At 44.6% G+C, this 116,903-nt stretch overlaps 2 protein-coding genes across 9 annotated transcripts in view; both read right to left on the bottom strand.

The window, feature by feature from the left end:
* Positions 1 to 11,468: 11,468 nt before the first annotated feature.
* On the bottom strand, positions 11,469 to 71,425 carry NELFCD (negative elongation factor complex member C/D). Of its 3 annotated transcripts, none has more exons than XM_068264508.1 (15): positions 71,330 to 71,425; positions 54,188 to 54,300; positions 47,292 to 47,401; positions 45,630 to 45,739; positions 39,933 to 40,040; positions 39,556 to 39,708; positions 38,338 to 38,468; positions 32,238 to 32,403; positions 29,711 to 29,845; positions 27,022 to 27,161; positions 24,047 to 24,161; positions 23,245 to 23,340; positions 18,188 to 18,328; positions 17,287 to 17,416; positions 11,469 to 11,658 (listed from the first exon to the last, which is right to left on the bottom strand). In XM_068264508.1, the coding sequence occupies exons 1-15, from the start codon at positions 71,411 to 71,413 to the stop codon at positions 11,624 to 11,626; spliced, it is 1,767 nt and encodes a 588-aa protein (XP_068120609.1). In that variant the 5' UTR covers positions 71,414 to 71,425; the 3' UTR covers positions 11,469 to 11,623. The 3 variants fall into 3 exon arrangements, with proteins under 3 accessions (XP_068120609.1, XP_068120610.1, XP_068120608.1); XM_068264509.1 differs by lacking the exon at positions 71,330 to 71,425 and adding an exon at positions 56,142 to 56,182; XM_068264507.1 differs by lacking the exon at positions 71,330 to 71,425 and adding an exon at positions 55,544 to 55,855.
* A 12,310-nt stretch (positions 71,426 to 83,735) lies between these two features.
* The window catches only part of GNAS (GNAS complex locus), a 387,899-nt gene continuing 354,731 nt past the window's right edge, over positions 83,736 to 116,903 (bottom strand). For all 6 annotated transcript variants that reach the window (XM_068263837.1, XM_068263836.1, XM_068263838.1 and 3 more), the window contains 7 exons: positions 93,099 to 93,153; positions 92,521 to 92,594; positions 91,560 to 91,618; positions 89,134 to 89,254; positions 87,791 to 87,921; positions 87,136 to 87,203; positions 83,736 to 85,402 (listed from right to left, as the gene is read on the bottom strand). In XM_068263837.1, coding sequence (XP_068119938.1) covers positions 85,256 to 85,402; positions 87,136 to 87,203; positions 87,791 to 87,921; positions 89,134 to 89,254; positions 91,560 to 91,618; positions 92,521 to 92,594; positions 93,099 to 93,153 — 655 coding nt within the window. In that variant the 3' untranslated portion in view covers positions 83,736 to 85,255. The remainder of the gene's footprint in view (positions 85,403 to 87,135; positions 87,204 to 87,790; positions 87,922 to 89,133; positions 89,255 to 91,559; positions 91,619 to 92,520; positions 92,595 to 93,098; positions 93,154 to 116,903) is intronic.

Here is a 116,903-nt window from a genome sequence, read left to right as displayed (position 1 = left end):
CTTTGACACCAAACACAAGGACAGCAGGCAGACTGCCTCAGACAGCAAGTGGGCAGCAGGCTAAAGTGAGAAAAAACCAACCACGATAAGGTATATGTTTGTCTTCCACGTATATGTGCAATAATAATGGTGTCATGTTGGTCAGTACACAGTGCATTATACCAGAATATGTTTCAAAAGAGAATGTTCTGGCATAATGCACCATTCCGTGTACTAACACATGAGTTCTGCACAGTGCTTATTTTTGGAAGAAGAATATATATAGCTGAGCGACACAACATATTAAAACACTTTTTTATTTATTTTTTCATAAAAATCCTGATTACCAAACGGTTGTGATGAAACGTCCTCTGCCACAAACTTTAGCAGCCAGACCTCTTTGGCACCAAACACAGGCCCAGCAGGCCCTCAGATAGCAAGACACATAATGCGGCAGACACATTGGCCCACATGCAATTCACTTTTTGTCCTGAGTTTTCTCCTAGGTGATATTTTCACAACTTGTTAATAAAATGCCTTTTAAAGAGAACCTGCGATGAATAATAAAAAAAACAATTCATACATACCTGGGGCTTCCTCCAGCCCCCTTCAGCCTGATTGCTTCCTCACCGTCCTCCTCCTCCATTATGGCTCCCAGTAACTTCGTGAGTCAGGGCTTACTGCGCCTGCTGTCCCCAACTAGCTGAAATTACCGGGAGCCATAATGGAGGATGCAGGAGGCGGAGGAGGACAGTGAGGCAGCGATCAGACCGAAGGGGGCTAGAGGAAGTCCCAGGTATGTATGATTTTTTTTTATTATTAATCTCCGGTACAGAGAGGCTCAAAAAATGAAAAAAAAAAAAGTAGGCTACCTGATCTGCGGGGCTGAGCGGATCAGGTAGCCACAAAAAACGCCATTCCCCACCGCTCGCGTGGGACGCAAAGGCCCACTTTCACTTTTGTGACCTCTGGGTCAGGACGCTGCACTGAGAGACTGTGTCTCTCATAGTGTGCGGGGGGGGGGGGGGGGGGGGGGAGTGGCAGGAGGCGCAGCCAGGGGGAGAGAGCTGCCCGATGGCAGCTCTGAAAACCCTGCAGGCACGCCCCTGGCAGGCGTTTTGAACAGGGAATTCCTCTCCCCTGTGTAATCCTCTGAGTTAGCGACAAATCTTGCCTCTAAACTCAAAGGGCTATAGCGCAGGGGGGTGGGGGGGGGGAAGTGTGGGGACACAGAGCCATGTCATTAGGCAGAGAACATGCCTCTGTTTCCTATCTGCCCCCCGAAGATCCACCTCAGGTTCTCTTTAAGCCACTAGCAAGCAAGAAAATTCTCAAAATAATTGTTATAGTACTTTTTCTTCAAGTTCTGGTACATTTTCAATTTCAAAGCGTTGAAAAAAATATTCTAAAGATGAAAAATCTCTTAGGAGGTAACTCAGGAGAAAATATATTAATTGCATATTGGTCATAATGCAGCAATGTTTCTCATAAAATAAACAATTTGCAGCGTTTCCCCACGAAATACACACAATGTGAAAGCAATTCTCTAAAATAAACTTAATTGGCAGCATTTTCCGAATGCAGGAGGTAGTGGTGCATCAAAAAATAGGTGCCGCTATTGTGCCGGGTGTATAAGGGTAATTTGAAGTCCCGGAGGGGGAATAGTATTTATCGCCACAGGGAATTTGAGAGGCAGCAGGGTGAGCTGTCATTCGGCTCATCCTGCGCCCAGCTCACAGCTGGCGTACTAATACGTACGCACATTTTCCCTCTTAAAAAAGCACATTAGGCAGTGTTTCCCCATAAAATAGAGTTCTCCTTTAATTTTCTCCACAAATAGTGGCCCCTAATAGCCCTGGTGTCCGTGGTGGTACCTGAAAAGAAAAAGATACTACTCATCTGCCAGGTGACTCCTCTCTGGCCCTCCAACGTCCCTCCCCCATCTTTAAATCTGTGCTGTCAAGGCAGAGCAGGGCTACAGAAAAATGGCAGCTGGAGTCGGCACAGGAGACAGTACTGGGCTCCAAATGCCATTTTCCTGTAGCCCTGGAATATAGACGCCCCAGTCTGGATCAGATTAGCTCCGGCTGGTGAACTGGTATGGTGTCAATTGGACACCCCAAGCCAGTTCACCTCCAGGGGATACACACATGAAATGGACAATCGGGTCGTAGTCTGCCCACCCCTGCTTTTAACCATATATGATCGTTTTCGTTTTTTTTTTATTCCATCTTCTTTCAATAAATCAGGTTTTCCTCAAAGATCAAACAAAAACTACATCATAGTGCAGACTGATGTGACAATGATGGAGGGGACCACTCCCCAGTGTAACCATCAGTGATTGTTATCGGTTCACCCGCCATCACCTCGTGCAAAGAGCCCAACACACTCCCCAAACATGGCTAGCACGCTCACCCTTTATAATAGTTGCCCGACTCACAGACAGCAACTGCGTATTATCACCACCTGGACTCTGCTCACGGTCACCTCCCACTCCGTCACAAAAAAGTATAGAAACAGAGGCGCCTTAATATACCACCCGAGGTCTTCACATATACCACAGTGTCGTCGCTGCCACAGCTAAATATGTCCTTATATTCCTGCAGTAATAAAATGATATAAAATATCACAGCGCCGATGATAAAATCCCAAAGGATAGTAGCGTGCACCTTCCGTCAAAAACTCGTGGTTTAATGGCAAAAACAGACAGTCTATATCGTAGTGCAAGCGATGACAGCAATTCATAAATTGGAAAGCATGAAGTAGCCAATGTTGCCAGGCAACCCTTACGTGACCGGCAGTGACCGGGTAGCTGGTGCTGGAGGTGGGTGTCCGGCTAAGAGTGGTGGAGCCCCATTAAACCACAAGTTTTTGACGGAAGGTGCACGCTATCTGCCTTTTCTTGTATACTGGACATTGTTACATATTTCTTCTGCCGCTCAGCAGTGCACACGCCAGGTTGGCAATTTGACGGCTGCAAGCCTTATTGTGCAAGGTGCTGGTGATTTGTTTTGTATTGCCAAGTGTCACTCTTTTGCCACTCAAGTCTGTTTTTTTTGATGGGTTGTGCCATACAATAATTAAAAACAATGGTGCATGAGCCAGCCTGGGGCCCCGGGAACTCTCACTGCCCGGGGCCCCAGAACCAGCATCTGGTTCTGGGGCCCCGGGCAGTGAGAGTTCCCGGGGCCCCAGGCTGGCTCATGCACCATTGTTTTTAATTATTGTAGTATCCCATGCAGTTTAGTTAGGAGGGGGGCAGATGAGAGGGAATATCCTGCACGCTGGTGCCCCCTGCTGGTCATATAGCCATTCTCTATATGCAACTGAAGCCCTCTCCTACTAATTGGCTGACTTGCTCAGCTTTTGCTTGATTATCACTGCAAGCTAGGTGTATTATGTGTGCATTTTTCATTGGCTTATAAGCAGCCTGCAGGCTTTATAAAGCAGCAGAGAACTGTTTGGGAGTGAGGTTCTCCAATTGTGTGTTTGGTGGGTTGTGCCATACACTCGCAATTTTCTTTCTCTTGTCTTGAGAAAATCCCAAAGGATGCAGCACATTGCATTCAAAGAGAGGCTCCCAATTCAGAAGATGACACTGTTGCAGTCTGTGAGTTGGGGCAGCGGTTATAAAGGGTGACCCCCTAATGATGGCGGAAGGCCAAAACTAGTTGGGAGGAGAGCAGGCAGCATCTACTGACAGGCCAGGCGTTAGTACCACATTGGTGGGAAGTTGGCTGTATTTTAACTTTTTAATAAAGTGGATCCTTGTGCTGATAGACATTGAGAGCATCTCTTTTCTATTTTTGCAGCGAGTGCATATGCAGGTTGGGATCTTCACTATCACACTGGTCATGTCCTGCCTAGGATCCACCCTCAGCACATCATACTCATCACGTCCCACCTAGGCTCCACCCTCAGCACATCATACTCATCACGTCCCACCTAGGCTCCAACCTCACCCAGCACAATAGAAAAAACAAATACAACCTGTGTAGGTGACAACAAGCTGTACATTAGGCCCGGCTCACACTGGCAATTAAGTGAAGATCCGAGATGTGCAGCACCTAAAACTACGGATACTGGAAGCCTGTGCTAGCATTTCTCCTGCTGTGTTGCTATCAGTGTGTGAAGAGTGGGAGAAGAGGGTTGCATTGACAGTCCAACACAATGGGCAGCACATTGAACACATTTTATAAGTGGTCAGAAACTTGTAAATGACTCATGAAAGAATAAAGTTACGTTAAAAACAAGCACACCATTGTTTTTCTTGTGAAATTCCCAACAAGTCTGATGTGTCACATGACCCTCTTCCTATTGAAAAAACAAAAGTTGGATTCAAAATGGCCGACTTCAAAATGGCTGCCACCACCCATCTTGAAAAGTTTCCCCCATCACATATAATAATGTGCCACAAACAGGAAGTTAATATCACCAACATTCCCAATTTATTAACCCTCCTGGCGGTTTATTAATTACCGCCAGGGGGCAGCACAGCCGTTTTTTTTTTTTTCATGTAGCGAGACAAGGTTTTGCTACATGATAGCCGCTGCTCAGCGGCATCCCCCCAGCCCCAAAGCCCCCTCAAAGAACAGAAAGCCTGGAGGGCGACGGAAGGGATGACGTCACTGACGTCCTCAACGTCGTGGCGTCAAAGGCAGCGCACGGGGTCTGGGGGGGGTCAGCTGCGGCGTGACGGATAGCGGCGGATCGGCAGCGATGCGATTGCACACGCAGCTAGCAAAGTGCTAGCTGCGTGTAGCAAAAAAAAAAAATAATTATGCAAATCGGCCCAGCGGGGCCTGAGCGGTGCCTTCTGGCGGCATAGCCTGAGCTCAGCTCGGGCTTACCGCCAGGAAGGTTAAGGTGTATCCATATAAATGGCCCACTCTGTAGATCAGGTGCTCTGACTGAAGTCAGACTGGATTAGCTGCAAGCTTGTTTCAGGGGTATGATTCAACCTCTACTACAGCTAAAGAGATCAGCCGGACTGCCAGGCAACTGGTATTGTTTAAAGGATACCCAAAGTGACATGTGACATGATGAGATAGACATGGGTATGTACAGTGCCTAGAACACAAATAACTATGCTGTGTTCCTTTTTTTTCTTTCTCTGCCTGAAAGAGTTAAATATTAGGTGTGTAAGTGGCTGACTCAGGAAGGACAGGAAGTGACTACAATGTGACCCTCACTGATAAGAAATTCCAACTATAAAACCCTTTCCTAGCAGAAAATGGCTCGAGAGCAAGAAAGAGATAAAAAGGAGAATTTCTTATCAGTGAGGGTCACATTGTAGTCACTTCCTTTCTGAGTCAGGACTGAGTCAGCCACTTACATACCTGATATTTAACTTTTTCAGGCAGAGAAAGAAAAAAAGGAACACAGCCTAGTTATTTGTGTGCTAGGCACTGTACATACCCATGTCTATCTCATCATGTCACGTCACTTCGGGTATCCTTTAAAAGGAAACATCCATACCCCTCTCAGTTAAAGTTTCCTTTAATAACGGCCATCCTGCCAAACCAAGAAAGACCTCCCAACCTGTTCCACTCCTCCAGCTCCTTTACAATACCTCAGCCAACAGCAGATAGTTCAGGGCAAACAACCTCTGAAGGAAGCTTTATGCCCAAATAGGTCATTGCAATTGGCTCCCATCTGAAGGGGAATTGTTCACTACACTGCGTGCCAACTGGTTAAGGTGACCCTTGATCTTCCTCAAACATTTAAGTGGCAGGGAAGCCTTCCCCGTAGACGTATCCAGCAAAGGATTTAGGGGAACATTGCTGTCTCCTTCCCTTTGAGTCCTATGGGAGAAAAGCGCTATAGAAATGTTATTGTATTGTATTGTATTATATGATCATCCCCTTAGCAAAGTCCAATACCTTGTTTACCATAGAAGCCACAAAATTGTTGTTTCTTTGGGGGTATACACTGCTACTACAGTTATGTCTCCATTTCCCATTTTCCCCAAAAGTAAAACCTATTGCCCCTCTGAATGCACCTGGAAGTCCGTAACGTGAAAATTGCAGGATTAGGTCCGTTCACATCTAAAACCGTTTTGCGGGAGTGATTTTTCCGCGATTAACTCAGAAAAATCACTGGACACTGCAGCGGTTTGGGAGCAATCATGATTAGCGGTGCTATGCATGCTAATCGCGCTCGCTAATCACAAATCGCAGGCAAACCGCTGCATGTAACATGTTTGCGGTTAACAATAACCGCAAACGCGGCAGTGAGAACACTGCCATAGGCCCAGTGAACACCAAAAACCTCTAGCAGATCCGCAAAACGCTAGAGGTTTTTGAAGCAGATTTCAGAGCGATTCTAGGCATGTTTAGAGACTTTTCTAAACATGCCTATCATTTTTGTGTAGCAGATTTCATATATTGTTACAGTAAAGCTGTTACTGAACAGCTTCTGTAACAAAACGCCTGGAAAACAGCTCTGATGTAGCGTTTTTCAGAGCGGTTTTCCACTTTCCTATACTTTAACATTGAGGCAGAAACGCCTCAGAAATCTAAAAAATGCTGCAGCCCCCGAGATTGCGTTTGTGGAAAAAACAAACCGCTCTGGTGTGCACCATCCCATTCACTTTCATTAGCCAAGCGGTTTTCCCCCTGCAAGCGTTTTAAAAAATGCTCCAGAACCGCTCTGGTGTGTACCAGCCCATAGTGTTACATGCTGTAGCGGTTTTAGCGGAGATGGAGAAATGAAAACCAGCCAAGGAGGGGTAGTATCTGTGGAATATGGCTCTAAACAGACTATTCTCCTCTGCTTCACCGGATACTTACATCTCTGCAGGCAGGTGGACATGCAGGACTAGCTTCAACACGGTCAGTCAGTGCCACTCCGGCAAACTGATCAGCAGGCAAGTCAAAGTTCTGGTCCCTACAGGTAGTACTGATTGGCCCATTGCTGTAGTCTATTTTATACAGGAGTTTGGTTTGTTTCCTGCTTAGAAGAGAAGGCTAGTCCCGAAGTGTACCTGTCCTGAAATGATATCTATTGCATCACCACCAGCTTTATACAGCACCTGACTGACTGAATAATGGGAACCTCTAGTGGGTACTGCGGCCCAATCCAACCCCCCCTCCCCCCAAGCTTCCCCTGCTCCCAGCACATGTGAATAGGTATGAAACTGTTCGGATCAAATAAAACACAGAGATTGGCCATTTTATTAAATAGGCTTATCATTAGATGTTCCATATAGACATTACATCTAATCAATCAAAATTACTTCCAGTCCACCCCCCCCCCCTCCCCTTCCCTATTGGACCGTGGGTGTGCCCCTCTGGTGGTGATTAAAAAAAAAAAAAAGATTGCCAGGGCCTTCTATGACAAGGACACGGTGCGGTCACCTGCCTGCATGGATGACATCAGGACAGGTGAGTATTTTGCCCCGCAAGCTCCATCATGCAGAGCGTGTTATTACAGGCTCTGGCTATTTTCACTTTAAGTACACTTTAAATGTCTTTCCCAAATCTATATGTACCAAAGTCCACATCAGTCAGCAGGATTGTTATTGAGGGGCAAATATACCGTATTTGAAATGATTAAGAATTATGCTAATTATTAGGATACAGAATTTATTATACTAAGTCTTATGAAAATCTGTTGTAAAATGGACTAATGACATCTTGCAGTGAAAGCATTTCACTGGTCCATATTCAAGCTGCATAGATGTGTAGTAACATTTGCATAGCTCTGCATTAACTTATTAGAATGACTTGCATATTTCAAGTAAAGAGGATGGTTTGCACTGAGCACTTTGTACTAAACACCTTTTAAACATCCGAGGCACAGGATGGAATACGGGGACACAAAAATACCCACAGACATCCGGTGCAGGCAGAAATAGTTTTGTATTAAAGTTTTAGATGGCTGTGGCATACGTATGCAAAATCACAGAAGACCTATAGATGTCAGCGGCAGTGTAAGGGTTAAGCCCCGCACACACACAGGCTCAGTGGCAACTTTTATTACCTGCATACATAATGTAGTATATACCATCGGGGAGCCCTGGAGAGAGGTAGGCAGAGAACATAACATTCGGCAATAATGATCCCCAGAAACGCCTCAACACAATGTACTTTGGTTGTTCCAAGTAGCAGAACAGCGTACGGAACCAGATCCCATTCTGACGTAGTGTCCATGCGCAGGGCTGCTTGTCACAGGAGGCATTCTGGGTAGGCGTTGTGGACTGTTATAGGAACCAAACGCTAATCCATCCAGCCTCGAGCTGCTGCAACTGTACATCTCCGGACACAGATTCTTGGCTCCTGTTTTATAAAAACAACTGCAAAGCAGGATCCTTATGATTTCATATGAGCTTGGGACCCACCACGGCACGTTTTCTCCTTCAGCCTGGTAGTTTTGCAGTGGGCTTCAGGTTGTTATGTTAGAAGGTCATGCTATCCATTTTAAGATTTTTGGCAAGGGCAGCAGCTTTTCCTCATGAACTTGATGGTATTTCACCCCATCCCAATTATACTTCTACCCTAACAAATGGCCCCAGTGATACACCCCCACAGTGGGATCCTACCACCACCATGCTTCACTGTAGGTATGAAGTTCTTGATGGTGGGCTTTACTGTGCTCCCAGGGATTATTTGTTGCATCCATCTGATTTTTGACTGTAAACAGTTTTATCCCCCAAGATCTTTTGACAACATTTTCCACCCATAGTCAATGGTTTGCTTTCATAAACTAAAGAAGAGCGCCGAGTTATTTAAGATCAGTAGTCTTTCATTCATATAAATGCTTAAAAATGATCCAGGTCAATAATCCAAATCAACAATCAAACATTTACGCTCTCACACATCCAGCTATGCATACAAGGAGCAACAAGTTTGACCTGCTTTTTTAAGCATTTATATGAATAAAAGACTACTGATCTGAAATAACTCAGTGCTCCTCTTTAGTTTATACAAATCCTTTTTTCTGAATGGGGAAAGGTATCCCCATTATTTAAGAGGTAGCAGTGGCAAAACATTGTATACAAGCAGGTATTGCACACTTGTTAAGATATACAATGGTTTGCAAAAGTATTTGTCCCCCTTGAAGTTTTCCACATTTTGTCATATTACTGCCACAAACATGAATCAATTTTATTGGAACTCCACGTGAAAAACCAATACAAAGTGGTGTACACGTGAGAAGTGGAATGAAAATCATACATGATTCCAAACATTTTTTTTTACAAAAAAAATAACTGCAAAGTGGGGTGTGTGTAATTATTCAGCCCCCTTTGGTCTGAGTGCAGTCAGTTGCCCATAGACATTGCCTGATGAGTACTAGTGACTAAATAGAGTGCACCTGTGTGTGTTATCTAATGTCAGTACAAATACAGCTGCTCTGCGACGACCTCAGAGGTTGTCTAAGAGAATATTGGGAGCAACAACACCATGAAGTCCTAAGAACACACCAGACAGGTCAGGGATAAAGTTTTTGAGAAATTTAAAGCAGGCTTAGGCTACAAAAAGATTTCCAAACTCTTGAACATCCCACAGAGCACTGTTCAAGCGATCATTCAGAAGTGGAAGTAGTATGGCACAACTGTACACCTACCAAGACAAGGCCGTCCACCTAAACTCACAGGCCGAACAAGGAGAGCTCTGATCATATAGAGAGGATATACAGTGTATGTCAATGGATTTACCTACTAATGATTATTAATTCTGTCCAGCCAGTCCTGTAGTTCAGATGGTCCAGTAGCACAGAACAGCCACCATATCCTGTACTGTGTCCTTCTCTTGTGCCTCCCTGTAGGAAAGAAACTGCCTGGGCATGGCCCCTCCCTATCAGGCTGGTTGGACAGTGCAGAATAGCAGGCAAGAGATCAGAAGGTTTTTCTGCTCTCTTCCTCCTCTAGTCAAGCACTGAATGTGGCGGGATTACATGAGCTGCAGTCGGGATACAGTCTGGCACTGTAACTGGCTGTATGTACAGTGATCACACCCAACAACAGAAAGTCAATACCCAATGACCTCATTATAATGGTACTGTTGGGAGTGGCATATACAGCACAGCAAGTGGTCACTCACTTCTCAAAGATGAGGTCTTGGAAGTCAGGAAAAGTCCAAAATGCTAAGTGCTGCGGGCTTACAGGGGTTAGTGACTGCCTAAAGTGATGGAGGCTCACAGATGTCTGCCGGTCCTCACAGAAGAACTACTGATCGCTGAAATGCTGCCATGAGAGACAGCAGTCAGAACACCCAGCCTATCACAGCTTGTTGTGTGGCTGTAGAGCAGTGAAAGTGCTCCTGTGAACCATGTCCAGTGCTGAAAGTGCCGACAGCAGTCAGGGAATGGTTGGAACTGGACCGTGGTGCAATGTAGATTGTCCCTATGACACATACAACATGTCTAATGCTAGGTACACACAATACAATCTTCTGATAGATTTGACTCGAATCGACTATTTCCAACATGTGTGATCTGATTTCAGATCGTTTATCTAATTTATTTTCCATAGAAGTGAACGGAAAACCGATCGGAAAACAGATCGGACCGGTTGGAAATAGTCGATGTGACCGTAAATCTGTCAGAAAATTGTATACCTAGCATTGAGATTACTGCAGACCACATGCCACCCTTCATGGCATTGTAATCCCTTATAGCTCCCAACTCTTTTGGAGGGACAGTCCCCTCCTTAGGACACCTGTCCCTACGTCCCACTTTCCTCCTCATTTGTCTCTCTTTCAGGACTGATGTACAGATCTATGTAAATATATGTATTTTTCTCCTGAAATGTGTTTAACTGACTCTAAAATGTATCCCCATCCTTTAAATTGATGTATTGCTTACTTTTAAATGAAGGAAAATAACCCAGGATAAAAATAACCTGTGCGGTTTGAATTATAAATCAACATATTTTTCTTATGTAATCTTTATGGTATGCGTGACTAGGGGTGTGTCGGGGCGGGATTATAGGTGTGGCAGAGGCGGGGCTGATGTGTCCCTTTTTCTTTTGTGAAAAAGTTGGTCTGTATGGTTTTCTCTGCTAAAAGAGGACTTCAAGCAGCAGGGACAGCCATACTATCCCAGAGAAATACTTGTTCTACTTACATAACATATGTATTGCACTGTCCACATTTTGACTTCAGTGAATTCTATATATTTACAATTTCCGCTGCACTCAGCCGTCACATTCCCAGATATCAAACAAGGCCAGGCTCCCCGCACAGCCATCATACTTCCTGTGATATCACATGTCTATACGCCACTTCCTGGGGCTGAATCTATACCACACAGGCCTATTTATATAGATCAATCTCCAATGAAAGGTGGAGATTTCTGCCTATGCCTATGTGTGTGCGCACTGCACACACTGCATACAAATCACACACACACACACACACACACACACACACACACACACACACACACACACACACACACACACACACACACACATCACACACACACATCACACACACATATCACACACACAGTGCGCTCTTTTCTTCTAGTTTCAAATTAACACAGACTTGACTTTAAAACAGTTGTATTTAACAAAACACAAAAAACTCATAAATATCAAAAAACTCAGTATATGCCTAGAAGTATTCTGTACAGTTTCTCATACGAGATAAGGAATGGCAGCTTTTCACTGGCGTCCGGCAGCAGATCCAAGAAGCACGTGTCAGTTTATCATGATGAATTTGGACTTGCAGTGAACTAAAATACAGAGAAATAAAGATTATTAGTATTGCAGATTAATGAAGATGTCTATAATGCAGTAATGACCAGCTCGCTGAAGGAAACCGGTTTGGAGTGAACATAAGGGGTGTGACTGCTACTGGTACACACAAAGCATTGTCCTTAAAGAGAACCTGTATCAAAAAAAAAAAGTTCCCCTGGGGGTACTCACCTTGAGAGGGGGAAGCCTCAGGGTCCCAATGAGGCTTCCCCCTCCCCTGTAGCTGCAGGCAATCCAGCGCTGGCTCCCCTGAAGTTTCCGGCAATCCTCCCTCGACAAGCGCTGATGAGGGCTGATTCATATACCTTTCCTGGCTCCAGCGGGGGCGCTGTTGCGGCTCTCCGCACGGAGATAGGCGAAAATAGCCGATCTCTGTCGGGTCCGCTCTACTGTGCAGGCGCAGGAGTCTATCTCCGAGCGGAGAGCCGATACTGCGCCTGCGCTGGGGCCGAGGAGGTAAATATTTACATCCCCGCTGTTCGGGAAGCTTTATCGCTGCCACCGTGACACTGAGGAGGATGGGGGAAGCCTCAATAGGATCCGGAGGCTTCCCCCACCCGAGGCGAGTACCCCCCAGGGGAGGTTTTTTCGTTACAGGTTTTCTTTAGGACAACTACCAATAACCAAGTGTTCTAAAACTACAACGTATAAACAATCTATTTAATAGCTGTGTGAGCATTTACCCACTTTTCAGGTTAAAAAAAAAAAAAATATAGTCAGAACAAAAAGCTCTACGTTAGTTTTAAGCGGTGCACACACACTGGAATTACAGCAACCGAGGTGGTCAATATGGGCTGCCACTGGTGTATAATGAGGCCATAGCTCATAAATGATTTAGTATTGCATTTTAATAGAGAGCTTTTTGGTCTCTTTAAGCGCTTTATGTTTTCCAGCTGGTTCTGGGCCACTACAATCTGTCTGGGTATTCTGTAGTACTTGTCCTAGCCATCTTTTTTTTCTGCATTGAAGCCATAATAAGCTAATTAAGCTTTCTTGACACCTGTAATGGCTGCCGCCTGTAGCGATAGGATGCGATTGCTAGGACAACAGTTCGGGGACCCAACACTGTATAGATGCATCGCTATGCTGTTGCCTAGCAATACATCTATAGTGCACTGGGGTCCCCAAGCTGTGCACCCTAACGATTGCATCCAATCACTACAGACGCATAGGCTGGAGATAATGGTCCGCAACATGCACAACAAATACCAAAATATGGCATGTGACATATACTTTTAAATCGGGACAAGAAAATATGTTTTGTTTTGTATAACTGGCACAAGTGTGAAAAATAGGGTGAAATATGAAAAAGAAACTTGTATTTTCTGCATATATGCTTTTTTATCCTGTATAATGACTATAATTTTGTTTTTCTTGGGGGGGGGGGGGGGGAATACTCCCCAAAGAGGGCCTATGTTATCCCCCTAAAAACAATATACAACATGCATATATACCAGGGGTCCTCAAACTTTTTCGGTCAAGGGTCGGGTAAACATTCTTAAGACTGCTGGGGGGCCGGAAAACACACATAAAGGGCCCTTTTCCACCTGCAGTCGCTAGCGTTCACGCTGAACGCTAGCGATTGCTGAATCGCAAAACCGGCGATTCCCCGACGTTTTGCGGCCGCGATTTTGCTATGCTATGCACTGCATAGCAAAATCGCGGCAAATATCGCTCCGCCGCGCGTTCGGGTAAAAAACGAATGTTAAAAAGCAAACCGTAGCGATTGTAAAATCGCTAGCGGTTTGCGACTTTGCGATTCAGCCAGCGCAAACGCACTGGTGGAAAAGGGCCATTGTAAAGTAAAAAGGATATTGAAAAACATTACATTGAATCTAAGTATAGATTCTCCCCAGTCATGCCTTAAGGAGAACTCCCAGCAGCAGTCATTCAGTCATGCGGCGCCCAAAGAACGTCTTTGTCTACCAGAGTACCAGACAGTGAAGCATACTGGGCCTGTTGTCCATTTGAACAGCAGTGTCACCTGATGCAGAACTGGACTGGAAGCCAGTGCATGACTGCTCGCTGGCTCCTACAGGATGTGGATGGGTGGAGCCAGCACTGCTATTCTATATGCGGGCAGATGATATTTAAAGGACCACTGTCGCAAAAATCGTAAAGTTAAAATGCATATAAACAGATAAGTAAGAAGTACATTTCTTCCAGAGTAAAATGAGCCTTAAATTACTTTTTTCCTATGTTGCTCTCACTAAGGGCTGGTGCACACCAAAACCCGCTAGCAGATCCGCAAAATGCTAGCAGATTTTTAAACGCTTTTTTTTATTTTTATGAGGCGTTTTGCTAGCGTTTTGCGGATTGCTGCTGCGGTTTTCAGTATAGTAGATTTCATATATTGTTACAGTAAAGCTGTTACTGAACAGCTTCTGTAACAAAAACGCCTGCAAATCCGCTCTGAACAGGCGTTTTTCAGAGCGGTTTGCGTTTTTCCTATACTTAACATTGAGGCAGAAACGCATCCGAAATCCAAAAAATGCCTCACCCAGGTATTTTTCGTTTCTGCAAAACGCCTGCCGCTCTGGTGTGCACCACCCCATTGAGATACATTGACCAAGCAGATCCGCAGCCGCAAGCGGATCTGAAAACGCCCAAAAAGCCGCTCGGTGTGCACCAGCCCTTACAGAAGGTAGTAGAAATCTGGCAGGAACGACAGGTTTTGGGGTAGCCCATCTCCTCATGGGGGATTCTCAGGGTTTTCTTTATTTTCAAAAGCACTTAGCGAATGGCAGTTGCTTCTTTCAACTGCCCAAAAAAAAAAAAAAAGTGTGCAGCGAGTACAGAGGCTGGCCAGCATAAATCCTTTTTAGGTTGTATCTTTATAAAGAATAAAGGGCATGCTGAGAATCCCTCATGAAGAGATGGATTGACCCAAAACCTGTCAGAACTCTACTACCTACTGTAAGTGCCTCAACATAGGAGAAAAGTAATTTATGGCTCATTTTACTCTGGAAGAAATTTACTTTTTAATTGTTTTTACATGTATTTTAAATTTTTCATTTTTTCGCAATAGTGGTTCTTTAAAAAAGGTACAGTGGGTTGCATCTATAAGTTATAGATTTAGTGTTTGGGGAGCCAGTGAAAAAGCCTCGGCAGGCCGCATTCGGCCCACGGGCCTTAGTTTGAGGACCACTGGTATGAACTCTCAGAAAAGGAAGTGTTAACCACTTAAGGACTGGCTGATTATTATGTGATCTGTGCTGCGTGGGCTCTTCAGCCCGCAGCACAGATCAGGTTTTAGGCAGGGCGATCAGACTTACCCCACCCCCCCTTTTTTCCCCACTAGGGGGATGTCCCGCTGGGGGGTCTGATCGCCGCAGCTGGCTACTGCCGAGCAGGGGGGGGCTGCTCAAAGCCCCCCTCCGCAGCGCTATTCCCCCCTCCCTCTCCTCCTTGCTAAGGGCGGCACAGGACGGTGATCCGTCCTGTACCGCCCCTGATAGGCTTCACCCTATCAGATGCTGGCGATCCCTGGTCAATCAGAGGCCAGTCTCCTTTACGGCACGGCTGCAACAGCGGCGCCGCACGACGCATACACCCTGGGGATTTCTTCCCTGCGTGTTTACATTTCGCCTGCGAGCCGTAATCGGAGGCTTGCAGGCTGTTCACGGAGACTCCCTCTGTGAACTGACATCGAACGGCGCTCCATGGAAATACCACTGCGACCAGCCGCCGCCTATCGGCGTTGGCTGGTCGTTAAGTGGTAAATCATTTATTTTTATCAACTAACAAAATGCAGTAACTGAACAAAAGAGAAATCTAAATCAAATCAATATTTGGTGTGGCCACCCTTTGCCCTCAAAGAAGCATCAGTTTTTCTAGCTACACTTGCGCACAGGAACTCGGCTGATAGGTTGTTTACAAACATCTTGGAGACTTAACCACAGATGTTCTGTGGACGTAGGCTTCCTCACATCCTTCTGTCTCTTCATGTAATCCCCGCACACTCGATGATGACATCAGTGCTCTGTGGGGGCCATACCACCACTTCCAGGATTTCTTCCTTTTCACGCTAAACATAGTTCTTCATCACTTTGGCTGTATGTTTGGGGTCGTTGTCCTGCTACAGAATACATTTGGGGCCAATCATACACCTCCCTCATGGTATTGCATGATGGATAACTATCTGCCTGTATTTCTCAGAATTGAGAACACCATTAATCCTGTCCAAATCTCCAACTCCATTTGCAGAAATGCAGCCCTAAACGTTCAGGAAACCTCCACCATGCTTCACTGTTGCTTGCAGACACTCACTATTGTACCGCTCTCCAGCCCTTCAAAGCACAAACTGCCTTCTGATATAGCCAAATATTTAACATTTTGACTCATCAGTGCAGAATACCAGCTGCCAATTTTCTGCACTCCAGTTCCGATGTTTTACTGCATACTTGTGTCGCTTGGCCATGTTTCCAGGTCGGCGGTATGGCTTTTTGGCTGCAACTCTTCCATGAAGACCACTTCTGGCCAGACTTCCCAGGACAGTAGATGGGTGTACCTGGGTCCCACTGGCTTCTGACATTTCGGAGCGGATGCCAGTACTGGACATGATTTGGAAGGGTAATAAGATTGGTGTCTTTCTTCTGCTGCACTAAGTTTCCTTGGCCGACACCTGCGTCTACGATCCTCGATGTTGCCAGTTTCTTTGCATTTCTTCAAAAGAGCTTGAACAGCATATCGATTCTTGAAACCACAGTCTGCTCTGAAATCTTTGCCTGGGAGAGACCTTCCTGATGCAGTATAACTGCTTTGTGTCTTGTTGCTGTGCTCAATCTTGTCATGACATGAAACAGTCTTCCACAACCTCACCTTGGTGGCAGAATTTGACTGATCCTCACCCAGCTTTAAGCCTCCTACACAGCTGTTTATGTTTCAGTTAATTACTGTGTTTCAACCTGTGTGACACTGATGCTTATTAGCACGTTTGGTATAATTGGTTTGTCATGCACCTCTCTATAATGCTACAACATTTCTGACTGTGCAAGTGTATATAGAGTGTATAAGAATTGGTGCTGGTATGAAGGCAAAAGGTAGTAACAGCAAGTATCGATTTGATTTAGATCTTACTTTTGTTTACTCACTTTGCATTTTGCAAATTGATAACGTGCGAGTGTGTGTGTGTGTGTGTGTGTGTGTGTGTGTGTGTGTGTGTGTCACACTTTGCATCAACAGCAACACAGCTGAAATTCCAAGACTGTCAAGAATCGCAAAGTGTACCAGAGATCACAGCTTATCTTGTATTTCTACTTACCTGGGGCTTCCTCCTGCCCCATGGAGTTCATCACTGTCGTCCTTGGCCCTTCGTTTTGCCACTATCTGGCCTACTGATTCGGCTGGCCAAGCTGTTCAGCGCAACGTGAGGCATGCATGTGCTGAAGAGCTTGGCCAGCCCAATCAGCAGGCCAGATAGCGGCAAAATGGAAGGGCCTAGGAGGACAGTGAGGTATTCCATGGGGGTGACCCCACTCAAGTATAAATATAGGATAATAGGATAATTTGTGATCTCTGGTACACTTAGGTAAAAACCCTGGAACCTGAAGAGGTTATAAGGATAGAATATTAGAAAACAAGACAAGGGCCCGACAGCTTCCTACCTATAAACTCTGTCACCGGGTCGTGTTCTCCTTCTGTCTTGATGGTTCCAGCAATGCTTTCATTCTCCAAGATCGGCAGGAAGAGCTGCACAAAGTCTGATGTATAAGGAGGTGTGATGACATCCAGGACCTGGAGGGGGAGCAGGGAGCAGAGAGAGGAATGTCTGTAAAACAGATTGTCTGCCGCGGCAACTCAGATTATCTGCTTCTCGCCGGCTGCCTGCTCATTCCTTCCCCATCTAGTCTGACACCTGTGATAGGGCATCAGAGAGCAGGAGGCAGGGCTTCAGCATGTACAGCAATCACTCCATCACTCCTTGGTCATGTGACTACATGGGGCAGCTCTGAGACTGACAGATTCGGCAGGATGATGTAGAATAGATCCTAGGTTCTCAACATGTGGTACGTGTACCCCAGGGAGTATTTCTGATGAGTCCAGGGGGTACTCGGGCTTGATATACTCGACCAAGAACAACAAATTTAGAGTTTTAGAAGATGATAAATCTTATTTAAACAACACAAAATTAGTATTTTAGCTAATTAAAAGCAAAAGTAAACGCTTGGAAATTGTTAGACCCAATTATCATGTATTACGATTAAATATATATTTTTCAAGGGGTACTTGTGATAATGTTTACTATGCTAGGGGGTACTTCGTGAGTACAGGGTTTTAAAAGGGGTACATACCAATAAAATGTTGAGAAACACTGATGTAGATCATTGAGGAGATGAAGATCTAGGCTATGGTGCAGCAGGTAGGTTCTATTTTTTATTTTAAACACAGCTTTTACAGCCTTTTGTTCTGCCCAGTTTTATTAATGTTCAGACAGCTGTATGGGCATTTAGCAATGTAGATGCACTCTGCTGTTACACATACAGGACGAGGAGTAGGAGGACCCACCTCTGTCACAAAGTAGCGTATGAGCGAGATGTCCGTGTCCATCTTCTCCAGACACCTGCGGATGTAAGTGACCACTGGCAGCACGTACCCTCGGCTCAGCAGGTGCACCATCCTGTCCAGCAGGGTCTTCTTCAGCTCCATCTGTGGGGGTAACCAGGGGAAGGAAATGTACATCATTGATCCCCTCTCCAATATCATCAACAACAGACCTCCCGCAACAAACCTCTAAAAACTAGCACCATAACATGTTAGCACCATAACTTTAACCCCTTCTGGACACACCCATTGAAATAGATAGTTTGGGACCTGTTATCCTTACCAGGGCGTAGACTTCAATTAGCCAGGTGCCGATCGTTCCGCTCTCCCACCACTGCAGCCCACTCGCCCTGCTGTCGGTATGACGGCAGAGCTCTGTGAGCCTGTCAGGAGCCACTTTCATGGGCTCCTGACCCTGTGATCACTGTCAGGCAATCTCATTGGCTCACATTGATCACCGGGTCAGGAGTCAATGAAATTGGCTCCCGACTGGCTCATAGAGCTTTGCTGTCATAGGGATGGCAGATGGAGTGGGCTGCAGTGTTGGGGGAGCCGAAATTCCAAGCGGTGAGAAGTCAGTAAGCGCAATTTTTGGTACCAGCGGTCTCTGGTTCTTGAAGAGCAATTGTCAGCCACAAAACCAAATTCCATTTACCCACTGCTCTGTGTTCATTATGCAGCCTGCAACATCACCCTGCAATCTAATCAGAAATGTTTCTGCTGTAATAAATCTTCTCCCGCATTCCTGTTCCTCACTGATTGGCTGAGGGCAGTTCAGTTTGAAGCTGCTGCAATCTGATCTTGCTGTGCGCATATGTTTACAAAGCAAGCTAGCTATGACAGTGCAGAGTCTAGGAGGAAAAAAATAAACTAAGGGAGGAAATGACACCCTGATTGGCTTCAGTCAGAAGGAATCAAGATGACACATGCCAGGAACAGAATTTACTATATAAAACTCACTCAAATCAAAATGTGGACAGTGCAATACATGTGTTATGCAAGTAGAACAAGTATTTATGTACTTATATATGTGCTTTTTTTGTCCAGGGATAGTATGGCTATCCCTGCTGCTTTAAAGAGGAACTTCAGCCTAAACAAACATACTGTCATTAAGTTACATTAGTTATGTTAACTAAAATAGATAGATAATATAATCTCTTACCCACCCGGTTTTAAAATGTTTGATTTCATGAGGGCAGCCATCTTTTTGGTTGAAAGGAGGTGACAGGGAGCATGAGACACAGTTACAACTGTCCTGAGTGCTGATCACCCCTCCCAGTTGCTAGGCAACGTGAATAATAACATAGGAAATACCACCATGCTTTGCACAGCATCAGGGAAAAAAGCCCGGGCAGTTTTCTTTGATGGGTGGAACTTAGCTAAAAATGCAGCTAAAAATGATGCTTTGGTAAGAAAAACAAAGTTCTGATGCTGTGAAACACCAAGCCTTTTCAGTTCTGCTGAGTAGATTTTTAGTCCGGAGGTTTACTTTAAGGTATCAGAGACCTCTGGTATGCAAGTGGGTTAAGTACCACCACTGTGAAAATTTTTGGGATAATGATGTGACAATATGTTTGCAGCAGGTATAAGAGGAAAGTCCGGAGAAGCAAAATCCTCCAAGGGACATGGAAGAAGGCACTGGGGAAGCTATCAGAGCTACGCGACGAGGGATCAGCACTCCAATGGTGAGTGTAAGACCCAGATGTATTAGCAAGATTTTGCCAGGTATATAGTTAGCCAGATGTTTGCTAGGTGTATAGTGAGCCAGATGTTTTGCTAGATATATATATATATATATATATATATATATATATATATATATATATATAGGTAGCCAGATGTTTTGCTAAATATATAGTTAGCCAGATGTTTGCTAGGTGTATAGTGAGCCAGGTGCATAGTGAGCCAGATGTATAGGTAGGCAGATGTATAGTGAGCCATATGTATAGGTAAGCAGATGTATAGGTAGGCAAATGTATAGTGAGCCAGGTTTGTGGGTGTGGGGATCCCCCTTCTATGTGTGCAGATGGCCTGGCCAGGTGGGAGCTCCTCCTTCTAAGCATGGGGGGGGGGGGAATACGCCTTCTATGTGTGCGGATGGCCGAGCGGGGGCTCCCCCTTCTAAGCAAGGGGGGGGATGCCCCTTCTATGCGGGCGGATGTCTGGGTGGTGGAACCCCCTACTATGCGGCGTGCTGTGGGTGTCCCCCTCCTCCCATATCCCTCACAATCTCCCACTCCCTGCCCCCTGATCTCCTAACCCCCCCCCCCCTTGTCTGAAGCACCTTGAGGTGGGATCTACTCACCCGAGGGCTCTCTCCTGCGGCGCCTGGCGCACTTCCTCCTTTATTGCCGAAGTCTCGTTCTCTGTATAGTTACAGCACAAGGCTTGGCGACGTCACCAAGCCTCGTACTGTAACTACACAGCCCGGAACTTCGGCGATGGAGGAGGAAGTGCGCCAGCCGCTGCAGGAGAGAGCCCTCGGGTGAGTAGATCCCACCTCAAGGTGCTTCAGACAAGGGTGGGGGAGTCAGGAGATCAGGGGGCAGGGAGGGGGAGATCGTGAGGAAGGAGATGGGAGGGGGACACCCACAGCACGCCGCATAGAGGGGAGATCCCCCCCAAAGTAGGGGGGTCCCCCACCCAGAAGATATCCGCCCACATAGAAGGGGTATTCCCCCCCCCCCCTTAGAAGGGGAGCCCCCACTCGGCCATCCGCACACATAGAAGGGGATTCCCCCCGCTTAGAAGGGGGAGCGCCCGCTTGGCCATCCGCACACATAGAAGGGGGATTCCCCCACCCGCGCGCATAGCCAGCACATACTCTGCCCCGCTGGCTGCACAGGGATTCCCCAGGGTGGCTGGATGCTAGTTCTGCACGCTGTGGGAAGCACAGATCGCTACCCACAGCGTGCAGACAGGCATTCAGCCATCCTGGGGAATCCCTCTGGTGAGGGAAAAGTGGAGCCGGTGGTGCAGAGAAACAGGAAATCTCCCTGGCAGTATTGACGAGCCTAGCTCGTCATTACCACTTTCAGCAGGTTTCTGCTGGATGAGCCAGGCTCGTCATTACCGCCAGGGTGGTTAAGACATATCTTTTTAACATTTACTTTGAAGTAGTAATAGTTGAATCTGCAGCTCCATGTCTAGATAAAATCCAACTTTATTGAGGCATCAGTGCTACTCTGATCTCCACAACTGCTCCAGCACTGCTGTCCAGCGGTGATAGGTGGAGCGCTGCATCCACTACTATTTTATGAGGATTTACTTAAAGTAAATCTGAAGCGAAAGACAACTTATGAAATAATGAATTGTATGTGTAGTAAGGATAATAAATAGAACATTAGTAGCAAAGAAAAGAGTCTCAAATTTGTATTTTAAGTTATATAGCTTTATTTAGGACTTTGCATCAGACTGTCACAGCTGTAATTTAGAATCCACATTCTGTCTTAAAGTGAACGGAGGAGAAAATAAACTGATAAGATAATTATATTTATCCTCCTACTCCTAAAAATGACTAGAAGTATCCCAGGGTTTTCTTTTATATTTAAACAACACAAAGTAGGTTGAATGTATTAATGTCTCTAATCAGTCACAGCCTATTAAGTGTCCCAGAGTTAGAAAAAGGTCAATAGTTCATGTATATTATCTTTCCTTGCCCTCAAAAGTTGTATTCTGCCAGGAATCAGTGATGTTTACTATGTTCCTAACAAGCTACCAACAAGACAGAAGCTGTCACTTCCATGCCTAGAAATTAACTCTTTCAGGCAGCAAAATAAATCAAGTAAAACAGCCTGGTTAGTAATATGTTTTGCACTGTACATACACATTTATCTCACGTCATGCTGCCTCAGGTACACTTTAACCTCCTTGCCGGTTTTCCCGACCTGAGCTCGGGGTAGAAAAAATAAGCTATTAGTGGCGATCCCGAGCTCAGGTCGGGGTAGGCATTGCAGAGCTTTACTTGTAGTTGTGGAGTCCAGCACGCGATCTCGCTGCGCAGCGGGACTCCAGCCTCACTCCCCGGCAGTGTGGGGTCTTTCCCTGGCCGCCAGGATCCCCCATGTCCCCGCTATTTTTCCGAGGACCCGGCAACCAGTTGGAGCAGCGGAGCCGTGGTGGTAGCGTGACGTCATCGGGGGCGGGGCTAATATTGAAAACGAACTTCTCTATATTAGAGAAATATAGAGAAGTTCGTTTATATGTATATTAGCGCCATCTTGTGGGCAAAGAGAAAACTGCAGCACAGGAGCCCAGGAAGATACATTTTTTTTTTAATTTTGCTGCAGATCTCCCTGCCAGAATGATTTTTTCAGGTTTTAGGGTCTGAAAGAGTGGAAAAAAATTGCACCGCTTTTAGACCCTAAAATCTGGAAAGAATCAGACCGCCAAGGAAGTTAAAGTGAACCTCCAGACTAAAAATCTACTCAGCAGAAGTGAAAAGGCTTGGTGTTTCTTTAACAGTTTCACAGCATCAGCACTTAGTTTTTCTTATAGAAGTCTCATTTTAGCTGCATTTTTCGCTAAGCTCCGCCCATCAAAGAAAACTGCCCGGGCTTTTTCCCCTGATGCTGTGCAAGGCACGATGGGATTTCCTATGTTGTTATTGGGAGGGGTGATCAGGACACAGGACAGATGGAACTGTGTCTCTTGCTCCCGGTCACCTTTTTTTCAACCAAAAAGATGGCTGCCCTTATGAAATCACAAACCTTTGCCTGTTCTTTTAAAACAGGGAGGGTAAGAGATTATATTACCTATCAATTTTAATTAACATAACTAATGTAACTTAATGACAGTATGTTTGTTTAGGCTGACGTTCCTCTTTAAGCTGTAAAACAAAAGCAGAGGTAATAGCCCTTTGAACTTTCCTGCAGTAAAACCTTATTTCAAGCTGTCTCTCACTGTTTCTTGGCTGTAAAGGATCTTCAGAAAACAGAACTGACTTCCCCCCCAGTACCCCAAACCACTTACCTGCTCCATGCCATCCAGCTGCAAGTGTTTCCCCTTCCCAAACCACCTACCTGCTCCATGACATCCAGCTGTGAGTGTTCTGTTTCAAAGAGCTTGATGAGCAGCTGCAGGACCTGGGGGTGTAACAGCTGGTGACACGTGCTGATCTGCAACCACAGGAAACACAAACCACTAATCAATACAGTCCAGTGACAGAAAATTTAGGGCTCAAACCCACTAGCAGCCTTTTTCAAACTCTAGTGATTTAATAAGCTCTTCCTAATGCAATGCTATGGGGGATTTTTATAAAATCACATCGCTCAAGTGAGATCACACCCATAGCATTACATTAGCAAGAGCTTTTCACATCACAAGCACTTACAAATGGATTAGTAATGTACTGCGAGTGGGTTCCAGGCCTTAATGTAAGACCAGGTGCTCTTGTCTGCTCCTCCCTCACAGGCCTCATCCTAGCATCATATTGAAAACTAGTGACTGACACACACACACACACACCTCTTCTGGCCCCGTCCTCCTCCGGCTCTCGGCAGTCTCTGCGTCTTGTCTCTGCACATGCGCAGTGCTAAAAAGCACCGACACGGACAAACGCAGGGACACTTGCCTATTATTAGGTAGGATGCCAAATGATATGCTAATAACTCTGACTTACATTCAAATTTAAGTCTCCTCTTAAAATCCCCAGCATAATAAGAGTCTGCCCTAAATGCCCAGACATAATACCATTTATGTGTACATATTTCTATACAGCTAATACCTTTGGAACCACATAGACCCTTCAGTGGTTTAAGCATAACCTTACATTCCATATATGTAATAAATAAGATGTATGAGACAGAGATGTCCGCAGCATACCTCATCCAGTAACGCCAGGTGCACCGGGGTGTGATCGGTCTGCAGCTGGAAGTACCGAGGCTCTGACACCGTCCAGTCCACCCACTTCAGCACGCCCATCGCCACAACTGGAAACCTACAGCAGGGAGACGGGCAAAAAACTGAGAAGAGCGGTCATGTATGTCCCTCAGCAATGATGTCACTTCCTGCAGCCCTAGAGCAGGGAGACAAGCAGACAACTGAGAAGAGAGAGGTCACGGGTGTCCACCTGTGTCCCTTAGGGGCTGTTTCCACTAGAGCCAATCTCAATGCGTTTTCTGCATGCAGATTCGCATAGCCAATAATAGTCAATGGACCTGTTTCCACTTGTTAGGAAATCTGTGCGGTGGACTGTGCAGAAAAAAAATAATTCGCGCACCGCTAGGCTGGTGTGCGATTTGCATGTAATGGATTTAATGGGAAATTCGCATGCGTTTTTGCTATGCGAATTTTCCATGTGAATTCGCGTACGCTTTCATGTAAAATCAATATAAAAGCAAACAGGCTCTGACATGGTTAAAATTGCATACTTACAAGCAGATGCGAGTTTTAACGCATTTTCGCGTTAAAATTTGCATACCAACGCGTACGAATTCCCATCCGCATGTGAATTCATTTAAGCGTTTTCCGCAAAGAAATCGTACTGCAATCATGTCACTTCCTGCAGCCCTAGAGCAGGGAGACAAGCAGACAACTGAGGAGAGAGGTCACCAGTCTTGTGTCCCTCAAAAATAATGTCACTTCCTGCAGCCCTAGTCCAAGGCATGATGTTCTATGACAATCTGGATGGCTGCCAAAAATTCCAATAATGTGCAGAGCAAGGACAGGGTGAATCCACATCCAGGTACCTGGTAGCCAGCAGTCTAACTTAAGGTGGCCACTAACGATGCAATTTCTAGCGAAAAATCATTTGAGCGATAAGATCATTCTTTGCTTCCTATCTATCACAACCAACAAGAAAATCCAAATTTTGGTATGACCATAGTCGGATGACTATTTTTTTTAATATACTATCTTTTTATGCGATTTTAAAGCAAATAAGATAATATACAAAACATATATAGTATAAATATCAGCCATAAACAAAATATAATACCAATATCTGGTTAAACATGAATATGCGAATAAATCTGTCACACAAAGAGACAAATAAGAACAGAAGAAAACAAAGTATACTTTCAACCTGTCGCAGCCTAGCCGTCACTCAAATGAAATGGGATTATTAATGTCAAATAGGAGAAGGAAGGGAAACATGAAAACCATTAGGCCTCTTTCCCAGTGGGACGTTGCGTTTGATGCGACGTTAAGGTCACGTAACGTGCCCCTAATGTAACGCATTGAAAGACTATAACTTGGACGTTTTAGTACATTCTTTAGCCCTGCGTTTGGTGCACCGTTTTCGTCGCACAGTGATGGAACAAAAACGGCGCATGCGTTACATATATATAAAAAAAAAAACATTACTGAGCATGTGCAACACACACAACGCAGCAGATTTATTGCTAAACGCACAGCATGCAGCACTTCCTAAATATTGCTACACGTTACACACAACGCAATGTGTGCACTGTGAATGTTGCACAGACTTAATATTGCTGTGCGTTAAGTCCACGTTAAAACATTGTGAAAGAGCCCTTAATATAGAATATCAGGATATCATCAAGCAACACCGGACGACTATTTTTATAATGGTTTGTAATAGATTGTGCCTATCAACAGGTATATTATTTACAACCAATCCGATCAGAATTTCTGATCGCTCAAACGATTTTTTGCTAGAAATTGGACAGTTAGTGGCCACATTAAAAGCGATGTAGAGATGACACCATTAGTGCCACGTCGTACCACGTACCCGATACACTGATAGAGCGGCTTGGCCACCAACTGCAGTTATTACATCATCAGTGCCTCGTTGAACCACGTACCTGATACACTGATAGAGCGTGCTGAGCTCAGCCACCAAGCTGCAGCCATTACATCATTAATGCCACGTCGCACCACGTACCTGATACACTGATAGAGCGTGCTGAGCTCAGCCACTAAGCAGTAGCAATGACATCATTAGTGCCACGTCGCACCATTTACCTGATACACTGATAGAGCATGCTGAGCTCAGCCACCAAGCGGCAGCGATTACATCATTAGTGCCACGCCGCGCCATGTACCTGATAGAGCGTGCTGAGCTCGGCCACCAAGCTGCAGCAATTACCTGATACACTGATAGAGCGTAGTGAGCTCAGCCACAAAGATGCAGCGATTACATCATTAGTGCCACGTCGTTCCATGTACCTGATACACTGATAGAGCGTGCTGAGCTCGGCCACCAAGCTGCAGCAATTACATCATTAGTGTCACGTCGCACCACGTACCTGATACACTGATAGAGCGTGCTAAACTCGGCCACCAGCTGCAGTGATGACATCAGTAGTGCCACGTACCTGATACACTGATAGAGCGGCTTGGCCCTGAGCTGTTGCAATGACATCATTAGTGCCACGTCGCACCACGTACTTGATACACTGATTGAGCATGCAGAGCTCGGCCACCAGCTGCTGCAATGACATCATTAGTGCCACGTCGCGGCACGTACCTGATACACGGATAGAGCGGCTTGGCCCCAAGCTGTAGCAATGACATCATTAGTGCCACGTCGCACCACGTACCTGATACACTGATAGAGCGTGATGAGCTTGGCCACCAGCTGCAGCAAGGACATCATTAGTGCCACGTCGCAGCACGTACCTGATACACTGATAGAGCGGCTTGGCCCTGAGCTGTTGCAATGACATCATTAGTGCCACGTCGCAGCACGTACCTGATACACTGGTAGAGCGTGATGAGCTTGGCCACCAGCTGCAGTGATGACATCAGTAGTGCCACATACCTGATACACTGATAAAGCGGCTTGGCCCCGAGCTGTTGCAATGACATCATTAGTGCCACGTTGCGCTACATACCTGATACACTGGTAGAGTGTGCTGAGCTCAGCCACCAGCTCCGAGGCACCCTTGTTCTCGTTGCAGCACAGATTGTGGACGGTCTCTATCGCTTTGGACGTGGACTTCAGCTCATCCTTGTTAATATTCACCCTTTTATTCTGCAGTGTAAGAGGAGAGGACAAGCAGGAGAGTTATCACAATATGGAAATACAGAATGCCCTGTGCAGTATTATGACGATCCTGTGTCCCCTCCTGTGCGAATATCCATCGTTTCCTGCCCACATAACAGATATGATGATTAGCGGTAGTAGTTTGCCGCAGCTTGAATGTCCATCTCATAATTCCCTGCATAACCTTTGACCTGAAGTCAGCTGACCAGAAGGAATGAAGTGGTGACAGCATTCTAGAACCTGCAGGAAAACCACTGGCCAGCTGATGTCAGGTCAAAGGTCAAGCTGGACATTATGGGATGGGCTGAGGTCAGCGGTCACAATGGGCATTATGGGATTGGTCGAGGTCATGCTGGGCATTATAGGATGGGCTGAGGTCAGAGGTCACACTGGGCATTATGGGAAGTGCCAGGGTGAATTCAATCCATAATAGCAACAAATATATATTGTATAGAGGGGACTAAAATTTACAACTAGTTTTATTGCGGGAACTTGTATTCTTTGCCTGGGACTGCCAGATTTCACACACAAAACTCAATGGAGGCTACAGACACAGATTTCTCCAATGCCACAGTATCCGAGGGCTGTTATATTTATTTCCTTTTAAACAATGCTGATCGCCTGGCTGCCCCTCTGATCCTCTGCCTCTAATACATTTAGCCGTAGACCACCGAACAAGCATGCAGATCAGGTGCTCTGACTGGATTAGCTGAATGCTTATTTCAAGTGTGTGATGCAGACAATACTGCAGCCAAATAGATCAGCAGGGCTACCAGGCAACTAGCATTGTTTAAAAGGAAATAAATATGGCAGCCTCCATACACCTAGCACTTCAGGTGTCGTTTAACCACTTTACACCTAGATCTTGTTTCCCCCTTATGGACTAGAGCAGTTTTGATGTTTTAGTTTTGTCCTTAGACAGCAATAACATTATTACTACTTATAAAACATCTAAAGAATATATGACTTTTGGGCAGTATTTTTTCAGACGCAACGACTCTGACACTTGCTCGTCTCATTAAATGCAGTTGCAGTATATGTACGTCCTGGAGCTCAGAGGCTCTAGAAATGACGTATACTTTTGCCAAGGCACTAGTGATTAAAGGAGACTGACAGTCATTGCATACAAAGTGCAGCGTACCAGAAATCCCAGGACATCGCGCTTTGAAACTAAAAACCTTACGGTGCTTTTCCCTGAGCTGCGATCACATGATTATGCCTAGAGGAAGTCCCAATCTCATCATCATAAGTTAATAGTGGATTTCTGTCCCAGCATGCATCTGAGTCAGCAGCTTCCTGTAGGCATAATCATGTGACTGCAGCTCAGGGAAAAATGAAAGGAAGGCTCTTTAGTTACAACACATAAATCACTTTTGTTATGGTTGTATATTTTATGGTGTAAGAATTGCTAGCATTCACCGTTTATATGAAGCGACTGTATCTGTGCTTAAAGTGTAACTGTCGGGCATAAAATAAAATAAAAATCTTTATTTTTATCTGGTAAATAAGTAATAAAGATGCTAACCAGGCAATCCAAAAGTAAAACAATCACTATTACTTTTCTTGCTGATAAAAGATCATTCCCAAGTTTACCTGACTTATTTGGTACACAAAAAAATTGGTACACAAAAGGAAGTTGCAGGGCATGCTGGGTTGTCCTTTTTTTTTGCTTTTCTACTTTCCCCTCAGACTTAACTAATGCAGCCTGATTGGCTGAAGCCTCTTTTACCCTCCCACACCTCTGTTCCTTCCTGCTGAGACAATACACTTTCTATAGTGAAGGGCAGGCAAACCAGGCAGAAGAGAGTAAGGGGGGACATTACATCAGGGTTGGCTTCAAAATAGCCACAGTTAAAATGGGAAATGCTAAAAAGGATTTTTCTTATTTTATTTACTGTAGAAAAATCACTAAAATTAAAATGTGGGAGAGAGAGGGAGGGGGAGAGAGAGAGAGAGAGAGAGAGAGAGAGAGAGTTTCCTGAGATAGTATTGCTGACAGCACCTCTTTAAAAGTGTACCAGAGCTGAATGAAGCAAAAAGTTTTATGCATACCTGGGGCTACCTCCAGCCCCCTCTGTTCAGATCGCTCCCATGCCGCTGCCCTCTGCTGCTAGCAGCTTTGGGAAACGGGTCCTGTCACTTACGTCAGCCGGAGCCAGTCTGTGCAGGAGAAGTGCGCACTTTATGTATCTCTCCAGCAGCTGCTGGATGGGGCTGGAGAAAGCCCCACGTATGTATAAAACGTTTTGATTCATTCAGCTACGATTCCCTTAAAGTGTTCCTTATCCACATACAACCACCATGGAGAGCTGAGTGTAATGCTCAGGCTCTGGTTGCTGTGGAGGTCTTGCGGTGCTGGGACGCTGGGTGCGATTCCCACTAGAGAATGCAATGAGTTTGCGGTGTCCCCCCAGGTTGGTGTGGTTAATGCATATAATGGCAGGGCATTGGGATGTGCACTGGCTGTACTGAAGCATGCCTGAGCGTTGGGCCTGTATCCTGTACTGATGCACAATTCCTGTCAGTGATGCACCCACCTTCTTCCAGGTCTCCACCACGCTGGCAGCATAGGCCAGGATGTGAATGTACTTGTGTTTGTGGTCCTGGTTTATCTTCGCACCTGGCTTGAAGAGCGATTGCATGAATAGGTCCAGGAAAGCGGGGACTCGGATCTGCAGAGAACACACAGTCAGACTCACCGCTGCACCATACATCATCTCTGTCCTATGTTATACACTGTATCCCCAACGCGGTAAAGATCAGCATCATTAGATCAAATCATGTAGTCATTAATAAATGCATCACACGCAGCACTCACTGATTTACACAACATCTTCAATATATGCCAACTACACAACTGTAACCCCTCCTCTGCAGTCTGCCAATGAATGGGTAACACTCTCATACACCCCAAACGCTGCTCCCTCACTCAGCCATCTCTTAACTCACTTCTCCGATCCCACCACTGGCTGCCAAAGGAGCAAGATATGAGGGAGGAGGGGCGCATAAGAGGTCGCCACTTCTGACAACACCCACTCTTCTATCACACAGCTACAGCTTCAACCTGACCAGCCGATACAACCATTCATGGAGGTTATTGCAATACTTGTTCTATCAGTCAGAAAGAAAAGCTTTAACCCAGGAGTGAACTTCATTCCAACCAGTAGCCCTTTCCCACCAGAAATATTTTCTCAAATACATTATTGGGGACATCTGTATGGCTGAAACCCCTTCCCCACAGTGTGATGTGAGAGCCATGTCAGTTTGCGGTCTGTGAACCTCATTGCATTAACGATATAATGGCTGTTACCAACTGCCAAGCAAGTAGCATCACCCTCTGTGGATATACCGGTATATAACCCTGACATAATAAAACTTCTGTTATAAACTTGTATTTTTGCCCCTGCGGTACTCTGTACCTGCCTATAGTGGAGAGTGGGTGGGGCATGCATCATATGTCAGTTGGAGACCCATGAGTCGCGGGTGGGCTGGCAGCCACTTGTAGCCTGCTCACTATGTGGAATACCTTAAAAGCACCTGTGCAAGCTGCAGCCTGATTACTGAGGGAATTGCATGGTGATGTCTGCCGGGTTCAGTAATGCAGCACTCATTACCCCGCTCTGTAAAGCAGACACCCTGCATCAGCCCCAGCACGTCTGCAGAATAACACTGCACAGACCACCCCGGTGTCTTCACCAGCTCCACCAGAGGGGCGTCCATGCTGGTGAACATCTTGTACTGCACGATGATGTCTGTTGGGTTCAGTAATGCAGCACTCATTACCCCACTCTGTACAGCAGACACACTGCATCAGCCCCAGCACGTCTGCAGAATAACACTGCACAGACCACCCCGGTGTCTTCACCAGCTCCACCAGAGGGGTGTCCATGCTGGTGAACATCTTGTACTGCACGATGATGTCTGTTGGGTTCAGTAATGCAGCACTCATTACCCCACTCTGTACAGCAGACACACTGCATCAGCCCCAGCACGTCTGCAGAATAACACTGCACAGGCCACCCCGGTGTCTTCACCAGCTCCACCAGAGGGGCGTCCATGCTGGTGAACATCTTGTACTGCACGATGATGTCTGTTGGGTTCAGTAATGCAGCACTCATTACCCCACTCTGTACAGCAGACACATTGCATCAGCCCCAGCACGTCTGCAGAATAACACTGCACAGACCACCCCGGTGTCTTCACCAGCTCCACCAGAGGGGTGTCCATGCTGGTGAACATCTTGTACTGCACGATGATGTCTGTTGGGTTCAGTAATGCAGCACTCATTACCCCACTCTGTACAGCAGACACACTGCATCAGCCCCAGCACGTCTGCAGAATAACACTGCACAGACCACCCCGGTGTCTTCACCAGCTCCACCAGAGGGGCGTCCATGCTGGTGAACATCTTGTACAGCACAATGATGTCTGTTGGGTTCAGTAATGCAGCACTCATTACCCCGTTCTGTACAGCAGGCACGCTGCATTAGCCCTAGCACATGTCTGCAGTATAACACTGCACAGACCCCCCCCCCCCCATCCATGGTATGGGCGTCTATGCTGGTGAACATCTTGTACAGCACGGAGATGTATGCCGGGTTCAGTAATGCAGCACATATTACCCCTCTCTGTCCAGCAGACACGCTGCATCAGCCCAAGCACATGCCTGCAGAATAAAACCACTGCACAGACCCAATCAGCGCCCCCCTGATGTCCTCACCAGCTCCACGGGAGGGGAGTCCATGCTGGTGAACATCTTGTACAGCACGTTGATGTCTGCTGGGTTCAGTAATGCAGCACATTATTAACCCTCTCTGTACACAGACATGCTGCCTCAGCCCCAGCAGATGTCTGCAGAATAACACTGCACAGACCACCCAAGCATCCTCACCAGCTCAACCGGAGGGGCGTCCATGGTGGTGAACATCTTGTACAGCATGGTGATATCTGCCGGGTTCAGTAAAGCAGCACTCATTACCCCGCTCTGTACAGCAGACACACTGCATCAGCCCCAGCACATGTCTGCGGAATATCAACACTGCACAGACCACCCGCTGTCCTCACCAGCTCCACGGGAGGGGCATCCATGCTGGTGAACATCTTGTACAGCACGGTGATGTCTGCCGGGTTCAGCGCTCCTTTGGATAACATGGCTCCCAGCGCTTGGCACGCTCGTGGATAGGAGGCAGCCGTTCCCAAGGCGAGGGTGATCTGGCTGGCATCGTGGCCCCTGACGGACAAAATATAGAAGACTATGTAAGCAGGAGAAGATTCATCATACAAAGGAACACAATTTAATGGCATCAAGTTAGTAAAAACTTCTGGGAGTGTCAGTAAGAGGACACAGCTGCACCAATGAGGGGCGACAAAGAGAGGGCAAGCTGCACCAATGAGGGGCGACAAAGAGAGGGCAAGCTGCACCAATGAGGGGGCGACAACGAGAGGGCACAGCTGCACCAATGAGGGGGGCGACAACGAGAGGGCACAGCTGCACCAATGAGGGGGGCGACAACGAGAGGGCACAGCTGCACCAATGAGGGGTGACAACGAGAGGGCACAGCTGCACCAATGAGGGGGCGACAAAGAGAGGGCACAGCTGCACCAGAGGAGCACCAATAAGGTGACCAACACAGAAACGGCTTAACAGGAGGAGGCTGCTGACATTTTTCTCAACTCATCTTTTCTCACTAGTTTTGCATTTGGCTTCCAAGCTGAAGGATCGGTTATGCAGAAGTCATTTTCAATGAAATAACAGAAGAAAACTAGTTGTTTGTGGTAGTTTCCCCAGAGCGAGTTGCAACATTTGTGAACTGATATACCAACCAAAAAAATTCTTAGTGAAAAGACGCACCGCATATTTAAATTGAAGGAATACATCAACTGCCAATCAGAAGGAGTGGTTTATCTTTTATGGTGTCCATGTAACAAGCGTTATGTAGGACAAACTATAAATATGCTTAAAAGCATAATTCAAAAACGTCTATCCACCATCCATCTGGCAGAACGTGATCACGCTGATGGTAAGCAATTAACTCCTGTGGTAGAACATGCTCTACATGCCCATGGGAGTAGCACCCGTGGCTGGAAGGTGTGTGGGTTGTCAAAAGTATGCCTCTCTTCCAGGGGCAGTGATGTAACACAGATGCTCTTAAGACAAGAAACTCGCTGGATCTTTGATCTGGGGTCTTTGGCACCTGTAGGTCTTAACGAGGAATTTTCATTTTTGGGTTTTTTACACTAATCTTTTCTAGCTTTTATTAGTGGTACTCTTTGGGGTTTGGCACTCAGTGAGTAGGTGCTCTTCCCCCTTCTTGTCTAGGCACCACCCAAGTGAGTAGGGTGTGGCCTTATTTCTTCTACACTTACCCTCATTTTTTCCCTGTGTGACTTTATACACCTCAGGTTTCTGTTGCACTATTTTCATTCACTCCACCATTTCTCTCGTCTATAGAGCCCTCATGGTCATTCGTGAGTATGACCTTTGTGGTTCTTCTGTGGTTCACATGAGTGACAGTTTGCATGAAGTACGTAGTGCACATCATTATATGATTTTTCGCTGTTTAATTCAATATGCCTGAATTTGTTTGGATTTGCTGCAGTCTTGGTGAGTTGGCCTCTGGATTACTGGTTATACATGTAACTGGCTCACCTGCATAGTGCCTTTAGTCTTTTGCATTAACTGATGCTGGTGTCTGTTCTAATCTTAGGATACCCAGATGACTGTCGAGTGCTTATTCCCTTCATGAAATTTATATTATCTATCTATCTATCTATCTATCTATCTATCTATCTATCTATCTATCTATCTATCTATCTATCTATCTATCTATCTATCTATCTATCTATCTATCTATCTATCTATCTATCTTGTATTGTGATCAATTCTGTGATTGTATTTGTAATTATATTAATTCATATCTTGTAAGTTGGGAGATTTGATTTTGTAACAATATGCACTTATGAATTGGTGCGGTTGTACCTTTGTCTGACCACTAGGTGTCATTGGCACTCCATTCACTCCTTTCATTATCCACAAATTTATTTATATGATGCATTGTTGATTTCTTTGATCATGTAGTCGCATTTTGTGCTATTATTATGTAAATTGTATTAGCAATTTTCCATATATGGTTTTTAACTTGCGCCTGTCTGTTCCCTGTGTCTATGGTTACGGTTGGTGGGGGCGTTTCTAGGGTTGGGGATGGCCGACCACGTCATTATGTATGTGGAGACCATTCCCCGTGCGTGGCCACGCACACTGATTAGCCCTGTTACTCCGCCCCCTTCCAGTTCGCATTGCGCACTAAAGCGGAATATAACCCTGCAGTTCAACTTTGCTCTAAAACATTATTTACAGCATATTATATGCAACCAGCATTTTTTTTTTTTTTTTTTACTAGACCAGCATTGGAAGGGTTACACACAGAGCTTTAAAAGTTTCGTGGATAGAAATGCAGAGGCATCTGAAGTTTAGATAGATACATTTCAGTAAACACAATGTAACAAGTGGTGAATGTTACACACTCTAGCTGTCCTCCAGCTCCTGCACAGTCAGAGAGTGTGTGTCACATTCCACACTTGTTACATTGTGTTTACTTAAATGTATCTATTTAAACTTCGGATGCGTCTGCATTTCTATCCACGGAACTTTAAAGCTCTGTGTGTAACCCTTCCAATGTTGGTCTAGTAAAAAAAAAAATGCTGGTTGCATATAATATGCTGTAAATAATGTTTTAGAGCAAAGTTGAAATGCAGGGTTATATTCCGCTTTAACCTCCCTGGCGTTCTATTAAGATCGCCAGGGCGGCTGCGGGAGGGTTTTTTTTTTAATTAAAAAAAAAAACTATTACATGCAGCCAACTTAAAGTTGGCTGCATGAAAGCCCACTAGAGGGCGCTCCTAGTGCGTACAACTGATCGCCTCCGGCGATCAGAAGTAACAAGGAAGGCCGCAATGAGCAGCCTTCCTTGTTTCCCCTTTCCTCGTCGCCATGGCGACGAGCGGAGTGACGACATGGACGTCAGCTGACCTCCTGACGTCTGCCGCCTCCGATCCAGGCCTTAGCGCTGGCCGGAACTGTTTGTTCCGGCTGTGCTGGGCTCAGGCGGCTGGGGGACCCTCTTTCGCCGCTGCACGTGGCGGATCGCCGCGCTGCGTCGGCGATCAGGTAGCAAACGCGGCTGGCAAAGTGCCGGCTGCGTGTGCTCCTTTTTATTTGAAACGAATCGGCCCAGCAGGGCCTGAGCGGCACCCTCCGGCGGTACTGGACGAGCTGAGCTCGTCCAGACCGCTAAGGAGGTTAAGGGCATTACAGACGGGTAGTCACATGCCCGGAAGAAGCCGCAGTTTGTGGCGAATCACGACGGCACTGCACGCCTGCGCCCTCTCGCTCTGTCCTCCCCTGGTAAGCTGACTCATCACCGGCGCTCCCGCTGCGGTGGTTTATCACTTGAGGTTTGTCTCTACACTTCTATACTGCCTATTGGTGCGGTCATTTGTACTCTGCCTCTATATACACTGTTGGGTCTTCTACTGGTGCGTAGCACCGGTTCCTCTTTACTTCAATCACTCTTGCACTTCAGCGTTCATTCACTTTTTCAACACCCGTGCATATATTATGCAGGGTGCATGTGCACATGCTTTATCTGCTCACTAGTGGCTTACACTTATCTTCCACATTCCTACACTTTCCAGCGTATGGAGGACTTTGCATTTTGATCATTGCTGATATTACGCCTCTTCCCCTATTTTTTATTCAAACATTGATTGATCATTTTGGCGCCTCTGTGTTTCTGATACAAGTATCAGTACTAGTGCACCATTGGTGGAGGGGTCTAGCTCTGTTCTACCTGCCTACAGAGGGCAACATCTTAATCTGCCCGAGGGGGCGGGTCAAGTTCCCCTGATGGCTTGAGAGTGGTTGCCTGTCAGCCACCTACCTTTGTGAGTACCTGTTGTATTGTTTTCTTTTTACCATATTAGACAAAAATACTACACTATAGTGAGCTCTCGATTGCTCTATTATTTTGGTAACTAAAGTGAGTTCACCCCTAAGTCAAGAATGTCAAAATATAAGAGGATTGCCAACACCCTGAAATGGAGCTGCAGCACAGTGGCCAAGACCAAACAATGGTATATCAGGATAGGTACCACTCAGAGCAGGCCTCACCACGGTCGGCCAAAGGGGTTGAGTACACGTGGGGGGTGGGGAGGTGAATGATCGCCTTAGGAAAACAAACAAACAAAAAAAAACCCACAGAGACAACAGGAGCCCAATAGCGCAGTATGTCACTATTTTCTGAAATTAAGGAGTCAACAACAGGAAATATACTCACAAAGGTAGGTTACAATAAGGGGCAACCAACCACTAGAGGCAGGTGGAGAGAATCAGCCCATCTCCACTCCAATCCAGTGTTGGCTGAATGGGAATTGGTCACACTCTTTAAAAACTGTACATTAGATATGCAGGAGGCTACGTCACTGCAGACTAAAGCATACAAACCACCCCCTCGAGACAACGAAGGGGGGGGGGGGGGGGTTGTCAGCAAGTCAGCGCTACTCTGGCTATACCCTGTACCTAATTAGTCTGCATGATTGTCATGCCAGAAGGAAGCCTCTTCTAAAGATGATGCACAAGAAAGCCTGGGAACTGTTTGCTGAAGACAAGCAGACTAATGCTGGATACACACGGTGCGTTCGTGCACTCGATTTTCCCGTCGATTCGTTTATTTCCAACATGTCCGATTTGGATTTCGATGGATCGTTAGGTCGATTCGGCATACTTTGCATGCGAATCGACCTAACGATCCATCGAAGTCCAAATCGGACATGTTGGAAATAAACGAATCGACGGGAATCGACGGGAAAATCGAGTGCACAAACGCACCGTGTGTATCCAGCATAAGGACCAGAATTACTGGAACCATGTCCTGTGGTCTGATGAGCCCAAGATAAACTTATATGGATCAGATGGTGTTGAGAGTGTGTGGAGGCAATCAGGTGAGGAGTACAAAGACAAGGTGACTAGAGTGAAGCCTGGTGGTGGGAGTGTCATGGTTTGGGGCTGCCGGCACTGAGGAGCTACAGTTTACTGAGGGAACCATGAATGCCAACATGTGCTGTAACATACAGAAGCAGAACATGATCCCCTCCCTTCAGAAACTGGGCCACAGGGAAGTATTCCTACAGTACATGATAACCGCCCCCAAAACACCTCCAAGACAACCACTGCCTTGCTAAAGATACTGAGGGTAAAGGTGCTAGACTGGCCAAGTATGTCTCCAGAAATAAACCCACATCTGTGGGGCCTCCTCATATGGAAAGTGGAGGAGCGCAAGTTCTCTAACATCCACCAGCTTCATCATGGAGGAGTGGAAGAGGATTCCAGTGGCTCCTGTGACTAGGGTTGCTGCGGTATGGTGGTATACCGCGGTTTTATTGTGCATGGTAATCATACCATGCCCCTGGGCGCTCTTACAAGGAGATGGAATGCAAGAACAGGAAGGAGGAAGTAGTAAGTGATACACGCACACTGGATTCCCGGCAAGAGAGTATCTGTTTACCCCGTGCCACTGTCCCCCTTCCCCCCACCTGGCTCTCTATACTTCCGGCAACGATGAGAAGCAGCACACCCAGTAGGTCGTCTTCTTCCTTAGTAGCATAAATCTGTGTCTGCAAAACTTATGTCAAGTGCCCTGGGTCTCATTACAGATGAAGGAGCAGCGCAGCTATGCACCCTCGTCTCATCTCTGTTAATGGCGTGGGCAGGAGACTCAATTCCACTGTGCTCTCTGCAGCCAAGTGCAGGGGACACCCTCACTAACTTGAGAAATGGAGCCTCGCCCTGACTCAAGACATGATGCAATGGAAAGCCAGGACTTTCAGCTCTCCAAAAATAGTTCTTGGTAGGGGTGCAAACAGAACTTTAACAAGAAGCTGCAGACGGGATAATACGCACCTATCAGTGTCATATATTCAGTGTTGTCCCATCAAAAAAATAAAATATTTATAAACATGTGAGGGGTGCACTGACTCTTCTGAGATATGGTATATTCATGATGGAAGCCATGTACATACATTACAGACCTGTCACCCGACACAATCATTAGTGGCACTTCGCTCTATGGGCTTAGAATGAGCAGTCTTTCCTGCTGCATATCCTTACTTCTCGTGGGCGAATTTCTGCACCTCCTGAGCGATCCTGCGCATGGCCGATCCACCCTGCTCCTCCTGGGCCAGTATGGACATGATGGCCTGGGCAAACAGATATGTGTGTTCCCCATGGCAGACCATTTTCTGCAGAAAGAGAGTGAGAGAATTTGGTGTAAACACAGAAACGTGGCATTGGATGTGGCCTGTATTCCACAACAGAGACATTACACGTGGTCTGTATTCCACAACAGAGGCATTACATGTGGTCTGTATTCCACAACAGAGACATTACATGTGGTCTGTATTCCACAACATAGGCATTACACGTGGTCTGTATTCCACAACAGAGGCATTACACGTGGTCTGTATTCCACAACAGAGGCATTACACGTGGTCTGTATTCCACAACAGAGACATTACATGTGGTCTGTATTCCACAACAGAGACATTACATGTGGTCTGTATTTCACAACAGAGACATTACATGTGGTCTGTATTCCACAACAGAGACATTACATGTGGTCTGTATTCCACAACAGAGACATTACATGTGGTCTGTATTCCACAACAGAGACATTACATGTGGTCTGTATTCCACAACAGAGACATTACATGTGGTCTGTATTCCACAACAGAGACATTACATGTGGTCTGTATTCCACAACAGAGACATTACATGTGGTCTGTATTCCACAACAGAGACATTACATGTGGTCTGTATTCCACAACAGAGACATTACATGTGGTCTGTATTCCACAACAGAGACATTACATGTGGTCTGTATTCCACAACAGAGACATTACACGTGGTCTGTATTCCACAACAGAGACATTACACGTGGCCTGTATTCCACAACAGAGACATTACACGTGGCCTGTATTCCACAACAGAGACATTACACGTGGCCTGTATTCCACAACAGAGACATTACACGTAGCCTGTATTCCACAACAGAGGCATTACACGTGGCCTGTATTCCACAACAAAGACATTACATGTGGTCTGTATTCCACAACAGAGACATTACACGTGGCCTGTATCACACAGTAGAGATGCTACCAGTTGCAGCATACATGCCAAAATAGTTGTATGCAATCTTAATCGTGAAAATCAAATGTGCTTCCTGCTGGCTGGACCTAGTAGTTCTTATGCATCTATTTTAGGAGCGTAAACACGTTTTATCTACACACACACAAACACACATACACACGCACGTGCGCTGGGACATACCGCAAACTCTGGCAAGTTCTTCTCCAGGTTCTCCTCCCCTCCGTCTAGGATGGTGGCCAGTGAGGTACGCAGCACCCTGGAGAAGACCTCCAGCTGCTGGCACGCCGTGGACACACTGGTGATTTCACCCTGATAGCCGGCATCTGAGATCAGCTGGAAAACACACAGTTCAGGGATATAGACGTGACACAGGCTACAGGGGAACTCTGCTGAGAGAGTCATTGGCCATCAACACAATATTCAGGGATATAGAGGTGACACTAGCTACAGGGGAACTCTGCTGAGAGATATTCACATGCTGGGGTTGATCATTTCAGCACTGTACTAATAACAGACAGGCAGGGAATGAATCCACTAGGAGGTGCAGGATCTCGTACCTTGACGGTGAAGTTAAGCATCAGGCAGTCTGGGTGAGCTTCGGCCAGTTTGTAGAAGAGATCTCTCCATGTTGTGTGCGCAATCATCTGCTCCAGCCAGGCCGGGGTCTGCAAACACCAAGACATGTCAATCTTACTGTCTACACACAGATCCATACATATGGAGAAGCACACACACGTCCTCAATTAGGAAGGCTGGATCAGAGTAAGGCCCGTGGAAAATGTGAAAAATATTTTATGTGACCCTAAAAACTGGAACCAAAGTTTATATACCTTTTACATAACATACATACAGTGCATCTGGAAACTATTCACAATGCATAACTTTTTTCCAAATTTTGTTATGTTACAGCCTTATTCCAAAATTGATTTGATTCATTTTTTTTACCCTCAAAATTCTACACACAACACCCCATAAGGATAACGTGAAAAAGTTTACCTGAAGCAAATTTCTAAAATATTGAACAAAATTAAGAAAGCACATGCACATAAGTATTCACAGCCTTTGCCATGAAGCTTAAAATTGAGCTCAAGAGCATCCTGTTTCCCCGATCATCCTTGAGATGTTTCTGCAGCTTAATTGGAGACCACTTGTGTAAATTCAGTTGAATTAGACATGATTTGGAAAGGCACACAACTGTCTATACAAGGTCCCACAGTTGATAGTTCATGTCAGAGCACAAACCAAGCGTGAAGTCAAAGGAATTGTCTGTAGACCTCCAAGACATGATCGTCTCAAAGCACAAATCTGGGGAAGATGACAGAAAAATTGCTGCTGCTTTGAAGGTGCCAATGAGCACAGTGGCCGCCATCAGCTTTAAGTGGAAAAAGTTCAAAACCACCTTCCTAGAGCTGGCCAGCCATCTAAACTGGGGAGAAGAGCCTTAGTCAGGGAGGTGAGCAAGAACCCAATGATCAGTCTGTCAGAGTTCCAGAGGTCCTCTGTGGAGAGAGGACAAACTTCTAGAAAGACAACCATCTCTGCAGCAATTGTGGAAAGAATTTATGAAGATTTATAATTAATCACATGTATAGCCTTTATATTCCCCACGTGGCTATAAGAACCACATTAATGTAATCAGACCAGTGTGCTAGAGTGACACTTTAAATAATATGATTATAAATATTATTTTAAGAGTTATCACAATATTACTGAATGAATATATGTTCTTGAGCTATTTACTGTGCACAGCTTATTATGCTTTTCCAGGGGAATTCCAGCTTTTCAGAGGACAAAAGAGCAATCTAAAAAGGCAGTTTGAACCAGATTCTGAGGGCGAGCATGTCTTTGAGATCAACTTGGAGAAACGAAACTCAAGTACTTCTGAGGTCATTCCAAAGAATAGCATGAAAGTGAAAGCTAAATTACAGGAAGTCTCTTGAAGGACACAGGACAAAAACCGCCCAAAGAAGAAGTCCAGTCTCCTTTGGACACTGCTCATTGGACTCATGGGATGACAGACTGCCTGGAGGGAGGAATATGTTAGCATATTAACTGGGGTATAAAGATCAGCAGAGGAAGGAAGCCTCCACCTTTTCTGACTAGCCAAGCTGCAGCTAGCTTGTGGTTCTTTTAAATGCTGGTACATGAAAAAGGTCCTCAGCTGAGTAAATAAAGATTTCATTTTAATTGGCACAAATTGGAGAAGTCTCATGTTGTAAGTTATTTCCTTTAACACAATCCACCAGTCAGGCCTGTATGGTAGAGTGGCCAGGTGGAAGCCACTACTTAGTAAAAGGCACATGGGAGCCCATATGGAGTTTGACAATAGCCACCTGAAGGACTTTCAGACACTTGGAAACAAAGTTCTCTGGTCTGATGAGACAAAGATTGAACTCCTTGATGTGAATGCCAGGCATCACCTTTGGAGGAAACCAGGCAACAGTCATCACCAGTTCAATACCATCCCTACAATGAAGCACGGTGGTGGCAGCATAAAGCTGTGGGGATGTTTTTCAGCAGCAGGAACTGGTAGACTAGTCAGGATAAAAGGGAAATATGACTGCAGCAATGTAGAGAGACATCCTGGATGGAAACCTGCTCCAGAGTGCTCTTGAATTCAGACTGAGCGACGGTTCATCTTTCAGCAGGACAACGACCCTAAGCACACAGCCAAGAGATCAAAGGAGTCGCTTCAGGACAACTCTGAATGTCCTTGAGTGGCCCAGCCAGAGCCCAGACTTGAATCCCATTGAACATCTCTGGAGAGGTCTTAAAATGGCTGTACACCAACGTTTCCCATCCAACCTGATGGAGCTTGAGAGGTGCTGCAAAGAAGAATGGGCGACACTGCCCAAGGATAGGTGTGCCAAGCTTGTGGCATCATATTCAAAAAGACTTGAGGATGTAATTGCTGCCAAAGGTGCAGCAACTAAAGTTTTGAGCAAAGGCTGTGAATACTTATGCACAGTACATGAGATTTCTCAGTTCTCTTATTTTTAATACATTTGGCAAAATCTCAAGTAAACTTTTTTTCATGTTGTCATTATGGGGTGTTGGGTGTAGAATTCTGAGGAAAAAAATGAGTTGAATCCATTTTGGAATAAGGCTGTAACACAACAAATGTGGAAAAAGTGATGGGCTGTGAATACTCTCCGGATGCACTGTATGTACCCATGGTCCAGTGTCCTTCCCCTAAACACACAAACGGATAGCTATACCTAGTGCATTGTGGTTAGAGTTACAATGTGACACATACGATGAAGCATACAGTACATTGAAAGTCTCCGTCGCTGCCACTGTAACCGCGCCCGGTACACCGCGCCCAATGTCCGGAATACACAAAGCATACTGCACATTATTCCAACAGGACCCGCTGCACAGAACCGCTGATGTGACACACCATAGAAATATTATTCATTGCGTTGCGATTATATTGTCCGATGTGATGGAATGCAATGGCTGCAGTATAAAAGTAGTACACACCTCACTCATATTTACCTTCCCATGTCAATAAGCATCATTCCTTTACATCACCACCACTTATCTAGTGCTACAGTAATGTTATATTCCCCACTTAACCCCACAGGCCATTTTCTTCTTAACAACAAAAGCCATTTTTACCTGTCAGTGCCCTCCCATTCATTTTGACATAACTTTACCACTGCTTATCCCACCTAAATGATCTATACCTTGTTTTATTCACCACAAATTAGGTTATTTGTCGGCGATACTTGTTTTCAATAATTACTATTTTCTATTCATTTATAGAAAAAAAGAAGAAAAAAAAAAGAAAAACAAACTATTTCTCCAAATCCATTCACTATACTTTTGCAATAAACAATGCTACTACAGATAAAACCCACACACATTATTTGCCTATTTGTCCCAGCTATCAAATCATTAAAAATATGTTCCTAGTACAATGCATGGGGGCAAGATGCTATTTGGAAATAATTGTGTATTTTTGTCTACCCCATCAATAATTACAAGCCCTTATTTGCTAAAATAACAGTAATATACCCCTCATGACAAATATTAAAAAAGCAAGTCCTTAAAGCGAAATATAACCCTGCATTTCAACTTTGCTCTAAAACATTATTTACAGTATATTATATGCAACCAGCCTTTTTTTTTTTTTTACTAGACCAGCATTGGAAGGGTTACACAGAGCTTTAAAATTCCTGGAGATTTCTGCAGACGCATCCGAAGCTGACATAGATACATTTTGTTTACATAAATGTATCTATGTGTTGAATGTGACTCACTCTCTCTCACTGAGAAGGAGCTGGAGGACAGCCAAAGAGTGTGTAACATTTCTCAATAGATACATTTGACTAAATAGAATGTAACAATCTGAACTTCTGCATATCTCTCCACGGAACTTTAAACCTCTGTGTTTAACCCTTCCAATGCTGGTCTAGTAAAAAAAAAAAATGCTTTTTGCATATAATATGCTGTAAATAATGTTTTAGAGCAAAGTTGAAATGCAGGGTTATAATCCGCTTTAAGACAACTATTTTTTTTTTTTTATTTCAAGTGTTTGTTTGGTAACTACAGGAGGGGGGAGGGGTTTATAACTGTAGTATTTTTTATGCATTTTAAATTGTAATTTAACTTTTTCACCAAAAGATGGCACTACAAACACTATCCTGGATTACCAGGAAGTGTTCTATCTTTTCTTTTACTTTCATTATAGTACTATGAATGAACAGGGCTCCTGACTGGAGTCATGTTAATTCATATGCAGGCAGTTTGATTGGCTCAGGGTTCCGCTGTGAACGAGTGGCGGGTGTACCCATAATATGCCGGTACATAGTTGTAGCATTAGCGGTGCTCAAACTGGATGTTTTAATGCGTCCAGTTCGAGATCACAGATTTATAATCGCTTTCCTATGAGCCTCATCACAGAGGGGGAGATTTATCAACGCATTACCGACAGTTTTTTCTTCTTAAACTGTTCTAACCAGCAGGGAGAACTGTTCTGCATGATAATAAAGAACCTTCTTAAATCGTAGGTGATAGTGGCAATTTAGCATGAATTTGTAGAGCTGCACTACAGTTAACCACTTCACCACTGAGGGGTCTTACCCCTTGAGCACCAGAGCAATTTTTACCTTTCAGCGCTCCTTCCATTCATTTGTCTATAACTTTATCATTACTTATCACAATGAAATGAACTATATCTTGTTTTTTTCGCCACCAATTAGGCTCTCTTTAAGTGGGACATTATGCTAAGAATTATTTTATTCTAAATGTGTTTTAATGGAAAAATAGGAAAAAATGTGGGACATTTTTTTATTATTTTTCAGTTTTCGGCCTTTATAGTTTTTAAATAATGCATGCTACTGTAATTAAAACCCATGAAATTTATTTGCCCATTTGTCCCGGTTATAAAACCGTTTAAATTATGTCCCTATCACAATGTTTGGCGCCAATATTTTATTTAGAAATAAAGGTGCATTTTTTTTAGTTTTGCGTCCATCCCTAATTACAAGCCCATAGTTTATAAAGTAACAGTGTTATACCCTCTTGACATAAATATTTAAAAAGTTCAGTCCCTAAGGTAACTATTTATGTATTTTTTTTATTGTATTTTATTTTTATTTTTTTTTAATTACAAAAAAAATATAATAATAATAATAATAATAATAATAGTGGAGTGTGGGAGGTAATGAGTTAATTTGTAATATATAACTAATGTATTTGTATATGAGAAATGCTTTAGGGTGTAGTTTTACTATTTGGCCACAAGATGGCCACAGTGAGTTTTTGATTATGGGACCTGCAAGCGGACAGCGGCGGGAGCGGCGTCAGGTACGGATTTCTCCGTCCCTTGGTGGTAACAGGGTGGAAAAAGGGACGGAGAAATCCTTACCGCTGGGGGTAAAGTGGTTAAGAAAAGTGCAAATCTATCCCTAAACTGGAGCAGATTAAGAAGTGCTTATTAGCAGTTCTACAGGTATATAACTGCAGGCTAGACAAGATTGCAGAGTGCAGGCTAGACATGATTTGTGAAGGGCTCCTCCCACCTGCTGAATTCCTCCTCAGAGTTTGCTGCTATCAATACAGCAGGTGTGCTGGTTAACTCAGCAACAGCAATTCCCCTCACACTCTGCACTGTCTGAGAGACGTTCCTAGCTCCTGAGACAGTTCTGCATGGATTTCTAAAAACCTACCAATATTTGGTCTCAGACACTCTTGATAAATCTGGCCCACAGTGCACTGACAGACAGCAGTGGCTACACGGCCCTCACCTCTCCTTCCTCTGTAAAGATGGAATCTGCTTTCCGGGGGTCGAAGTGTTTGATAAGAAGACTCTTCAGATGGTTCTCCACAGTCTCCTGTACCTGCACAGGTTCTACACCTGAATAACAACACAGCAGCCTGAGTACACAGAAATACTGCACACAGAAACCAAACTACCTCACAAGGCAGTTACCGAGACAGAGGACACTGCTAGATGACATGAGAGGGCAATACAGCACAGACACCACACTACCTCACAAGTCAGTTACCGGCACAGAGGACACTGCTAGAAGACACATTAGAGGGCAATGCTGCACACGAGGGGCTCAAATTAACAGTTGTGCTGCTCATAGCATTCTCCTTCTGTTCTATCATCTCAAATGGAAGGATGGCAGCTGGAATCTGACTGCTGTGAGTGATACAGACATACAGAGATTTCCCCCATTTTATAGTAAAGTGAGCGTCTGGGTGCTCCCAAATTAAACAAACGTATCAAACGGATCTTTTCCTAAGGGAAGTTAGTAAACGATGTGGGCTTTTATGGGGCAGTGAGCATTTTCTTACGTATTGGGGGGGGGGGCCTTTATGAGGGCCTACATCTTGTCTGTCCCTGTGTCACAGCTCTTGGCACAGTGCATGCTGGGAGGCTGTGAGAAGTAGTTCAGAAATGTGATTTCATCTCCCCCCTGCAGCTGTGTAACATTACCGCGGCACACACTATTTACCAACCTCCCTTGAGGGCCAGGTTTGTTTAATAGGTTTGTAACATTTGGTGCCAAGATCTCTTTAAGAGCTTATCCAAAGTGACTGCTCTGAGGAGAGTAAAAGCAGTAATCCCCACCTATATGCACTAGGGCGTGCACACATGCAGGAGGCTAAGCAGAGAGGCTGAAGTGTGTGGTTACCGTATATGATTGCTACCTGCATCAGCTGCCCTCAGCCACATAAATATTTACTGCTTGTGGTGCTATGTCCACAGGAAGTGAGATTCACAGCTTCCTGTCCCTGCCACAGGAAGGGAGATGTGCAGCTTCCTGTCACAGGAAGTGACATGTGCAGTTTCTTGTCCCTGCCACAGGAAGTGAGACGTGCAGCTTCCTGCCCCAGGAAGTGAGATGTGCAGCCTCCTGTTCCAGCCACGGAAAGTGAGATGCGCAGCCTCCTGTCCCAGCCAGGCAGCCGTCTGTGGAGCTGGGATGTAGCATCACTTTCCATTTCCAACTGCCAATAATTGACAGCAGGCAGCAGGAGTCCAGGTGGGTAAGGCTGGTTCACAGGGGCGGTAAACACATATTCTGCTAGTGATGTAAGCGTTGTTTGAAAGTGATCAACTGCTACTCCATTCAAACACATGAAAACATTTTCTAAATAACAGTTAGGGCTTTTGGCATTCAATGTGGAAACCAAGACAGCTGCATTCAGTTGGTTCTGCGTCTCCTCAAAACACAATGACAAATTGCCAGGAATCGATGCTGAACACATTTCTGTTCAGTAGCAGAAAAGCATTAGCTAAAGGAGCCGCCCTGCAGAAGCCTGCCTGATGCAGCCCTTTCTCTAGGACGGCTAGGACCAGCTGAACTAGGTAGGACTGCAGTAATTCTAGCTCAGAAGAGTCACAAACCTCACTACAGCAATATATACACTGTATGCTATAATCTTTTCTCACATACCTGACTGGATGAGCCATTCGGCCAATAAATTTACAGTCTGTGCCACGGCAGAGTAGTTCTCTGACAGAAGCTGGATAACGTTCTCCGGAGAGCCACCGGCCTGGAAATACCTGAAGCGAGAGAATAAAGCACACATGTATATTATAGTATATTCCAGAGCAAAGAGATAAAACACCAGAAAGCTAGGATGGGTGGAATGATTATGTATACAGCACGCCAACCGTTCCCCATCTTCCCAGCCCACTTCTGGAGTTTCTGAGAGGATCTTATTACAGGATGGCTAAATAAGTATAAACAACTTACTTTCACCTGCTGACCTAATTCTTTGTGTATGTAACTTGTATACAAAATTACATGATAATTCCAGCGGTGTCCAGCAAGGGGCGCCCCTGAGCAATAGGCAACCCCACACTGGCTCCATGTCTGTAGTATTTGTGATGAGGAATTAATGGAGAAATACACGGACGTCAATGCGGAAGACAGAACTCTACCATTCCAAATCCTGCCGCTCATCCATACTGGAGCCCCGCTATGCCTGCAGAGATCAGGGAGAGATCTGACTGATCCGGGGGAATTTCTGTAGAGGCTGTTCATTGGTGGGATCTACGACTATATATAGTGGGAACGCCCCAGGGTGTCTAGTATAGGAACTAGAATTGCAGCCTCTTCCCAAGCTCACTGCACAAAATGATCAAAAAGACATTAAAGGGGAACTTCAGCCTAAACAAACATACTGTTATTAAGTTACATTAGTTATGTTAATTAGAATAGATAGGTAATATAATCTTTTACCAACCCTGTTTTAAAAGAACAGGCAAATGTTTGTGATTCATGGGGGCAGCCATCTTTTTTGGTTGAAAGGGGGTGACAGGGAGCAGGAGACACAGTTCCAACTGTCCTGTGTCCTGATAACCCCTCCCAGCTGCACACGCTAGGCTTCAAATGTCAAATTCAAAATGTAAAAAAAAAATAAAAAAAAAATTGCACCAAAACAGCAGAACGAGAACAACAACATCAGAAATCCCATCATGCTTTGCACAGCATGAAGGGAAAACTGCCCGGGCAGTTTTCTTCTGTGCAGCTAAAAATGAGGCTTGTATAAGAGAAACAAAGTTCTGATGCCGTGAAACTGTTAAAGAAACACCAGGCCTTTTCAGTGCTGCTGAGTTGATTTTTAGTCTGGAGGTTCACTTTAAAAACTGTTCCTTTTAGGCATCAGGCCCCATGGCATGAAACATGCCCCCCATAACCTAGCCCAGCACATCCTTGCCTCGGCTAAGGTGCATATAGCGTCTAAGTGGAAGCGGACATCTTTAAAAGGGAACTCCAGTGAAAATAATGTAATAAAAAAAGTGCTTCATTTTTGCAATAATTATGTATAAATGATTTGCCCAGTATATGCCCATTGTAAAATCTTTCCTCTCACTGATTTACTCTGACATTTATTACATGGTGACATTTTTACTGCTGGCAGATGATGTCAGTGAAAGGAGATGCCGATTGCTTTTTTGGCAGTTGGAAACCGCTGTAAACAGTGATGTGAAAAACTATTTGCCCCCTACCTGATTTCTTATTCTTTTGCATGTTTGTCACACTTAAATGTTTCTGCTCATCAAAAACCATTAACTATTAGTCAAAGATAACATACCGGTAATTGAACACAAAATGCAGTACTATTATTACTTAGTAAGAAGAAAACCTCAAAACCTACATGGCCCTGTGTGAAAAAGAAATTGCCCCCTGACCTAATAACTGGTTGGGCCACCCTTAGCAGCAATAACTGCAATCAAGTGTTTGCGATAACAAGTCTTTTACGGCGCTCTGGAGGAATTTTGGCCCACTCATCTTTGCAGAATTGTTGTAATTCAGCTTTATTTGAGGGTTTTCTAGCATGCACCACCTTTTTAAGGTCATGCCACAACATCTCAATAGGATTTAGGTCAGGACTTTGACTAGGCCACTCCAAAGTCTTCATTTTGTTTTTCTTCAGCCATACAGAGGTGGATTTGCTGGTGTGTTTTGGGTCATTGTCCTGCTGCAGCACCCAAGATCGCTTCAGCTTGAGTTGACGAACAGATGGCCGGACATTCTCCTTCAGGATTTTTTGGTAGACAGTAGAATTCATGGTTCCATCTATCACAGCAAGCCTTCCAGGTCCTGAAGCAGAAAAACAACCCCAGACCATCACACTACCACCACCATATTTTACTGTTGGTGTGATGTTCTTTTGCTGAAATGCTGTGTTACTTCTACTCCAGATGTAACGGGACACGCACCTTCCAAAAAGTTCAACTTTTGTCTCGTCGGTCCACAAGGTATTTTCCCAAAAGTCTTGGCAATCATTGAGATGTTTTTAGCAAAATTGAAACGAGCCTCAATGTTCTTTTTGCTTAAAAGTGGTTTGCGCCTTGGATATCTGCCATAATGGCTCTCACTGTGGTTCGCTGGAGTCCCAAAGCTTTAGAAATAGCTTTATAACCTTTACCAGACTGATAGATCTCAATTACTTTTGTTCTCATTTGTTCCTGAATTTCTTTGGATCTTGGCATGATGTCTAGCTTTTGAGGTGCTTTTGGTCTACTTCTCTGTGTCAGATAGCTCCTATTTAAGTGCTTTCTTGATTGAAACAGGTGCGGCAGTAATCAGGCCTGGGGGTGACTACAGAAATTGAACTCAGGTGTGATAAACCACAGTTAAGTTATTTTTTAACAAGGGTGGCAATCACTTTTTCACACAGGGCCATGTAGATTTGGAGTTTTTTTTTCTCACTAAATAATAAAAACCATCATTTAAAACTGCATTTTGTGTTCAATTATGTTATCTTTGACTAATAGTTAACGGTTTTTGATGAGCAGAAACATTTAAGTGTGACAAACATGCAAAAGAATAAGAAATCAGGAAGGGGGCAAATAGTTTTTCACATCACTGTATTTACCACAATGCAACAAGGCTCCCACAGTGTGATGTCAGAACCTTGGTCCTGACATCACACTGTGGGAGGGGTTTCACTTCAATATCAGCCATACAGAGCCCCCTGATGATCCGTATGAGAAAAAAAAGATTTCTCGTGGAAAAGGGGGCATCAGCTACTGATTGGGATGAAGTTCAATTCTTAGTTACGGTTTCACTTTAAATCATGACGATATCCTCTCCTTTAATGATAAAAAATTTAATTTACAAATGCATTAATTCCAGAGTAACTGACACTTCACCCCTCTTCGAAAAAGTGTGGTAGTGCTGGCTGGACTTCAGGGGAGGCCTGCATATGTCAAACTTACTCAGTGATTATTTACATGAAATATAGCCCATGTACAGTGGGTTGCAATAGTATTCGGCCCCCTGGAAGTTTTCCACATTTTGTCATATTACTGCCACAAACGTGAATCAATTTTATTGGAATTTCACGTGAAAGACCAATACAAAGTGGTGTACATGTGAGAAGTGGAACGGGAAAAAACAAAAACAAAAAAACAAATAGGGTCAGCACCAAACACCACTTTGCGATTTATATAGAAAGCGTGCAGAACAGATCATGAACCGCATATATGAATAGACCAAGAAAAAGCAGATCTGATTACACCGCACCACTATAATCCATTAGAAAGTACACCTTTATTCATATAAAAAAAAATCACATACATCTAAAAACGATTACAACACCAAATACGTGGGTATCACGCTCCAATAGTACATTACATATGAATAATACTGGTAAAATATCCCTAAGACAGATCAATTCCACTGTTAATGCAGAGGACATATATGCCAAAATATAAATAAATAATTATATTCAAACAACTTCAGGCCTCTTGCACACTGCAAGCAATTCAGATTCAGATTCCGCTTTTTAATCAGTTTTTACCTCCGATTCAGATTCAGATTTGCAGTGTGCAAGGAGCAAACTGCAAATCTGAATCTGAAGTAAAAACAGATTAAAAAGCGGAATCTGAATCTGAATTGCTTGCAGTGTGCAAGAGGCCTCAAGGAGGTAAAAAAAGGCTAGGTACTTATCCGTTGGCCGGGCGCATCCGGCAGGTGGCGACAAATCTCCACCAGAGTTACATCTTTCCCTACTATTCATGTCGGCCTGGAGGGGGAATAGTAATTAGTGCCACCTGCCGGATGCGCCGGCTAACGGATAAGTACCAAAGGCTAATATTGCACTAATAGTGTACATGAAATATGCCACAACAATGTCCAAAGTGGTGATCAAAGTAATAAACAGAACCCAGAATTGTGTAAAGTGAGTAAGACACAGAGAAAGTGAATAAGTAAAGGATTGTGCTAAGGGGATGCAAGGGTTGTCAAATAATGAAAAAGTCTCTGTGCTGGAGATAGAGTGTAGGAGGAATAAAGACTGGGAAGGACCTGTATGGGGAAAAAGATCTGAGCATGAGGCTGTCACGCTCAAATATTTTACCTATACAGGTCCTCCCTGGTAATCCCTACTACTCCTCACTTTTTCACCCCCTTTGTTCCCACTTCAACGCCCTCCACATTCATCTCCAGAGCGGAGACTTCCCAGTCTTTATTCCTCCTTCACTCTATCTCCAGCACTGACACTTTTTCACTATTTGGCAACCCTTGAATCCCCTTAGCACAATCCTTTACTTATTCACTTTCTCTGTCTTACTCACTTTACACAATTTCTAGGTTCTGTTTATTACTTCGGTCATCACTTTGGACATATTGTGGCATATTTCATGTACACTATTAGTGCAATATTAGCCTTTTTTTACCTCTTGAAATTGTTTGAATATAATTATTTATATTTTGGCATATATGTCCTCTGTTTGCATTACCAGTGGAATTGATCTGTCTTAGGGATATTTTACCAGTATTATTTATATGCAATTTACGATTAGAGGGTGACACCCGCTTATTTGGGGTTTTAACTGTTTTTAGAGGTATGTGATTTTTTTATATGAATAAAGATGTATTTTCTAATGGATTATAGTGGTGCGGTGTAATCAGATCTGCTTTTTCTTGGTCTATTCATAGATGTGGAACAAAATTCATACAGGATTCCAAACATTTAAAAAAAAACAAAAAAAAACAAAACTGCAAAGTGGGGTGTGCATAATTAGTCAATACTTTGTAGAACCACCTTTTGCTGCAATTACAGCTGCCAGTCTTGTAGGGTATGTCTCTACCGGCTTTGCACATCTAGAGACTGAAATCCTTGCCCATTCTTCTTTGTAAAACAGCTCCAGCTCAGTCAGATTAGATGGACAGCGTTTGTGAACAGCAGTTTTCAGATCTTGCCACAGATTCTCGATTGGATTTAGATCTGGACTTTGACTGGGCCATTCTAACAATTGGATATGTTTGGATTTAAACCATTCCATTGTTGCCCTGGCTTTATGTTTAGGGTCGTTGTCCTGCTGGAAGGTGAACCTCCGCCCCAGTCTCAAGTCTTTTGCAGACTCCAAGAGGTTTACTTCCAAGATTGCCCGGTATTTGGCTCCATCCATCTTTCCATCAACTCTGACCAGCTTCCCTGTCCCTGCTGAAGAGAAGCACCCCCAGAGCATGATGCTGCCACCACCATTTTTTGACAGTGGGGATGGTGTGTTCAGAGTGATGTGCAGTGTTAGTTTACAATTGTGCCATACTACTTCCACTTCTGAATGATCGCTTGAACAGTGCTCTGTGGGATGTTCAAGAGTCTGGAAATTGTTTTGTAGCCTAAGCCTGCTTTAAATTTCTCAATAACTTTATCCCTGACCTGCCTGGTGTGTTCTTTAGACTTCATGGTGTTGTTGCTCCCAATATTCTCTTAGACAACCTCTGAGGCCTCAGAGCAGCTGTATTTGTACTGACATTAGATTACACACAGGTGCACTATTTAGTCATTAGCACTCATCAGGCAATGTCTATGGGCAACTGACTGCACTAAGACCAAAGGGGGCTAAATAATAATGCACACCCCACTTTACAGTTATTTTTTTGTAAAAAATGTTTGGAATCATGTATGATTTTTGTTCCACTTCTCATGTGTACATCACTTTGTATTGTTCTTTCATGTGGAATTCCAATAAAATTGATTCACGTTTGTGGCAGTAATATGACAAAATGTGGAAAACTTCAAGGGGGCCGAATACTTTTGCAAACCACTGTATATTTCTATTCCTACCATTCCAATCTCTGCATTAAACTAAATCTTCAGTAGACCGACCGCTGTGTGTATTTTATGGATCTCCTTGTGACCTGTTAGTTCTATTTTGGTTACATAAGAATTTTCTCATTCAATGTTTATCTTGCCTTTAGCAGTCATTTACTATGACCTCTGATAAAAATGTGATATGGGCATAATGTATAATATCTTGTTTCTGCACTAATGGACATATTAGTGATGGGAATTCCGGCTCTTCTCGGAGAATCAGCTCTTCTGAATCGGCTCCCATTAAAGAGGCGGCTCTTACGGCTCTGAATCGGCTCTTCATTAAATATCACTAGACACCACTCAGAATCGGAGTAGAAGCCCCGCCCCGTCTCCATAACAACTCCAGACTGCTTCTCTGACTGGGGCAATCCCTCTTGCTACTGCTCTGCTCCGCTCCATACACTACTACAAGCTGCAAGAGGAGGACTACATCTCCCAGAATGCCTCAGCACCCTTTATTACACAGCAAATCAGAGCTGTGTGGGGCAGCTGAGGCATCGGCTCTTACAAAACTGAGAACCGGCTCTTGTCGTTCGCAGCGAACGACCCATCACTGGGACATATGTTATGTCTGTCCTGAATAAAGCTTCTTTTCAAAACTAAAATAAAAAAATCCCATGAAGTATCACTACCCTGGACACCCGCTGCACTGCACAGTGTGCCTGTATATTCATTATACAGAGCAACACTAATACAACATGCATACAGCGGTTTCCAGAAATGCACAGACCTCTTTAAAGTGTTAAATATAGCGGGTTCCATAATGTAGTCCCGGCTGCCCAGTTTCTGCAGACACTCCTGCTGCACCTCTGCATCGTCCTCCGCCTCCCCATACTCTTCATCCTGCCACAAAGTAAAAACAAAGTAAAAAATGGACTTCTGCGAAAGTTGTTGCCAAAGTACATTTGTGCTGGTTCTGACTTTGCCAACACATCTCCTGCATTCACTCCACCGACACGGGCAACTAAAAATCAGAGCAGGTCTTCAGTATCTCCCAACTACACAACTGTAACCTCCTCATCTCTCCTATCAGTACCCCGCAATACCTCCTCACCTTTCAACTGTCCATCCCAGCCCCCCCACAATACCTCCTCACTCCTCCTCTGTCCTTTCAGCATCCAGAAATGTCTCCTCACCCCTCCTCTGTCCCCCGCAATGCCTCCTTACCACTCCTCTGTCCCCCCAGTCCCCCACAATCCCTCCTCTGTCCCCCACACGGCTATTTTTGCAATTTGATAAAGGGCTGGAGAGCCCAAAACAGCAGTCTGTAAATGCTGCCTCACCAATAAAAGAGCTATAATTTACTTTGGTGGTGCTGACCCATCTTTGTGGATCCCCACAATGTATCCTCACCCCTCCTCTGTCCTCCCAGCCTCCAGCAATGCCTCTTCACCCCTCCTCTGCCCCCCCCCCCCCCATTGCCTACTCACCCCTCCTCTATCCCCCACAATGCCTCCTCACCCCTCCTCTGTCCTCCCAGCCTCCAGCAGTACAGCCTCACCCCTCCTCTGTCCTCCCAGTCCCCCACAATGCCTCCTCACCCCTCCCTCTGTCCTCCCAGTCCCCCACAATGCCTCCTCACCCCTCCCTCTGTTTTCCCAGTCCACTAGAATGCCTCTTTACTCCTCCTCTGTCCTCCCAGTCCCCCACAATGCCTCCTCAGTCCTCCCAGTCCCCCACAATGCCTCCTTAACCCTCCTCTGTCCTGCCAGTCCCCTGCAATGCCTCCTCAGTCTTCCCATTCCCCCACAATGCCTCCCCACCCCTCCTCTGCCCTCCCAGTCACCCACAAAGCCTCCTCACCCCTCCTCTGTCTTCCCAGTCCCCCACAATGCCCCCCTCACCCCTCTTCTGTCCTCCCAGTCCCCCACAATGCCTCCTCACCCCTCTTATGTCTTCCCAGTCCCCCACAATGCCCCCTCACCCCTCTTCTGTCCTCCCAGCCCCCCACAATGCCTCCTCACCCCTCCTATGTCTTCCCAGTCCCATGCAATGCCTCCTCCCCCCCTCCTCTGTCTTCCCAGTCCCCCACAATGCCTCATCACCCCTCTTCTGTCCTCCCAGCCCCCCCACAATGCCTCCTTACCCCTCCTCTGTCCTCCCAGTCCCCCACAATGCCGCTGCCGCCTCCTCCTCCCGTAGCCACGAAGAAGTCTCCATCCATCCCGGAACTCATGGGACACAGCAGCCACTCCTAGTCTCTTGTTTGGCGGTTTGAATCCGCCAGGAGAAAAGCGCGATATAAATGTTATTTGATTTGTTTATGTTGTTTCCTGTCACAGGGAGATGACGTCAAACGCGCACCGAAAGTCTCTATCAATCGAGGCCAGCATCGCGTATTTCCGGCGGCCATTTTCTTGGAGCCTGTGACAGGCCGGGAAACCGCAGCGGGCAGCACCCACATTCGCCAGAGGGGGGCGCTGTGCGGCATTACTTATAACACTGTAGATTACAAGATATTATACATCGGAGGCCCTGCCTGACCCGCCCTGCGCGCTCTGCTACGCGCTGTGAATGGGGAGCCTCAGCGACCAGCAGCCACACCCACACCTCCCAGTAGTTTCACATTAGCCTCTTAAAGGGAACCTGAACAGAGTAAAATTATTTAAAGAGGAGCTGTCAGCCATACTATGCCAGATAACAAAAACTACATATATAAGAAGATAAATATGGGCTCTACTTACATAATAGATGTAATGCATACCTCCCAACATTTTGAGATGAGAAAGAGGGACACTTAAGCCACACCCCTGATCACGCCCCCATCACACCCCTAGTCACGCATACTAGAGATGGGAAGTTCGGATCTTTTCAATGATCCGGATGATTCGAATCGGATCATTGAAGAGATCCGGATCTTTGATCCGAATCTCGGATCATTTTACTACCGGAAGCATTCGGGGGTGAAATGAACAGCAGGACAGGTCTGTGGACAGGAGAAGGGGAGGGGGGTGGACACACAGAGAAGGGGAGAAGATGGACAGAGGGCAGGGAGTGGACAGAGAAGGGAGGAGGGACGAGCAGAGAGCAGAAATGTTTGCACACAATACCCACATGCTGCAATCATATGCTTTACATATATTTCACCTATATGCTCATCTGTATACCTTGAAAGAAAAGGTCGCACAGTGAAAGAAAGCATTCCCAGAAGTAAAGTGCAGCTGTTTAGTGCCGAGTGCAGGAGGATTATATTGCCTTTCAATCACACTGTCTGCAAAGTTGCTGTGCTGTGCTGAGCTGAGCCAAAAGCTTCCAATGTGATCACTGTGCACAACTACGGAACAGCCAGCCTATAATGAGCAGCACATTGCAGCCAGTATGTGTGCTCTACACATATCTGGCAGTGGCACCCATGTCCCCTCTCTCTCATCTACCTGTCTCCCTGCAAGGCTGCCTCCCATCCAATAGAGCGATCCCTGCTTCCAGGACCCCGCTGCCCGCTGAGAGGGGGCGTGTCACTCCTGGCCCCGCCCCTTTTGCGATCCGAATCGTTCATTTTGATGATTCGGATGATCGACTCATAAAATAGATTCGGATCAAAGATCCGAATCGTTCATGATCCGGACAACACTAACGCATACCATAAAGATTTCCTAAGAAAAATATGTGGTTTTATAATTCAAGCCACACTGGTCCTTTCTATCCTGGTTTATTTTTCTTCATATTAACATTTTAAAATTAGTAATATATCAATTTAAAGTGTCTCCCCAGTATATGCAGCCAGGTGTATAGGTCTCCCCAGTATATGCAGTCAGGTGTATAGGTGTCCCCAGTATATGCAGCCAGATGTAAAGGTGTCCCCAGTATATGCAGCCAGATGTAAAGGTGTCCCCAGTATATGCAGCCAGATGTAAAGGTGTCTCCAGTATATGCAGCCAGATGTAAAGGTGTCCCCAGTATATGCAGCCAGATGTATAGGTGTCCCCAGTATATGCAGCCAGGTGTATAGGTGTCCCCAGTATATGCAGCCAGGTGTATAGGTGTCCCCAGTATATGCAGCCAGGTGTATAGGTGTCCCCAGTATATGCAGCCAGGTGTATAGGTGTCCCCAGTATATGCAGCCAGGTGTATAGGTCTCCCCAGTAAATGCAGCCAGGTGTATAGGTCTCCCCAGTATATGTAGCCAGGTGTATAGGTGTCCCCAGTATATGCAGCCAGGTGTATAGGTGTCCCCAGTATATGCAGCCAGGTGTATAGGTCTCCCCAGTAAATGCAGCCAGGTGTATAGGTCTCCCCAGTAAATGCAGCCAGGTGTATAGGTCTCCCCAGTAAATGCAGCCAGGTGTATAGGTCTCCCCAGTATATGTAGCCAGGTGTATAGGTGTCCCCAGTATATGTAGCCAGCTGTATAGGTTTCCCCAGTATATGTAGCCAGGTGTATAGGTGTCCCCAGTATATGTAGCCAGGGGTATATGTGCCCAGTATATGTAGCTAGAGGTGTAGGTCCCCAGTATACGTAGCCAGGTGTAAAGGTACCCCCAGTATATGTAGCCAGGTGTAAAGGTACCCCCAGTATCTGTAGCCAGGTGTATAGGTCTCCCCAGTATAGCCAGGTGTATAGGTGCCCCCAGGAAGGGAGGCAGCCAGTGAAAGGGAGCTGGTGGCAAAGCAGCGGAGAAGGGGGGTACCTCACCTTGGGGCTCCCTTTCCTGGCTTTCCCTTCCGGATTAATGTATGTCCTCTGATGGGCAGCGGCTGACAGCGGGCCCGGAGGATTTACCGCTGTTACGCAGACGCCGGCAGAGGGAGCTGTGATCTGTGCGCCGCTAGTCTGGTCTTAACTAGACCAGACTTGCGGCGCACAGATCACAGCTCTCTCCGGCGGCTGCGTAACAGCGGTAAGTCCACTCCGCCCACTGTCAGCCGCTGCACCATCAGAGGAGACGCATAAATCCGGAAGGGAGAGCCAGGAAAGGGAGCCCTAAGGTGAGGGAAGGGGGGGGGGGAGAGACTTCCCCACCCCCTTCTCCGCCGCTTTGCCACCAGCTTCCTTTCACTGGCTGCCTCCCTTCCTGCCCCAATAGTGAGTCCGCTCCTGCATCTGACACCCCCCCCCCCCCCCCCCCCAGCCAGCCGGGACACTGGGGGATCATAGCGGGAGAGCCCTCCCAAATCGGGTCAGTACCAACGAAAACGGGACGGTTGGGGACTATGTGTATTGCACTGTCCACATGTTGATTTCAGTGAATTTTATAAAATATTAATGTTTCTATCTTGTGCCATATGCTGTGTAAGATGGTGTTCACTGTCACTATTCATTTTATTTGCTTTCATGTGCTGGCTTTAAATGCCAAAATTCTCTTAAGCTTAGAATTAATGGAGCATGTAACCAGCCCAGTTACAATTTGAACAATGTCTCCCCATTACCATAGTCTGCTTCTTGTCATGTTGATATTGATCTTATCAATTTAGCCAGGATGCATGGGAACACCTCCTAAGTAAAGCTGGCCATACACTAGGCCAATTCCCCGCCGATCGACAGCAGATTCGATCACTGGGATCGAATCTGCTGTCACATCGGTCCCACTACACACTGAATTTTGATCTATTTCGTCCGATCTCATCGATCACCCGCGGGTAGGGAGCACGTCGCTAGCAGCGTTCGAGTGCCCGACGACCGACGCAATATAGCTGCAATACATTACCTGCTCCGCCGGCGCAACTGCCCCCGGTCACCGCTGCTCCGTCTCTGCTCTGGTCTCCGGCATGCTTCACTTCCTCCTGCCTGGCAGGAAGTTTAAACAGTAGAGGACGCTCTACTGTTTAAACTTCCTGCCGGGCAGGAAGAAGTGAAGCATGCCGGAGACCAGAGCGGAGACGGAGCAGCGGTGACCGGGGGCAGTCGCGCCAGCGGAGCAGGTAATGTATGCGGGCGGGGAGCGGCGGCGGCAGCACCGCCACAGATTGTGAACGGTTTCAGGCTGAAATCGGTTCACAATCTCTTTGCAGTAAAGGCAGCCATACGATTCCCCCTCTGATCAGATTAGATCAGAGAGGGATCTAGCTGTTGGTCAAATCTGATGGCAAATCGACCAGTGTATGGCTACCTCAACAGTTGAGGCATCTAATTACATTCATGTTTGCTAAAGAATGTTTGCTGACAAGAGCCATCTTTAATCCCTCCAGCTGAAGCCTACGCTGAGGTTACTCCCTCCCCTACCCCCCACCCCCCCCTCCTCCCCACAGCAATAGCATTAGCATCCATAGGAATCCCCCAGCCCTGCTACTATATCCAAAGGGATTCCTCCTGCATTGGGCTCTATTCATAAAAAAGTTGTGGCGAAAAAACTCCTGGAGGGAAAATACCGCAGCGGTATTTTACACTTCTGGGTGGTCATTCAAAAAAATCTTGCCAGCTGCGATGCAAGAGCGGAGATCTCCCGCTGAAGGCTGGCGGTAAGCTGTCGAAAGGCATGCGGAAACACTTCAGCCGGCAGAGTCCCTCCGTGCACTGCTCTCTCTGGGAGGTCTGTCCCATTCACTTGTATGTAATCCGCAAAATCAGAGGAAACGGTATTTCCCGTCCACATACCGCTTCCTCTAAACTTCATGAATAGCCATTTTGTTACTTTTTTCTAGATAAATCTAGAAAAACACTGGAGAGGGCGGAAATTTCTCGCTCTGCTGGGGGATTGTAGATTTTCATGCGGGAACAGCTTTTATGAATGCCCACTTTGCTAAATGGACGGGAAAAACCGCCCATTGACTCTCAGCCCTGCAGCATCCCCACTCGTCCCGCAGCATTACAGCACTTAGTGGGGAAAAAAATAAATGCAGCTCCATCGCCTGGAACCATGTTGAAGCAAGTCTGTGTGCGCTGCATATATTCTTCTCCGCTAAGCTCTAAAATACCCCCCCCCCCCTGTATGCGGAGGTGCCCACTTAACCTTCCTGGCGGTAAGCCCGAACTGAGTTCGGGCTATGCCGCCGGAAGGCACCGCTCAGGCCCCGCTGGGCCGATTTGCATAATTTTTTTTTTGCTGCACGCAGCTAGCACTTTGCTAGCTGCGTGCAGTGCCCGATCGCCGCCGCTACCCGCCGATCCGCCGCAATTCCTCTCGCCGCGGCCGCCCCCCCCCCCCAGACCCCGTGCGCTGCCTGGCCAATCAGTGCCAGGCAGCGCTATGGGGCAGATCGGAGTCCCCTCTGACGTCACGACGTCGGTGACGTCATCCCGCCCGTCGCCATGGCGACGGGGGAAGCCCTCCAGGAGATCCCGTTCTTTCAACGGGATCTCCGGATCTCCGATCGCCGGCGGCGATCGGAGGGGCTGGGGGGATGCCGCTGAGCAGCGGCTATCATGTAGCGAGACTTTGTCTCGCTACATGAAAAAAAAAAAAATTTAAAAAAAAAGATTTGCTGCCCCCTGGCGATTTTTTTGCAAACCGCCAGGAGGGTTAATTCAACGGAGATCATGCCTGTCTGCTGGAGTGCGGGGAGGGGGCAGACAGTGGCAGAATGAGAGGAGTAGGCAGGAGAGTGACACAGGCTGCAGCCAATCAGGCTGAACTAGTTATGTCTGTGGAGAAGGGGAGTAAAGTAAAGGAGAACTCCCCACCCCAGCCTGCACTGCTACTTCTCTTTTGCGGCTGAATTTTGCATACTAGAAGAGCTGGGGACATGAGGATTAATAGCTGCAATAAAAAAGTAAAACTGATTTTGAAAATAAGTATTGCCTTTTCAACATTCATTTTATATGTTCAATTGATAGTAACTATTAGGCATGAAACCGAATAAAATTCTTTATTTCTCTTTAAACACATGACGTAGCTGTAAATGAATATTACATACTTACCTCACTGTCAGTTCCTCTCAGTAGCTCACTATTTTCTTCTTATAGTTGTTACGGCCAGAACCCGAAGTGTGGCCACTTCTAGTTCTGGCCGGCCACTTCGGGTTCTGGCCGGCCAATGCGCGAAGTGGCCGCAGCGCAGCGGCCAATGTTAGAAATGGAATGTTTCCTTTTATTATGAATGTAGTTTTCCGGCCATCTCTGGCCAAAATGTAGCAAAACAGTTCGTTCATTAAATGAAGCTGGCGGCAATGTAGAAGGATGAAGCTGCCCGGCTTCTGCTCCACCTCCTCTCCTCCGCCCCTGCCTCTCTCTCTTCTCCCCGATACTGGCAGCGGGGGGACATACGTGTCCCTCCCCCAGAGTCGTTCGTCGCGGCAGGCAATCCTGTCGTTCGTCCCTGCAGAGCGGGTGCTGGCAGAAGCAATGTCAGCAGCCTCCCCGCTCTGCTTTCCTGGCGCCAAGAACGACTCTCGGGGACACGCGTGTCCCTGCCGGCTGCCCGAAGAAGAGAGAGAGAGAAGAGGCAGGGGCGGAGGAGAGGAGGCGGAGCCGCCAGCTTCATTTCATTCAATGAACGAACTGTTTTGCTACATTTTGGCCAGAGACTGCCGGAAAACTATATTCATATTAAAAGGAAACATTCCATTTCTAACATTGGCCGCTGCGCTGCGGCCACTTCGCGCATTGGCCAGCCAGAACCCGAAGTGGCCGGCCAGAACTAGAAGTGGCCACACTTCGGGTTCTGGCCGTAACATAGTGATCCCTTCCAGTTCTGACAATATTTTGTCAGAACTGAAATATACCAGTTGCTGTCAGTTATATATCATCTGCTGCTAGTTGCCTATCAACAGTTCATGGAAAAGAGACCTTAACCTTCCTGGCGGTAAGCCCGAGCTGAGCTCGGGGTAAGCCGCCGGAAGAAACCGCTCAGGCCCCGCTGGGCCGATTTGCATAATTTTTTTTTGCTGCACGCAGCTAGCACTTTGCTAGCTGCGTGCAGTGCCCGATCGCCGCCGCTACCCGCCGATATCCGTCGCGCCGCAGCCGCCCCCCCCCCCCAGACCCCGTGCGCTGCCTGGCCAATCAGTGCCAGGCAGCTCTATGGGGTGGATCGGAATCCCCTTTGACGTCACGACGTCGATGACGTCATCCCGCCCCGTCGCCATGGCGACGGGGGAAGCCCTCCGGGAGATCCCGTTCTTTGAACGGGATCTCCGGATCTCCGATCGCCGGCGGCGATCGGAGGGGCTGGGGGGATGCCGCTGAGCAGCGGCTATCATGTAGCGAGACTGTCTCGCTACATGGAAAAAAAAAAAAAAAAAATGTAAAAAAAAAATATTTGCTGCCCCCTGGCGATTTTTTTGCAAACCGCCAGGAGGGTTAAAGAGAACCCGAGGTGGGTTTGAAGAATATTATCAGCATACAGAGGCTGGATCTGCCTATACAGCCCAGCCTCTGTTGCTATTTCAAACCCCCCTAAGGTCCCCCTGCACTCTGCAATCCCTCATAAATCACAGCCATGCTGCTGACAAACAGCTTGTCAGAGCTGGCTGTGTTTATCTCTATAGTGTCAGTCTGCTGCTCTCCCCGCCTCCTGCAGGACTCCAGTCCCCACCTGCATCCCTTCCCTCCCTGCTGATTGGAGGGAAGGGACGGGGGCAGGGACCGGAGCTATGCAGGAGGCAGGGGAGCAGCTGAGACTGACACTACAGTTGTAAACACCGCCTCACAGCATGGCTGTGATTTATGAGGGATTGCAGAGTGCAGGGGGACCTTAGTGGGGTTTGGGATAGCAACAGAGGCTGGCCTGTATAGGCAGATCCAGCCTCTGTATGCAGATAACATTCTTTAAACACACCTCGGGTTCTCTTTAAGTGACACTAAGACACGCCCCCACCAAACCCCTTATCATGCACCCCAAACATTTCAGGATCAAAAAAAAAAAGTTTTATCATTCAGACCACACTGGTACCCTCTATCATAAGTAGCTTTCCTTCTTTTTAATGGTTGAAAATAAGAACTATAGTAATTTAAAGGATGGGAATAAAGTTTGGAGTCAAACATTTTTCAGAACAAAAACCTACATATTGATATCGATGTCATCAGTCCTGAAAGAGGGACTAATAAGGGAGAAAGATTACTTCCAAAGGAGGGACAGTTGGGAGCTATGATCTCTCCCTGAGGAAAAGATAAAGAAGAAGGGGCGCTTTGAGTCTTCTACCAAAGTAATACAGCGCTGCTGTTGGGCAGGTCTCGCCTGATTCAGATGTGGCTGGCACAGCGTACGCAGCCTCAGCACACTTGCGTCCCACTTGGCCGAGCCGGGGACCAGGCTCACACACGTAGGGGCGGATGTGACGTCACGTCCAGGCGTCCTCCGGGGTCTGTAGTGATGGAAACCAGGACACTCACCCGGGAAGCGATATACGGAAGTAGGCTATCCAATATGCTGCTGCGGACGGAACTCCGCAGTATGGATGGAAAAAGAGGTGCATTCAAAGATAAAAGTACTGGGAAAGTACAATTTATTAAAACGACGCGTTTCACGAAGGCTCACCCTCCGCTATAAAGCGGAGGGTGAGCCTTCGTGAAACGCGTCGTTTTAATAAATTGTACTTTCCCAGTACTTTATCTTTGAATGCACCTCTTTTTCCATCCATACTGCGGAATTCCGTCCGCAGCAGCATATTGGATAGCCTACTTCCGTATATCGCTCCCCGGGTGAGCGTCCTGGTTTCCATCACTACAGACCCCGGAGGACGCCGGGACGTGACGTCACATCCGCCCCCTACGTGTGTGAGCCTGGTCCCCGGCTCGGCCAAGTGGGACGCAAGTGTGCTGAGGCTGCGTACGCTGTGCCAGCCACATCTGAATCAGGTGAGACCTGCCCAACAGCAGCGCTGTATTACTTTGGTAGAAGACTCAAAGCGCCCCTTCTTTATCTTTTCTTTATAGTGGTTATACTGGGAGCAGCTGAGCATATTCGACAGGGGCCTGATCGCACCAAGGGGTGTCATCCACCACCCTCTCTTTGCATGATCTCTCCCTGGTCACAGTCACTAATTTGTAAGATACACTATCCACACCAACAATCGCATATGTTTAATAAAGTTGCACCAGCAGGCCAAAGTTGCAGGTTTGGGATTCAGCTTAGAAATTAGTGGTTGCCATCCAATTAGTGATTTTGCAACAACCAGGAAAAGTCTGAGATTTTTTGTTAAATCCCCTTAAATGGACTCAGAGCTTAAACATTGAGGGCCCATTCACACTTGAGCATTTTGCCGACGCTTTCGGCAAAACGTTGAAACGCGAGCGCTATTGTAATTAAACCCTATGGGCCCGTTCTTACGTGGTCTATTTGCGCTATTCACCGCAAATCGCCGAAACACAAACGCGTCGCCTGCACCATTTTCAGGCAATTTCCCAGCTATCACGTTTCAGTGCTATAGAAGCGCTAAACATGATCGCGGAAAAATCACCAGCGTTCAGTGATTTTACAGCTGAAAAATCACTCAAGCAAAACGCCGGAAAAAAAAATCGCAGGCATGTTGCGTTTTTAAGTGTGAATGGGCCCTAAAAAGCTTTTAAACATACCTGGGGCTTCCTCCACTCCCATCTGCTTACACCCCACAGTCCTCCACTGCCAGCAGCTCCGGGTCCCGTCACGGACGTCAGTTATGGGCAGCTTAGCAGGAGAAGTGTTCTCTTTGCATATCTCTCCAGCAGCTGCTGGAGAGATACAAAGAGGGCGCACTTCTCTTACGCCATACTGGCTCCAACTGACGGAAGTGCGGGGACCCAGTTCCCGAAGCTGTGGGCAGACGGCAGCGTGGGAGTGATTGGAGTGGATGGGGCTGGAGGAAGCCCCAGCTATGTATAAAATATTTTTAACAATCTGAAAAGAGGAAGACTGACTCCGGCACTCCAATGCAGAGGTCGTTTATTCAAGCACGGAAAAAACAAGCAACAGGTTACAGAAAGCCTGTGTCAACAGCTGTTTCGCGTGTAATCACGCCTCCTCAGGACACCAAGGCATATTTTTAATGTTTAAGCTCTGGTACACTTTAAGCAGACTATTAAACCCCCTCCCATCCCAACAAATATCAGAGAGACACATTTATTCCAACATACACTAAATTGGTACCATGTCTAGAATGGAAGTGCAGTTTTTTTGCTTTTTTGTTGATTAACCTATTTTGGTTTCTGGACGTAGAAACTACGTCCAGAAACCATGTGCGCTACCGCGCGCCCCCGCGGCCGATCGCGCGCGTGCACGCGCACTCCCGGCCGCGGATTCGGTAGTCAGGGAATCAATGTATCGGACTATGAAGTCCGATCACTGATTCCTCTCCCCCGCTGAAAAAGCGACAGCTTCTCTCGGAAGCTGCGCCTTTTCTGGCCATTCACTTCCTGATGCGCCACTCTAAGCGTATGTTACGCTTAGAGTGACGTCATGTAAACAAACTCATGGCCGCCATCTTGTGGCCAAAAAGTAATACTACACCTGAAAATAAAAATGAATTAAAATCAACACACATTTACATTATAAATCTATTGTTTACCCCCCACCCTCCCAAAACTACCCAAATAAAATGTTTACTATAAATAAAAAAAAACCATTACAATAAAAAAAAAAAAAAAACATGTAAATATTTACCTAAGGGTCTAAACTTTTTAAATATCAATGTAAAGATGAAATATTTCTATATTTTTTTTATTTTAAACTTGTTAATAGTGATGGATGCAAAATGGAAAAAATGCACCTTTATTTCCAAATAAAATATTGTCGCCATACATTGTGATAGGGACATAATTTTAACGGTGTAATAACCGGGACATATGGGCATATACAATACGTGAGTTTTAATTATGGAGGCATGTATTATTTTAAAACTATAATGGCTGAAAACTGAGAAATAATGAATTTTTCCATTTTTTTCTTATTCTTCCTGTTAAAATGCGTTTACAGTAAAGTGGCTCTTAGCAAAATGTACCCCCCAAAGAAAGCCCAATTGGTGGTGGAAAAAACAAGATATAGATCAGTTCATTGTGATAAGTAGTGATAAAGTTATAGGCTAATGAATGGGAGGTGAACATTTCTCTCGTGAAAACCACGGAACCTGAATGGGTTAATGAAAAAAAAAAAAAAAAAAAAATAAGTGTTCAACCACTTCCCCACCAGTTCTTCCCCCCCCCTCCCCTTAAAAACCAGTGCGATTTTCACATCACACTCCTCCAATTCATTTGCCAATAACGTTATTGTTACTTATACCATCGAAAATATCTATTCAATGTTTTATTCGCCACAAATTAGGCTTTCTTTGGGTGGTACTTTTTGCTCAGAATTATTTTATATGCATTCTGACCACTTTACCTTCCCCCGCCGAGGATCTACATCCCTGCAAAACACCACTTTCCCTCCCAGGAACGTAGATACTCAACCCTTGCCGCCGCGCACCCCTGCTTGCGCCTGTGCTCATTCTCGACGCCGATTATTAGAGGGGAGATAAATGAATGGAAACGCAATTCCCATTCATTAAGTCCCCGCATCAATGAGATGCTACAGTCATTTGTATCCTTGCATTACTTCATATTCACGTACTTATAGTAGGCGAATAGGAAATGATGCACAAGGACATCTTGTGGCCAAATAGTAAAATTACACCTAAATACATTTATTTTAATAAAAAATACTCACACTCACATTTAAAATTAACTCCTTCCCTCCCACTCTGTCCCATAGTACCCAACTACATTTTTTGCATAAAAAAAAAAAAAAAAAAAACCTGACAATGAAAACAAAAGTTACCTTAGGGACTGAATTAACCATTTCACTTCCAAGGGTTTAGCCACTTAGAAAACAAGAGCAATTGTCACCTGTAAGCACTCCTTCCATTAATTCGCCTATAACTTTATTACTACTTATCACAACAAAACAATCTATAGCTTGGTTTTTTTTTGCCACCAATAAGGCTCTCTTTGGGAGGGTACTTTTTGATAATTATTTTATTCTAAAGGGGTTTTAACAGGAAAAATAAGAAAAAAAAATGGAAAAAACAGTTTTCTGCCATTATAGTTGTAAAATAATACAAGCTACCGTAATTAAAACCCACACATTGTATTTGCCCATTTGTCCCAGTTATTGCAATGTTTAAAATTTCCCCTAGTACAATGTATGGCACTAATATTTTATTTGGAAATAAAGGTGCCTTTTTTCATTTTTGTGTCTGTCACTATTTACAAGTCCCTAGTTCAAAATCAACAGTAATATACCCTCGACATATTATATATATATATATATATATATATATATATATATATATATATATATATATATATATATATATATATATATATATATATATATATATATATTTATATTAAAAAAAAAGTTCAGACCCCAAGGTAATTATGTAATTTTTTTTAATTATAAAAATAAAATACTAATTGGGTAATTATGGGATAGTTTGGGAGGTAATTTGTTAATTTAAAATGTATTTGTGATTCTTTAAAATTAAATGTATGGTGTAATTTTATTATTTGACCACAAGATGTCCTTGTGCATTATTTCCTATTGCATCTATTTCAGTAAGTAATGCATGCATGGGTTCCGTCAGAAGTAACCAAATCATCTCTTTGATGCCTGCGACGATTCATACGGGGACAGAGATTAAAAGAACTGCGTTCCCATTCAGTCATCTCTCGTCTAATGATTGGCGGCAATAACATGCGCAGGAGCAAGGGGCGTAGTAGCTATATCCATGCAAGGGAAGAGGGAATTTGCAGGGATGTAGTTAGTCATCTCAGGGGAGGGGAAGTGGTGAATGTCCACATGGTATTATTGCCTTTCAGTTGATTCAATAGTTTTAATGTTTTTTTTTGGCTTGTCCTCATATTTGTAGCCTGTTAAGCATGGCCGTGTCTGCACAGAAGCACAAGTGGCTCTGGCATACTGAATAGGCGCGGCTGTACTAGTGCAGTCACAATACATCCATACTCGTGGCTGCAGGGGAGCAAAGCCCTAATGTGACTACCAACAAACCCTTTTCTGTAATCTTCAGGGACCCCGCACTCAGCAATGGGAACTGGAGGATGGCACGGGTAGCCTCGATAGCAGGCTTTCTCAACCAGGGTTCCCTGTAACACTGGGGTTCCTTAAGGCATCCCCCCACCCCTTCTGCACAGGTAAACTGAGAACCAATTTTATTCAATTGGCTAGTGCACGCTTTAATGAGTTTTCCCCAAGCAGATAAAAACAGACAGCAGAGAAGAACTTCAAGTCTCTCCAGGGCCCCCCTGCAGCTTCTCCTTCCAACACCCTGCTGCACACTGAATAGGGACGGTCTACAAATCTTTGTCTACTGAGCAGATGCTCTTGCTCTGCACCCTTAGTTGTCAGTCTCTCAGCACAAGGAAAAGAAGCTGCTCCCCAGGCCCGTGTCTGTATCCCTTGCGTCACCTATTGTTACGCCACTGAGGCTGCTGTGTATGTGAGATATATATATATATATATATATATATATATATATATATATATATATATATATATATATATATATATAGCACTAAATTGGACATCAGAATAATGATCACATTTTGCAATAGAATAGGGAGGCAATATAACAAGTGGCACCCATAATGAGTACTGCTATAAGGGAGTACTATATTTGTTGAGGTCTATAGCAAGAAACACTAATGTGCGCTACTAAAATAGGTAACACAAAGTAAGAAACAAGGAATGGGGGGCTAAACAAGGCTGCTACAATGAACAACCATAGTTGAAGTCCATGCATCCTGCAAAGTAAATTCTCAGTCCCCCCGCTAATGCAGGGGTTCCTAGAGATCCCAAAATGATTTAATGGTTCCCCCAGTGTATAGAGGCAGAGAAAGGCTGCTCTATAGGATCCAGAGGCTTCCCTCTTAATATATATTTACTTTTTTAGGTTACTGATGCTTTGGGCACGCGCCAACATCACCATGTTGGAGGAACTGCAGCCACATAGGCACAGCTCATCCAATCATTTGGTTATGCCAGATTATGCTGTACTCCCATATTGGGATGAGGTTCTCAGGCTTATCAAGCGACCTTTGGATGTGCTTTCTGGTTTACCCTCCCCCTAAAATGAAAGCACTCAGTACCTTCTAAACCATTAACAGCAACATGATGTCTGGTATCTAAACACTGAAAGCATCCACAACCTCCCCCCATTACCAAAGTCCATAGCAGAGTTCAATATATGTTACAGCCAAAACCAGAAATCGGCCAATTCTAGAACTGGCCGATTTGACGTCGGCCAAAGTCCAAAATGCTGGGAATTTCTGACATTGGCCGGCCAGTTCTAGAAACGGCCAAAGTCCAAAACGCACAAATCCCAGAACATCCTGGGTCCTGTCCAGCACCATGAATGGCACTCAAAACTTCCTCTCTGCTCTGAAATATACAGCATAATAATCTTTATAAAGAAAAGCATTTTTTAGTTACAGCTGATACAAATCCTGCAATAAATCTGCAGTTTGTCTACATCCTGCTTTCTTGGGAGGAGACATATTGTTAACATCCTGTGCTTTTAAATTAGCTGCTCTGCTGTGGCAGTCAGGTGACAGATCAAATTACAGTGGTGATTAGTCACAGATGAAGGGGGGATGCATGGCTGTGGGACTGTGCATGGTTGGTTGGGGGGGGGGGGGGTCTTTGCTGGGTGATTTTCATTGCTGAGTGGTGTCTTTGCATGGCTGGGTGCCTTGCATAGCTGGGGTTGCTTTGCTGGGCTGAGGGAGCTTTGGTGGAGGCGCTACTCAGACCTCCGATCAAGGCGGCCAGAGAGGCGGAGAAAGGCAGAGCAGCACGCACGCTACTAGCCCGGACCCATACACTTCATATGCGGAAGTGTTCAACGTAACGTCAAATCTGCATTTAAGTGTTCGGGTCCTGCGAGTCTCGTGTGAGCTGGCAGCTGCTATGCCTGACTCTCTGGTACGGTCCCTGATCGGAGTTCTTAGAAGCAGAGGAGGAGAGGTGAGCGGGGCTTTCTGGCAGTGGAGAGCAGCTAGCGGCAGTGAGCGGGACTTGGCCGGCCACGTGAAGTCACAACGCATTCGGGCCGGCCAAAGTCCGATATTCATGCCCGTTTTGTACATTGGCCACATGAGCCGACCACTTCGCATTAACATGTGGCCGTAACATGTACACAAGCTACTGCTTCCCACAAGATTGCAGGACAATTTAGGAAATTTTAGTAAAGTTTGGGGCCATTTAGTAGCTCACCTACTAAAAAAGCATACCACACTTATGCTGGGTAGACGCAAATGCGATTTGTTTCTGTTAATTTTCCATCTGATAGATTTCCAATTCGATTTTCTGATAGTATTCCGATTTAATTACCTTTTGTTATGCTGGGTACACATTATGAAATTTTATGGTCGATTTACTGTCAGATTGATTATTTCCAACATGTCCAATTTGCTTTCCAATCGATTTCTGAGCATTTTCTGATCGATTTCCATTAAATGTATAGGAAATCGATCGGAAAATGCTCGGAAATCGATCGGAAAGCAAATCGGACATGTTGGAAATAATCTGACAGTAAATCGACCATAAAATCTCATAGTGTGTACCCAGCATTATCTATTTCCATTCACTTCTAGGAGAAATCGATCAGAAAAACGATCAAAAATAAGATTGGACGTCAGAAATTCTCTCTCAAACCATCTAACACAAAATTGTATGGTGAGTACCTAGCATAAGCATTGCTTTTTTAGTAGGAGGGCTTTTGAGTCTCTTAAGGTGGCCACACACGATACAATAAAATAGTACAATTTTACAGCACTTCAATTAAAAAAAAAAAAATCAGATTTCTCATGAAATCGATAGCTTTTTTTTAATCAAGCAACAAATCCAAATCAGATTTCCCATTTTATAGACTGGCTCTGACTGACGTAATTGACAGGACCCAGTTCCCGAAGCCGTGGGCAGCGGAGGACGGAAGCATGGGAGCCATCAGAGCGGATGGAGGAAGCCCCAGGTATGTATAAAACTTTTTAGTTATTCAGCTCTGATACATTTTATGTCCACTATACCTTCCTGGTGGTTTTGGGTCCCCCGGAGCTGCTTGGTATTCTATTCTTCCAATATCCGTGTTTCCAACCAACAGTGAACATCATCCAAATACCTACATCAGTATGTATCTACAGGAATGATAATCATGATTGATTAAAATCTTTTCACATCGATATGTGACAATATTCAGCCAACAAGCAGTTCCTCATTCAGTTGGACGACACCAGTCTAGCATACATACGGAACTTTAGATTGGATGGTCGGATTGATAACTTACCACTGTCAAGATATCCATTCACAGTAAAAATGGAAAAAAACCATTTGTCTATTTTTCAGACTAATCAGGCAAAATTATGTTTGACTGCTCTTTTGCATCGCACTCTAATTTTAATACTTGCTGTACTGGAAACCAGGATGAGACTTTCATAGTAAAACTAGTAGTTTACATCCCATGATGTGATAAATATTGGTATGTAGTCACTAAACTGCGGTAAGCAGAATAGCCTGCGTAAAATCCTATGCATGAGGAGTAGAGTATTGCGTTCTGTCTATTCATCGTGCGTTAAGACTTTACATATGTTATATATTCTGCTTAGTGCAGTTTAGTGAATAAATCTCCATGTCACTTCAGCTCAAACATACCTGACATGTGACACGATGAGATAAACATGTGTATGTACAATACAAAACTTAATGACCAGGCTGTTTCACTTGTTTCATTTTGCTGCCTGAAAGAGTTAATGTCTAAGCATACAAGTGACAGCTTCTATCTTGTCAGTACCTTGTCTGGAATATAGTAAACATAACTATAAGCAAATTAGTCATAAAAGTTTTCCTGGAAGAACACACCTTTTCAGAGCAGATGGATATAAAATGCATGAACTATTAGCCCTTTTTCTAGCTCTGGGACACTTAATAAGCGCCACTGATTAGAGACAGCAAAACATTCAACCTTCTTTGTAAATGTTTAAATATAAAAAAAACCCTGGGGTACTTTTAAAAAAGTAATTTTTATGAGTAGGAGCATAAATAAAATTGTTTATCTCATCAGCTTATGGTCACCTCGTGTACACTCCCTGGTAAGGACTTGCACAAAGTAGCCATCCTGTCTACTCAGGTGCCACTATGCTGGCAGTTGGACTGTACCACTAGCGTTCAAGGAGTGCTTTTAAAAATGAAAATAAATAAAACCTTGAGACTCCCCCATGAGGAGGTGAGCTATCCCCATAACCTGTTTGTGCCTTACAAGAGATGATATAGCATTTCAGATACACAGGAATTAACACAATTTGGAGTGAATTTGTTCTGGGACAAATATATGCATTTTAAATTTTACCTTTTTGGGGGGGGTACAGTCCCTATAAAAGATGCATAGGATTTTATAGTGGCAGTGTAACCTTATGCATGTGTTACTGCAATGGACACTCACACCAAGGGTTAAATATGCAATTACTTTTTGTGTGAAGTGCTGCTGTAAAGAGAGCCTGCAGGTGCCGCCAGGGGTAGCTCATGAGCAGGAAACAAGCAAGTGAAGCTGGACATGTGCAGGGGGAAACAGCACTTTTGTTTTGGCAGTTGAAGGCTAGTGAGGGGGAGGAGCCTAGAAAGCTGTTGGGACTGAGCTGATGATGCAGCAAGAAATTAGCTTGATGTGTGATATATAGAGGAGAGGCACAGAAAGAGAGCAGCGATTTGTGAGACAGACTGAGCAAGGCACAGCCACAGATAAGAGCACAACTTACAAATAAAGCAAGGAAGAGAAAGCGAGCTGAAGACATTACAGGAGCTGAGAGGGACCACTCACAACTATAGGCCAATAAAGAGCAGCGATACTGGATAGATAAGCCAGAAGAGAAATCGGGAGGAATAATAAGGAAAGACCAGGAAAATAAAAATTACCTGTAACAGAGAGGTAATAGGAAACAGCAGACAACAGTGACACAGAGACAGCAGCAAAGCAATGCATACAACAGTGAGACAGTAACAAGGGACAGATAACAGAAAAAAAGAGTGAAGACTGCAGTGCAGTGTCTGGAGCGATTGTGTGACAGCAGCTGGTAGACAAGCTACAGAGGAAACAGAAGTGAACAAACCTTAAAAAGACAACAGTGAAAAGGTGGCAGACAGTGGAGTGCTGTGTGAGGAAAATTCTTGCAAGTTTTGCTAATAAACTGTATCACATATTTGTTTCTTGAACTAGGCCTGATCCGGGCAGGCTGAAGATAAATATACATTTAATCACACAGCATAATATACATATAAGCTAAATATGTATACTTATTTCACTGTATAAAATGTCACCGGAAACTTTTAATCCTGTATAATGTATGGCAATAAAATGCACTTCCCAATAGTGTTTGGAAGAGTACATTCCCTATGGTGTGTGTGTGTGTGGGGGTTTAGAGGAACAAAACCCGGGAAAAAAATTCTATACTAAACCTGGTGCATCCATGATGAAGGTGCATCTTGTACCGCACTACTCCGTGTCCCACTCTGTCTCCCTTGTGTCCCCCATGTGTCTGCCTCTGTCCTCCTCTGTGTCCGCATGTCATCCTCTGCATGGGCACAACACAGAGTCCCCGACATTGCAGCAGGCCGGAGTTCGTATTGGCAGGCGTTCACCAGTCCGGAACTCCCTGCATCTGGACTATAAGACGCAGGGACTTTTTTCCCCCCCACTTTTAGTGTGGGAAAAAAAAAAAGTTATAGTCCAAAAAATACAGTAGCTATGCTGTGTGGCACCTATAGCATGCCAACATCGCTGATGACTGTGATGCATACCTCACAGCAGCAGCTGGCATGTGTGCTGTACGCGGAGACAGAGCACGTGGCAGAGCAGCAAGGGGAACTAGGCAGTTCATGGTAGGCTTATTCCAAATCATACAAAGGAAAGGACTTGCATTTAAAAGTATACTTTGTCTCAAAGTGTACAGCACCATGCACAGAGTGCATCACACTGATCCGAGAGCTGGAGCTGTGTGCAACACGGCCTGTAAGCAAGGTTGATTTTACCTTGTCTACTTTTTCAATGGCCAAGTGGTGAAAAGTTAAAGGTGCCCATAGATCTAGTGCTATATATGGGCAGATCGACTAAGAGACAGATCTGATCAGAAAGGTATCTGTCTCCATGCTGCAATTGATCAGGAATTGGTCTACAGTTTATGGGCTGAACTCTTTTGGGAAACAAAATCATGACACCACCGCCGTCGCTAACCCCCCAAATGTTCTATAAGTCCCCCACTTCTTGTGCATCAAATGCTTTGCCTGTCCAGCCATTTCACGTCACTGCCGATGTACAGCACATGGTGTGTTATGTCCCACATGCTATATGCCGGCAGTCACGTGGCTGCTGGTGTACAGCACATGGGGCTCTATTCATAAAACTTTTCCGCAAGTTTTCCCGCTCAAAACAGCGGACTTTCCCGACCATTTAGCAAAGTGGGCATTCATAAAAGCTGTTCCCGCATGAAAATCTACAATCCCCCAGCAGAGCGAGAAATTTCCACCTTCTGCAGTGTTTTTCTAGATTGATCTAGAAAAAAAAAAGTAACAAAATGGCCATTCATAAAGATTAGAGGAAGCGGTATGTGGACGGGAAATACCGCTTCCTCTGATGTAGCGAGAAGCCTGCGGATTACATACAAGTGAATGGGACAGACCTCCCAGAGAGAGCAGCTCACGGAGGGACTCTGCCGGCGTAAGTGTTTCCGCATGCCTTCCGACAGCTTACCGCCAGCTTTCAGCGGGAGATCTCCGCTCTACTATCGTAGCTGCCAACATTTTTATGAATGCCCACCCAGAAGTCTAAAATACCGATGCGGTATTTTCCCTCCACGAGTTTTTACAGCACAAATGTTTTTATGAATAGAGCCCATTGTGTGTGCTGTCCCACATACTATATGCCGGCAGTCACGTGGGAAGCACATACAGAAGCGGCTGGACACTAGAGGGGGACAGCTGGACAAGTTAAGTATTTTAATATACAAAGTTCAGAAGCGCTCACAGTTCAAATCAGAACAAGTCCAGTTTAACAAAGTCACCATCCAGTAGTTCAACCAACTGAGTGTCCCAGGACTTCAACCAACTCCTTGACAGCTTGACCAACACGTCACATAGAAAATGAGAAAAAAGGTCACATAACGTAATCTAGTAATCATGTTACCCATCACCATTTGAAAGTGATTAAAACACCACCTCGTGCAGGGACACACTCTCCCCAAATGCACCCACACTCACCCAGTCAGCCTCCAACCAATCCGGAGGTCTGGATATATGGCATAGACGGGGGTTATAGCAAAGTCTCGCTTCCAATTGCAGGATGATCTAAAAACTTTAAAAGCGCCAAATAGTGTAAAGTCTTTTAATATCTTAAACATATATAAGAATTGCACTCACAAGCGTCTGGGGATCATACAGCGTTTGTTAACATATGTAGATTGCGGTCCCGGGTAGCCGCTCTCAAACACACACACACACACACACCGCCTTAGACCCTCACATCTTGCTACTTGTTCTGCCGGTCACGTGACGTGGCTCCGCCCAATCCATTTAGCCAGGAAACGGACTTCGTTTCCTGACGAAATGCATTGCTGAATGCAAATGCTGGATTACGCTATGTGCCCCCTTTTCTCATTTTCTGTGATGGGTTGGTCAAGCTGTCAAGGAGTTGATCGAAGTCCTGAGACACTTAATTGGTTAGTCAACTGGATGGCGACTTTGTTAAATTGGACTTGTGCTGTTTTAAACCGTGAGCGCTTCTGAACTTTGTGTATAATTGATAGGCAATTTACAGTGTTGTCATATATCAGTGCGCTCTACGTACTTTCACAAGTGCAGACTTTTTTTCTTTATAATTAACTATTTTAATGCTCAAGCACCAGGGGGCACATATAACATTTGGGGGAACAGCAGACCAGGGGTTCTGTTGCGTTCCTTCACATATCACATGTGGTCACAGTCATGCACCCAATCCACATCATCCCAACATTTCCCAGAATGTGCGATTGATACATTCAGCCAATTTTGGACTGTGGAATTGTTGATTGGGTAGGCTTATTGCAGAACAGATTTTTATCCAATTTGATAATTATCCAATCAGATGGTCAATCAGCCACAAAATCGGCAAATGTATGGTCAGTTATGTTCCATTTATATGAGATGAAAAAGTATTACCTTATGATGGGACTACACGGGTCGATCCGGCGGCCGATTAGCTGCCGAATCGACTCCCGCCGCATCCCCGCGTATTAATTACCGTTCGTTCCTGCCGGCGCTCCTTATCAGCTGCTCGATTCCCTGCCATTGTCCGCCGGCGGGGGTCGAGCAGCATGATCTGACCAGCTGAATATTATCAGCTGGCCGGATCAGCTGCTCGATACACGGTACAGAAACGTACAGTGTATCCCCAGCATTAGAGCAGATTCAGGAGAAAAGAGAACTGGATAATTGTCTCTGTAGTACCTCCCAGATAACAGAGGCCATAAAAAAAACCTCTTGCGTAACAGATAAACAGTTCTCACTGTGGGTGATATGCAAAACATTAAAGTATAACACAGGGAGAAGGGAGGCCCTGTCTGGTGTAGTATTATGATAGCAAGTTTGTGTAAGTAATCAAAGGTACTCACACTCTTCTGGTAGCCCAACCTGCAATTGGTATAATCTAATGTGAGGAAGTACTACCTGCACGCTGCAGGTACAGGTGTAACTAGTGACTGGAATAGCCCAAACAGAAGCATATAAAAAAAAAAAAAAAAAAAAATACTAAAAAGGAACGCAACGATAGGCTAACCTTCAATGACGACAACGTTCAAAGTTTAAACAGTTTATTAAGATAAAAACATCAATGTGTGCCCTGAAACCATTTCCTCGGATAATTAAGCCTTGTCCAAAGCTGTATCTAGCTTAGAGTGCCATTTACCTGAGGGAGTGGCTTCAGGCCACAAAACACGTTCCTTTTTGGTCATCCTTGAAGGAAGGCTTATATTCCCTTCTTTATAAGTGGTTCTTAATACTTTTACTGGGTACCTCCAGTCACTAGCCATGTCTCACTCCAGGGAACTGCGTTTTATATATAAGGTAAACAAAATTTCAATAATTCAAGATGGGAGATGTAACACCATGTCTGAAAAAATTAGGCACAACGGGATGGCAACGAATCGTTAAAAAAAAGGAAACAGGCATCCCAACAACGGCAATTAACCATGCAGACAAATACATCCTGGCAAAAATTGGTTAAATGCTAATCGTGTGGTGTCTGCAAAGGATAAATGATCGCAGCATTCAAACTTCACACATGGGGCTAGTTGCAGCCTTCTGGGTATTACCACTAACCATGTAATCGTCAGACTAGCGTTGCAGAGTACTCCAATAGCATGGTAATCAAGTGTGTGTACAGAGCTTAAAACCTGTAAGTGTAGGGGCACTACAGCGAAAAACTGGAAAAAATGTACTTATTTGTGTATGTTTGCACATATTTTACATTTTACAGAGTAAAATGAGCCACAAATTACTTTTCTCCTATGTTGCTGACACTTACAGTAGGTAGTAGATATCTGACTGATGCGACAGGTTTTGGACTAGTCCATCTCTTTATAGGGGATTCTCAGGGATATATTTATTTTCAAAAGCACTTAGTTTTTTGGCAGTTGGACAGAGCAACTGCCATTCACTGTGTAGCGAGCATGGAAGCTGGCCAGCATCATTGTTTAAATCCTTTTTCAAGAATATCTTTATAAAGAATAAAAGCCTTGCTGAGAATCTCCTATGAAGAGATGGACTAGCCCAAAACCTGTCGCTTCTGTCAGATTTCTACTACCTACTGTAAGTGACAGCAACATAGGAGAAAAGTAATTTATGACTCATTTTACTCTGGAAGAAATGTACTTCTTTGTATAGGTTTGCACAAATTTTAAATTTTACAGTTTTTCGCTGTAGTGCCCCTTTAAAAGTCTGTCCTCATTCAGCAGAGACCAAAATATAACAAATTTGTCACACTGGGACTTCATTTACAGTAGAATCTCAGTATAGTAAACCTCTGGGTATAGTGAACTCCGTCCCCAGCAAATGTATCTATATAAAAATACAATGTATGACCAATTTTAATATAGTAAACCTGATATGGTAAACTACTTTTCCTGGTCCCTTGGAGGTCACTATAAAGGGTAATTTCTTCCACACCAAATGTGGCAAAACATGTCCTTACTGACCTTGTGTACATACAGACATTGTCATGCTGAACTGTCCCTCGCACAAAGAAATAAAAAAAAGCTCTATATATCAGTTCATCACCAAGCTTTTACAGTTGGCTCAATACATATAAGATTCTCCTGCAATTTCCTAAACCCAGAACCAATTATTTATCATTCCAGAGAACATACAGTTGTGCTAAACCGTTTACATGCCCTTGCAGATTTATCACTAATCATTTTTCATAGAATATGAATGATAACTTCTTTCACTCATGGTTAGGGGTGCCAGAAACCAGGGACTTTGCTGTAATTTGCATATTCAGTAGCGGTGCATTGTGGGTAACCTCAAATGTTCATTGAAAGCTGAACTCCTGTAAATTCCTTCTGTTTTAAGAAGGCAAATCACACCAAGCCCCTCAATAACAATCCTACTGACTGATGTGGACTTCTGTACATGTAGATTTGGGCAAGACATTTACACAGCACCACAATTCAAACATAGCTGGCGCTAGCATGTAGATTCTGAAACAAAAAAAATATGTATAGCTAGCAGTCTAAGGGTTAAGTCCCCAGGTTTTTTTCTGCAGCAATTGGCTATATGAGAAGGTTATACCGTACAAACCAACATTAATCTTGCAGCATATTAACTAGCCTAACAATTAGGAAATTGATCTTATGCTGGCCATATACTAGGCCGATTCCCCGCTGATTGACAGCAGATTAGATCACTGGGATCGAATCTGCAGTCAAAATCGTTAACATTACCACTAAATTTCGATCTATTGTGTCCCGGCGTGCGGGAAATGACCATCAATCGCCCGCGGGTAGGGAGCACATCGCTAGCGGCGTTCGAGTGCCTGACGACTGATGCAATACAGCTGCAATACTTTACCTGATCCGACCGGCGCGTATCCCCGCTGTCACCACTGCTCCGTCTCCAGCAGGCTTAACTTCTTCCTGTCCTGGCAGGAAGTTTAAACAGCAGAGGGCGTTCTACTGTTTAAACTTCCCCCAGACATGAAGTGAAGCCTGCCGGACCCGGAGACCAGATCAGAGCGGAGAAGACAGCGGAGGCCTGGGGAGTCGCGCCGGCGGAGCAGGTAATTTATGCGGGGGGGGGGGGGGTTATGGAGCAGCAGCACCACCACAGATTGGTAACGGTTTCAGGCTGAAATAGATTCACAATCGGTTTGCAGTAAAGGCAGCCATACGATCCCTCTCTGATCAGATTCGATCAGAGAGGGATCTATCGGTTGGTCGAATCTGATGGCAAATCGACCAGTGTATGGCTACCTTTAAAATTTTTTTTTTTTTTAAACCTTGTATTTAATTAATAGATTATATTTTCTAGATTGTTATCTACTTATACCATTGGCAGCTTCAATAGCATTATCTTTTTTGTGATAAGTGCACTGCTGTTGACCTCAGTCGGCAGAACTCGTCCTGTAAATTCTTGGAATGTTTTGCTGTCTCAACTAGCATAAAATACAGAAACTGAGAACTTTTGTTATTGTCTCACACTGCCCCCTAGTGACACGTGGCGATAACCATATCCTGTATACCAACAAATACATATAAATACTAATTAGTAGCAAGGAAATGTAACAAGAAAAAAAATATGCTAAAATAAAATTGGCCTGGAGCACTTGCAAGCCCCTAAATTGGCTGCTAAAGGGTTAACTATCAGTGAAAAAACGCTATGCCAGTTGAACCCAGAGCTCAACTATAGAGGCCTATACATGATATAGTAACCAGTTACCCCTTCATGTAAATGCAAGATGTAGTATTGGCTTAGTGATGCGGCACATTGTGGGAGTGGCCATGTTGGGGAGGGAAGTGACAGACGTCACTACAAACTCCTTATTAGGGGCGGTGTTAAGTAAATGCTTTCAATAAATGTTTTTTAATTTTTATTGAAAAATAAGACAAATTAATAAAAAAAAAAAAAAAGCCTGCAGCAGCAATAAGAGTCCACCAACAGAAAGCTCTGTTGGTGGGCAGACTCCTTTGGGTGGTAAGTTGTATGGCTTTGCAGCACACTGTTGAAGCTGCAGAGTGCTGAATTACAAAAAATAGCCTGTCACTTGGGGGGGGGGGGGGGGGGGGGAGGGGGGGGTGTAAGCCTGTGGTCCTTAAGTGGTTAAAGAGTAACTGATAAGCATTAAATCCAATATCAATTCTCTAGCATCCTTCGTAATTTAACAGCTGGAAATAAAAAGGCAATGCAAAAGTTCATAATCAATCTACCATTTCTATTTTATATCAATCCCCATGTCCCCTAGCCCTTAATTCATACATCTGCCGCAAAAGTTGCAGCGCATGCCAGGGGTTTGTTTCTCTTCCTCTGTTCCTCTCTGATTGGACACATCCATGGGGCTTCCCCCTCCTCCTCGCAGGCTCCCATAGGATGAAGCCGATCCGGATGTCATTTCCTCCCTTACTCCCACAGCATCCCCCCTTCCTCCCCACGCTATTATAAAGCAAAGTGTGGAGAAATAAAATACGCACACAGACTAACTTCACCCTTCGTGAAGAGGTAAAGGAGAAGGAAGGAAGCATATAAGGAGACGGTAAAAACCGTTCACTGGTATCGCACGATAAGTTACCATACACATAGAAAAGTATTAAAAAAAAAATACAAAAATTACAAAATTTGAAATGCAGCATCTCGAGGTAATGTCCCAATAGGAAAATCAGACAAAAAACCCAATCAAAACCAGAGAGGCACAGTCAATCAACATGTTGTAAGGGAATAATTCCTAGCCCATCTAGCAATTCCCCCTAATTCATGGGTCCAAAAAACAGGAAAGGTCAGTGTAATAATTCAGACCTTACGGACCCATAGCGTTAAGTCGATCTTGCAGACTAACGCTATAGGTCTGTTAGGGCTTAATGATTACACTGATTTGTCTGATTTTTCTATTGGGACATTACCTCGTGATGCTGCATTTCAAATTTTGTAATATTTAAAGAGTAACTGTCAGGCTGCAGAAGCTAATTTAAACCTCTATTCTCCTGTGTTAAACAGTTTAGAAGGAAGCTCAAAAGCCATTAGTGAAGATAAACATTTCAGTTACCTTTGATGTGTGCTTATCTTAACCTCTGTTATAGACCCATAAAGCCGCAAGCCGCAGCTAAACTGCAAAGCATTCTGGGGCCCTCCCCTCGGCTGCTAATGAGACGGTACAGGAGCTTCTAATCAGTCCAGCGCGCAAAGCACTGATAAATCTCGGGCAGACTACTCTGCAGGAGTCAGCTATTGTTCCTAGCCACATGGCTCATTAATATTCACTGCACACCGTGTTGTTCAAGAACGAGTGTATCTGTGATCAGAAGCAGGCAGGACATGACGACACATTTGGCTTCACAAACATGGAGCCTGCCATGAGCTGTCAGGAGCATCTATCTCTGCATATACTATATACAAATTCTGTGAAATCCAAACGTGGACAGTGAAATGCATATGTAATGTAAGTACAGCCAATCTTTAGCTACTGATATATGTGTTTATTTTCTCTGAGACCCTATACCTAACAGCTCCTCTTTAATACTTTTCTACTATGTGTATGGTAACTTATCGTGCGATACCAGTGGCCAGTTTTTGCAGTCTCCTTAATTCTTCCCTCCTCCTTTCCCTCTTCACGAAAGGGTACAACCCCCCCACTTGGTTTTATTCCTCACATTGCGTTAAAAAAAAAAATCGCTTTCAAAAATCTGTAATGGGCAGTCTTCCACAGTGAGCACCTGGGGCTTATTTTTCCAAGCCTCGCTTGGTCTCGTTTTCGCCCCTCTTTTCTTTACCCCACTGTACTGCTACACCTTTTTCATCTTTTTAAACTGGGGCCCAATGTGTTCGGCTGCTGTGTGCCTTTTGGATGCAAGAGGAAGTTAGACTTTCTTTTGCGTCCATATAAACGCGTTACGCGTACATATTGCATAACTATGCTATAGCCGCACCAATAGGTTTGCAGCCATTTTTACGAGTCATGCAGACTAATGTACACGTGCGCTACATCAATGCTTTTGACATCATAGACGTGCGCACACTACTTTGAGGAATAAGGGGCGCCGCCGCAAACTACGTCATGCCGCAGAGGGGAATTGTAAAGTACATAACCCGGAAGCAATAGCCCTTCCACGCACCGCCTCCGTAGTTGCACAGCTTTGTGCGAAACGGTCGTCAGGCTTTCTTTGTACCCTCCACCCACCGCTACATCATGTGCCTTTGATCTATATGGTACGTTACCTGCCTTCACTTAGGGATGCTTACTGCACACTTGATGCACAACTAAATCCAATAAAGAGTTTGTGCTTTTCAGCAGTGCCAGCTTTCCTCCTACTACATGTCAGTTTGCAAGACTTTATGCTAGAGCACGCTGTTGGCACCTGTTTGAGAGGACACGTTTGCAAACCAGTCATCAGTGCACAGCTCAGCGCTGTAGGTTTATACTTTAGTGCCAACCTGCTGCAGCCTATATTAGTGCTGCATAAAAAGAATGCTGCACTGAGACACTGGGGTCCATTTCTTCCCTGACATAAGCAAATCGGTACTTTAACCACTTTTCATCCAGACCTTGTTTCCCCCTTATGGACCAGAGCAATTTTGACACTTTAGCTATGCCCCTACTTAATAAGCAATAACTTTATCCCTACTTATGACACCTAAATTAAATGTACACCTTTTTTTCCAAGATAAACTAGACTATCATTGTATGGCAGTTTTCCCTTAATTGGTTTTCTATGCATTTTAATGGGAAAAAAATAAATAAATAAAAGTTACATGTTTTCAGTTTTACCAAATCCAGTTAAAAAACACTACTGTATATAAAAACAACAAATTTTGTTAGGCTACATCTACCATTTATCACAAAACTTTTGATTAGGTCACAATTTATGGTGAAGATAATGGATTCTGAATTAATGCTACAGTGTGTATTTTTCACTGAGTTTAGAAAATAAAAGTATTTTTAATAGTAAAAATGTATCTTATTGGCTTTCATCAATTAGTTCTGTAGCAGATGGTCCTGGACGTGCGCACAGGAGCAAGCCCAATCGTGCACAGCTGTGCTTCAGCTACATGACATATCTATGTCCTCGTGGCTTAGATGAAGTCACAGAGGACGTAGATATACTGTAGTGGTGGATAAAGTGGTTAAGGTACTTGCCGTGGATAATCTAATCTAAATAACTGCATAGCTAATAAAAAGATTATTATTCCCAAGGATAAAACCACTAGCACTTCTTTGTAGCAAAATTTTGTTTATGTAGAAACAAGCCAGGTTCTTGCATTTGGATAGAGATTTAAATGAATTCAAGCTAAAAGTTAAAAAGCACGATGAAGCCACAAGTGGGTCACATCAGGACGACCCACTTTTTAAGTGGTTAAATTTGCAACATTTGTACATTTTCCTTTTTTTTTTTTACTAAACATTTTTTTAATTTTTGTAAACCAGGAAGAAAAAAAAATAACTAGTACTACAGATCAATTTGCCCCATGTCCAAACGAGCGCAGGAGGGAAAGGGGGAGGGGCAAAAGGTGACATTACTGTACAGAGTAAAATTCTTTTTTTTTTGACATACTTACATCTTTAGCTCATTGTACAGGGCACAGCCAAAATCAAGGCACAAAGATCTTCTACAAGTTATTTTTTTTTTCAATAAAGTTGTACAAAATAATACATTTTACATTCTGTACAAAGAATAATCCAGCAGTAAAATAAAAACAAAAAACAAAAAAAATGTGAAGGGGAGGGGGGAGGGGTTTACAGAAGGAAAAGGAAGTGATCATGTTTGTGAGGACAGTTCTAACATTCTGTTCAGGATTGAAGATCACACAAAAGGTCATCCAAGAAGTAAGGGATGGGGTGAAAGAGTGGGGGGACACAAAAGAGGGAAAAAGGCTTGGTTACCTGTGACCAAATTAAAATGGCCAGGGCTTTCTCTCTCCAAAAATAAATACATTGATATGTCGAAATTCATACCCAAGTATTTATTATGCTAAAAATTAAAACAAAAAAAGAAAAAAAAAACAGACAAATAAAAAAAATAAATGGCACCCTTGTGAAAGGCAAAAATACCTCTTGTTGCCGCTCACCTCGAATGGTGGCAGCTCAGTGATACCAAGACAATTTTTTTTGTTTTTTTTTTTAAATCATTTTTCCCCCGTTCAAGAGTCAGACGTCCTCTCAGTTGGCGGTTGACAATGCAGTGAAGGGATACAAAGTTGATATAATGAGTGAAGAGTGGAAAAAAAAATAAAAAAAAATAGGCCCGGCTTTTTGAAAGGGGTGGAAAGTCTAGGTATAACCTCCAGCCTACTGTACAGTCCCTCTCTTCCAGCTGCAGGTCTATATATTAAAGTCCTCCACACGCACTGCATTAATGTTGGCATTTTGAAGGGGGTAGAGTGTAGGGGGGATGGGGCATTGGAGTTCATAGGTCAAGGGGAGATTTGGCGCCAGCCCGTGCTGTTTCAAGGGCACTGAGGGGGTGAAGGGCAAGCAAGCTAACAATTCCACAATTGTCCAGCAGCAAGAAAACAAGTAAAAATGGGTGCAAACTGGAAAGGGAGATTGCACTCAGTTTTTTAAATCCCTTGATGGGTGGATTGTTTCCCCACCCCCCCAGTATTTTTTTTGTAAAGTTTTTTTTAAATTTTTTTTAATGGGATTTTTGCAGTTTCATTTCTTATTTTTAATTGAATTAAGAGTCCAGAAAAAAGAAAAAAAAATAAAGAAAAAATATATATGAGAATCTCCATCACAACAGTTCGTATTGACGGAGGTGCATCCTTTGGATAATGTCCCGACAATCATTAAAAACCCTTCGAATATTTTCCGTGTCCACCGCACATGTGAAGTGAGGGTAACAGTAGTGCCTTCCGTCTCCACTTGCTGTACTGATTCTCTGGGGGGAGAAAAAAAAAGGGGTGGGTTCAGAAATAAAATAAATAGGCATAGAAACAAGCCACATACAGTATTTGATGTTTAAAGACCATATTTAGGTAAAAAAAAATTGTATAGTAACGTTAACATGAAGTTCTAGTATAAAGAGTTTGTAGAGGGCTTTGGAGTCAGTACAAAAATCATCCGACTCCAACTCAGACGACTCAGTTTGTGAAACCACTGACTCAGACTCCAGGTACCCAAAATTACTCCGGCTCCACAACCCATGCAGGGCTATGGAGTCAGTACAAAAATCATCAAACTCAGTATCGACAATGAGAAAGGTTTGCAGAGCAAACAGAAAATGTGCAACTGAACTGTACAAGTTTGTGATGAATGACAAAAGGGATACACCATGTAAACCTTATAACAGTTTTCCTGTTGTGGAGACCCAAAAAGGCCGATCTGTGAGCCCCAAATGTCTTCAAGCTGAAGTGTGGGGAGATGCAAGAGTTGGATTATATTGCAGTCTTTAATAGAAGAGATTGAAGCCTGGTACACACATCCAATTTTGACTGGCCAATCACTGGCCATTTTCTTCACCTCCGCATAGCACAAGATATGACCTGCACAATCTGCTCGTAGTATTCAATATCTGTTGGACCTCATACTACATGGAGGTGGTAAAATTGGCCAATCATATTAGCGATATCCTAATTTCGGAACGAACCTTAGCTATAATTAATGACACTACAGATGCCTTTACCAGAACCTGGCAGCCCTGGCTTTCTTGCTCCCACACGTTGGGTCTTCGCTCCTGTGCCCTTTCTTTCTGAGCACAACTCTGCAGCACCGCAGAAAGGCCTGTGTACTCCCCCAAACACAATTGTAAACCAAACGACTGTCTGTAACCAACCAACAATGTGTACCTGCATACCAATATCATTGCTTTGACCAAACTGTACTACCACTTTTCTATGCTGTTTATGTAATGTAATGCCCTATGTTAAGGGCTTTTTGAACTGCGATTTTGCAACCATCTAAATATTTTAATAAACACCTTTGAAACTAAAATTGGCCAATCAAAATTAGGTGTGTACCAGGCTTTAGTCCTCCATCCTGTCAACACTAAAAAGTCACCGTTGGAAACATAATATTCCATCCAGCGTGATGTAATAATTCTCCGTGCATGCGCACTGAATGCAGTTTGGAGCTGGGCCAAATGAGCAGGAAAAGCACCTGATTGGCCCAAGCAATCTGAATGATATCTGCTTGCGAGTCTGAACTACCTGCATCTCATTGGCCCTCTCTGCTACAAACCCAAGTATTCCTACAATGCTACACAGTGCATATGGGGATGCTGTGACATCACAACGCATACGCTGAGCACAGGCAGGACTGCTGTACCATACTGTATGACCATATTACCAAGCACAGTTCCTGCCTGGAGGCAGTGTAGGCGGCAGTGTAAATAAACTGCCCTCAGTGTGATAACAGCTGTCATGACATCGTAGCGCACTTTAGGACTATTACCCAGCACAGTTCCAACCTGAAGGCAGAGTAGGCGGCCGTGTAAATTGCCCTCAGTGTGATGCCAGCTGTCATGACGTCATAGGGCTATATGACCATATCACCCAGCACAGTTCCTGCCTGGAGGCTGAGCAGGTGGCCGTGTAGATAAACAGGGTCATTACAGCTGTCATGACAAGTTTCCCTTGAACCACCAGGAGACAGAGGAATGATAAAAAGACTTACAAGGAACTCATCTCTGATGAAGTACTTGGCCCTTGTGACTCGGGGGTCCTCTCCAGGCTCCGGAGTTGCTGCAGAAACGGGAGAGAGATATATATAACCTACGGACATGTGCAGGGACAGAGTTATTGTAATGTACCCCATTTTATATATACAGCAGTTTTCCTCATCAGATAACCCAGACTGAAGCATAGAGGCTCAATGAACTCTGGGTGCCTGGGAATAGCAGATACAGTATTATATTGGCATTTTACTGATTTAAAGTGGTGTTTTTATACTACAGCAAAACCTAACCCTTTCTCACACACAAACCCTCCCTCTATGATACCTAACCTTAACCACCCCAACACTGTACCCCTTAATCACCCCCTGGATAACCTTAACCACCTCCCCCTGGGCCCCTTAAGTGTAACCTCAACACTGGTCAATTGGTGCAGTACAAAAATCACTGCAGTCTGTTTTGAAACCCAGGATCCTTCATTTTTGCCACCTAGTAGATTTTATCACTACTAGAGTTCCAGCTTGTTTTGAGCACAGTGTGTGAAGGATTTTCATTACGGAAGCTCTTCTATATTTTACATGGCCTGATAACAGCCAAAATTCCTGCTTTTAGCCAACCTCAAGCATTCTTCTGTAACCGCGATAACACAAATCATACCATCGTCTGGGGTGGTGTAACGAGCGAACTCTGGAAAGTAGTCCTCGATTTTTGATTTTCCAGCCAAAACTTTCTCCGCAAGTAAATCTTGTTTATTCAAGAAGAGAATGACTGAAATGGTCCGTAGCCACCTAGGAAGAAAACAAGATTTCTAGAGCATGGATATATCACCAAGAAGTATTTTAGAGCTTTAGTCCACAGTGAACCCCAAATCCTGGAGCGCCCAAAAGCATGACTTTCAGCTTCACTTGGCTTAAGCTGCCTTAACTTCCTTCACTCAGGAATTAGGCAACAGGGTGCCAGTCAACTCCATAAAGTTGTCTATAGCGCCTGTGTTGAGCATTGAGCAGGTAAGTCAGCTTACCTGAAGTGCCTTCAGCTTGTCAGGAGATTAAGTTTTAGACGGACAAGACCTGTGAAAGTGGTTCCTGCACCTTGGTAATGATATTACCATCAGTGAACACAGCCGGCCCTTGGTCTGACTTGTCCAACAAAAGTGAAAGGTTTTCCTGCAAGCAGGCTGCTCCCCCCCAGGTGACAAAAATCTAAGATGGCAGCACCCATATGCAACAATTTTAAACAGAAATCCAAGATTAGAGTGATATAGAGGCTGCCATGTTTATTTCCTTGTAAGCATTGTCAGTTGCCTGGCAGCCCCATAGATCTTCTGGCATAAATAGTGTCCGAGTCAAAACCCTGGAACAAGCATTTGACTAATGCAGAAAATACTGAGTCAGCGTATCTGACCTGCTGCATGCTTGTTCAGGGTCTGTGGCTAAAAGTTTTAAAATGCAAAGGACCAGCAGGACTGACAGGTGACTGGTATTGTTCAAATTATATAAATATGGCAGCCTCCATATCCCTCTCACCTCTGGTTCCCTTTAAAGCTAAACGATTTTTCACAGCAGGTGTGCAGTGCAGGACAAAGACATTCAGCAAGTGGCGATTATGGCAACAATAAGGAACACTTCACTAGCTGAGAGTTTCTTGAAGTCCTTCTGACCTGCTGAGCATGCATAGTCAACCATCTAACTTTCCATACGTGTAGACCGGACCAAATGTCTCAATAGACGAGCCCCAGACAGGGCCCCTTCAATAGACAGGGCCCCTTTAATAGACAGGCCCTAGAGTAAAGCGAGGACAAACAAGATCGCCCTCTCATAGTAACACCTCTGGATCTAGTACATTCCTTCCGTAGAATGTGGGAGGGGTGCTGAGGATTTGAACTCAGATCTGCGTTGCCAGCAGGAGCCACAATGTTATTGTAGCGAGGATGATGCAACCGAAACAACGCCGCTCAGGATGATAAACGCTACAGAAGGAGGTACATGGTGAGCCCTTACCTATTGTTCCAGATGCTTTTGAAGAGATTTAGTGCTTCCTGCAGTCTGTTGGTCTGATTGTCCTCTCGGATCACCATATTATAGCTGCTGCTGGCTACCACAAATATAATGGCCGTCACATCTGAAAACAAAAAACAAACCACATGACTGCAAGAGCCTTTTTCATACATCGTGCATGATTCCATGCCACGTATCAATATGTCATCAAGTGTATGTAGTGCAGGTGTCCATGCCACGTATCAATATTATGTCATAAAGTGTATGTAGTGCACGAGTCCATGCCACGTATCAATAAGAGGTATGATGTCATCAAGTGTATGTAGTGCATGAATCCATGCCCCGTATCAATAAGAGGTATGAGGTCATCAAGTGTATGTAGTGCACGATTCCATGCCACGTATCAATAAGAGGTATGATGTCATCAAGTGTATGTAGTGCATGAATCCATGCCCCGTATCAATAAGAGGTATGAGGTCATCAAGTGTATGTAGTGCACGATTCCATGCCACGTATCAATAAGAGGTATGATGTCATCAAGTGTATAGTCCATACTAATGTGTGCACTATATAGCAATATTATACGCAGTAAATATATATGAGCAATGCATGGAAAATTAATTCACACAAACCTATCAAATTATAAACTATGAAGAGTGAACTATGTGCTATGTAGCGATATTGTGCGCAGAATGAACTTATAATCATATTATGGAATATATATATGGACTACAGAGGGACCTATGCTGGAGGTGATTTACATACACCGAGGGATGAAATGTGATTCATGCATGTAAGTATAAGCAGGCTAGGATTTACACACAAGATGTAGTATATATTTGCACTGTTTTCACATTGACCGAAGAGGGATATAACCAGTGCAACGCGTTGTCATTTGTGTGGGAAATAAAAAAAAATTCCAGTAAACATGGATTTCTTTCATGAGGAGTGTAATACCTGCACTACCTTTCCTTTGTATTCGTATCTGTTTACAAACTATCTCAGGCACCTCTGACGTTTTTATAGGCTTGGCTAACGGTACCAGTAAAAAAAATAAAAAAAACCCTCAATTTTAGGTTATTTAACTTTAGCAGCCAATTCATTTATAGGCTTGCAAGAGCACCAGGCCATTTTATTTTAGCACTTTTTCCCCTTATGTGCTACATGACCTTGCTACTTAATCAGTACTTCTGTAATGTCTATTTACAGCCACTTGTCACTAGGGGGCAGTGTGAGAACAGAAAACTTTTGCTTTCAATTTCTATATCCTCTGCTAGCAGAGAGACCTCAAAGCAGTCCAAGAATTTACAGCACGAGTTATGCACACTGAAGTGGGAAGAATATGGATGCTGCCATATTTATTACCCTTTAAACAATGCCAGTTGCCTGGCAGCCCTGCTGCTCTATTTGGCTGCAGTATTGTCTGAATAACACCAGAAACAAGCATACAGTTAATCTTGTCAGATCTGACAATGTAAGAAACTCCTTATCTGCTGCATGCTTGTTCAGGGTATATGGCTATAAGTATTAGAGGTAGAGGATTAGGAGGATAGCTAGGCAACTGGTATTGGTTAAAAGAAAAAAAAATATGGCAGCCTCCATATCCCTCTCACTTCAGTTGCCCTTTAAGGCCCCTTTCACACTTCTCTGTCTGATGCGTAGTAAAAACGATGCATCCCGTCACAGAAGCAGTAACAGGCCTGCAGGGCTATCATATTGAATGCAGTGCGGTGGGTCCTGACGTGCCACTTCTAAGCTGTATACAATCTGCGCTATTTCTGCATCTCACTGACCAGGTCTCGTGTTTTAGGTAGTTTTGAAGGGTTAGCATTCCTGTATAAAGCACAGGGGGTTAAATATTGAAGAAACAGGCAAAGGATACCGCTCCACTGTACCATGGCCAACAGTGCAGGAACACAGGCAGCCGGGCCCAGGTAGTCAGGATGAGAAAGGAATGAAGGTCTGCACCAATGTCTCCAAAATCGATATATTTATTGAGGACGTATCCAGACACACAGAAAACACTTGACTAACATGTTTCGGACACCAAGTCCTTAATCATAAACATTGATGTCCCTAATCTCAGTATCATAGAGGCAAACGGACTGTCCCTCAACATCCAATACCTCACTAGAAACGTATATACATACCGCACCCAAAAGCACCAAAGAAACTAAAGAAAAAACTCCATCTACACAATATACAGCAATACAGTACAATCCTTTTTTTTTCTAGTAAACTCCAAGGGGACAGGAAAAGTAATTTACTAGATCAGAATTGGTCATACGTTGTATATTTATACAGATGCAGTTGCTGGGACCTGAGGACCGAGTTCACTATATGCAGAGGTTTACTATATCAATTGACTATAATGAGATTGTGATGTAATGTAAAGAAAGCACATTATCACACACGGTGATATAACTTACCGTTAAAGCATTGGATCCATTTTCTGCGCTCATCACGTTGCCCGCCAACATCAAACATGCTGCAAGAAAAAAAGTTTATATGAGTGAGAAAGAACTCCAGAGACAAATCACACTAGATTACCTCACTTGCCCCTAAACAGCAAGGCTATCATTTCTTATTGCAACCAGCACCATTACCCGAAGTCTACATTAGATTTCTGAGGAGATCATCATTACATGCGCTGTGAAGAAGTAGTGCAGGCTGCATCTTATTTCAATGCTATACAAAATCGCAGAGGACTTGAAAATGCAGCAGCCCATAGGAAGGCATTACTTGAAATTGCGGCAAAACGCCTGTGGCCCTGGAACAACACTGTGTGGAGGGAGTGACCCCTGCCTGAGGCCCTGGAACAACACTGTGGAGGGAGTGACTCCTGCCTGAGGCACTGGAACACTGTGTGGAGGGAGTGACCCCTGCCTGAGGCCCTGGAACAACAATGTGTGGAGGAAGTGACCCCTGCCTGAGGCCCTGGAACAACACTGTGGAGGGAGTGACCCCTGCCTGAGCCTCTCCCTATGCTGACCATATCTTTGTAGTTTGGCACTGTTATTTGGCCTGAGGAAGCGGGCTCAGACCCGTGAAACGCGTTGCCTGTGCTACTAATAAAATCTCTTGTTTTCATCAAGGATTTTTGGTTCTTTGAGGTAAGCCACCTCAAAATATTTTGTCGATTTTATACTGATTTTAAGTGCTTTTATAAACCACCAGGGCGCCTCTTTCAACCAATTGATCACTCTGGAGGGAGTGACACCTGCCTGAGGCCCTGGATCATCACTCTGTGGAGGGAGCGACCACTGCCTGAGGCTAGCGGTTTGCAGTGAATGTGTCACCTGAGGTCTCTGGAACTACGGGCACTTCCTGACCGCGAATAATGAATTCTGCTCGTACAAAAGGACTTCTTACCGCACAAATATTACTTACTGAAAATTCACTTTATCGACCTGAAACTTGGTTTCGAATATTCCTGATGTCAGCACTCTGCACCGTAGCAAGTCCTGGAAGCAAAAAGACACGTGTGAGATACATGGGGGTGGGGGGGTTCAAATTCACAAGACTCCAGTACTCATGCAATGTAATAGCATGCTTTAAGCTCATGCCACCCCCTATAATGCATCTAAACACACCACACTCCCTGCACAGCAATACACCATAGCGCTAGAAAACATGCTTGTTCAGAAAATGAAAAACCTCTTTTTTTTCCTGCCTCAGCCATGTGATAATGTCCACGGGAAGCTACTGACTGATGAATGCTGAGGGAGAACCTCAGCTACTGAAACCCATCACCCCTCTGGAGGCAGAGTACACCTCCTCTTCACCCCCCACCCAGGTGTCGGTCACTATGAGGTAGTTCTGGTGGGTCCTAGCTTCCACAGGTTAATGGGTGGAGCCCTGAAGAGCCCCACGCCACTCACAACTAGACAGTAAACACCCCCCCCCCCCAGGTATACTGAATAAGAGTGGGCTCCTGTAACTGAGCTGTACATGCGAGGGACACTCACCTGGTCAGTGGGGGTGTAATCGTTCTGCTGCACAATGTCAATTTTATCTAGAAAACTGAAAAGACAAGACAATTAGTAAGCTCAGCATGTGCAGCCATTACACAAGTCTTTATATACTGCAAATACTTGAAAACACAGCTTATCGTGGGGCGAGAGAAAAAACAGAACTAAACTCAAACAAGGACAATTCAAAGTGCAATCAGGACAGGAGTATAAACAGTAAGCATAATCAGGTAGGGCTATAGAGTCGGAGTTGAGGAGTCAGAACGGTTTCGGGAACCTGGAGTGGGTGGCTTCATAAACTGAGGAGTCGGACGATTTTTGTACCAAATCCACAGCTCTGGTAAGTATTAGACTAAGGTGTCAGTCATTTTGGGTACCTGGAGTTGGAGGTCTCAAACTGATTTTTGGACCAACTCTACAGCCGTGTAATCAGAGGGCAGAATAAGGGGTTAATTGAAGTACAGGTTGAACGCAGCCTTGTCGGGAAATCACCTGATGGGCGTATTATATGCCCATATGCTCATGTGGCTCTGAAAGCAGAGGAGACACCACAAGCCAGGCTACATTTCCCAACACTACTGTATAAAGGTTATGGCAAATGGTGATGATACGGCCGTGACAAGGACATGATGACACGTGAGGCAGCAATACATAAGCACACATTGACCTCAGATCTCACGCAGAGTAATGATGACCTATTGCCCTCACATGCCATAAAAAGTAATAATGACCTACTGACATCTATTTATATAGTGCCAGCATCTTTCATTGCGCTGTGCAGCAGAATACAAGGTATAGCTTTACAATATAAATACAACAGTTAAAGTGAAACTGAAGTGAGAAATAAACTTATGAAATAATGATTTGTATGTGTAGTACAGCTAAGAAATACAACAGTAGTAGCAAAGAAAAAGAAAAAGCTTATATTTATTTTCAGTTATATAGCTTTTTTTATAGCATTGCATCATTCTGTCCTATTTACAAACCACACACTATTTTAAACTATAAAACAGAACCGAGCCAATTACCCTTTGAACTTTCCTGCAGTAAAATCGAAAGAAACCAAGAAACAGTGAGAGACATGTTGAGATAAGTGTTTCAGCAAAATGGACTGTACGTCACCCAAATTGGGTAGAAGAGCTCAGAGAAGATCTTTTGCATTGACGACAACTGAAGTTTCTTAAAGAGAATCTGTATTGTTAAAATCACACAAAAGTAAACATACCAGTGCGTTAGGGGACATCTATTACCCTCTGTCACAATTTCGCCGCTCCCCGCCGCATTAAAAGTGGTTAAAAACAGTTTTAGAAAGTTTGTTTATAAACAAACAAAATGGCCACCAAAACAGGAAGTAGGTTGATGTACAGTATGTCCACACATAGAAAATACATCCATACACAAGCAGGCTGTATACACCCTTCCTTTTGTATCTCAAGAGATCATTTGTGTGTTTCTTCCCCCCTGCAGTTCTCATGCACTGAAGTTTCAGGCTGCTCTTTTCTTCCTGCAAACAGCTTTGCCCTTGTCTGTAATTCTTCAGTATGTGAAAGCCCAGCCAGCTCAGAGGACGATTTATCCAGCTTGTAAAAGATAAGAGAGAAGCTGCTCTAATTTAAATAACACACAGGCAGTGTGCAGAGAGGGGCCTGGAAGGGGGAGTTCATAGCAGAACCACAACACTGAAGAACTTGGCAGCCTTCCAGACACAGGCTGACAAGTCTGACAAGAGAGAGATAAGTTGATTTATTACAGAGATGGTGATAGTAGAAAGTGCTGCAGTAAGCCAGAACACATTAGAATAGCTTTTGGAACTTGTAGGATGGAAGAAAACCGGATGAAATTTTTGTTACGGAGTCTCTTTAAAGCAGACCTGAACACAGAACTTCCTCTGCTCTAAAAGGCAAGCAACGGCATAATAGCCTTAACCTCCTTAGCGGTTATCCCCAGTTCAGCTCGGGATGGGAAAAACATGCTAGGAGCAGTTATCCCCAGCTGAACTCGTGATAGCGGCCAGGAGATCTGTGCAGAGAACTAATGCGCAGCGGGCATTCTGACTCACCTCCGGGGGATCCCGACGTCTGCTGCCATTCTTCTTCCTCTCCTTCGAGGCTCTGCTTCCCCCTGGTGAGATCACTGACTGCTGTCATGAGGACAGGCGGCAATCTCACCATAGGGTTTCAGCACCACCCGGAGGACTTAGGGGAAACTGCAGCGCTTGAGCCCAGGGAGGTGAGCGATTGCTGGGGCTGCTGAAGATCTCCAGTGGTATTTTTCCCCGCTTTCAGGGTCTGAAAGCATGCTAAAAAAATTGACCCTAAAATCCAGAAAGAATAACACCCCCTCCCCCCCCCTCCGGGGGGGGGGGGGGGGGGTTTAAAGAAAAAAACATTTCTTTATTACAGCTGATACATAGCCTGCAATCAATCTGCAGTTTGTGTACTTCCTGCTTTCATAGAAGCAGACCTATTGTTTACCAATTACCTCTCTGCCAAGGCAGTCAGCTGACAGGAGAGATATCAAATTACAACTGGTGCTTAGCCACGGATGATGGGGAATTAGACAGGCTGAACTGTCAAACAAAGAAATGCACCCTGTATGTATTTTATCTTCTGTCCTGTGCAAGGTCCCCTTAACGCTTCCAGTATTAGAAAATAAGACTTCTTTGCTTCTAATGTTCTTAGCTGTACTACACATACAATCATATCATAAGCTTATTTTTGCTCCAGGTTTGCTTAAATACAAGACAATAGTGAAGTACCATTACTCATACAGAGTAATGATGACCTATTGAACCCAATGCCATAAAAAATAATAATGACCTATTGACAGCTATTATTGATTTATACAACATCCGCATTTCGCAAGGTGCTGTATAGCAGAATACAAGGAATCATTTTACAATATAAATACAACAGTTAGCAATACAAGACAATGGTGGAGTACCATTACTCATACAAAGTAATGATGACCTATTGACCTCAGAACTTATATAGAGTAATAATGCCCTGTTGACATTCCATACAGAGTAATGATGACCTACTGACTCCAGCTCTCATACAGAGTAATAAAATGACTTGTTGACATCAGATCTTATACAGTGTAATGACCTATTGACCTCAGTTTCCCTGCTGTCAGTAAGGTCTGTGGCAGCCACCGCCAGTTTCATTCCCTCCAGGTAGAATTATGCTGTAGCCTGTCTTCCCCACCACCACAGCAGAGACTGGGACTTACTAGCCTTGGATTATTAATTATAGTGAAAAAAAGAAAGCCTAGGCAAACTACAAGGAGGATTGCTGCTTTGTACCTAAAACATTGTAAGGTACACACTTATTCCTTAAAGAGCGTCTAGAATCTGTAATGAAAAAAAAAAAAAAAAGTGCACCTGTGGGTTATTTACCTCAGGAGAGAGAAGCCTCTGGTTCTTAATGACGCTTTCCCCATCCTCCTGTGCAGTACGGGTCCAGCGATGGGACCACTGGACAGCAGCAGAGTGCTATACTTACCTTTCCGATCCAGCACAGGTGCAATACCGTCCTCCGTGCATACATATGACTTGGCCGCTGGGTGACTTGGGTGCAGGATACAGCTGGTATATGGCTTATCCTGCTGCTGCATGCTGCACAAGTTCCCGGCGGCGTTAATTACCATTCCCCCTCCAGGTCCACATGGATAGTGGGGGAATGATGTAATTTGGCTTCCAGCTATTGCTGGAAGCCGAATTAGTGTTTTAAAAGCAACTTCAGCTCAGTCTTCTGACCGCGCCAAAGTTACTGACTGCGCACTGCTATAGTCCTAATTCCTATTGTGGTGCTGGCTCCACCCAAATCTCCTGCACTGTAATTACAGCACTCGTCCTCCAGGAAAAGCCAAACCATCAGTCCAAGCACTACAAAACGCATGTGCTGAGCCATCTGCACAGGGATAAGGAGGGCACAGGCATTATTTACAGGACTTTACAGTCATTTCCTCATCACAATGACCACAGTAGTGGGTCACACCTACACTAGAGATCACGGAGCAGTGCTGCTGTCCGAATTTGGGATCCTGCATTTGGAAACCCAAATTATGCCGCCAAACAGATTCAAACCGCTTTTCTTATCAATGTAGGGTTTTACATTTCATAGACTAGTAACCACAGTGAGTCCAGAAGTCCTCTGTAAAACTACCTGAAACCCATTGTATACACAGAAAATCTCACCAGTCATTAAAGGGAACCTCAAGCAAGGGGTAGACTGAGGCTGCCGTATTTATTTCCTTTTCAAAAATATAATTTGTGTATCATAAGTGTATAACTACTCACTACATTTTTCTCTCAGGTTTTTCTAACCAACCAATTTTACTGGCATGTACAATCTTATCCTGAAATTGCTGCAATCTTCAAAAATACGTGTGTGGTACCTCGAAAATTCTGATTGAAACTTCGAATTGGAAAATTGGATCGGAATGCTCAAAAAATAAAAATTGTATGGTGTGTGGCCACCTTAACCACTTGACACCTGAGGCATTTTTCCTCTTGTGGACCAGAGCAATTTTCACCTGTCAGCGCTCCTCCCTTTCTTTTACCAATAACTTAATCCCTACTAATCACAGCGTAATGATCTATATCTTGTTTTTCTTGCCACCAATTAGGCTTTCTTTGGGAGGTACAGTATGCCAAGAATTATTTTATCCTAAATGCATTTTAACATGAATAATAAGAAAAAATAAATTATAAAATGCATTATTTTTCAGTTTTTGACCATTATAGTGTTGAAATAAAAAACATTCTACTGTGGATAAAAGCCACACATTTTATGTGCCCTTTTGTCCCGGTTATTGCAACGTTCAAAAAATTTCCCTAGTACAATGTATGGTGCCAATATTTCATTTGGAAATGAAGGTGCATTTTTTCAGTTTTGCGTCCATCACTAATTACAAGCCCATAAATTAAAAATTAATAGTAATATACTGCCTTGACATAAATTTTTAAAAAGTTCAGTCCCTAAGGTAACTACTTATATTTTTTTTTAATGTAATTTCCCCCCCCCCCCCTTTTATAAATAATAAAAAAAAAAAGTTTGGTTATTATGGGAGGGTGTGGGAGGGAAATAGTTAATTATATCAATCTGTGGGGATTTTTATTAAATAAAAGGCAATTTTGGTGCAATATACTATTTGGCCACAAGATGTCCTCAGTCGTCATTTCCGATTCACGTACGCAAGCACGTGAATCGGAAGTAATCCGTGGCTGTGTAACACAGGAAGATACAATGCATGCCGGCGTCTCGTAGACGCTGGTATTCATTGATGCGGGGACTTAGATTTATGAATGGGACCTGCGGTCCCATTAATTAACTTTCCCTCTAAGCGGCGGTAACGGAGGTGCGCGCACGCGCAAACGGGAGCGAGCGGCGGCTGCATGCCGCTGCAGACTTGTTTTCACGGCCCTGCTGCATCCTGTCTTTTTTAAAGGTCCGTGAATATACTGCACGGCATGCAGCAAGTAGTTAAAGGTGGCCATACATGGTACAATTTTCTCATCTTATCTTACCAATTCTATGTAGTATAAGGGAACTGCCTGAATTAACCTTTCTGTAGATTTACTTAATTTACCTTTATACTACATAGAAATGGTAAGATTGTATGAAAAAATTGTACTATGTATGGCCAACATTACACTAGAGTGGTAAGCAAGTTTCAGAGGGAGAACAACTCCGAAATTAGATATAGTAGAGAAAATGTTACGATATAAGTTATCAATGCACGAGGCAGCCATAACCATTATAGAACTATACTAGGTCATTCTCCACCAGATCATAATCTACAAATACAACCTCTGGCCTATTGAGTGCATGAACATTATCCCTTTAGCAGTTTCCTCAAATATCACCAACTGTCTCCTAACACTAGAAGCCTCCATATCAGTGATTACAGGTGAACTATTTGCTTGTGGATTCGCTTGTGGATACAAATACATTATACTAATTCACCTTACAATAACACACAAAAGACTTGACTTTAGGGTTATAAGTTCGGGCTGCTTCACACTGATGCTTTCCCGGTGTTTAACACAATGTTTTGGACGTGACATTTTTCGGGATCTACCACTGTCCCATTCAAGTGAATAGGAGCGTTTGGCACAAGCTTTTGCAAACTTTCATGAAAGCCTGGCGGTAGATCCTGGCGTCTCGAAAGCAACATACAGGTTTCAGTGGTGGTAAATGCTGGGAAACCAGTGTAAGGACCCGAACCGCTAGCCTTGTAAAGCTTCCCAAAAGCCAGTGACCAAACATCACAGACGTCCGTCTGAATAGCACTTAATTTGATCTTTAAAATATGTTCCTTCTCTCTTTTTAGGTTTGTTTTGTTGTGGTTACATTGCCCCACAGCATTTAAGGATACCCGAGGTGACATGAGACAGACGTATGTACAGTGCCTAGCACACAAATATCAGGTATGTAAGTGGCAATTCCTGTCTTGGGTCAAGACTGAGTCAGACTACAGTGTGACCCTCACTGATGAGAAATTACAACTATAAAACACTTTTCTAGCAGAAAATGGCTTCTGAGACCAGGAAATATAAAAAGGGTCAATAGTTCATAGATTTTAGCTCCGGCATACTTCAAAGAATGCGCCATTGAGCAAAAAAAACAAAACTTAAGAAGATTTAAATATAAAATAAAAATGAGTGTCATTTGTAGGATAGATACAATTGTTTATTTCATTCGTTTATTTTCACCTTGGGTGTCTTAAACTGTAGCATTTTACCACTGCTTTGTACAAAGAACTAATCAATCCACAGAAAAAAAAAACCAAAAACCGGTGTCGTGTGATCACCCTTGAGGAATAATTGCACCTTTCCAATAATGCCTCCAACTGCAACATGCATAGCTCGCCACCTTTTCTTTTGGTCAAGACTACTCCTCCTCTGATTCACGGACGGCAGATAGTGTTGGGGCTGCCGGAAAGCCGCGTCGTCTGCTTTCCGTCCCCGTAAGGGGACATGAAGCCGCGGCAGCTAGGCGACCCTGGACAGCGCATGTGGCTTCTAGGGCCGGCCAAAATGGCGCGTTAAATCTGGCTCGGAACACCGGGTTGGCGCAATCGACAGTGGTCACGCAATGCTAAACGCTCCCATTCACTTGAATGGGAGCGTTTAGCCGACAAGTCTCGAACGATTGGTGGTAAACGCTGCCTAGCGTCCCTGTGAACCAGCCCTTCTAACCAAGCAATGCAGGCAGAAGGCTATTGCCCCTGCATAGGTGTACTTCATTTCCAATTATATCTAAATCCTCACCGATGAGAAATACCAACCCCCCCATACTAAATTTCAATACTAAGATTTCACCCCAGGGATGATCAACACTACAAATAGCAAGTCATTGTCAGACTCTTCATTACACGTTTATATCATTTAGGAAGTCCTGTCAAAACGTCCCCAGCATCTCTGAGTTTTCTTACGGTTAATTGTTCTAATAGCAATGCTATTTATGTTTGTCATTTTATAAATCAATATCAAAATTTTTTGAAAAAATAAATATGGTGTCCTTTAAAGCACATCTTAACCACTTCCAGACCGCCTAACGCACAGAGGCGGCCGGGAAGTGGAGCCCTGAAGGACCGGCTCACCCACAGAGGCGGCGGTCCTTCTAAGGGCATGGGCGGAGCGATCGCGTCATCCGTGACGCGATCCTCCGCCGGCGCCTGTCACCGCTCGCCCGCCGCAACATCCCGCCGGCTATACGGAAGCGCCGGCGGGATGTTAACCCCGCGATCGCCGCATACAAAGTGTATAATACACTTTGTAATGTTTACAAAGTGTATTATACAGGCTGCCTCCTGCCCTGGTGGTCCCAGTGTCCGAGGGACCACCAGGGCAGGCTGCAGCCACCCTAGTCTGCACCCAAGCACACGGATTTCTCCCCCCCCTGCCCCAGATTGCCCACAGCACCCATCAGACCCCCCCCTGCCCACCCCCCAGACCCCTGTTTGCACCCAATCACCCCCCCTAATCACCCATCAATCACTCCCTGTCACTATCTGTCAACGCTATTTTTTTTTATCCCCCCCTGCTCCCTGCCCCCTCCTGATCACCCCCCACCCCTCAGATTCTCCCCAGACCCCCCCCCTTGTTTACTGTATGCATCTATCCCCCTGATCACCCGTCAATCACCCCCTGTCACTGCCACCCGTCAATCAGCCCCTAACCTGCCCCTATACACCAATAGATCGCCCACAGATCCGACATCAGATCACCTCCCAAATCCATTGTTTACATCTATTCTCTCCTCTAAACACCCACTAATTACCCATCAATCACCCCCTATCACCACCTGTCACTTTTACCTATCAGATCAGACCCTAATCTGCCCCTTGCGGGCACCCAATCACCCGCCCACACGCTCAGATTGCCCTCTGACCCCCCCTTATCAATTCACCAGTGCATTAATTACATCTGTTCTTCCCTGTAATAACCCACTGATCACCTGTCAATCACCTGCCAATCACCTATCACCCATCAATCACCCCCTGTCACTGCCACCCATCAATCAGCCCCTAACCTGCCCCTTGCGGGCAATCTGATCACCCACCCACACCATTAGATCGCCCGCAAACCCGCCGTCAGATTACCTCCCAAATGTATCGTTTACATCTGTTATCTTCTATAAACACCCACTAATTACCCATCAATCACCCATCAATCACCCCCTATCACCACCTGTCACTGTTACCTATCAGATCAGACCCTAATCTGCCCCTTGCGGGAACCCAATCACCCGCCCACACGCTCAGATTGCCCTCAGACCCCCCCTCCCTCCCTTATCAATTCGCCAGTGCATTAATTACATCTGTCCTTCCCTGTAATAACCCACTGATCACCTGTCAATCACCTGCCAATCACCCATCAATCACCCCCTGTCACTGCCACCCAACAATCAGCCCCTAACCTGCCCCTTGCGGGCAATCTGATCACCCACCCACACCAATAGATCGCCCGCAGATCCGACATCAGATCACCACCCAAGCGCAGCGTTTACATCTATTCTCTACCCTAAACACCCACTAATTACCCATCAATCACCCCCTATCACCACCTGTCACTGTTACCCATCAGATCAGACCCTAATCTGCCCCTTGCGGGCACCCAATCACCCGCCTACACGCTCAGATTGCCCTCAGACCCCCCCTTATCAATTCGCCAGTGCAATATTTACATCTGTCCTTCCCTGTAATAACCCACTGATCACCTGTCAATCACCTGCCAATCACCTATCACCCATCAATCACCCCCTGTCACTGCCAACCATCAATCACCCCCTGTCACTGCCACCCATCAATCACCCGCTGTCACTGCCACCCATCAATCACCCGCTGTCACTGCCACCCATCAATCAGCCCCTAACCTGCCCCTTGCGGGCAAACTGATCACCCACCCACACCAATAGATCGCCCGCAGATCCGACATCAGATCACCACCCAAGCGCAGTGTTTCCATCTATTCTCTACCCTAAACACCCACTAATTACCCATCAATCACCCCGTCACTGCTACCTATCAGATTAGACCCCTATCTGCCCCTAGGGCACTCAATCACCCGCCCACACCCTCAGAATGCCCTCAGACCCCAGCCCTGATCACCTCGCCAGTGCATTGCTTGCATCTATTCCCCCCTCTAATCACACCTTGAGACACCCATCAATCACCTCCTGTCACCCCCTAGCACACCTACCCATCAGATCAGGCCCCAATTTGCCCCGTGTGGGCTCCTGATCACTCGGCCAAACCCTCAGATCCCCCTCAGACCCCCTTCCGATCACCTCCCCAGTGCATTGATTGCATCTATTTTCCCCTCTAACCACCCCCTGAGACACCCATCAATCACCTCCTGTCACCCCCCCTAGCACTCCTATCCATCAGATCAGGCCGAATACAACCTGTCATCTAAAAGGCCACCCTGCTTATGACCGGTTCCACAAAATTCGCCCCCTCATAGACCACCTGTCATCAAAATTTGCAGATGCTTATACCCCTGAACAGTCATTTTGAGACATTTGGTTTCCAGACTACTCACGGTTTTGGGCCTGTAAAATGCCAGGGCGGTATAGGAACCCCACAAGTGACCCCATTTTAGAAAAAAAGACACCCCAAGGTATTCTTTTAGGTGTATGACGAGTTCATAGAAGATTTTATTTTTTGTCAAAAGTTAGCGGAAATTAATTTTTATTGTTTTTTTTTTTCACAAAGTGTCATTTTTCACTAACTTGTGACAAAAAATAAAATCTATGAACTCGCCATACACCTAACGGAATACCTTGGGGTGTCTTTCTAAAATGGGGTCACTTGTGGGGTTCCTATACTGCCCTGGAATTTTAGGGGCCCTAAACCGCGAGGAGTAGTCTAGAAAACAAATGCTTCAAAATGATCTGTGAATAGGACGTTGGGCCCCTTAGCGCCTAGGTTCTCAACGTGTGGTACGCGTACCCCAGGGGGTACTTCTGATGGTTCCAGGGGGTACTCTGGCTTGATGTACTTGACCAAGAATAACAAATTTAGAGTTTTAGAAAATGACAAATCTTATTTTAAAAAACCCAAATTAGTGTTTTAATTAAAAGCAATAGTAAATGCTTGGAAATTGTTCAGAACCAATTATCATATACTACAATTAAGTATATATTGATCAAGGGGTACTTGTGATAATGTTTACTATGCTAGGGGGTACTTGGTGAGTATGGGGTTTTAAAAGGGGTACATACCAATAAAATGTTGAGAAACACTGCTTAGCGCACCTAGGCTGCAAAAAAGTGTCACACATGTGGTACCGCCGTTCTCAGGAAAAGTAGTATAATGTGTTTTGGGGTGTATTTTTACACATACCCATGCTGGGTGGGAGAAATTTCTATGTAAATGGACAATTGTGTGTAAAACAAAATCAAACAATTGTCATGTACAGAGATATTTCTCCCACTTAGCATGGGTATGTGTAAAAATACACCCCAAAACGCATTATACTACTTCTCCTGAGTACGGCGGTACCACATGTGTGGCACTTTTTTACACCCTAAGTACGCTAAGGGGCCCAAAGTCCAATGAGTACCTTTAGGATTTCACAGGTCATTTTGCGACATTTGGTTTCAAGACTACTCCTCACAGTTTAGGGCCCCTAAAATGCCAGGGCAATATAGGAACCCCACAAATGACCCCATTCTAGAAAGAAGACACCCAAAGGTATTCCGTACGGAGTATGGTGAGTTCATAGAAGATTTTATTTTTTGTCACAAGTTAGCGGAAAATGACACTTTGTGAAAAAAAACTATTAAAATCAATTTCCGCTAACTTGTGACAAAAAAATTAAAACTTCTATGAACTCACCATACTCCTAACGAAATACCTTGGGGTGTCTTCTTTCTAAAATGGGGTCATTAGTGGGGTTCCTATACTGCCCTGGCATTTTAGGGGCCCTAAACCGCGAGGAGTAGTCTTGAAACAAAAATGACCTGTGAAATCCTAAAGGTACTCATTGGACTTTGGGCCCCTTAGTGCAGTTAGGGTGCAAAAAAGTGCCACACATGTGGTATCGCCGTACTCGGGAGAAGTAGTATAATGTGTTTTGGGGTGTATTTTTACACATACCCATGCTGGGTGGGAGAAATACCTCTGTAAATGACAATCTTTTGATTTTTTTTACACACAATTGTCCATTTACAGAGGTATTTCTCCCACCCAATTAAAATCAATTTCCGCTAACTTGTGACAAAAAATAAAATCTTCTATGAACTCGCCATACTACTATTTTTTGTCACAAGTTAGCGGAAATTGATTTTAATTGTGTTTTTCACAAAGTGTCATTTTACGCTAACTTTTGACAAAAAATAAAATCTTCTATGAACTCACCATACTCCTAACGGAATACCTTGGGGTGTCTTCTTTCTAAAATGGGGTCATTTGTGGGGTTCCTATACTGCCCTGGCATTTTAGGGGCCCTAAACCGTGAGGAGTAGTCTTGAAACGAAATTTCTCAAAATGACCTGTGAAATCCTAAAGGTACTCATTGGACTTTGGGCCCTTTAGCGCAGTTAGGGTGCAAAAAAGTGCCACACATGTGGTATCGCCATACTCAGGAGAAGTAGTATAATGTGTTTTGTGGTGTATTTTTACACATACCCATGCTGAGTGGGAGAAAGATCTCTGTAAATGGACAATTGTGTGAAAAAAAATTAACAAATTGTCATTTACAGAGATATTTCTCCCACCCAGCATGGGTATGTGTAAAAATACACCCTAAAACACATTATACTACTTCTCCTGAGTACGGCAATACCACATGTGTGGCACTTTTTTGCAGCCTAACTGCGCTAAAGGGTCCAAAGTCCAATGAGCACCTTTAGGCTTTACAGGGGTGGTTACAATTTAGCACCCCCCAAAATGTCAGGACAGTAAACACACCCCTTCAAGGTATTCAGAGAGGGGCATGGTGAGTCCGTGGCAGATTTCATTTTTTTTGTCGCAAGTTAGAAGAAATGGAAACTTTTTTTTTTTTTTTCCTCACAAAGTGTCATTTTCCGCTTACTTGTGACAAAAAAAAATAATATCTTCTATGAACTCACTATGCCTCTCAGTGAATACTTTGGGATGTCTTCTTTCCAAAATGGGGTCATTTGGGGGGTATTTATACTATCCTGGAATTCTAGCCCCTCATGAAACATGACAGGGGGTCAGAAAAGTCAGAGATGCTTGAAAATGGGAAAATTCACTTTTTGCACCATAGTTTGTAAACGCTATAACTTTTACCCAAACCAATAAATATACACTGAATGGGTTTTTTTTTATCAAAAACATGTTTGTCCACATTTTTCGCGCTGCATGTATACAGAAATTTTACTTTATTTGAAAAATGTCAGCACAGAAAATTAAAAAAAATCATTTTTTTGCCAAAATTCATGTCTTTTTTGATGAATATAATAAAAAGTAAAAATCGCAGGAGCAATCAAATAGCACCAAAAGAAAGCTTTATTAGTGACAAGAAAAGGAGCCAAAATTCATTTAGGTGGTAGGTTGTATGAGCGAGCAATAATCCGTGAAAGCTGCAGTGGTCTGAATGGAAAAAAAAGTGGCCGGTCCTTAAGGGGTAGAAAGCCCTAGGTCCTCAAGTGGTTAAGTGAGGGGAATATGGAGGCTGCCATATTTATTTCCACTTAATCATTTAACCCCACAGGCTATTCTCTCCTTACGGTCAAAAGCCAATTTCACCTGTCAGGGCTCCTCCCATTCATTTACCCATAACGTTATCACGGCTTATCACACATAAATTATGTACATCTTGTTTTTTTGAGCTACAAGTTAGGCTTTATTTTCTATGCATTTTATAGAGAAAAATAAAAGGAAAAAATTACAATACACAATTTCTCCAATTCCATCCCCTATAGTTTTTAAATAAACAATGCTGCTACAGATAACACCCACAAATTTTGTTTGCCCATTTGTCCCAGCTATCACAGGTTCCTAATACTGAGTAAGGCCCAGTGCACACCAAAACCGCTAGCAGATCCGCAATACGCTAGCGGTTTTGGGAGCTGATTTCAGAGCGATTCTAGGTATGTTTAGAGAGGTTTTCTAAACATACCTAGCGGTTTTGGGTGCGTTTTTGTGTAGCAGATTACACATATTGTTACAGTAAAAAGCTGTTACTGAACAGCTACTGTAACAAAAATGCCTGGCAAACCGCTCTGAAGTAGCGTTTTTCAGAGCGGTTTGCGGTTTTCCTATACTTTACATTGAGGACGAAACGCTTCCGAAATCCGCAAACACGCAGCAGGAGGCGCGTTTGCGGCTTGGCAAAAACCACAAACCGCCGGTGTGCACCATCCCATTGCAATACATTAGACAAGCGTTTTTATAGGCGGATGCGGCCGGCGGATCGCTCCAAAAACCGCTCGGTGTGCACTGGGCCTAAGGCAACAATATATTTGGAAATAAAGGTGTACTTTCTGCTTTGTTTCCCCTTACAACCTATCAATTACAAGGCCTAATTTGCTAAAACAGTCACATACCCTCATTACAAACATGTATGTGTGGGTTTTTTAAACTCACTTTTGTGCATTTCTAGTTGGTACTATAGGCATTTAGAAAAAGTTATTAAAGAGAACCCGAGGTGTGGTTAAAGAATGTTATCTGCATACAGAGGCTGGATCTACCTATACAGCCCAATCTCTGTTGCTATCCCAAACCCCCCTAAGGTCCCCCTGCACTCTGCAATCCCCCATAAATCACAGCCGTGCTGTGAGGCTGTGTTTACATCTGTAGTGTTAGTCTCGGCTGCTCCGCCGCCTCCTGCATAGCTCCGGTCCCTGCCCCCATCCCTTCCCTCCAATCAGCAGGGAGGGAAGGGATGCAGGCGGGGACCGGAGTTCTGCAGGAGGCGGGGAGAGCAGCAGACTGACACTATAGAGATCAACACAGCCAGGTCTTCAAACCCACCTCGGGGTTTTTTTTCTGTTGTTGTTTTTTTACTATAGTTAAAAAAAATGAATTGTCATTTTACTTTTTGGCTACAAGATGGCACTAAAAACACTATCCTGGGTTAGCAAGGAGTGTTCATTTGTGATAATGAAAGTAAAAAATAAACAAAAAAAAATAAAACACCTCGATTGACGTATGTATGTCTTTTTTCAACCAAGATAACTATGTAACTATGGCTCCTGATAGGAGTCCTGTTCATTCATATACAGATTGGCACAGGACACACATGTTCCTGTTCACAAATCTCCGAAGTGTACGTTCCGCCATGAACAAGCAACAGGAAGGGGCGTGCACTCCTGCCGCTAATTCACAGGACAGAACAGACAGGTTTGGGGGGGGGGGGGGGTGCTGACATTACTGCATTAAGTACTTTATCAGACAGAAATCGAGCATTGATAGCATGCTTACACCACATGACAGTCAGCTATATCCAACTGAATTTCAAATAAATCGATCAAGATCTATCAGCTTGGCTTACAGGGTCATAACAGGGCTGTGTACGGCTAGCTTTAGGTTGTTTATCCATTCTTGTGGTTGCTACGATAGATGCAGCACAAGCCCAATCTCACAAACCACATAAAAGGTTGCAGCCCCAAGTCAGATGATTCAGATCATTCCCGCTTCTACAAAACACAGGCCTTTAGCTTTAGGACAGGCTATTCTACTTAAAGGATACCCAAACTGAAATGTGACATAATGAGATAGGCATGTGTATGTACAGTGCCTAGCACACAAATAACTATTCTGTGTTCCTTTTTTTATTTCTCTGCCTGAAAGAGTTAGGGCCCTTTTCCACCAGCGCTGAATCGCAATCGCTACGGTTTGCTTTTTAACATAGGAATCGCGGTAGGTCATTTCCACTACCGCGATTCGCTTTTGTCGGGAACGCGAACGCGCGGCGGAGCGATAATTGCCGCGATTTTGCTATGCAGTGCATAGCATAGCAAAATCGCGGCCGCAAACGTCGGGGGAATCGCCGGTTTTGCGATTCAGCAATCGCTAGCGTTCAGCCTGAACGCTAGCGATTGCAGGTGGAAAAGGGCCCTTAAAGATATGAAAGTGGCTGACTCAGTCCGTACTCAGACAGGAAGTGACTACAGTGTGACCCTCACTGATAAGAAATTCCAACTATAAAACACTTTCCTAGCAGAAAATGGCTTCTGAGAGCAAGAAAGGAGGTAAAAAAGGGGAGTTTCTTATCAGTGAGGGTCACACTGTAGTCACTTCCTGTCTGAGTCAGGACTGAGTCAGCCACTTACATACCTGATATTTTTACTCTTTCAGACAGAGAAAGAAAAAAAGGAACACAGCATAGTTATTTGTGTGCTAGACACTGTACATACACATGTCTATCTCATTATGTCACATTTCAGTTCAGGTATCCTTTAAAACATTTAGGCAAAAAACAACAAACGTTTCACGGCAATCGAGTTGGCAGTAGGTAGATCGAAGTGAGAAAATTCCAGGGCTGTGGAGTCGGAGTAATTTTTGGGTGCCTGGAGTCGGGAAAAAAATGCACAGACTCCTAATGAATTTAAATTGTAATTAAAATAGAATATGATAAAATGTTCTATTTCTTAGTAATAGCTTTGCTTAGTCCACAAGAATGAAATAAATCAATCAAAAATTAGTTATTTGTGCTGCTTCAATAAAGCAGTCTCCATATTTTTAAAGTCAGATATACACATCTGATTGTGACTGTATATATGATGTGTACACAGGAACCATATATACTAAATAACTTCTACGCTGTAAGAATAAAGCCTGATGTGTAGCCGTGTCACTAAGAGATGGTCAATGAGATGGTAATAATTCTGCGTTGATGCTGGTTTATGCAAATGTATGCACTCCCTTTGCTTATGAAAACAATGTGATATGTTATAATTTGATTTTATGACTACGAATTGAAGGGTACCTGAGACGGATGAAAAAAGTTTTATACATACCTGGGGCTTCCTCCAGCCCCCTTCAGGCTTATCCGTTCCTTGCCGTCCTCCTCCACCACCTGGATCTTCTGCTACGAGTGCCAGTAATTCAGCCAGTCAGCGCAGTCTGGCTGCATGCCGCTTTCACAGCCAGGAACCTGCGCAATAGTGCTGTGTAGGTGTAGTATGCTCCCGGCAGCGGAGTGTGGCATGTGCACTACGCCCGACTGGCTCAAGTTCCTGGATCCATCCAGGTGGCGGATGAGGACAGCGAGGGACTGATTAGCCTGAAAGGGGCTGGAGGAAGCCCTAGGTATGTATAAAACTTTCATGTCATCTGTCTCAGGTTTACTTTGTTACACAGTAGTACTATACTCTACATATGCACTCCTCACAAGAGCTGCAGGGAATCCACAGAGACTGTTGTCTATATTGAACACAGAGGTGTTGTCTATCACCCATAAACCTGGTTTAGATTGTACCTGAAGAATGTGTAATAGAGGAAGAATCGCCACATTCTCCTGCAGAGTACCTGCACATCATTTACATGTACCCACAGTTACATTGCCTAGGGCCTGATAGATGTTCATTGATCTTTGTTTTTACACAAATATTCAACCTCTCTCTGTTCTTGGGTGTAGTCCCCTCATGCCTTAAATCCACAACCATTGTGCCAGTTCCAAAAAATCCTAGGATAACCTGTCTTAATGATTACCGACCAGTTGCTCTAACCCCTGTCATCGCCAAGTGCTTTAAACGACTGGTAGCCACATCGAGGCCTCCATCCCAGCAAATTTAGATCAACACCAGTTTGCTTACCGAATAGATCGACTGAGGACGCCCATATGCCATCTCCATGCTGCCCTCTCACACCTAGAAAAACCCAACTCCTATGTTAAATGCTGAGCTGTAGTCAACAAAGAGCATCCTAACACCATCGTACCTAGCCAGCTGACCAACAAACTCCATGCACTAGGTCTTGGTCCCTCCATATGTACTTAGTTATTGGACTTTTTTACTAATCGCCCTCAAACTGTCAGACTAGGAAAACAGACATCCTCCATCCTTACCCTTAGCACTGGCGTGCCACAGGGCTGTGTATTAAGCCCTCTCCTCTATGCACTTTTCACCCATGACTGCCAGCCTATCCATACCTCAAACATAATTGTTAAGTTTGCAGATGACACGACTGTCATTGGGCTTATATCAGACAATGAGGAAGCTGCATACAGAGAAGTTAGGAACCTGACTGCATGGCGCGACATTAACAACCTGTTATTACTTAGAAAGAAGACCAAATACATTATTCTGGACTTTAGGACCACCAAAAAGACCACTCCTCTACCGCTAATGATCAATGCAGAGGCTGTGGAGAGAGTTTCCAGCTTCAAATTTTTGGGAGTCACCATCGCAGAGAACCTGTCCTGGGCTGACAATGCTTTAGCTCTAACTGGTAAAGCACAACAACGCCTCTACTTTGAGAAAACTAAAGTGCTAACTAAAGTGCTAACCTCCCACAGAAGCTACTGGTTAACTTCTACAGATGCACTATAGAAAGCGTTCTGACCAATTCCATGATGGCCTGGTACAACAGCTGCACGAAGGCTACTAGAGAAGCCCTGCAGAGAGTTGTTAAAACAGCAGAAGCCATTATTGGCCCTGAACTACCATCACTGGAACTCTTGTATAATACTCGCAGCGTGAGAAGGGCCAAAATCATCATCAAGGACAACACTCACCCTGGAAATGCCTGGTTTGAGCTCTTTCCATCAGGTAAACGTTTTAGATCAATCCGCACACACACTGAAAAACAGCTTTTTTTCCCATCCGCCATAAATTTGATGAACTCTGAACCCTCTTTGAAATAATTAACACTGTGTACAAATTGTGTAAATATCTATAATACCTGGCATACTTGTATAATTTCTTCTCTTCCTTGTTACTATCACTATGTTCCCTATATGCACCGTGGGGTTGTCATGAAAAGTAATTTCGTTGTGTTACACAATGACAAAGTGAATTGAATTACCTTCTACAAGTACTCCTGCCTCTAGCCTAAAACTAGTACTTGGTAAAAGATCCGCCAGATATCCAGGTAACGTATTGTTTAAAGAGACTCCATAACAAAAATTGCATCCTGTTTTTTATCATCCTACATGTTCCAAAAGCTATTCTAATGTGTTCTGGCTAACTGCAGCACTTTCTATTATGACAGTCTCTGTAATAAATCAATGTATCTTTCCCCTGTCAGACTTGTCGGCCTGTGTCTGGAAGGCTGCCAAGTTCTTCAGTGTTGTGGTTCTGCTATGAACTCACCCTTTCTGGCCCCTCTATGCACACTGCCTGTGTGTTATTTAGATAAGAGAGAAGAGAGAAGCTGCTCTAATCAGCTGGATAAATCGTCCTCTGAGCTGGCTGGGCTTTCACATATTGAGGAATTACAAACAAGGGCAAAGCTGTTTGCAAGAGGAAAAGAGCAGCCTGAAACTTCAGTGCATGTGGGAAAGAAACACACAAATGATCTCTTGAGATTCAAAAGGAAAGCTGTATACAGCCTGCTTGTGTATGGATGTATTTTCTATGTGTGGACATACTGTACATCAACCTACTTCCTGTTTTGGTGGCCATTTTGTTTGTTTACAAACAAACTTTTTAAAACTGTTTTTAACCACTTTTAATGCGGCGAGGAGCGGCGAAATTGTGACAGAGGGTAATAGGAGATGTCCCCTAACCCCTTACTTTTGAGAGATTTTAACAATACAGATTCTCTTTAAAAGGGAATAAATATGGCAGCCTCCATATCCCTCTCACTTCAGTTGTCTTTTAAAATTCCTAAGCGTTAGCAGTTAAGAGATGCATTACATGTTACATACTATCTATCAACAAGATTGTAATATGGAAATTAGAGGAGTCGGAGTGGAGAGGTCAGAGGAATCCTAACCTGAGGAGTCGGAGGATTTTTGTACCGACTCCACAGCCCTGGAAAAATCAACCCGACACGGCAGGAAAATAAAATTGTGCGACTGCAAATGGTCCAGCTGTAGCGCACATTCCACCCACACCGAGGCAGAGGGGCAAAGCTGGCTGGAGATTGGGGGCCACTGCCACACAGATGTCAGGCAGACACGCTGCACGGGCCCCGGAACATGCGTCCCACAACACTCTTATCTGAAAGTTGTAAGAGTTTGAGAGCATAATCTAACTTTCCCAGTGTTGCATTACATACGGCCCAGAAATAGCTGCCCGCGCCCTGGCCTCCGGCTCTGTTGCCATGACAATGGGGCCACATTACTATAAATAGCCTGTCAGCCTGAAACCTTGTGAGAGATCATTGGAACACGGCCAGGCGGCAGAACAAAGATTCATCATTTAACGGCCCCCCCCCCCCCTCCTTCACCCAAACCCACAATACACCCTTTATACAAGCGCTAAATACAGGCAGCCTACTCCACAGCAGCCATTAGCCGGCGACGAGTGCTCCAACCGGCCTCTACAGACGCTCACTAACCTCCTGCAGCAACGATCACTGAACTCACAGACACTCACTAACCTGCAGCAATCACTGAACTCATAGACACTCACTAACCTGCAGCAATCACTGAACTCATAGACACTCACTAACCTGCAGCAATCACTGAACTCACAGACACTCACTAACCTGCAGCAATCACTGAACTCACAGACACTCACTAACCTGCAGCAATCACTGAACTCACAGACACTCACTAACCTGCAGCAATCACTGAACTCACAGACACTCACTAACCTGCAGCAATCGCTGAACTCACAGACACTCACTAACCTGCAGCAATCGCTGAACTCACAGAGACTCACTAACCTGCAGCAATCGCTAAACTCACAGACACTCACTAACCTGCAGCAATCACTAAACTCACAGACACTCACTAACCTGCAGCAATCACAGACACTCACTAACCTGCAGCAATCACTGAACTCACTAACCTGCAGCAATCACTGAACTCACTAACCTGCAGCAATCACTGAACTCACTAACCTGCAGCAATCACTGAACTCACTAACCTGCAGCAATCACTGAACTCACTAACCTGCAGCAATCACTGAACTCACTAACCTGCAGCAATCACTGAACTCACTAACCTGCAGCAATCACTGAACTCACTAACCTGCAGCAATCACTGAACTCACTAACCTGCAGCAATCACTGAACTCACTAACCTGCAGCAATCACTGAACTCACTAACCTGCAGCAATCACTGAACTCACAGACACTCACTAACCTGCAGCAATCACAGACACTCACTAACCTGCAGCAATCACAGACACTCACTAACCTGCAGCAATCACAGACACTCACTAACCTGCAGCAATCACTGAACTCACTAACCTGCAGCAATCACTGAACTCACTAACCTGCAGCAATCACTGAACTCACTAACCTGCAGCAATCACTGAACTCACTAACCTGCAGCAATCACTGAACTCACTAACCTGCAGCAATCACTGAACTCACTAACCTGCAGCAATCACTGAACTCACTAACCTGCAGCAATCACTGAACTCACTAACCTGCAGCAATCACTGAACTCACTAACCTGCAGCAATCACTGAACTCACTAACCTGCAGCAATCACTGAACTCACTAACCTGCAGCAATCACTGAACTCACTAACCTGCAGCAATCACTGAACTCACTAACCTGCAGCAATCACTGAACTCACAGACACTCACTAACCTGCAGCAATCACAGACACTCACTAACCTGCAGCAATCACAGACCTCACTAACCTGCAGCAATCACTGAACTCACTAACCTGCAGCAATCACTGAACTCACTAACCTGCAGCAATCACTGAACTCACTAACCTGCAGCAATCACTGAACTCACTAACCTGCAGCAATCACTGAACTCACTAACCTGCAGCAATCACTGAACTCACTAACCTGCAGCAATCACTGAACTCACTAACCTGCAGCAATCACTGAACTCACTAACCTGCAGCAATCACTGAACTCACTAACCTGCAGCAATCACTGAACTCACTAACCTGCAGCAATCACTGAACTCACTAACCTGCAGCAATCACTGAACTCACTAACCTGCAGCAATCACTGAACTCACTAACCTGCAGCAATCACTGAACTCACTAACCTGCAGCAATCACTGAACTCACTAACCTGCAGCAATCACTGAACTCACTAACCTGCAGCAATCACTGAACTCACAGACAATCACTAACCTGCAGCAATCACTGATGCAGGTTAGTGAGTGTCCGAGTTCAGTGATTGCTGCAGGTTAGTGAGTGAGTTCAGTGATGGTTGCTGCAGGAGGTTAGTGAGCGTCTGAGTTCAGTGGTAGGTTGTGCAGTTAGTGAGCATCTGTGCGTTCAGTGATTGATGCAGGTTAGTGAGTGTCTGAGTTCAATCACTGAACTCACAGATGCTCACTAACTGCACAACCTACCACTGAACTCAAAGATGCGCACTAACCTACAGCAATCACTGAAGTCACAGACGCTCACTAAACTTCTGCACAACCTACCACTGAAGCCTGGTTCACATCTATGTGCTGCGCTACAAAACCATAGTGTTACGTGCATTTCTGTGCATTGAGTTGTAATGCCCACATCAATCCAAGTGAATGGGTGCGTTTTTTAGCGAATAGAAGCGCATGCGGTTTTTTTTACCCCTAATTAAAAAAATAACATTTTAAAATGAAAACAAATCTTTAACAACTGCTACAAGCAGCAAAAAATGCTTTAAAAAAGTGCACCGCAGCACACTGCAACGTCCCCCAACACGCGTTTTTTTACCATGCGCTTTTACACTTTTTTGAATGCACCAGATGTGAATGAGGCCTGACACACAGACACTCACTAGACTCCTGCACAACCTAGCACTGAACACAGACTCTTGCTACGTTTCTGCACAACCTATCACTTAACAGAAGCTCGCTAAACTTCTATACAACCTACCACTTAACATGCAGATGCTCACGACTTCTACACAACCTACCACTGAATGGCCACACGTTACAATTTATTTTTGTGATTCAATTTGACCAATTCATTCAAATTTTTCAGTTAAGTGATGGTTTGAGAATAATTGTTAGGTTTAAAGAGAATCTGTAACGTCAAAACGTCCCCTGGGGGGTACTCACCTCGGGTGGGGGAAGCCTCAGGATCCTAATGAGGCTTCCCACGCCGTCCTCCGTCCCTCAGGGGTCTCGCTGCGGCCCTCTGTACAAGATTACGTCATTATTTACCTTCCCGGCTCCTGCGCAGGCGCTCTGACGGCTCCGAAGTAGGCGGAAATACCCAATCGCCGTCGGGTCTGCTATACTGCGCAGGCGCAAGTTTCCGGCGCCTGCGCAGTAGAGCAGACCCGACTGAGATCAGGTATTTCCGTCTACTTCGGAGCCGAAAGCAGCCACAGGGCCGCTGGAGTCAGCAAAGGTAAATATTGAATTGACAGTCGGGTCTGCCGCCGGCTGTTCGGAGGGCTGCAGCGAGACCCCCGTGGGACAGAGGACGGCGTGGGAAGCCTCAGTATCCCGAGGCTTCCCCCACCCGAGGTGAGTACCCACCAGGGGAGGTTTTTGATGTTACAGAGTCTCTTTAACACACTTACACGTGTTGAAGATTGCCGTAGTTTGTGGGGGAGGAGGGGGGGGGGGGGGGGACTATTGTAAATGTAAAAAAAAAGCTGGTTAGAAAACCCTTCTGCATTGCAACCTTTCACTCAACTCAACTTTTTGATCATTTTGCATTTTCATTATTTTCCACAAATACACTTTCTACATTTTCATGATATATTGCATCTCTGGTGATTGTAAAGATATTGATAGATAGACACATTGCTGCTTATAGAGGGATATAACATTTTTCAATATTTTCTACCATCATTCTCTGTTTAGCATTACAATTACCACTGCACACCACATTGCTACTTACAGGGGTATGTAACATCGCTGTACATCTATCAGTATCTCCTGCCATCATCTTTCTCTGTTTAGCATCACAATTAGGCCTGAACGATTTTAGTAAAAAATTGAATTGAGCGATTTCTGTTTGAAACGGATTTAAATTCCCGATTTCCTTCAAATCAAGCTTTGTTCCACCTCTGTCCCCCTGTCTCTCTTTGTGCCCCCTTTGCCTCTTTATGCCTCCTCTGGGTCTCTCTTGCCCCCTTTGTGTGTCTGTGCCTGCTCTGTTTCTCTGTGCCCCCTCTGTCTCTCTTTGTGCTCCCTTTGTGTGTCTCCCTGTGCCCACTCTGTCTGTGTGTGATCAAGATTGCCACTTTGACGATTCCAAAATTGTGATCTTGGTGATTTGCGACCCGGCGGATCGCTGAAAACCAGTCTTATCACCCGAACGATAGTCTGTACACACGCCGGATTTGA

The sequence above is a fragment of the Hyperolius riggenbachi genome, chromosome 12 (assembly GCF_040937935.1).
Source record: "Hyperolius riggenbachi isolate aHypRig1 chromosome 12, aHypRig1.pri, whole genome shotgun sequence".
In the NCBI taxonomy this organism is placed as follows: Eukaryota; Metazoa; Chordata; class Amphibia; order Anura; family Hyperoliidae; genus Hyperolius; species Hyperolius riggenbachi.
This window is presented reverse-complemented; position numbering and strand designations above follow the sequence as displayed.

Excerpts from the sequence above, each read along its gene's own strand:
- NELFCD (XM_068264507.1), bottom strand. The coding sequence starts at position 55,633 with ATGAGTTCCGGGATGGATGGAGACTTCTTCGTGGCTACGGGAGGAGGA. Across the intron at positions 24,162-27,021 it reads ACACTCTACCAGTGTATCAG|GTTTCCAGTTGTGGCGATGG; the intron begins GTATGTAGCGCA and ends TCCCTGCTGTAG. Across the intron at positions 23,341-24,046 it reads ACCTGGCGTTACTGGATGAG|ATCAGCACGTGTCACCAGCT; the intron begins GTATGCTGCGGA and ends CTGTGGTTGCAG.